The sequence below is a fragment of the Equus asinus genome, chromosome 22 (genome assembly GCF_041296235.1).
Source record: "Equus asinus isolate D_3611 breed Donkey chromosome 22, EquAss-T2T_v2, whole genome shotgun sequence".
NCBI classification, from domain to species: Eukaryota; Metazoa; Chordata; class Mammalia; order Perissodactyla; family Equidae; genus Equus; species Equus asinus.
In genome coordinates, this window is record NC_091811.1 from 30,576,174 (window position 1) to 30,720,352 (window position 144,179).

General features: G+C 38.1%; 2 long non-coding RNA genes across 4 annotated transcripts; both read left to right on the forward strand.

The window, feature by feature from the left end:
* Positions 1–1,907: 1,907 nt before the first annotated feature.
* On the forward strand, positions 1,908–13,871 carry LOC123287826 (uncharacterized). Of its 3 annotated transcripts, none has more exons than XR_011497017.1 (4): positions 1,908–7,981; positions 8,829–9,702; positions 9,904–10,137; positions 10,764–13,871. It is a non-coding gene; the product is annotated as an uncharacterized lncRNA (long non-coding RNA). The 3 variants fall into 3 exon arrangements; XR_011497018.1 differs by having other exon boundaries at positions 8,829–9,006; positions 9,356–9,702; positions 9,904–13,871; XR_011497016.1 differs by having other exon boundaries at positions 9,904–13,871.
* Positions 13,872–13,877: 6 nt separating this feature from the next.
* Positions 13,878–45,386, forward strand: LOC106825543 (uncharacterized). Its single transcript, XR_011497019.1, has 4 exons — positions 13,878–23,056; positions 31,719–36,558; positions 40,059–40,216; positions 44,406–45,386. It is a non-coding gene; the product is annotated as an uncharacterized lncRNA (long non-coding RNA).
* The last annotated feature ends 98,793 nt before the right edge of the window (positions 45,387–144,179 follow it).

Below are 144,179 nucleotides of genomic sequence, written 5' to 3' on the forward strand. Positions count from 1 at the left end.
CTCTAAATCTCAATTTTCTCCTCTGAAAAATCACTTAGATTACTTCAGAGTGTCGCTGTGAGCTTTAAATGAGCTAACATATGTAAAAGTCCTTTGTAAACTGTGAAGCACCATTCAGTCTTCCTTCAGTAAACAGATAGCACCTGTTGTGTGCCAGGCACATTGGTAAGCCCTGCAGACACCATGCTGAAAAAGACCCAGTCCTTGCCCTTGGGGAGCTCACAGTCAATGTGGATGGTGGATGAACCCATGGATGATAGTGCATTGTGATCCAGAACATAAAAACACTGTAGATTTGCAGAAGATTGAGGGACCCTCTTTTTTTTTTTTTTTTTATTGAGTTATTGATAGGTTACAATCTGGTGAAATTTCAATTGTACATTAATGTTTGTCAGTCATGTTGTAGGTGCACCACTTCACCCTTTGTGCCCACCCCCCACCCCACCTTTCCCCTGGTATCCACTAAACTGTTCTTGGTCCATAGTTTTAAATTGATTGAGGGACCCTCTTAATGGAAGAGCCCTGGACCCCTGGTGCACCTCATCAGAAATTTACACCATTAATTAGATGACTTCAGATCTACAGTACTACGTATATCGAGATAAGAAAACGGAAGACACAGTTATAGGACCACCTCTAGCACAACGTTACCTTTGTGCAAGTTAGAAAGAGAAACCCCTCTGGAGACACAAATTGCAAACTGTGCTTGCAAACCCCCACAGAGACGATTCAGAAAGTGGCATTCTTCTGGGTGGACCAAGTCAGCCCTGGGCAAGGGCACAAGGCCCGGTGGTCAGAGGGCCAATTTGGAGCCTTCTCTTATACTCCCCCAGCAGGGGTCCACTGTACTGGGCACACCCTAATCACTAAACATGGTGGCCTGCCAGGGATAGGTTTTGGAGTTCTTGCTTTTGAAGATTATAATTACAAAAAAAAAAACAGAACAGAGCAGGATATAACACACGCAGCCCTATATGCATGCAGTTTAGGGGGAGGACTTAATTTTGTGAACTTGGCTTATGCAGGCAGACTGATGTACTCCTGGGAGGGACGGCAGCACTTTGCAATAACTGGGGAAGACGCTTGCCAGCTTTCCCATGTGAGCTTGAGCAGACTTGTAGAAATGTATCGGAGCCCACCAGGAACACGGAAACCACTCTGAACAGTTAGACAGGGGAAGTTTAGTGCAGGAGTTGGTCACACAGGTGACGGAATTGCTGAGAAGTCAAACAGGAGATGGTGAGCCAAACCTAATATTGACAGTGGCAGGAGCTAACTTTACTTCTAGGCTGGAGTGACAGAGGGACGAGTTAGTGTTACTAGAACCCAGAGGCAGGATCACTCTATGGAAAGCGAAGCCGCTGTTGGCCTCGGGGCGGGGTGTGAGCTGGCACTACAGAGGGAGGAGAGGAGCCCTTGCTGGTGATGCTGCTGAAGGCAGAGAGGGAGTGGGAGAGATACCCCAGGTTCTTCTTCCCTCCATGTCTCCAGTCTCTCTCCAGTACCTCCCCTGGCCGATTTCAGATCCTCCAACCACAGGGGAACGCTGCAAACGCAGTCTGCAGGGCCAGCACCCTCCTATACAGAGCAGGCCCGGGCAGGGGAGAGGACTGACATCTGAGGGCTCACAGGCGAAGCTTGGTACAATGAGAGAGAAGAAAGTATGAGACTACACTGAATAACCAAGAACTATACAAAGTTCTTTTCATTTTTATTTATTATTTTATTTTATTTTTAAAGGATCTTGATTTTATTTTATTTTTTGGAAGATTGGCCCTGAGCTAATGTCTTTTACCAATATTCGTCTTTTTTTTTTTCCTCCCCAAAGCCTCCCAGTACATAGTTGTGTATCCAAGTTGTAGGTTCTTCTCGTTCTTCTATGTGGGATGCTGCCTCAGCATGGCTTGATGAGCGGTGCTAGGTGCACGCCCAGGATCCGAACCAGTGAACCCTGGGCCGCTGAAGCAGAGTGCACGAACTTAACCACTCAGCCTCGGGGCCAGCCCCCAAACTTCTTTTTATAAAGTTGTTTAGAAAGAAAGAGCATAGAGGGAGAAGGGTTTAGGTTTACCGTTAAAATATATTGCTATGCAGTGATGAACAAGTCTATATATCCAAGTGCAGAGAATGGCAAATGAAATGAATACAAACATTTGAAACACAAAAATTTTCAATCAATTTCATGGAGGCTTGGTGAAATGGGCCTATATTGTATTATTAAAGTATATACATTTTCCATTGGAGAAATTTCCTCCCTTCATTTTGTAGCAGGTATCAGCCACGTGGAGAACAGCCAGGGTGAAAGACAATGACAATCTCATTCCCGCATAGCTCTCATTCCCGCATAACTCAGATCAGCCTAATGATGAGCCACAACACAGCCCCTGCCCCTGTCTCTCCCTCTAGCTCAAGGGAAGGCGTGATCCCTGAGGTCTCTCAAAGACTGCCTATTACCCCTGGTGTAACCCCCTCTGGCCTTTGGTCCTCCTGGTTGCTGAGGTGAAACCAGGTTACTCTAGCTGCGAATCTGGATGCCTAGTGCCAAAATCAATAATCCTGCTATTTGAATTCTAATGCCTTTAGAATACCCGCTTGGCTCTCTTTGATGGAAGGATCCTCTTAAGACAGTGTTGTCCAATAGAATTTTCTGTAATGGATTATCTCACTGGTTTATTCCACAAGGGGCGCAGTCTTTCCTGTGCTTTCCAAGTAATCCCAGGAATTAAGCTAATTAACCCAGACCATCAAGATAGACTGAAATTTCACCGCAGCCTCAGACTTTGCTGATAATTCTATTGTTTCTGTCCCCAGTGCCCCTAGGAAACCAGTAAATGCCAATCTTCTCTTCCTGATGAAGTCAGAGGAGACGTAAAGACTGTGGAAAGTTCCTTGGTCAATGCGAATCTAGGAAGAGAGGACCTAAGGAGGTAGTCCAGTTGTTCATGGTCATAGAGTGGTATGGGAAGGCATCTGGAAGTTTTCTTGTGTGTGTGAGGAAGATTGGCCCTGAGCTAACATCTGTTGCCAGTCTTTCTCTTTTTGCTTGAGGAAGATTGTCACTGAGCTAACATCTGTGCCAATCTTCCTCTATTTTATGTGGGATGCTCGACAGCGTCGCTTGACAAGTGGTGCTAGGTCCTCGCCAGGGATCTGAACCTGTGAACCCTGGGCCGCCGAAGTGGAGTGCGTGAACTTAACCACTATGCCATGGGGCCAGCCCCAATCTGGAAGCTTTTTTTGTCCCTGAGAGAAGTATATATGACATCTCTCAGACGATGTCAACAAAGAATATGGCCAAAACCAAAACCAAAACGAGAAGAAAAATAACAAAACCAGGATGAAATAGTTCCCAGAGAATGTCCGTGGAAGACAGAGTTTGATAGCGGACCAGAAGCCTTCTTGCCACGTTAAATTATGGCTCTTCTTGAGGCTACCTGGACTACGTTTTCCCCCTTTGATGAAAAAATCAGAGAGGAAAATCCTAAATTGACAGAGCTTATATCTAAACTGAGAAAATACAAAAATAACTAAAGTTACTCCCCCAGAAAACCTGAGTCACAGAATAATAATGGACTGATTCTTTTATACGTATACCATGGGTGTGGTCAAGCATATTTATAGCAAAAAAAGATGAAAACAACACAAACAACAATAAAATAAAAATCCCATCAAAGAGAGAATAGGTCGTTTGTGGTATTGCTATAGAACGTGTTCCTCTACTGTGGTGAAAATAAAGGAACTACTGCTATGTGAGCTGACGTGGGAGACTTCCCAAAATATTGAGTGGAGGAAGCAAGTCATTAGAAGAATATAGATAAACATCGTAAGATAATAAACAGGCAAACTGAGTAATACTTGCTTTAGGGATACGCACAGTGATAGCAACTATAAAACTAAGTGGAAGACTAATGCAAAAATCAGGACAATAGTTACTTCTGGGAGTCCAGGAGCAGGATGGAATCAAGGGGGCTTCCATACTAATAATAATGTTCTTTTTCTTAACCTGTGTGGTGGGGACAAAGTCTTTCACTCTAGAAATGATTGTTATTAAAATAACCCATAATGTTGAGGGAATCGTATATGTACAACATGACATCATTTCTGAAGCTGAGTACCTGAGGGTTACTATAAATATTCAATGAGAACATGATTATCTTTTGACTGTGTTAGTCTCATTAATTTGCCGTTTTCTTGTTTAACATGAGGGGTGACTCATGGGTTACAAGAATTCATGAGCTTGTTTTGCAGAAGAAAAAGAATGCCTTCAAGGAAGTTATGATCACCAGATAACCAGGCCCCAACTGCCTTTGATTGCCCAAGAGCTTATCTGGAGTGAAAGAAACACAGATTTCCTCTTTGTTTCTCTGAAACTCCTGCTCCCAAGCCCCTTAGCTGTATAAAACTCTCTGCTTTCTTCTCTTGTGTGGGTGGACTTGAGAGAACCTATCTTCTGCCTTCTCCTTTTGGCCAACTGGAGTAAACCTTTCTCCATCTCCAAGCACCATCTCCAAGCACCAGTGTCTCAGTGATTGGCTTACTGCGCATCAGCACATGAACTTGAGATTAAGAGGTTTGGTATCAATTTCTATAAAGTTTAAAATCATGTAGAGCTACACATTGTTACTAGATTCATATTAAAAGTATAAAATGTACCCCAAATTCAGGGAAGTGGTTAATTCAGGGGAGAGCGAAGAAACAAGGATCTTGCAGCATTCACAGGGGCTTCAATTGAAGCAGTCATTTGCATTTTAAATTTCTTTAGCTGAGTGGTGTTTGTTATATTTTCATATGCCTAAAATATTTTACCAAAATGATAAAAAGCAGAAACCAATGTGGCTTCATTGGTGAATATGCAAGGAATGCATCTTCAAAAGAGCAGATGGACCCAAGAGGAGAACACGTGACAAAAGACAAATGCCAAATTTCCTCTAGGTTCATTACAACAAGGGCTAAAGATAGAAGGAGGTCGTAGCAAACCTGTATTCAGAGCAGGCAGAACAACAGGGAAGCATTAGGCCTGCTGGCTGAGAAGAACTAACGTGAACAGATGGTTGTGAGAAAGCAGAGGGTCCCCGCATTTCATTCATTCAACACATTTGTATTGACTATTTCCATTGGCTTTGTTCTGCTCATCTCCTATTTTGTGTATCTTCTTCAACACGTGGAGACCAAACTGGAAGGAACTGAAAAATTCCAAGCATAATCAGTGTCAAGTAGGTAAGGAATGAAGAGACTACTTAGCATCTCACAATTTTCGTTTGTTTATTTTTGAGAGGTAGCCTAGGACAAGAGTGACGGTATGTGTTCTGGAACCAGAGTGCCTGGGTTCAAATTCCAGCTCCACTGATTTCTAGCTGAGTGTTCTTAAGCCAGCTACTTAATCCCTCTACGCCTTAATTCTGTTGTCCATAAAAATGTGAATGACTGTATCTACTCTATGGGATTATGAAGATTAAATGAATTAATGTATGTAAAGACCTTAAAACACTGCCATATAAGAGTTTCCTGTTAATTCTAGCCTCCTTAAGTTTATTCCAGTTTCCAGGGCTAAATTAATTGCCACCTTAGAAACAATGTCAGAAATTATACCAGTTGGTTACTCCAGAAGGCATGCATGGGGTCAGGTGCAGTGGGGCTGGGGCAGGGCAGGAAGATAATCAGATATGTCCAGGCAGAGGGGTACACTAGAGAGAAAAATTTGGGAGTCATTAGCACACAGATTTCAGTGGTTGATCTTAAAAACAGATGGTAACTCCCTAGATTACACTGGATGCCTTTCATTATGAATGAAAACTCTCTCCACTGCTATTCAAGTGAGAAGTTTTATCCTGCTTCTTTGTTCCCATCTACCTTCTTCTTATGATGGCATTAGTTTGGAGTTCAGTCTTTTTTCATGTATCCCATTTTCACAATGAACGGACATTTTCACTTGAACGGACAGTGCTAGACATCAAGGAGGGAGGAGACAATGGTTTGTCATCCGGAAGGACAATAAAAGTTATTGGTAGCACACATGGACCCAGTAAGACCCTTTGGAAAAGGGATGCAAGCTTATTTGGAAAAAGAAAAAGAAAACACAAATTCCTGTGTGATTTAATTCTGATTCATAGCAAAAAACTTTACGGGCACTCAACCATCTAGTTCTTTGCTTTATTTGCTGATAATGAGGCCCAGAAAGCTTATATTTTATTACTCGGTATATTTTTTCCAGGTTTACTTATTTCAGTAACTGAAGAGCTGAAAACAGTATTTTTCAGGTATTTCTATACAGCCTTTCTCATTGCTGGGATATTTTGATGTCACTAAAATGTATTTACATTCTAGACACATCTGTTACTACACTGAGGACCATTCAAAGCAATGTAAGTCGATGTCCTGCTTGGTAGGCCTTGCTAATTCTGGTCTGAGTCAGAGGTCTGCTCTTTGTTATTTATGTTCTTCTTTAAGAATATGAGTAGCATTCTCCAGCCCTTAAGGCTAAGGATTGAAAGTTAAATTTGTAGAGAAAAATAATCTTTGGATAATTTTGCAGCCTGGCTAAACTTTCCATCCTATTTATTCAGTTACTATTGAGTGCCTAATTTATGCCACTCATATTGATTCTGAAGAGGCTGAATCGAATGATAGACTTTTTTGGGGGAACACTTCATTAAGGTTCTAATTTGGTTGGTTTCCTGTGTCACCATGTTCATTGTCATTGACTTTCTCCGTATGCCTATTGGACTGCATATGCACTTCCCCATAGTTGTCAGGCTGAGGTGGTTTTCTTCTCATAAGAAATGCCAGGTCACTGTCTGGGGAGTGTTCGACAACTTTATGGTGATTGTATTCCAAAAGCATTTTAGGCAAGGAACTGGCCTAAAAGTGGTCACTTCATCTTATTTTGCTTGGCTTATTTATCATTTGTCTTAGTCTTGAAAGCAAGAAATCTCAGTATCCATCCTGGTGTGTGGTCTCAGGTTTGGAAGGAATGGCTTGGCAGGACTTTTAGAAATCTTAAGAGCTCCTTTGGATCATTTACCTACTCAACATACTGGAAAAATGGCACCGAACTGTCTCTGAAATTGCAGTTAATTTGTAAGAATAATGAAGATGAATCTACCAAGAGAGAGCATTTCACGACTTGGTGATAATTTAGCTTTTAAAAATTATGTTAAAAGAGAAATCACTAACCACAGCAATAACAGCAATGTTTCTACCAGAACAGACATTTCTAATTAACTCCTTGGCCATTAAACCCTTCAGGCCAATCCACATGAGCAATAAAAAGGTAGTGAGAGAGGAGAATGTTTTCCTTTTTTGATTGTCAGCGTTACCAGTCATACTTTTTTCACTCTTCTGAATAGTAAACTGTGAGCTGCCGAAATCTCTAGGGAAAATTTCTAAAGTATTAAAATACTCTCTACATGGCTATTAAAATAAACATTCCATCTGCATATTATAAAATTAAGTGAGTCCAAGGAAAGTATTAGCTCTTAATATTCCTCCAGCAGTTCTTTTGTTACATTCACTTCTCATAAAGAAGACTAAATGACAGTTTCTGAGCTTGGCTTGAAAGAAGAGACATGGCTCTGATTTTCCTTCCAGAAGATGATGAGTTAGGAATGAGAACATTTATTTTCCTTTTGAATTATGTACACAGTTGCTTCTCCAAGAATACCAAAACTGAACATTTTTCATCCCTATTTTCCTTCCAATTTTAAGGCATACGTAAGTTGCCTTCCATAACTACAGATGGGTAAAGCTTTTCCTAGCATCCTTCTTGAATTCTTTGCTTGGATTAATCTTAAGCTGAATTTGAATAGGGATTCAATTTCCACATTAAATGGTGTTTAAATTACTGGAGTTGAGTATCTGCCTTCCACTACACAGATAAGAAATATCCAGGACTGTCCTGGCTTCATGGCTGCCCAAGGCAACCTCTGAATGAGAATGCCTAAAAACAACGCCTGACTTTTGTAAATTCTTCACAGGTTGTAAGGTACGTTGACATTCTTTATATCATTGCATCTTAACAGCCCTTTGAGTTAGGCAAGGTAGGGATTAATGTCTACTCTTTATAGGATGAGGAAATTGAGGTTTGGAGGGATTAAAATAACTTTCAAATGTCACTTACAGATAAGTAGCAGAAGGAGGACTAAAGCTCATTTCCGAAGGCTTTCTAGTTTCCTCCCTGCATGAAACCACATTCGTTCTATGCCACGTTGCTCCCATGCTATAGTAGAGTTTTCAGACACCCAGAAAGATGCAGCTATAGCATAAATTAAAACAATGACAGTAGATTTGGGACTGAGAAGATGAGGGCTCAAGGTGCAACTCTCCTCCTTCCTAGTTACATGACCTTGGGCATTTTAGTGAAGTGATTCTGCTTATTTCCAAGAGGAGCGTTCTCCTCTGCACAGAAAATCCCGAAAGTGTTGCACTCCAGGCTTTCACAGGCATTTCTCTGACTTTGGGGTTGGAAAATCTGGCTAATTCATCTGTACTACTCTCTTACGAAGGACTATTGATAGAAAATACTGGCAACTGTTATTAATAAAGAAAATCACGACTTCAGTCCTGAAGAACACTTCCTGCCCAATGAATGGAATGATTCATTTTAATATTTGAAATTCTTTTGTCCCTGTAGATTGGTTATGATAACTTCATTTGATGAATCAAGAAGCACAAAGCTTTTATATATTCATAACAGTACCTTCTAAACTTTTTTAATTAATATATACTGTGTTAGTGTATTATTAGTGCTATACACAAAAATGGAAATTCCAAAGAATAAGGCAAAAAGATATAAACAGTATTTCTCATATTTTCTTCTTTTCTTCCTCCAGGGGATCAGTTGGTTTATTTCTTGGAGTATGTGCAGCCCACGTTGGAAATTGTTGTTCTAAAGAAAGAACAAAAGATCAATAGCAGACTTATATTCATCGTGAACGTATGAAATCTTGTCACATGTTTTGTGACTCATTTTCTCTTGTCCAAAACAACCCTGATTTCCAAGGGCACATGGTAAGAATTAGAGCTTTTGGATATGCTTCATTCTAAAGGGAGAATTGATACAATGAAGTAACTTTAGAAGATTAAAGGTATTACTACTAAACAATCATGAGGTACTTTCAGATACAGCGTATAGACTAAGTTCCTATGCATGAGACTTTATGCCAACAATTGTGAGGTCCCAGAACTTTCTCTCAGGAACTGTTTCAATGACTGCTGTTTATCAACGTGAAAGAAAGTATCCAGGAGAACATGGAGAAAATTAAAACTTTGTGGAGAATGAAAGCCAGCTCAGGGATCATTTCTAACCCCATGCACAGGATATTTATAGCCTCCCTGTCTTACTTGTTCTTTACCACAGTTCTGTGAAATAGGCATTATTCCAATTTTTTGATGAGAAAAACGAAGCTCAAAGAAACTGTGACCTTCCTAAGACAGTCAGTGAGAGTGGCATCGGAATTCTGATCCGATCTGATCGACACTGCTGATGGCAAATATGATGCTCTCCGCTATGACAGACTGCCTCACTATCTACCATACAGCTGGAAGTGGGTCTTTTCTTGTCATTCCTGAAGTGAGAAGTGCTTCTAAAGCGAGTGTCAACCTAAATAGGTAAACTGAGGCAAGCTCAAATTACCATAAATTGAGTTTATTTGAGAAAAGCAGAAGAATTGCAATACAGCGCACGCAAACTGTAGCAAGCTACAGGTGAGTCCGTCGAGGGTTTGAGGCAGGCTGTATTTATGGGTAACGAGCGCAGAGAAGGGGGATTTTAGCTAGAGTCCAAGCAGCAAGTTCATTGGCTTGAGGATGGCGAGAGGTTCTTAGTGGATATTCATTGGTTGAGGGATGAGTGTAGGTTTTCTGTAAATCAGGCATTTAAGGGAAATCGATCTCTCACTCCTTTAGTTTCGTTTTCCTGAGGACGCATGCGTGAGATTCTCCATTCGTATCCTCCGGTTCCATTTTAGTTTGAAATCCTTCCACATGAGGAAGCAGATATTACTTTCCCGCAAAGGATTGAGACCAGCGGCATGGCTAAGAATCATGGAAACAGTGGTAAAGACCAATTCAAGGCAAAGCAAATTAGCAAAAGATGCAGGTAAAAAAGTATGGAGGACTCAGCAAAAAACTTGCATAAAGGTAGGAAATATTAGTCATCTTTTGGTAAGACATATTAAGCATTGTTTTCTACAAAGCATGTTTTTACAAAACGTTACAAAACCCGCTCTGGTAATAGCAAGTATAAATTGATTGCTATCTACCAGGCACAGTTTTAATGTGTTCAGTATATAGCCTGTTTCTATTTGTATGCTTAGAAAATAGCCATAGTTTTGCATGCATTTTTCCCCAAATATTTTATTGTGAAAAAATTTCAAAATACGGAAAAGTTGGAAGAATTGTACAGTGAACACCATCTAGATTTTACAAATAACATTTCGCTATATTTACTTTATCATATATCCATTCATTTTCCATCCCTCTATCCATTCGTCATCCATCTTAACTTCTAGAAGCATTTCAAAGTAAGTCACAGACATCAGTGCCCTTTACTTCCCAACACTTCAGTATGCATATCATTAATTAGATTTCAATATTTGTTTACAGCTCTTTTAGTTAAAAAAAAGAAGTATTGTAAAGTATGTTTACAGAGAAATGATCAACTTTTGAGTGTAGCATTTATTGAGTTTTGACAATTTATGTATGTATCGTTACTTTACATGACTGTTAGTGTGTTTTAAGGTTTTTTCTGTTTTTTTTTTTTTTAGGATGCATCTCTGTGGCCCTGGTACACCTAGTCAGTTGCTGACCATGCACTTTTCAGGGTAGTTGTGACTATCGGAAATAATCCATTTAAAATAGTAGAGGGCCCTTCTGAGGCACTAAATGATTTTGAGCTTTCGTTTTTCATTCATTTCACATTTAATAAATAGCTACTCAGTGTCTACAGTATGGCGGCTGTTGGGTTCATTGTGGTGGTCCCTTTTCTGCCATCTCTACTCACAGCCTTTTGGGGAGATAGTCATTCAACTGTAACTCTTTTTCAAGAGTAAGTTGTTGTGTCTTGTCACGCTGAAGTTCCTTAAATATCTAAAAGGAACATTTAAAGTGGGTTAAATGGTTAGAATTAAAATAAATTTGGAAACCTGCCTGTGGAAGTAAGTGTTAGCCTGATGTTTAAGGGAGAGAATCAAAGAGCTAAGGCTATTTAACACCTACTATGTGCTAGCTATGGTACTGAGCATCTTACAAGCATTATTTCCTTTAATTATTCAAATAACCCTACGAGATAGGTTCTGTTTGCCTCATTTTATAGATGAGAAAGACTAAAGTCAGATTGTTTAATAAATTGCCCAAGGGTGTATAGAGGAAAGAGAAGAGTAGAATTTGGATTTATATCTGTCTCTCTCCAGAGCCTGCACCATTAACATTTGTTATGTTGAGAATCAGAGGAGAAAAAGAGCTCCAGTGCGTTGTGAATATTTTGACCTAATAGGTCAAGGTAGATTGTCATTTTTGATTCTGTGGAAATTCTCTTGTTCCAGTGCCCTTACAGATTGACAAAACCGCGTGACAAATACCCCGTGGACATTGCTGCTTCCTCTGCACTTTGTATGGAGGTTCATATTAACCTCATTATCCAGTTATTTGTATTTTCTGGGCCCTGATGTTCTAGCATATTCAGATGGGAAAGGCCAAGAGAACTAAAATGGTGGGTGCCTTCTTCAGTTTCTGAAGAGAGTAGGTTAGAATGGGGAGGTGGGAAAAAGGCTGGTAATAGGTCATCTGAGGAGGAGGGAGTTTAGCAGTTAGTGGGATATAGGCGCAGGCGTAGCTGTCTGTGGAATTCCCTCCAGCGGCTTTTAATGGGGATGGGTCATCCTCATTAGACACTTGGAAACATATGAGGGCTTTTCCGTTGTCAGTGACTTGGACCGCTATGAAATTTGATGCCCAGGGTCAGAAATGATAAACATACTACAATGCGCAAGTCAGGCTTACACAGAGTAGAATGGTCTTTCCTCAAATGCCAATTCTACCCATGTTGGAATATGCTGTGGGCTAGGCCTGCTGACCTCAAAGACACTCTGGTGGCCAATGGTTGAGGAATGAGGAAAAAGCACAAGGAAGACTTGAAAAGATTTTGGGAGGAACCAGAAGTATCTTTAATATGTTTTATTCATGTGGTCACAGTGCTTCTGTGTGTGTGTGTGAGAGAGAGAGATCTTTTTTTTTTTTTTGAGGAAGATTAGCCCTGAGCTAATGTCCACTGCCAATCCTCCTCTTTTTTTGCTGAGGAAGACTGGCCCTGAGCTAACATCCATGCCCACCTTCCTCTGCTTTCTATATGGGACGCCTGCCACAGCATGGCTTGCCGAGTGATGCCATGTCCACACCTGGGATCTGAACCGGAGAACCCCAGAGCGCCAAAGTGGAACATGCACACTTAACTGCTGTGCCACCGGGCTGGCCCAGAGAGAGAGATCTTGAAGGGTCTTGGTTATATTGAGAAAATTATTGAATTCCCTTATACATGTTGACATTGATGTGACCTGCTTGTGGTTTAAAAATCAGTTATGATGAATTGTTCTTTTAATGTACTGCCAGAATTTATTTGATATCATTTGAAAATTTTTGCATCCTTATTCATAAATGAAATTTGCCAATAGCTTTTTTGAACTATATTTATTATATTATGTTAATAAGAATATGATAATACATTAAATAAAATGAATTTTCTGGTTGAGAATGGATAAAATAGGAATTATTTGTACTTTAAAAGTTAGATATAATTCAGCTGTTATAGTACCTGGGCCTGGTGTCTTTTTAGAAATGGTAGAGCTTTATTTCACTTTCCAGTGTCTTCTATGATTATTAATCTGTTCAAGCTTTCTACCTCCTACTTGGTCAAATATAGTAGTTTTTATTCTGGTAGAAAACCTACCATTTTCTCTAAATTTTCAAATTCCTCACTATCTTAGCTTGGGGTCCCTAGACAGCAGGGGCTGAAGCAAGGCTTGAGTGCTAATGTTTTATTGGGAAGCACAATCCTGGGACAGTGAGAGAGGGAAAAAGGAGACAGGGAAGGATGGCAGGCAAATGCAAGTTGGCGTGTTATCCAGCTGCCCACTGCTTGCTGAAGGGTGAAGAGTATGACACTCATTCAGACAGGCTGTACAGAAACTATGTGTTGGAGTCATCTGTTAGAAGGAAGAGGGAGTTGTATTTATCTGCCAGCTCCCTCCCATCGCCTTTCTCTCATTGGTCAATGTTTGTCCCATGGAGCGTTCACTCCCTGCCCTTCCAGATTGCATCCCCTGGCCTCCTTGGTGGCTGCTGCAGAAGCCAGATCCCTCCTCTGTGGAATGCCAATATTTTGGAGTCCCCGGTGAAGTCCAGAAGGGGTAGGAGGAATCAGAGCTACGTGGATGTGATTGAGTTGTGCTGAGGTGATCAGAGCTTCTGGGGCTTCTGGCGTGATGGGAAGGGTGAGGGAGGCCATGTTTCCAGAGTCTGGTACTCACCTCAGGAGAGAACGAGATAATCAGAGATTCCTGCAGTTGAAGGGGTGATGGCAGAAGTGGCAGGCGGTGGTTGAGTCCTCCAGGAGACAGGTGCTGTCTTGAGAATCTGAGGTGGTGCATAAACTGTGTCTGAAACAATTTCCATAGATTGGCATACATTTTCTTTTATGATTTTTAAATCACTTAAAAAAAATCTGTGATTTCATCAGTATTAAAAATAAATAAGAAATACCTGTGGTTCTCACCTTTTTTATCTTAAAGATGTATATTTTTGCTTTTTCTCTTTTTCCATTAATCTAATTTGCCAGGGATTTTTTTTTTTAAAGATTTTATTTTTTTCCTTTCTCTCCCCAAAGCCCCCAGGTACATAGCCGTACATTCTCAGTTGTGTGTCCTTCTAGTTGTGGCATGTGGGATGCCGCCTCAGTGTGGCTTGATGAGTGGTGCCATGTCCATGCCCAGGATTTGAACCGACAAAACACTGGGCCGCCTGCAGTGGAGCGCGTGAACTTAACCACTCGGCCACGGACCGGCCCATTTGCCAGGGATTTTTAACGTTTTTAAAAAATGTTTTAAAAACCAGCTTTCTGTTTTACATATTCTTTATTATTATTGCTTTCTGATCAAAATTTAAATTTTATCTTTAATAATTCCCTCCTTTATTTTAGTTTAGTATTTTTTGATATTTTTAACTTTTTACATTTAGAACTTATTTTATTTTTAATATTAGCAAATATTAAGGCATTTATGGTATAATTTTGGATTTAAGTATAGCTTTACCTGTGGCCCATGGGTTTGGTATCAAGTAGCCTCCTCTTTGTTACTTTTGAGACAATTTACAATTATAGTTTTGAAATTAACAGGGTCCTTTTGGAGTAACAATTTCTGACTCAAGGAGTGGCACCTCGCAGTTTCTTAAGGAAGATTTGGGTGTATTTGTACATCTTTCTGAGACTCTTGAACCAAACTTTCCCCTTAGAATCATTCTAAAGATAATTTATAATAATGATAATTTAAAAAAAGTAATTGACATAACCCCAATCTGGTTCTGGGTCTATATACATAGCAAGTCAATTTGGCACTGACCTTCTTTGGGGAAACCATCACTTGTGTTGTCTCCTGTGTTCAGGACAATTGATCTCAGTATTCTAATCTCACAGCTGTTTTCACCCTGTAGATGTTTTGACCTTGTATACACGAGGCATAATTGGGGACAGATAAATAAGTTGTATACGATAATTTTAGCTTATTATTCTTGTCTCTCCAGATCTTTGTATTTTCTTTTCATTCCATTATCTAATCTGGTATGTGAGCCTCATTTAGCATAGGCCACTATTGAATCGAGGTTTGAGTTAAGCAACCAAGAATACAGTTGGAAGCAATCTGGGTTACCTAGAACTGGTATGTTGGATCCAGCACTTTTGGCATTTGTTTCCATATTCAAAACTTTAGTAAATCTAAAATTATGTTCTTCTCCCTCTGATCTAGCATTTTCAGAATCCATTTTCACATTTATTCTCTAGATTTCTGCTGATAGAAATTAGCCAGTTCTTGTAATTTTTCTCATTGTGTACTCCATGGGTTGACTTTGTAGTTTTCCTCAAAGGGCATGCTGGCATCTGTTTCTAGTTGTAGATATACAAGCAACGAGGAGTGGGATATGGGGAGCATTGCCACCCCTTGAGAAGTACGTACCTTAGGCGAGGTATTTATAATCAAGGCTCCTCTAGTAACGGTCAGAAACAGACTTAACTTGATGGAAGAGGAAACTATTTCATTTGGCAAGGGACGATTAGTGGCTTTAAGAGTTGGGGGTACCAGTGGACTCCATTCTAGCCCTTAGGGCCTCACTCTTTCTCAATCAATTTCCTAACCTAAGAGAAGGGCTGTGCACTGAACCTACATTGCACTTGTGCAATTTAAGACCACACTCTGTCTCTTGACTTTCAGTGATCTCAGCCAAGATATAAGAGACTCTTTTTTAGGTAGTTGTAGAAACCCATTATTTGGTGATTGTACTTGAGCCAAGAATTTAAAATATTGAGCTTGGCATTTTCCTTTTTTAAGCTTTCCTGTGCGGAAGCAGGGATCACACACACAGTCTTGCCAACAGCAGGTGCTGTGTTCAGTTACTACAGGTGACCATGTAAGTAACCCTTGTGCCCCATGTCCAGGGAACTACCAGTCCTTTCATGGTCATGGGATCTTCACAGCCTTCAAACCCAATTGGGGAAGAAAATCAAAGATTCCTGTTTCTTTGAGGGTCTGTTGACTGCAAATTCTTTGGCCCAGTTATTCAGTGGCTTCCTGTTCTTAGTTTGAATCCTCTCTTGCTGGTTATAACAGAAAGGGCTTGATTAAAGGGTATTAGATAGCTCACAGATTCTCTGGGATGGCCAGATAATCAGGCTTCGACATTAGAAATACAAATACGTTTCAAGTTGTACCAATTATATCTGAAGGAAATCCAGCCTATCCCTACTTCAGGGGCCTATTATCATTTTGTTTTACCCTGAAGATAATTTCCAGTGAAGACAGTTTTGCAGAAACATGTATTCAGTCGTTTCCTTAATCCCTTTGGCTCATATTACTAGTATAAGAGTCGGGCAAAGATATTAAAACTGAAAGGTAAATCCTACACTCACTTTTAATTGGCAAGGAAACACTGCATTAAATCTTTTATAAAAACTGTGCTGTAACAAGGCCAGCGACTTATGCATTTGTTCTTTCTTTTGCCTGAAAAGGCTGGCAACTGACTCTGAATTACCTTTGGGTGAACTTTTGTTTTTGATAGTAAGCAGATTTTTTTGCTCTGAGGTTGAAGAGTTGGTGCTAAAAGCTTTTGCTTTTTAAGGAAAATAATTACCCTAGCGCCTTTTGATTTTCCAGCTCCATTAGCTGTTAGCAGAAAGACAAAAACCCAATTCCTCTTTCATTAAAGCAAAATCTTCACTACGTGAACATTGACAAAACTGTTTTCTATACTCCTTTCAAAATGCCTGTTGAGTCCTATGCATAGGATTTTGGAATTTTAAAAAATACCCAGGTAATGGATGATTTTAGGTTAAGTGATCAGGGTCTCAGCATTCACATCTTTCAGGCAAAGGAACTCTGCTTCTATCAAAAAAAAAAAAAAATCCTTTAATATACTAAGAAACAAAAATGAAAAGAAGGCCTCATTATTTATTTATTTATTTTAAAGATTAGCACCTGAGCTAACAACTGTTGCCAATCTTCTATTTTTTTTGCTTTTTTCTCCCCAAATTCCCCCAGTACGTAGTTGTATATTTTTAGTTGTGGGTCCTTCCAGTTGTGGCATGTGGGATGCCGCCTCAACATGGCCTGACGAGTGGTGCCATGTCCGCACCCAGGATCCGAACCAGCGAAACCCTGGGCCTCCGAAGCAGAGCGCGCGAACTTAACCGCTTGGCTGTGGGGCAGGCCCCCAGAAGGCCTAATTATATTGGCTGTTTATTCTGGCTATGTCGGTCAGATAATTGTTCAATTCTCTCCCTCCCTCCTTATTTACTGATGCTAGTGCCTCAACAGCTTTTGGTCTGTTGTCTTAGAAGCAGACCATCATTTTAGAAAATGTACAAGGTTCAGGAAATGTAAACATATGCCAAATCTTTATTTAATCTGCCTTGAGTTTCACATTCTGTGATGTTCCATCTCCATCCAGGAGGTTTTTCAAGAGACCCATCTCAAGTCATTTATATGCCCTTTGGTGACCTCAATTAGAAATTCCTAATGGTGAGTTTTTTGTTTATTAGTGGATTAGTCTGGAATTTGAGCATATGTGAAATTGAAGTGTAGAAGAAAGTTGTAAATTGCAGAGGACTCTTTAAGGTCTAGACTTTGTCACAAAGTCTTGGTGAGAATCCTGTGGATATGCAGAAGCAAAGGCTTTCCCCATCTCAGGGCATGCTCCTGAGAGTAGATTCTAGACTCTGAGGTTTCTGTTCAGGAAGTTTTTTGGATTATTTTCTCATAAATCATACCTGAATAGAAGTGAAGGAAGCAGGATTGGGCGGAGGGAGGAGTTCAGTTGTGATGGAGTTTTAGCAGTGGCCTCAGTGATCCCATGGGGAATTATGGCTCTAGGATGGCCATTTGGTGATGTGTTGAATTGAGAGAAAGGCTCAAGCCTTTGTACCCCGTCACTGAATGCAGGCTGCCCCTGGGGAGGGGGCAATTTTGGGTGAGGCACATTTCTTCTGCTGAGGGCAATTCTTAGAAAGTGACACAGCCAAGAGTCCTGGAAACTGGGAGAATGACTCCCTTGGTGCTGAAGGGGGACTCTGGGCAGTGCACCCCAATATACACTACACACCACTCTTTTGTTTTTCATGACCCTATTTGCTTTTGCATTCTATCCAAAACAACAATAGTCTTGGGATGTGTATTTTCTGAAACTGACAATATTCCAGCTTTTGTTCAACCATCTCCATTTTTCCAGAAGTAATGACAAATGGGAAAGCATCATTTATCACACAAAATGCAAAGGGTCTGAGATTTTGCCCTATTTGCCAGCTAACGAGTTAGCCTGCCGCAGTTTCATAGATGCTGGCAGAAGACATGAGATTCCTGGGTCAGAGACAAAGGACTTTATTAATTGTGGCACAACAAGCAACGTGAGCTTCACATTCGCGCAATTCTTCTTGCCCTTTCAAGTCTCACAGGGGTGATGTGGAGTGGCCCATGTGGATATTGTGTGTGCGAGGGTTTGTGTTCCAGCTGAGGAACTCTAAGCTTAGGAAACTCCAATATTTCATAGTGAACTGTAAACAAATCTGCTCCAACTTTACCCTACATAGACAAACACAGATAATTCTGAAATGACTTCTCATTACTGCATGTTTTTTATTACTTATAGTTTGGCCTCAGAAATACTTAGGATGAGATTAGAGGCTTGGGTAAGTTGTTGGATTGCTTTGTTATTTAAAGTGAAGGTAGATGCAAGGAAGATGAAATATGGGAGAGAAGAACGAAGTGTTATTCAAATCACAAAACATTCTGCAGTTGTAATCGTATAACTGATGGGAGTGGTGGTTCTGGCGTTCAGCCCCGACACACTCCCTTTAGCTATCTTCTGGCCAGGGCAGAGGATTGGCCAGAAAAACAGCCACTCCTGATGTCCACCCCTGTTGTGATCTTTAGATGACACCTTTATCTCAGAAACACCAGTTTGGAATTGGACTCCGATCTGACCCTGTCTCTTTAGTTGGGTCATCTGACTTGATAGTGGCTATGTAATAGCACTTAAGACTGGAGAGTCTACATTTGGCACCTGCGATGTACACAAAGACGAAGAGCATCAGACTTTGTAGAATGCTTCAAAGCCATGATTCCCTATTACCAAACCTGGGTCAAGAACACAAGTGCAGGCTTATTGGGATTTAACTTGGAGAGCCAGGTGGCCATGTCCTTCTGTTTAGAGGTGAATTGTTCTGTCTGACCAGATGCACCATGAAGTTTTGGCAATGGCATAGACACCACCTTTTCTAGTTAATAGAAAGTTTAGAGTTATTTGCAGTTCGTTGTCACTTGAGCCAAACAGTTTAGACTTGACCCATGAAAAAAATTTAATCGTGAATTTCTGACTAGCATTTCCAATCATATAGCTCCCACTGTAGGAATTGCTGTTGGAATGTTGTGCATAAAAAGTGAGTCAGTGATTCCTCACATTAATTTTCCACGTTAGTCTATTGTGGCTTCATTTTGCAAGTTCCTGGGTGTGTACTTCAATGAGATATAATCCGTAATGGCCTTAGGGGATTCTAATGCCTGAAAGTTTGTGTGTGGTAAACAAGGAAAAGCTTAGGCTGCAAATAAAATGAGTGGGTATTAATTCTATTTTATAGATAGAGCAACTGATGTTTGGCAAAGTTGGGTAACTTGACCAAGGTCATATACCATTAAGTGAGAGAGTTGAGATTTGAATGCAGCTCCAAGCCCAAAGACTTCTTTGAAACCACTGTGGTATAACCACTGCCCTCGTGCATGCAGACTACTTCCTGTTCTATGGGGCTGCGCTCCAAGAGTAGTAATGCTAGTGGTTGAGCTGCTGATGCTGCCATTTTGGAAAATGACTCGCAAAACTTGGGAGAACTCTGGAGAAGCTCAGGGTCGCATCCATAATGCCTCACCCCTCAGTTCTTTGGTTAGAAATGGAAATGGTTTTCTTGAATTGATTGGAAATCTTATGGCTAAAAACTCAAGTTAATGAATTTTTTACCAATCACGTAATTATCTACAAGGCACTGTGTTAGGCTTTTTGGAAGCAGAAAATAATTTATAAATTAGGCAAACTCGATATGAGCAAATGAAAAAATAAAGAACTGACTAGGTGAAAGGTCACCTTTTCTTTGCAGATTTCAGGCTAAAACAACCCCTTAAGGGCTGGTCTTACGGTTGGTAAGAGAATGTAATTACTCACAGATATGAGATGAGAGGTATCTCAACATACAGACACCCTAATCTCCCAAACTCCTGAAGCTTTGTAATCTTTTCTAAAATTTTACAATTAGAGATTCATTCCGTTGAGATCTAGTAGCTTTTTAGACTTCGTGAATGATCTATGAAAGTTCAAAACTTTGACTACATATACGTGAACACCAAGGGAGGAACTCTACTTAAAGACTGCTGATAGCTGAGGGAGGAGAATTGGCAGCCAGCTGAGAGCAGCACCCTGAGGACTGAGATTGATGAGGCAGTCGGGAGTGGCAAGATTCTCTGAGATCAACAGGTGACTCACTTTTCCAGCTTGGAACCCTTAGCCCTGCCTTTCCTAAATGTGTCTTACGTGAGCTCCAACTTTCTTTACATTTTACTATAGAGCATGTTATTTGCTTCTTACATCTCTTTTCGTGTTGCCGTGTAATTGCTCCCTAGCTCTGCTGATAGACGTGTCTTTATTTCACACAGGCAATGCGCCCATGCCAAACTCCATGGCTAATGCAAGAGGGGAGATGATCTCTTGGACTGCACTGCCTCATACGGCCCTGGCTGGAAGTCAGGGTTAAGCATAAATGTGTTTTATGTCCTTTCCTGAATTAGAACTTAATAATGTGATGAGGAGATTAAGTAACTTGACGAATGATGCATGGTTAGGAAGTAGCAGAGTTAAGTGTTTCTTTCCCTAAATCCATCACTCTCTTCCGTCCCCAAGAACCTTGCTGTTTTGTTTTGTTAAAAGGAAGGAAACAAAAATATCAGGACCCAAAAGATAAGCTTTTCCTATTCCATAATTAATTTTTGCTTGTCCCTAAGTGTGTAATAAAAATGAAACCTTTGTTTCCTTCAGGATATCCTAATCTCTGATTTTTCCTGGAACTCTGGAGGGAGAGCATTCCAATAGCCTAAAAGTTTGTTTCTCTCAGCATCTCTGTCCCTTCTCAGACCAGTAGGATTGGGCAGCGTGGTGTCAGTAGGGCTGAAGATTCTCGTCTAGTTTAGTCTTTTGAGAGAATGTTATTCTTTATTGGTTGAGGCCACTGCAGAGGAAACCCTCAGAAATGATAGTGTTGGGATGTAGGGCTTAAATTTGCCTTTGTTATTGTGTTTGACTTTTATGGTCTTTAAGGCTGAACTGTGGCATAATTTTCTGTTTTATTTGAAGTCAGTTCCCTTTTGTAATCACTTGATGTTGCTCTTGCTTAAGGAAAGAAAGAATTTAATACCCCATTAATTATGTTGCAGCGGTAATTGTGTAGGAATGCCAGGCTGGTACACTGTGTATTTATAGTACACTTCTGTTCTTTGAATGACTCTGTTATCAGGTTCATTCACAGCAATGATTTAGGGCACCCAAGATCCAAGTTTTTCTTCGCTCCTCTGCCTTCTCTCATTCATTCTCTCCTTCCTCTCCATTGTCCTTTTCACTACCCTTCTTGAGTCTTTAGACTGAAACTGAAGTCATACTGGTTAATGTCTTTCTGCAAACAGATCGCTGACCACATTTCACAGTGAAATTTCACAGTGAAATTGAAGCAGAGGGTTTCCTAGTCTGTTTATTCTACAGCTGCTCTTGGCTCGTACTACCAAATGAGCGTTACAAAAATTGGTCAAGTATATGACGTGAATTGAATATTGCCATCCAGCTGAGGGTTCAGTCAGCCTTAAAAAGAAATACCTTACTTGCTAAAACAGTTTCCCTTTGAGTACCAGAAAGCGTCAGAGAGCTTTGGGTCATATGTTAATTTTGTATTAAAAGATCAATCTTCACACTCTCTGATTTTATTGAGGCCCAGACAAATTCCACCGTCGTGACTGTGGGTTGCATTCCAGGAAAATTTGCATGCCATTCTGTTTTTCCTGCTTTTTCCCGGATATATTTTCAAATCATTATGGTCTAAATGTTTAATTCGGGAAGAACCAAAGTGCCGAAGAGCTGGAATTGCTTTATATTCCCCCATCTGTTTTGCCATTTGTCTTCTGTAATGAGAACATTCAATTTAGTTTCCCTACCTATTTCTCTTTAAAGCTCTGATTTAGTGCATACCACAAAGAGATGAACCGTATGTAGGTCTTTCCGGCCAGCAAGGGTTAGTTGCTAGATCTTTTCTAACAGTCTTCTAATGAGCAATGAATTACATAGGAGGGCAATTCATTGATCTTTATTCTCAATTTGTGTACAAACTGTATAGTAAAACATTTGTGAGCATCTCGTAGTAAAATGAAGTTACCTATTGCATACATTCAGGGCTACGTTTGGAAGGAATTTCCCTGTTTGTTTATTTTTGTGTACTATCATGATGGTTAATGTTTTAAAAATATTTTAGAAGGGAATAAAGAGAACTCTTAGAAAAATTTGAGTTCTAAGCATGGTCATACAGCAAGCTGTGGGTTTTGACTCTAGGCATAGGAACACCAAAAGAAGACAGCTGCTAGATGCTGTAAAATAGTTAAATTTTCCACCTTGTTTGCAATATGAGTGAAGGTTTGCTACAAATCTGGATTGAGTACCATGCCCCAGTTAGTTTACAAATATGGTGGGTTCTTTCATTCATTGAACATGAAGTGTGGTCCTAAGCACCAAAAAATTAAACTCTCTTCCAAATATTCAGCAAAAATGGGGCAAAGATAAAAACAATATCACTTTATTTAAAATTTGTTCTGCTTAATTTCCAAAAGTGGTTTTTTACACCCCTAAGAACCTGACAAGGAATAGAAAAATCATAGGCCTAGTTTAAGCTTGGAATGACAGTGAAATGAAAAGAAGCACAAGTATATTTGTGTTAGAATCAAAACTGGCCTAAAAAATAAGACAGCTCTTTGAATCTGGCCTTCCTTCCTTTTGAGTAAATTATTTTTATTTTCTTTTCTCTCTCTCTCTCTTTTTTTTTTTTTGGTGAGGAAGATTGACCCTGAGCTACCATTTGTGCCAATCTTCCTCTATTTTGTATATGGGATGCCACCACAGCATGGCTTGATGAACTGTGTGTAGATCTGCACCTGGGATCCGAACCTATGAACCCTGGGCTGCCAAATCAGAGTGAGTGAACTTAACCAGTATGCCACTGGGCTGGCCCCAAGTAAGTTATTTTTCTTAACAAGACAACTCATATTTTCATTTTTTTAAATTAAAAAAAATTATTTTTAATTGGGATATAATTGACATATAACATTATTTTAATTTCAGATGTCCAACTTAATGATTTGATATCTATATATATTGGGGAATGATCACCACAATTAAGTCTAATTAACATCCATCACTATGCATAGTTATAATTTTTTTTTTTTGTGATGAGAACTTTGAAGATCTACTCTCCTAGCAACTTTCAAATATACAATAAAGTAGTATTTAACTATAGTCGCCATGCTGTACATTACACCCCTGGGACTTACGTATTTTATCACTGGAAGTTTGTACCTTTTGACCGACTTCACCATTTTTCGGCCACCCCCAACCCCCTGCCTACGGCAACCACCAATCTGTTCTCTGTACCTATGAGTTTTTTTTTCTAGATTCCACACACGAGTGAGATCATAAGGTATTTGTCTTTCTCTGTCTAACTTATTTCACTAAGCTTAATGTCCTCAAGGTCCATCCATGTCATTGCAAATGGCAAGATTTCCTTCTTTTTTATGATTGAATAATATTCCACTGTATATATATTCCACAGTTTTTTTTAATCCATTCATCTATTGATGGATGCTTAGGTTGTTTCCATATCTTGGCTGTTGTAAATAATGCTGCAATGAACATGGGGGTGCAAATATCTTTCTGAGTTAGCATTTTTGTTTTCTTTGGATAAATACCCAGAAGTAGAATTGCTGGATTATATAGGAGCTCTGTTTTTAATTTTTTGAGGAAGCTCTCTAGTGCCTAGTGGTTGCACCAATTTACATTCCTGCCAACAGTGCACAGGAGTTTCCCTTTCTCCACATCCTCACCAATACTTGTTATTTGTTGTCTTTTTGATAATAGTTCTAACAGCTGTGAGGTGATAGCTCATTGTGGTTTTGGTTTGAATTTCCCTGATTATTAGTGATGTTGAGCACCTTTTCATGAACCTGTTGGCCAACAGGATCTCTTCTTTGGGAAAATGTCTATTCAGATCCTCTGCCCAATTTTCAATTGGTTTGTTTGTTATTTTGCTGTTGAGTCATATGAGTTCTTTATATATTTTGGATATTAACCCCTTTTCAGATAAATGATTTGCAAATATTTTCTCGCATTTGGTAGGTTCCCTTTTCATTTTGTAGAAGTTTCTTTTGCTGTGCAGAAGCTTTTTAGTTTAATGTAATCCCACTTGTTAATTTTTGCTTTTGTTGCCCTTGCTTTTGGTGTCAAATCCAAAAAATTATCACCAAGACTGAAGTCAAGGAGCTCACTACCTCTGTTGTCTTCTAGAAGTTTTATGGTTTCAGGTCTTATGTTCAAGTCTTTAATCCATGTTGCATTGATTTTTGTGTATGGTGTAAGATAGGGTCCAGTTTCATTCTTTTGCCTGTGGCTATGCATTTTCCCCAACACCTCTTATTGAGGAGACTTTTTTTCCTGTCGTATATTCTTACCTCCTTTGTTGTAAATTAATTGACCATATATATGTGGGTTTATTTCTGGGCTCTCCATTTCATTCCATTGATCTATGTATCTGTTTTTTATGCTAATACCATACTGTGTTGATTATTATAGCTTTGTAATATAGTTTGAAATCAGGGAGCATGATGCCTCCAGCTTTGTTCTTTTTCAAGATTGCTTTGGCTACTTGGGGTCTTTTGTGGTTCCACAGGATTGTTTGTTCTAACTCTGTGAAAAAGGCCATTGGAATTTTAATAGGGATTGCATTGAATCTGTAGATTGCTTTGGGTAGTATGGACATTTTAACAGTATTAATTCTTCCAATCCACGAGGACAGAATATCTTTCCACTTATTTGTGCCTTCTTCAGTTTCTTTCATCAGTGTCTTATAGTTTTCAGTGTATAGGACTTTCACCTCCTTAGTTACATTTATTCCTAGATATTTTATTCTTTTTGATGCAATTGTAAATGGAATTGTTTTCTTAATTTCTCTTTTTGATATTTCTTTATTAGTGTGTGGAAATGCAACAGTTTTTTTTGTATATTTATTTTGTATCCTGCAACTTGAGCGAATTCATTTATTAATTCTAACAATTTTTTGGTGGAGTCTTTAGGGATTTCTATCTACAATTTCATGTCATCTGCAAATATTGACAATTTTACTTCTTTCTTGGTGATTTTGGATGCCTTTTATTTCTTTTTCTTGTCTAATTGCTCTGGCTTGGACTTCCAATACTGTGTTGAATAAAAATGGTGAGAGTGAACATTTTTGTCCTATTTCTGATCTTAGAAGAAAAGCTTTTAGCTTTTTACCATTGAGTATGATGTTAGCTGTGGTCTTGTCATATGTGGGCCTTTATTATGTTGAAGTATGTCCCCTCTATACCCACTTTGTTGAGAGTTTTTATCATATGGATGTTGAATTTGCCAAATGCTTTTTCTGTGTCTATTGAGATGAATGATCATGTGATTTTTATCCTTTATTTAGTTTGTTAATGTTGTGTATCATGTTGATTGATTTACAGATGTTGAACCGTCTTTGCCTCTCTGGAATAAATCCTACTTGATCGTGGTGTATGGTCCTTTTACTGTGTTGTTGAATTTGGTTTGCCACTATTTTGCTGAGGATTTTTGTATCTATGTTCATCAGGTATATTGGCCTGTAGTTTTCTTTTCTTGTGGTGTCCTTGTTTGGTTTTGATATCAGGGTAAGCTGACCTTGTAAAAGGAATTTGGAAGTGTTCTCTGCTCTTCTGTTTTTTGGAAGAGTTTGAGAAGGCTTGGTATTAATTCTTCCTTAAATATTTGGTAGAATTCACCAGTGAAACCATCTGGTCCTTGACTTTTGTTTGTTGAGAGGTTTTTGATTCCTGATTCAATTTCCTTCCTAGTGCTATCAATCAGTTCAGATTTTCTGTTTCTTCATGATTCAATATTGGTAGGTTGTATGTTTCCAGGAATTTATCCATTTCTTATAGGTAGTCTTATCTGGAATATCTTGTGCTAAAAAGTGAGGAAGTACTCAAAGAATGATGGAAACATGTCAGAAAGGTATAGAATCCAGCTTGAGTGACTCTCATTAGTCAAAACTGGGACAATTTGAGCATCAAAATAAATAACGATAATAACAGATACAACCCATTAAATAAGATAAAGCTCTGTAAGTCATACTGATAGAAATAAATGGGAAATAAGGAAAAGATTTTCATTATAATAGTTTGCCAACTAATAAATAAAGAAGGGTGGCGACCATCATTTTAATAGTTGGTTCAGGCAAAAATCATCAGAAGTTACTAATGATGAAAGTTTGATGAGGCATTGCCTGTTTACATAGTCTCAAAGTATGTTCTTAAAAATTACTGATTAATTACAAAGAGCAAAGTAATAATCTTATGGTGGAGAAACCTGGGGAGCATCACCTTGATCAAAGTTAACATCACCAATATTGGGACAAATAGTATCATGTCCCTTGTGGTATGATGCACTGAGGAGGACCAATATCACTTCTGTGGTATTCCTGTAAGAAATGCATAACCCAAATCTAATCATGAAGAAACATCATGATTAATGCAGCATTAGACAAACCCAAATTGAGGGACATTCTACATAATAACTGGCCTGCATTCTTCAAAAATATGAAGGTCTTGAAAGACAAAGAAAGACTAGAGAACTGTTCCAGATTAAAGAATCCTAAAGAGTCATGAGAGCTAACAGCAGTTTGTGATCCTGGCTTCTGGACAAGTCTCTGTTTCTGTCTCAAATATCTATGGAATATACCATATGCTAGTATTGAATCAATGTTAGAATCCTGATTTTGATAATTTTACAAAAATAGCAAAATTTTTGTTATTAGGAAATATATCACAAAGGGGCATGATATCTCAACTTATTCTCAAGTGATTCGTGAAATACACACATACACACAGAGAGAATGAGAGACAAAGAAGCAAATGATAGTAATTGTGGAATCTGATTGAAAGTTATATAGGATTTCTTGATAGGGGCGGCCCCGTGGCCGAGTGGTTAAGTTTGTGTGCTCTGCTTCAGCAGCCCAGGGTTTTGTCGATTCGGATCCTGCGTGCAGACATGGCACCATTCATTAGGCCATACTGAGGAGGCGTCCCACATGCCACAACTAGCAGGACCCACAATGAAAATATACAACTATGTACTGGGGATATTTGGGGAGAAAAAGCAGAAAAAAAAGAGAATTTCTTGCAATTTTTTTGGTTTGAAATTACATCACAATTATATATTGAAAAACCAGTGTGATATAGGTCTGAGTAAATAGGCAGTGGACATGCTTGTGTCAAGAGCCCTGTGGCATATACTGTTCCAGGGTGCCGGGCACAGTGGACGGTCATGGAGGAACACTCCCTCAGCAGCCTGGGGCAGAGGACGAACAGTACAGCCAGTCAAGGAGGAAGTAAAATCCTTACTCCAGAAAAAGTTGAGGTGGGAGGATCTGACCATCACATTAACTTGCCGTCTCACATTTGGGAGAGGTAATCACTATACAGGGTGTGTAGTAAGATGTACTAAGGCAATAGCTATTAGGAAGCTTAGAATGCCAGGGCAGGGCTTTCTTTGCTATGTAATTTAGAATTCCTGATGTATTTTACTTGTTATTTGGTTTTCTTTTCATGATAAAGAGAATGGATGTCAACCAATCTAAAATAAATTTTGTTTTAATAAATGAATTTAATAAGTAAATTAATTTTAATTGTATTTACCCTCCTCCTCCCTAACTCCTGGCAGCCTCTGATCTTTTTACTATCTCCCTAGTTTTGCCTTTCCCAGAGTGTCATATAGTTGGAATCACACAGTATGTATGTAGCCTTTCTAGATTGACTTCTTTCCTTTAGTAATAAATGCATTTAGTTTCCTCCATGTCTTTTCACGGCTTGATAGTGTATTTCTCTTTAGTGCTGAATAATATTCCGTTGTCTTGATGGACCTCAGTTTATTTATCCAGTCACCTACTAGGGGACATCTTGGTTGCTTCCAAGTTTTGGCAATTGTAAATAAAGCTGCTGTAAACATCTGTGTGTAGGTTTTTGCGTGGATATAAGTTTTCAACTCCTTTGGGTAAATACCAAGGAGTACAATTGCTGGAGCATATGGTAAGAGTTTGTTTAATTTTGTAAGAAACTGATAAACTGTCTCTCAAAGTGTTTTGACCATTTTGCACTCCCGCCAGCAATGAGTGAGAGTTCCCGTTGCTCTCCATCCTCACCAGCATTTCATGTTGTCAGTGTTTTGGACGTTGGCCCTTCTAATGGTTGTGTAGTGGTATCTCATTGTTTTAATTTTCAATTTCCTGATGACATTTGATGTTGAACATCTTTTTCATATGCTTGTTTGCCATTTGTATATCTTCTTTGGTGAGTTGTCTGTTTAGATCTTTTACCCACTTTTAAATTGGGTTGTTCATTTATTTATTGTTGAGCCTTGAGAGTTCTTTGTGTGTTTTGGATAGTATTTCTTTATTAGATGTGTCTTTGGCAAATATTTTCTCCCAGTCTGTGACTTGTCTTCGCATTCTCTTGAGGTTTTGTGCCTTTTATCAAATCAAAATGCAAAGGGGGAAAATTGATCAGATACACAATTCAGAGTGTCTGTTGGATAAAAGCAGTCCAATTCCTCAAGGAGAAATATAAACGTTTCTGCTTTTAGTAACATAAAGGCATTTATGCCAAGGTCCTCTTAAAGGGGATTTTTTGTGATGTGAAGAAGGGCACTTTCTGGAGGCTTCTCTTTCCTTTCCATCAAACCATATAATGACCCCATCTTTGTTTTGACGACACCTTGGAGCCCTGACCACTGTGTATTAAGATTATAAAGTGGGAAGATATTCCTAGAAATAGGATATATATATAATAAATATCAGTTGGCCTTTGCAAACCTGTAAGATGAACATGAGAAAGGCTTTTATTAGAAATGTCCAGAAGTGGAAAATAGGGTGCTGAGATAGTGCTTAGAGGATCATTAACTATAGCAGTAAATAATATGCACCTGTCAAAAAGGGATCCCAGGGTGCAGCCATGACAACTAGGTGTTCTCACCTCACCTTGAGCAGAGGCACTGGCAGCTGACTCAGAAAGTCAAAAGCATATCATTAGAATTCATTTCCCAAATCACAGATTCACATGCTGAGCAAGCCATGTCAAGATGGGGTAGCTCCAGAGACAATTTCTACCACCAACTTCCATAAAGAGTCTTCTTACTATACAGAGCATTAGTCCAATGCTAACCAAGCTTTCTGCATCCAAGAGATGTCTACAACAACACAGTTCTTCCCCCACCTTTAAAAGTGTAGAGATTCTCTCTTTTTCTACTCCCTATCACTCTGTTCTTTGTGTTTATTTCTCCTCTCTTCCCTCCCCCCCCGCCCCCGGTGCTTTCCTTTCACCCTCTCCTCTCCTCCCTTCTCTTCTTCTCTTCTCTTCTTTTCCTTTCTCCTTATTTCGCTATTGGGAGGGGAAGTAACAGTAAATAGAGCTTCTTGCTGGAAACTATTTCAAAAGTCCCTGCCTCTGTGTTTTCTCACTTGGCTTCCCAACTGGCATTAGTCTAAAGTTAATGGATTGGACTTCTATTCACAATCACGGCATGAAATGTGCTAGGTCTCCCAAAAGACCTTACAGTAAATACAACTCCCAATCATACAGATTGATTTCCAGATGATCTTTTATTATAACTCAAAGATATGCCACTGATGTGGCATTGAAAACATCTTTTAATGCATTACTTGTCCTTGCCTTTCCAGCCATAATGGAAAGCATCTGTTCTGGAAGGGGGTTCCCTAAGTGAAGGGAGAGTGGGGCTTTGCCCTGGAGATGTGGGGGGCATTTATGTCTTACTTGGGCCTGTAGGGAGTTTGTAACACACTCTGAGGTGCCCATAATTACCTGGGTATGATGAGAGGTTATTAAGAGTAAGGGAGAAAGTGGCTAGGAGCAAAATAAGTGGCAGTTACATTTGCAAGGTTCAGAAAAAGCCTTTAAAAAGTTAGCTGCCTCATGGAATTTGTGATAGAAATCACTATGCCTAGGATTTACTGTAGAGGTGAAACAAAGCTGATGCCCACTCCCATTGTACTGAATTAATAACTGCAGTGATGGACTTGGTGCCTTTAGAGAAAGAAAGGAAATTCAAGTCCTAGGGTCATTTTAATTTTGTTCTTCTGGCTGTGAGAGCTTTTATGGGAGCTGTAGTTGGGGCATTTTAGGTGAACCTCTCTAAAGAGAAAATGATTGAGGGCTTTGAGTGAGAGTCATAGGCATGCCTTAAATAGCGATGTATCACTGTCAGCCTTAGTATAGAACATACTTACCTCATACTTACCTCTCTTACCAGCAAGAGGGTACTTTGCGGAGACTGTCTCTCTGCTCTGCTCGTTGGAGTAGAAAACCAGGTAACTGTGTCAGTGCAGAAGTCTACTTTCTCCCTTCTTCCTGCAACCCTGTTGAGTTTTGGGAAATGTGGAGAAGAAATAAAGATCTCTGAATACTGGTTTGAACCAGGAGGCTGTAGTGCTGCTTTCTTTTGATAACTAGCAGAAGGGGCCATACCATCAGTAATGCTACAACTTCTAGTAATTTCGAGTACATAATCAGGGACTTGTAAATGACTGCCAGTGTCCAAAGCTTTGGCAAGGGCCTTGGGGGTGATATGTGGGCCAGCAAATGATGTCCTAGTAATGGAGTTATCTTTCATCTTTTGTTTTTAGTCATTTATGCAGTGTTCTGGTGTATCTGATAATAATAACACTCCTGGGCTTTAGTGTTCTGTGAAAATTAAGATCATTCACTACTGTATCATTGAATCTACATGGAGAACATAGATTCAGAAAACATTGAGTACTTACCATGTAGTAAACAACCAACAGTGTCTGTCACTGTCCAGTCCCTCTTCCTCTACCTTTTGACCTTCTATGCCCTTCCCAACCCCAAGTTTCTGTCTCTAGTGCAATCAGTGCACAGCCAGATACCACTTGCATAATAAAACTGTAGGCATAGGGGGCCGGCCCTGTGGCCGAGTGGTTAAGTTCGTGAGCTCCGCTTTGGTGGCAGGGTTTTGCTGGTTTGGATCCTGGGCGCGGACATGGCACCCCTCATCAGGCCATACTGAGGTGGCGTCCCACACGCCACAACTAGAAGGACCCACAACTAAAAATACACAACTATCTACTAGGGGGCTTTGGGGAGAAAAAGGAAAAAAATAAAATCTTAAAAAAACAAAAAACCGAAAAAAGGTACACTTGGGAAAAAGAGTGAATTCAGTTGCTTAACTATGAGCACTGGAGAGAATTTTCCTCATATGGAATTGATAGAACTGGACTGCAAGTGTGAAATGTTATAAGTCATGCTCAGGATATAGAAACATCAGAAAGGAAATGATATTTGTTTTTTCAATACAACTATCTTTAGTGATTTATTATTTTTTCCCGCAATGACAAAACAAGTGTAAATATCATGTAGGTTGCAGTGTCTTGACTTCCTTTCAAATTAGGAGTTAATCAGTTGACTATTAGCAGGACTTATGGAAACTGTTCACTTTTAGTAAAGGCTCAACTTCCCCTAGTTGGTAACCCTTTAAGCAGAAAAAAGGTACATGTGGCCTTGGAAAAATGTGCACATCATCTGTTCTCTTTCTTCAATCAGGTTGGAATGTGCTGACCTTGCCTTTGTCTGTTGAGTCTTATGAAGTATCTCCAGGGGTTTTTAAGGCCAGACAAGAAAATGCTGTGAAGGCACATGAAAGAGAAGTCTGTGCAGGGATCCCCAACACAAACCAGAGAAAATTTTCTGTATCTAAAGGCTATCTGCTTTGTTGCTTCTGGACAAAAGTCTGAGAGGAAGGGGAAGCATGTGCTGCCTTCCAAATGGAAAGGACCGTCGCATCAGACTCTTGCTGGCATGAGGTCCTTGTTGGTGGAGCTCTTCCCCAGCCATGAGAAAAGAAACGGATGACAAAGTCTTCTGAAATGGAACTCTTCACTGCTATCTGACTCTTCTAGAAGATCTTCATTTTTAGAAGATTTTGTGTTTCATCCAGAAATCAAATGTAATTATGTTGTACTTGGAAATATTTGATTCATATCGGGTATGAAATATTAAAGATGAAAAATGACTGGAAAGATGATGAAAAGAACTACTTAAACATTATGAATAAGACAAAATGCCTTATTTGAATTCAGTCAACACAGATTGAGCCTTTTCAGCACTAGTTAATGAGCCTACCTAGATGAGGAAGACCCTGACCTTATGGATCCTTCAGCCCAGTGAGGTGGTCACACCACCCAATGCAGTATAAAAAATATGTAATGGGGGGGGTCTGGCCCCGTGGCCGAGTGGTTGGGTTCACGCGCTCCGCTGCAGGCGGCCCAGTGTTTCGTCAGTTCGAATCCTGGGCGCGGACATGACACTGCTCGTCGAACCACGCTGGGGTGGCGTCCCACATACCACAACTAGAAGGACCCACAACGAAGAACATACAACTATGTGCCAGGGGGCTTTGGGGAGAAAAAGGAAAAAATAAAAATCTTTAAAAAAAATGTAATGGGGACACATACAACATGCCACTGGGAGGCAGAGGTAAATTTATCTGAAGAAGATTGGGAAAGGGTCCACTAGGGTGATGCCCTTGTTGATGATGTCTTGTAGGTGTTCACCAGGTGCAGAAGAGGGGAAAGGACATTGCAAACAGAGGGATGCATATGTGCAGACAATGAGGCATGTGCATATGCCCGCTGCTGGAATAGAGGGGAGCTTTGGGTGGCTAAAGCTTTATGGTGGACATGACATAAAATGAGTCTAAGATCTGCTGTGGTTAGATGGAGATGGAGGTTGAGAGCACGCAGTTAGGGTGAGGGTTACCGGGGCATTCCTAAACCACATGCAGGGATGGTGGGACACAGGAGGCAAGTGCGTCTTAAAGATAGCTTGTATGTTCAGTAAGCAAATACATAAGATGTCAACTAAACACAGATTTATTTTTGTCTCCTACTGACCCTGTATAATTTATTCAGTGGGGTAAAATCCCCTTGCCTCAGGATGAGAACCCTTGAGGGCTGTGACTTTTCTGCTTGCCCTGAGTAAATTGACTTTCCTACTTGAGGCTGCATACACGCAGTCCCAATTCTGTATTTACAAGTGTTCAGTTCAATGTATTCATTAAATTTCAGTCTTCATTCAAAGATAAGACTCTTTCTCATCTATCCTTTAGCCAGGGTCTCCTATGGGCTCCTTTCTCCACCATAGCTTGGTCTGGAGCAGGTGGGAAGGAACTAGCGGTCTCTAAAGGGAAGCAAGGTCAGGTTCTTCAGTTACTCTCCATCCTCCGCCACTCTCTAGATGTGTTCCTTGTTAGAGGGTAAGAGCTTTCTGTGGGTGGTTGGCTTCACTCTCTCCAGGCCTGATAGATGTTTAAAGCTGGCTCTCTTCCTCATGGGAAACCAATTCTGAGAGTTTTCATTTGTAAATTTTGGGTATGATCACCTGGCATCTCTTTTTGAAGTTTTACAATTGTTATTTCTTGGGATCTCAGTGGCAATGTTAATTTTAATATCCTGTTAAGTGAGTAATGTCTGGGGTTGTGGAATATGGAAAGTTGGCTTGGAAATATGTTGGGAAAAGTGAGGAATGACATGCATAGTTAAAATTAATGAATAATTAACACCTATTGAGAATTTATAATGTGTTAGATGAGGTTCTAAGCACCTGATAGGGAGTAATGCTTTTAATCGTCGTAACTCTATGAGGTAGGTACTAATATTTTCCCCATTTTATTTTATTATTATTATTTTTTGATGAGGAAGATTGGCCCTGAGCTAACATCTGTTGCCAATCTTCTTCTTTTTTTGCTTGAGGACGACTGTTCCTGAGCTAACATCCCTCTATTTTATATGTGGGATGCCACTACAGGGTGGCTTAGTAAGTGGTGCGTATGTCCGTGCCCCGGATCCCAACCTGTGAACCCCAGGCTGCTGAAGTGGAGCACGCGAAATCAACCACTACGCCACCAGGCCAGCTCCCTATTTTCTCCATTTTATAGATGAGGAAATAGAAGTAAAGAAAGCTTAAAAATTTGCCTAAGATCCTGGAGTCAATGGCATTGCTGGGATTCTGGCCCGGGTAGTCTGACTCCATTCTTGATCATTATGCTGCTTTGACTGCTGCAAAATGCCAGAAATTGTGCTAAATGCTTTACACAGATGCTCTCATTTCACTCTTTTACCTTATTTTAGAAATGAAAACATTGGCTCTCAGGTTACTTAATTTACTGAACGTCCTGTAACCAGTAGAACTGAGATATTAATCCAGCTTGAATTGATTCCTAAGGATTTGCTCTTAGCTGCTGCCCTACTGGTTTCCTCATAGAGAAGGCAGCCTGGCAGCTCACAGATGCACGATATTTTGGGGGTAACATCGGGGTGAATACACTGTTGAGCAATTACATAGGAATACAGTATCTCAGCTTTCCTTGGAAAGAGCAAATTTGCATAGTCTGCAATCTTGCTCCTGTCAAAAGCTTAGCGGACATTTCCAGTCAGGATAGAGTCTTGCCCTAAGTTCATAATATGCATCCAAGCTGTTCTTTTGACTTCGATGGGTTCATTTATTCAGAAACAAATTATTGAGGGCCTTGAATGGGTTTGGCACCTTTATAAATACTGGGGATACAGCAGGGAACAAAACAGACAAAATACTTGCACTCAGGGAGGTTATGTTCTAGTGGGTGAGACAGACGTGAATAAATAAGTACAATGTATAGTAAGGCAGTCAGCAACAAGGCAATAGAGAAAATGAAGTACAGAGGGAGGATGTGGCGGGGGTTCTGTGATTTTAAACAGAGTGTGAGGTTTGGGTGTGATGATGTAATTGTGATTTTTTTAATAACAGAAAGCCTTTATCATTTAGAGATATATGCAGATGTATTATGGTAAAGTATACAGAGCTATTATGGTGAAAAATGTCTCAGATTTACTTTACAATAGTCTAGAATTGGGCCGGGGCCTCAGGAAGGGGTTATAGCTGAAACAAGGAGGCGATGTGTTAAGTGTTGAAGCACAGTGACAAGTATGTGGGGGTTCATTAACCTCTTTGCTCTACTTTTGTGCATGTTTGAAAACCGCCCCAATAAAAAGTTAAATAAATAAAAATAATAACATTTTAAATAGGCACAAATTAAAACAATAGGATTGCATTGCAAAACACAGCCAAAACCCCTAATTCTACGGTTACAAAAATAATTAACAAAATAGTTAATTAAGGTATTAAACTTATATAAAGAATTCATATCAAATTATTAAATTTAAAAATTGACAAAATAATTGAGTGTCGGGGCAGCTTCGTTGAGAAGGTGTGGTCCAAGTCGAGACCTGGGAGAAGGGTGGGGGCTGGTGAGTGGCTGGGAAGATGAGGCAGTGAGTCCTGGAGAATTCTGGAGAAAAGCCTTTCAGACCGAGGAGCAGAGTGATCCAAACTGTGAATCAGATTCCTTGACCGTTGTTGGGGGAGGGGAGTTACGCTTGTTTGGGGGCAAGTGGTCCATGATGATGCTCTTCGTGTACATCGTGCTTTGCGATGTAGGAAGCTCTTACAAGTCTACAAGGTAGGACCCATGTCTTATTCGTCATTACTTCCCTGGTGCCTAGCAGAGAGCCTGCGCTTCTGGAGTGTTGACCCTTCATTTTCTCATGTCTTCTCTTACAACAAACCTGTAGGGTAGCAGGGAAGAAATCTTTCTTCTCGTTTAATACAGACGAGGTATCATTTAGCATCATTAGGAGCCTTAAATCACAGAGCCACTTGCTGCGTGGTGAAGGTACTTGATTTCGAGTTCTCTGCGTCTTTCCCCTCTGCCACTTAGGCTATTAAGGGGCCCAGTCCCTTGATGTAGAAGGATCGACAGATGATTAAATTTGTGGTGGTACAGTTTATTTGAGAGGTACATAAAAGCACTAGTGTCTCATGCTTAGATTCTTAGGGCCAAATTAAATTTCCTCCAACTGTGTGTGGCCAGAGAAAATAAGAAATCCTGTTAAAGTATAAACCCAGGCATAAAACTGTTGCTCTGAAACTCAGTATCACTTAACGTTGAAAAAAGTAAGACCCACAAAGGCATTTTACATGCTGCTTAAAGTTATACACCCAGGAAATTATGTGCATATGTCTATGTGCATACGTTGAATTTCAAGTTCAGTGGTTTTAAACCTTCTTTCCATATGTAGAATTTTTATAGCCAGCGAATCGATGGGACTTTGGGGTTTAGTGAAAAGATTTGTATGGATAACATATGTTTTCCTTTATAGAAAATAATCTCTCAGCCTGTTGAAAATGCCTGAGTTTTTAAGTGCCCACAGAATAATTTTATTTGACCCTTAAATCATATAGTTTTCTTCCATTCTTTTTTAGTTTGTTGTGTTCCTCTTATTTTTGATTCTGGAGGCCTGTTCAGAATGAGAATAAGGAATACTTCTGTATTTTTCGCTGATTCTATGTAAGTATGTCTTTTAGAAATGTTAAAATATTTTAGGTGTTGAGAAGGACGTGGAGGGTATATTTAGAATTGCACTGCATGTTCTTTGCCTCATCTTTGGGGGACAGATTTAATTAACAGCCTAAATGAGTTTCTTTGCGCTTAGAAGAGCATGCTGTAGGGAAATTATCTTAGAGTGAGTTAGAGGCAATTTTCTTGATCGTAATACCATTTGGGAGAAATGGTTTGAGTTAGCAGAAAGTCACTCAAGTTGGGGATTCTTCTTTTAAACACACACTTTAAAGAGGTCATGAATTTGTAATAGGACTTACCACAGGGTCTGAGTTCATATTTTAGGCTCATCCTGGATGTATCCTAAAGTCTGCAATAACATATATATATATATCCCCTGCAGGCTCCTCTTAAGGGTCAGCTGTTGGAGATTTCTATGGGAACCAAACTAATTTTAACGGAAATAATTAAACCATGGGAAGGTCTGTGGCTAGCCATGGTGACATTTCTTTGTAAATAGTGAATAATGTTGGCATTGAAAAGTTTACATTTGAAATGTAGGCTTTGGCCTAAAAAATGCATACCAAAAACCTCTTCTGATATTATAATTAAAAATATCATCACCTGGAAGTTATTTGGGCGAATGCTTTTAAATTGACAAGTCTTTGGTTTATACTTTAGTTATTAACTTCTACTATTGTTTCATTATGATCAATAACTGTGGTCTGGAGTTTTTTTTGAACTTTTTACTTTATGAGGTTTTCTTTTTCCCTTAGTATATAGTTGAATTTTGTAAATGCTTCTTGATGACTGAAAAATGGCATATCATCTGTTTTTAGTAAATATAGTTGTATTTACCATGTGTTTGTGTAGAATACTGGATGTGTGTATTTCTGGGAATTTCCCCACATATTTCTAGAAGTTGTTGCTTTATTTACGTATTAGGTTAACATCAGTGTAGATGGTGACTTTGAACAAAATAAAAAGCCCTCTTAAAAATTAGTGACACATGGGCCTGGCCCCGTGTCCGAGTGGTTAAGTTCGCGGTGCTCCGCTTTGGCGGCCCAGGGTTTGGCGGCCCAGGGTTTCGCCAGTTCAGATCCTGGGCACGGACACGGCACCGCTCATCAGGCCGTGCTGAGGTGGCATCCTGCATGCCACAACTAGAAGGACCCATAACTAAAAATACACAACTATGTACCAGGGGGCTTTGGAGAGAAAAAGGAACAATAAACAATAAAATCTTTAAAAAACAAATTAGTGACACATATATCCGTTGGTAGAATATCACCTTAATATGGCAATATAATATTTTATCTTTCTGTAAAAGTATGTGACAGCCTGCTCCAGCTCCCTAGTAAGTGTAAGAACATATTTCTTAAAGAAGAGACGTTCAACAACCTCACTGAGAGGCGAGAAGCCTACTTGGGTTATAGTGACATCTGTCACCCTCTCTACAAAATACGAATGCTTTTGGATCTTCTGTAGCTGGGGGCAGGGGGAGTCTTTCAATGGAGAGGTGATGTGTATTATGGGAGAAGACACTGGGTCCCCAATTCCATGTGAGTCTGGCATTCAGGGGCAGCTGATATGTGATCAAAGCTGAAAGGTCTACAAGAGGGATCCTCTTTGTTGTTAAAAATTATGGGCTCAGCTGTCAGGTTGTACTCCTGAATGGAGAATAGGAAAGTTCCAAGGTATCTCCTGTGCTAGCCCCAGGGCGAGTCATTGGTGCTGCAAAATGGGTCCTTGGAAGAAAAACATGGAGGAGGCGGCAAGTAGGCTTTTGGGCAGGAGTCTGCAGGCAGAGAGTTGGGAGCACTCTCTGGTGTAAAATGAGTCTTCATCTTGGGACCATCACTGATACAGGGGAATAGGGATATTTACCACACTGACATTGAGGAAGTGTGTAAATTCAGGTAATTTAGACTTTCTCTAAACATTTGCTGATTTTTTCTTCTAATAAAATGTTTTTGATACATATTGGCCACTATGATCCATATTTAGGGAAATGATGTCATGTTAGGGCTGTCCAATGATAAAATTTTCCTATGATTTCTAAAAGGGACTTCCTCAGGTGAATAAAATATGAAACCCCCTTAAGATAAAATAACTTGGGCCTCTTTGATAGGACAGTCACTCTTTTCTTGATTTTTTGTAGCACTGGTGTTTTCCTTGTCTTTGAAATCCAAAATTTTCTTTGGACTTTTAAAATGTGAAATGGCACACCTACCATCCAGAGGATTCAACCTGTAGGGGAGACCCACTGCGTTTAAAATCCAGGGCTGTCAGATGAATCCAGTTTTATTTAAGCCTGACCAAATAGGCATTGAAAATCTTAATGAAGGAAGCTTGATGTTATTGGCTTATTTCCTACCTTATTGAGTTTCTGTCACAGTTGTCCGAACAATGTTCGATAACTTAATTTAATTTACTTTTTTTCTCGGGGAATAGGTGGAAAAGAAATACCTTTTCCATTGAAACAGGAAAACCCTACAGCTAAACAGATGTATGGAGAAAATTAAAATGTAGACTGGGAAATCTGAAATAATTATGCTGAAGTGCTGATCGAACATTACAAAAGAGGTTGAATCCTCTGATAAAGTTACTTGAAATTATAAATACTTTAAAAAATAGATTGTAGAAAAAATGATTTCGCAGCTGTGGTCTTCTATGGAAGAAAAGAGTGCCAGCAGAGAACTTGGAGACCTGGCTTGCATTTTAAACAGTCACATCCCCATTTCTCCTGGAGAGTAGAGGTTACCTGCATGGGCTCTGGAGCCAGGCTACTGGGATTCTAACCTCAAAGTGACCACTTCCTACCTGTGTGACCTTGGGCAGGCCACAGAATCTTTCTCCAAAGTGGGTGTGGTGATGGTAACATACCCAGATAGGTTTGCTCTGAGGATGAAATCAGTAAATATATGTGAAATGCTTAGAAGAATGGCTGGCACTCAGTAAATGTTAGAAATTCTAAATTCCAAGTAATTTCATTTCTCTAGATCTCAGTTTTCTCATTTGTATCAGAATACATTTTTCTGAGCTGCTTGATATCGATAATAATGAAGGATCACTTTGTTGATCACGGAAGGGATTTCCTCTCCAGGAGGAGAGAGATACACTGAAAGGGTGAAGCCTCAAAGCAAAATAAATGACATCAGAGTCCTTTTGGGTCTGGGGGGATAATGGAAGGCCTCCTGGCCAAGTTGACTTATGCTTTACAGTAGTGCTTGCCAGACTTGGGAATACTATAAAGTGATAACTTCTAGAAAACAACATTGGAAACAAAACTCAGCTGCCAAACTTTATTTTGCCAAATGATGGGGGGTAGGGGGGCTAGGGACCTCCTTCTCCCGCTTAATACCACCATTATTTTATAAAAGAAGGCACTTGAAGATGAAAAGAGTTATCTCAGCCCAAGGAGAGTACTTTTAAGTTCAATCATTTGCTTTTATGGAATCTCACTACGTTGTCATTTTTCTTCCCCCGGCTCCTTGACTTTGGTACAGTTTCTTCATGGACCAGCCAATCTACACGCCAGAGTTTGGGAAGTGCAACCTTTAAGGATGAGAAGATTTGAATAGCCAGAAATCATGGACAGGAAGAAAGCAAAAGGATTTTAGCAAAGGCATCTGTATAAACAAAGGCACAGGGATAGACCGTTGGAGTAAGTAATACTGGCTGCTCCATTAGGCAAATCCCAAATCCTAGTGGCATAACAAAATATGTTTATTTCTCACTCACAAAAAGTCTGATATGGGTCAGGCAATCTTCCTCTGTCTTGTAGCTGTGCCATTTGGAACCTGAGCCCTCCAAGATGACTGGCAGGCGAGGAAAGAGGAAGAGGAGGCACTTGGCTCTCAACTGCTTCAGTCTAGAAGTGATAGATTTCATGAGCAGAACCGATCACTTGGCTCTGTTCTTACTGCAAAGGGGGCTGGGGACTGTAGATGCCCCCAGGGATATTGGTAAGCGCCAGAGTGTTGCCATGGGGGAAAAGTAGGAGGAAGCACTGCTCAGAGTTTGGAATTCTGTGGAACCATGGATGGGAGTAAGGGGAGGTAAGAGCTGGAAAAGTCTACTGTGATAAATTGAGGAAGAATATGAATTCTGGGCTAAGGATTTTAAGCTTTATTAGGGATACCTTAAAGTTTTTGAGCAGCGAGCAACTACTAGCAAACCCTTCTTAAAGAAGATAATAGTTACTGTAGAAATTAGTAGATTTAAGGAGAAACAGCAGCATAAATGAGGGTAGTGATTCTAAAATTAGATTTGAAAGGCAATATGGGAGTGGAATTGATAGAAATTCTTGGCAACTGCTTAGACATAGGGGAATAAAGAAAACTGAAAAAGGCATTGAAGATAGTTCTAAGGCCTCTTGTCTTGGAGGTTGGGTGGAGGAAATGAAATGAAATAGAGCATTTTATGAAGAGCAGGCTTTGTGGAGCTGCATGGTGGTTGTGCCCAGTCCCTCACTGTAGTGATTGCTGAGCATTGTGAGTCAGTGGAAGATTCAGATGGAGATGTCCAGGAGACGGACATTTCAGTTTGGACAGAAGGTAGAGATTGCGATCTAGATTTGGGAGAAGATAGCTGAAGTCAGAGAGTGAATGAAATTATCGAGAGGGCAAGTGCCTAGCTATAAGAGAAGGTGGCAGAGAAAGTTCCTTTAAACACTAGATTTTGACCCTTATGTTAGTGGGGAGGGGAGAGAGTTAAGGAAGTGAGGAAACCAGAGGAGTGATAAGAGAGGCCTGTGGAGAACGAGGGGGCCCTCCTGATCCGTTTTCATGTGACTAGTCAAAAAGCTAAACATGTGCTGACAGGTACCATTTTCACTCTGTGACCTCAAACCTCAACTAAGCCTATTGAACTTTCCAGAAGTCTTGTTGTATTCTCCCTGATGAATTCACCTTCCCCATTCCAAAGAGGAAATTTCAGACTTTCTCCTTGCTCCTTAAACCTTCAACACTCCCTACCCCACCTCACTCTTGGCCGATAATCTTGCTACTTATTTCATTGAGAAGATGGAAGCAATTTGAAGAGAACTCCCTCATCTTCCGGCCACTGCATCTGTGTAGGGTCCAGATTCTGGTCTGTCAACTGTGCTTCCCTTTCTGGAGCCGCTGTCCCAGCTTCTCTCTGAGGCCCTTCCCTCCACTTGGGCAGTGGCTTTCCTCCTCACTTGGTTCTGCTCCTGCAAATATCCTTCCCCTTTCTCCTGAATTATTTCCCTCTCTCTCCTGCATCATCTCTACCAGCACATAAGTGTGCTGAAATATCTCCCATCTTTAAAAGCTTTTCCTAGAACCCTCATCTCTCTCCACTTTCTCCCTCATTGCGCTGTTCCTCTTTTTAGAAGAACTCCTCAACAGGATTTCTCTACTCAATGTCCTTTGCCTGGTATTCTCTTTTTCAGTGATATTCATCTTGCTAAAACCAGTGATCAGTTCTTGGTACTCATTTACTTGAAATCTCAGGAGCTTTTGACAAAGTTGATCACTTCCTCCTTACTGAGATACCAACTTCTGGAACACCTGATTGCTGGGGTTATCTTCCTAGTTTGCTGGTCCCTTCAAATGTTGGAGTGCCCCAGGGCTCTGTCCCTGGGTCTTTATCCACTTTTGCTCCCTGAGTGATCTTATTCAGCTAGTTGGTTATAAATATTACCTACATATACAGGATTCCCGTGTTTCCTCCGCTTCTGACCTCTCCATTGAGCTTTAATTTGTGTATCCATTTGCCTACCTGATATCTGTAATAGAACCACTAATAGAGACTTACACTCAACTGCCCGGAACAGAACTATTGGCCCCTCCCTGCCGTACCCTTCTTAGCTCTCCCAGGAAACAAATCGTCCCTCAGTCTTCTGGCTCTCCGTCCCCTCCTCCACTACAGGCCACCATCCTGCCACTGGCTTTTGCAACAAGCCTCCTGACTGGCCTCTTTCCTTCCACTACTGCCTCCCCCAACCCCAAACCCAGGATATGCTCTATGCAGGAGCCAGAGTCATCCCTTTAAAACTGAAATTAGACCCCGTTACTTCTCTGTTCAAAACCTTCAAAAGGCTTTCCATAAACTTTACGATAAAACCCAGCACCTTTTCCCTGGCCTGCAAGGCCCTATGAGGCCTCATCTCTTTGGCTGCTCCTTCTTTGCTCACCCTGTTCCAGCCACACTGGCTTCTTCTTTTTCCTCAGACAAGTCAAGGATGTGTGAACACAACGGCGTTTGCCTTCCTTTCCCTCAGATATTTCAGGAACTCACTCTCTTGCTTGCTTCGTCAGGTCTCTGCTCCGATAGCACCTCCAGAGAGAAACCTTCCTCGACACTCTTGTCTAAAATGGCCACTCTCTTTACCCTTTCTAACCTTTACCATGTTTCATTTTTCCTCATAGACCTTATCACTCCTTAAATTTATATTGTATACTTATTTGTTTACTTTTTTTTATTGAGGTGTAATTGACATATAACATTGTATTAGTTTCAGGCGTATGACATAAGGATTTGATATTTGTTTATGTTGCAAAATGATCACCACAATAAGTCTATCCATCACCACACATAGAAAAATTTTTTTTCCTTGTTTACTTTTTAATTGTTTATCTCCACTAGAATATAAGATCAATGAGGGTAGAATAAGTAAATGAGAATGATCTGTTTTATCCATCTCTGTATCCCAGTGTCTATCGTGTCTACCACCCTACTGCTGGACAATACTTTTGTTTAGTGCTAGCTACTACCCTGGTAGTACTAGTACTCAGTACTCCTGTCTAGTACTGTCTATTACCCTACTGTATCTGGCATACAGTAAGAAGTCTATAAGTATGTATTGAATGAATGAGTGAAGGAACAAACAAATTTTGTCAGTCAGAATCTTGCAAGTGAGTGGGATGTGATGACAATAATCCACTTGTGCTATCTTTGGCATAGATGTGGTAGCTGGAAACATTTGATCCCACAGACAACTTCTGGTTTCTTCATTTTCCACATCTTCACCTTCAACGACTTCCGTCCGCTCTCAACTTCTCTCCCACTCCTCAGCACTCCTTCAGATAGTTCAACTTTAAAGTTCTTTTTGATTGTGAGAATTGTATAACTCGAGAAAAAAGGCAGTAAAGTGTTAGAGATCGTGCTGCCATCTAAAGGACAGACACGGTAGGAGGCCTGTCTGGTTAGCAAAAGTGAGAGACGAGATTGGGCATTTTATTAGCAGGAGGTCAGGTTAAGACCAGCTCAGCCTGCTCAGAAAGCCTCTTGTTCTCTTTGGTGGCCTAAGGAAATGAAGGTTGTGGGGTAATAAGTGCAAATGTTTGCAAAAGATTTAAAGTCAGAAAGTCACATTGGGATCTGCTTTTTTCTCTCCTCCTTTATTTTTAAAGTGTGTGTGTGTGTGTGTGTATGTAGTGGAGGAGGTGATTTGTTTTTCGCTCAAAGATCCAAAAATGTTAACAATGGTTGTCTTTGGGTGATGGAAATGTGATTTTTTACCCCCTTTGTTCCATTTCTCTGAAGTTTCTCCAAAGTGCATTATTACTTAAGCAATTTTTTAAAAAAAGATTTAATTTTAAAATTTAAATAGGGAAATGAACAAGGTTGATTCAGAAAATCCATGCCTTATGAAGATCAAATTGACAGAAATCTTTGATCAAATCAAAATTTATTATGCTGAAGGAGTAAAAGTGATATTTTGTGTGTTCTCTCTTTGAAGAGGCCTATTTCCTGGGCTCAACTTGACAATAATGCAAGTCTTAAATTTGGAGAAATAATTTAGTATGAATAAAAGTGTCTATTAGGATGAATAGACAAAATTCCAGAAAATTGTTGGATAGTTCAATAGTTTCTCATTTTTATAGGTAGAAGGCTTGAGAGGGAAAATTTGACCTGTGAGGGAGCGGCAGCCCCAGGGAGTTCACAGAACTACAATTTGGCTGACAATCAAGAGTTTGGAGAAGAACAGCACACTTGATAAAGGTCAGGAAAAATCTGGAAAGGAATCATCAAAGTAAACATGCTCAGTCTGCAAGGATGACAGTCGAAATGGAGCGATCATTTACTGCACACCACCTGAAAGCATTAACAGCTCCTTTAGACAAACAAAATCATTTGAGCTGGAAAAAAATTGTTTTCAAAGTGTGCAAGCTCTCTCATAATTGAATAGCTCAGCAAAGGAGCTTTAAGGTCATGGTGAGTAGAGATCTTTTAAGGAACAAGAGCAACCATTAGGAAGAGGCCTGGTTGCACTATGTATCCAGTACAGGAGAGAGAACTAATGTTCAATGTATGCTGAAGAAATCTGAGGATTCCAATAGAGCACCCATACATTGTGAGCTGAGGCTGGGATTAAGGACCAGTCCTTTAGTGTCTACCCATGGAACACTGGGGTTTGACCTGGAAGGAGAACCAGAGAAAGGTGCGTCTGGTGGGACAAGCCAGGTATTGTGAGCTCTTGCATTATAGGTCTTGGTGGATTACATTCTGCAAATGTTACCTGCTGAATAATAATAAGAGCATTTGTTGAGGAGTTACTCTTAGCAATGCTAAGTGCTTTGCAAATATTATCTCAGTTAATCTCCCAAACCGGATAAAGTAGGCGCTATTATTATAACACGTTAAAACAACCACCTCCAAACCAAGGACCTCCATTTAAGTAATTGTCCTAAAGTCACACAGCTAATACGTCTGTACAGTACAGGCTGACTGAGTTCCTAAGTTTCCCTACACTCCATTGCCCTAGAGCTTGTCTTCCAACCTTTTGCTTGCATGAACCCTAAAGGAATATTGATAATCAATACTATGTCCTTTGCATCCTTTTATGTTGGCATCTGATTTTTCATCATAAGTTAAAAATTTTGCAAAGATGTAACGTGTTTTAAAATATTCTTTTAAAAGATTTGATATTCATGCTATTAAAAAATGTTGCATTATTCCTTTTATGCCTTGAAATTGTATTTTCATTCCACTTCTCTTACGGAATTTAATCCTAATGTAGCATATTTTTGCACTTCTGTTGTTGTTCGTTGTGATGGTTAGCTTTCTATGTCAACATGGCTGGGCTATAGTACCCAGTTATTCAATCAAACACTAGTCTAGGTGTTGCCGTGAAGGTTTTTTACAGACGTGGTTAACAGTGATAATCAGTTGGCTGTAAGTAAACGAGATTACCCTCGGTAATGTGGGCCATGATTCATCCATTAAGCTGAAGGCTCTTAGAGCAATAATTGAGGTTTCCTGAAGAGCAAATTCTGCCTCAAAACTGCAACATTAATTCCTGCCTGAGTTGCCAGCCTGCCAGACTGCCCTACACCTTTCAATTTGCCAGCCCCCATGATCACGTGAGCCACTTCCTTAAAATAATTTCTTTATATCTCCTATTGGTCCTGTTTCTCTTTAGAACCCTGACTGATACATTCACCCTGGTAAACTGCAATAACAACAAAAAAAATAAATTGAAGTTAAAAATTACATATATTTTTCTGTGATAATAAGTTATTATGTTAAAATATTTCTTTGGCATTGAATTATCACTATATTAATAGTCTGCAGCTGCTCAAAATGGTATAGATATATTAAAACACTTGATAATTATTAAAAAATTAAAAATATACAGGAAATGCATCTCTTAATTAGATCCTTCGAGGAGTATGTATGTGAAACTGTTTGTGGGGCCTTGGTTAAAGGAATTATTGAATTGTCTCTTTGTTTGGTCCTGGACCATTTTAAAATTTGAGATGGGTCAGAGGTAGACCTTTCTTTTGCAACTTGTGAGAAAAGTGACTGTGAAAGAGGAGAGGGTGTTATCAGTCAGACCAGGTATAGAAAGAGTGCCTATAAAAGTAGAGGATATGAAAACTGATTCCTTTAAAACTGTCTGTGACCTTGTACCCAGTCTAAAACCTTTGCACACCTCCAGGGCAAATGTGCCCTCCTTGGAAGACTGCCGCTTAATTGCCTGGGTTTCAAAGTTACCTTCTTTCTCTCAAATATGTTGGTGGCTGACTGGTTTGTACTGAGAGAAACTGGCAAACCTCTGGTGCTGCTTGTTTTCTGCCTTCTGTTAATGTAGGTCCATTCAGTGTCCATTCTGGATCTGACTATCTTCCTGATGTTTTCAAGTCTCCTGTCCCAGCCATTTCCTTGGCATCCTAGCTTTATTCTTTTTCTTTTTCTTGTTTTTTTTTTTCTTTTTTTGCTGAGGAAGATTCACCCTGAGCTAGCATCTGTTGCCAGTCTTCCTCTTTTTTTTTGTATGTGAGCCACCACCAAAGTATGGCCACTGATGAATGGTGTAGGTCTGTGCCTAGAAACCAAACCCAGGCTGCTGAAGCAGAGCACACCCGTTAACCCCTAGGCCACTGGAGCTGGCCCGGTTTCCTAGCTATTTAACATGACAGCTTGATCTTCCATTATACACCTTCCAGATTGGCACATCTGCCCATGATCCCCTCAGGGGCACTAGATAGATGCTAGAGGTGGTGTCTTCAGTCCACCTGTCAGCCATCTTGCTTTCATTGACTCTATCATAAGGTACTAATGAAGTTAAAAAATACTTTGCTGTCCTACTTGGAAAGCTGGCCTTTTTGTCTGCTCCGGTCTGTTTCCATTTATTCTGCTCTATTAGTATTTACCTTTTCATCTTCTTTGCCCTTTTAGGCTTAATTGCTTTTTACCTTTCCTTCCTAGGTTTTAATTTGCACTATTTCATGATTTTCTATCTGCTGGTAACGATCACACCATAAAAAATAATGTCAAAATTTACCAAATTTTAGAAATTGAAGGAAAAGTGTAACTCATAATTTCCATGTGTGTGTGAGAGAGAGATTCTGGAATTGTGCAGAAGTCATTTAAGCATGGGAGGGGGTCAGATGTATGAGAGAAAAGTTTGAGACCAACATTCCTCTAGTGGTTTCCAGTCACTCTTTGTTAGCATATTACATATGTGCTGGCTTCACTCTTTCTTCTTGCCAGCCCATGGGACTGACCCTGGCAGTTGAAACAGGAAGGAAGGAAGAGAGATGGGGAAGAAGGCAAGAAGGTTCTTGCTTGACATCTACTCTTGCAGGAGATTTGCCAGTATTCAAAATGAACTCTTTCTCTCTTGGGATGCTTTCTTTTGTCACTCATTTCCTCTCATGGTTGGGGGTTTCTCATCTGTAGTTCTCTTGTTCCAGTTGAATGTTCTTGCTTATGCAATTTGCAGACTCTTACAATCCGGTGGTCTACTTCTAGCCTGTTTGCTGAGGTCTCATGAACCTCTCCAGGTAGCTATATTGAATGGATTCAAGACCATCCCTATGCTGGCCTGCTCTCTCTCTCTTTCTCCCTCTCTCTCACACACACACCCACATGAAGACCACATAGTGCCACTGCTGACCCGTCTGGTGCTTTTGTATTTATTAGAAAGAAGCGCATGTTCTTCAAGACACTTTGTTTCTACCTGCTGGGAAATTGTGGTAATACGTACTGGTTTTGTTAGAACAAGACCCTCTACTGCCATGTGCCAGAACATAAATATACTACCATGTAAAAGAATCTATCCCCTTACCCACCATTAGATGTTGCATTCTTGACAGCACACAACCTGCACAACACACATGGTGGCTCTAGGCCCACATGTGGTCTATAGGAAACGTTCTTTGCTTAAACAAACTCTGAAAATGAAGGCTGATCCCAAATCCGGCAGCAAACTCTTGTTCGCCCTGCTGGCAAATCAGTTGGGAGGATTGCTTCCCTCCAGAAGAGTCTCCTCAAAGCTCTCTCTCGCTGTGAGATGAGGGTCAGCCTTCCCCCAAACCCAGGGGGACATTGAAAGACTGGGGTCACAGAGCAGCAACAGCTATCTCCAAAGAAATCCTCTTCATAAATTCTCACCGATATCCAACAATCTGATCTTTTATAATTTTAATGCTCAGAAAGAATTTCAAGAGTCACATAACAGGTTTTTGGCTTACTCCATTGTAAATTTTGCATATGGTCTTATACCACTTTTTTCACCTATTTTTATCTTGGCACTTCAGCTGGAACTTCTATTTTAGCCTTTTATTATAAATAAAATATGAAATGCAAATATTTCTCCAAAGGTGATAAACACCTTTCCATTTACTTCCGTGAGAATAACTTAAAATGGATGGAACTTATCTCATCTGGAAAACTAAAGCTTACCAAAGGATCTTCTTTTTGGGCTTGGTGTATCAACAACAGGGCAAATTTCTTTCAGAAGAGTTTATTAGGGAGGAGGATCATGAGAGTCTTTTATTTTCCTTCCTTCAGGAAGGTACAAAGGATCATGTGAAAGAAATATCCCTGAGGACATTTTAAGAGGAGACGGGTTAAAGCTGCAAATAGCAAGACTCAAGGTGGAATACGAAGAATTTTCTGACATAGGAAATTTTTTTGCACTGGAATGAAATATCAAAGGACCCTCCCCACAATGCTGGCCACCAAACCAACTTTGTGGGGTTGTTTAAACTGCCTTGTTTTCTGTAAGTGTTCATTATCTCTGCAAGTTGATGTTGGTTGATTAAGTCTTAGTCCCTGATTAAAGTAGGAAACTTCTGCTAAAAAGATTGAGTTGTAATTTCTCTTTCCACGGGCACATGGAATTATCCAACGTTTTTAACCGCTATAACCCAATATAGCCTTGTGATCCAAGTTCTCTCAGATCTCATATTAAAAACAAAAACAACAGTTCTGAGAGGAAATGTATAATTTAAAGCAATTAAAAATCTTTACTCAGTTTCTTATGCAAATATACAAGGGTAGCAGGTGGTGGTAGGCCTTGGGGAAGAATTTTCCATGAGCGTGTCTCACCTTTCTGCATGTCTTGTGAAGGAAAGTGCTGACTGCCCTTTGTTCAGGATTATCTTCTCAAAGATGTTTGTATGGCTAACAGCCCTGGAAGATGGAGCTTATGTTTCCCTCTGGAGCAAAGAACAGGTTTTCTTTTCTATCGAAGTATAGTCGACATACAATGCTGCATTAGTTTCTAATGTACAACACAGTGATTCAACATTTATTTACATTGCAAAATGATCACTCTGATAAGACTAGTTACCATCTGTCATCAAACAAAATTATTACAATATTATTGACTATATTCCCTATGCTGTACATTATATCCCCATGACTTATTATTTTTTTTTTTTGTAACTGGAAGTTTGTACCTCTTAATCTCCTTTACCTATTTCGCCCACCCTCCATCCCCCTCCTCTCCTGCAGCCATCAGTTTACTTTCTGTATCCATGAGTCTGTTTCTGTTTCGTTTGTTCGTTTTTTTTTTTTTCTCAGATTCCACATATAAGTGAAATCACATGGTGTTCTTTCTCTGTTTGGCTTATTTCACTGAACATAATACCCTCTAGATTAATCCATGTTGTTGCAAATAGAAGGATTTCATTCTTTTTATGGCTGAGTAATATTCCATTGTGTATATATACCACATCTTCTTTGTTCATTCATCTGTCGACAGACACTTAGGTTGCTTCCATATTTTGGCTAATATAAATAATGCTGCAATGAACATAGGGGTGCATATATCTTTTTGAATTAGTGTTTTTGTTTTCTTTAAATAAATACCCGAAAGTGGAATTGCTGGATCGTATGGTAGTTCTATTTTTAATTTTTTGAGTAACCTCCATATATTTTCCATAGTGGTTGCACCAATTTATATTCCCACCAACAGAGCATCAAGGTTCCCTTTTCTCCACATCTTCACCAACACTTATTTCTTGTCTTATTGATAATAGCCATTCTGACGGGTGTGAGGTGATACTCATTGTGGTTTGATTTGCATCTCCCTGATGATTAGTGATGTTGAGCACTGTTTCATGTACTTGTTGGCCATCTGTATGTCATCTTTGGAAAAATGTCTATTCAGGTCCTCTTCCCATTTTTTCATGGGATTATTTGTTTTTTTTGCTATTGAGTTGTGTGAGTTCTTTATATATTTTGGATATTAACTGATTATTGGATATATCATTTGCAAATATCTTCTCCCATTAAGTAGGTTGCCTTTTCGTTTTGTTGATGGTTTCCTTCATGGTGCTAAAGCTTTTTAGTTTGGTGTAGTCCCGTTTGTTTATTTTTGCTTTTGTTGTCCTAGCCTGAGGAGACAGAGCCAAAAAAATATTGCTAAGACTGTGTTTTATTCTAAGAGTTTTATGCTGTTCTTACATTTAAGTCTTGAATCCATTTTGAGTTTATTTTTGTCTACGGTGTAAGAAAGTGGTCCAGTTTCATTCTTTTGTGGGTATCTGTCCAATTTTTCCAACACCATTTATTGAAGGACTGTCTTTATCTCATTGTATATTCTTGCATCCTATGACATAGATTAATTGACCATATAGGTGTGGGTTTATTTCTGGGCTCTATATTCTGTTCCATTGATCTATGTGTCTGTTTTTGTGCCAATACCATACTGTTTTGATTGCTATGGCTGTGTAATATAGTTTGAAATGATACCTCCAGCTTTGTTCTTCTTTCTCAAGATTACTTTGGCTATTCAGGGTCTTTTGTGGTTCCACACAAATTTTAGGATTATTTGTTCTAGCTCTGTGAAAAATGCCATTGGCATTTTAACAGGGATTGCGTTCAATCTGTAGATTGCTTTGGGTAGTATGGACATTTTAATAATATTAATTCTTCTAATCCATGAGCATGGTATATCTTTCCATTTATATGTGTTGTCTTCAATTTCTTTCATTGGTGTCTTTTAGTTTTTAGTGTACAGGTCCTTCTCCTCTTTTGTTAAATTTATTCCTAGGTATTTTATTCTTTTTGATGTAATTGTAAATGGAATTGTTTTCTTAATTTCTCTTTCTGATAGTTCATTGTTACTGTATAGAAACACAACTTATTTCTGAATATTTATTTTGTATTCTGCAAATTTACTGAATTTATTCATTCTAATAGTTTTTTGGCAGGGTTTTTAGGTTTTTCTATGAATAGTATCATGTCATATGCAAATAGTGACAGTTTGACTTATTCCTTTCCACTTTGAATGCCTTTATTTTGAATGCCTTTATTTCTATTTCTTTTTCTTGTCTGATTGCTATAGCTAGGACTTTCAACACTTTGTTGAATAAGAGTGGTGAGAGTGGACATTCTTGTCTTATTTCTCATTATAGAGGAAAGGCTTTCAGCTTTTTACCATTGAATATGATGTTAGCTGTGGGTTTATTGTATATGGACTTTATTATGTTGATGTATATTCCCTCTATACCCACTTTTGAGGTTTTTTATTGTATATGTTGTTGAATTTTGTCAAATGCTTTTTCTGCACCTGTTGAGATGATCATGTGATTTTTTTTTGAGGAAGATTAGCCCTGAACTAACATCCACTGCCAATCCTCCCCTTTGCTGAGGAAGGTTGACCCTGAGCTAACATCCATGCCCATCTTCCTCCACTTTGTATGTGGGATGCCCGCCACAGCATGGTTTGGTAAGTGGTCTGTAGGTCTACACCCGGGATCTGAACCAGTGAACCCTGGGCCGCCAAAGTGGAGGGCATGAACTTAACCGCTATGCCACTGGGCTGGCCCTGATCATATGATTTTTATCTTTTGTTTTGTTAATGTTGTGTATCACATTGATTGATTTGCAGATATTGAACCATCCTGCACTCCTGGAATAAATTCCACTTGATTATGGCGTATGGTTTTTTTGATGTGTTATTGAATTTCGTTTGGTAATATCTTGTTGAGGATTTTTGCTTCTCTGTTTGTTAGGGCTATTGGCCTGTACTTTTCATTTTTTGTGATGTCTTTGTCTGCTTTTGGTATCAGGGTAATGCTGACCTCATAGAATGAGTTTGGGAATTATCCTTCATCTTTAATTTTTTTGAACAGTTTGAGCAGGATAAGTATTAACTCTTCTTTAAATGTTTAGTAGAATTCACATGTGAAGCCATCTGGTTTTGGACTTTTGTCTGTTGGGAGTTTTTGATTACCGACTCAATTTCATTACTAGTAATCCATCTGTTCGGATTTTCTGTTTGTTTCTGATTCAGTCTTGGAAGACTGTATGATTCTGGGAATTTATCCATTTCTTCTAGGTTGTCCAATTTCTTGGCATATAATTGTTCATAATAATCTCTTATGATCCTTTGTATTTCTGTGGTATCAGTTTTAACTTCTCTTTCATTTCTGACTTTATTTATTTGAGCCCTCCCTTTTTTTCTTGATGAATCTGGCTAATGGTTTATCAATTTTGCTTATCTTTTCAAAGAACCAGCTCTTAGTTTTCTTGATCTTTTCTATTGTTCTTTTTTAGTCTCTATTTCATTTATTTCCACTCTGATCTTTATCATTTCCTTCCTTCTGCTAACTTTGGCTTTGTTCTTTTTCAAGTTCCTTTTGATGTGAAGTTAGATTGTTTATTTGAGATTTTTCTTGTTTCTTGAGATAGGCCTATATCCTTGTAAAATTTCCTCTTAGAACTGCTTTTGCTGTGTCCCATAGATTTTGGACCATTGTGTTTCCATTTTCATTTGTCTCAAGATATTTTTTAATTTCCTCTTTGATTGCTTCATTGACCCATTTGTTGTTTAGTAGCATGTTGTTTAGCCTCCATATGTTTGTGTTTTTTCCAGTTTTTTTCTTGTAATTTATTTTTAGTTTTATGGCATTGTGGTCAGAAAGGATGCTTGATATGATTTCAGTCTCCTTAAATTTATTGAGACTTGTTTTTTGGCCTAAGATGTGATTTATCCTGGAGAATGTTCCATATGTATTTGAAAAGAATGTGTATTCTGCTGTTTTTGGATGGGATGCTCTGTGCATATCTATTAAGTCCTTCTGGTCTAATGTGTTGTTTAAGACCAATGTTTCCTTACTGATTTTCTGTCTGGATGATTTTCTATCCATTGATGTAAGTGGGGTGTTAGAGTCCCCTACTATTATTATATTACTGTCAATTTCTCCTTTTATGTCTGTTAATATTTGGAATAGATGTTCCTCTGTTGGGCATATAGATATTTACAAGTTTTATGTCCTCTGTTGAATTGTTCTCTTTGGCATATAGCACCTTTCTTTGACTCTTGTTACAATTTTTGTTTTAAAGTCTATTTTGTCTGATATAAGTATCAGCTACCCCAGCTTGCTTTTCATTTCCATTTGCATAGAATATATTTTTAATCCCTTTACTTTCATTCTGTGAGTGTCTTTAGATCTGAAATGTGCCTTTGTTGGCAGCATGTATATGAGTCTTGTTTTTTTTTATTCATTCAGCCACCCTATGTCTTTCTATTGGAGCATTTAGTCCATTTACATTTAAAGTAATTATTGATAGGTATGTTCTTATTGCCATTTTTTCCTGGATGTTTTTGTAGTTCTTCTCTGTTCCTTTCTTCTTCTCTCACTCTCTTCTCTTGTGATTTGTTGACTTTCTTTAGTGTTTGTTATGTGTGGATTCTTTTCTTTTTATTTTTTGTGTGTTTATTACAGGTTTTTGGTTACCATGAAGTTCATATATGACAACCTATGTATATAGCAGTCTATATTAACTTGATGGTCTGTTAAGTTTAAAAACATTCTAAAAGTCGTACAGTTTTACTCCTTTTCCCATGTTTTATGTTTTTTTTTCCCTGAGGAAGAGTCACCCTGAGTTAACATCCATTGCCAATCCTCCTCTGTTTTTGCTTGAGGAACATTAGCCCTGAGCTAATATCCGTGCCAATCTTCCTTTCTTTTTTTGCATATGGGGCACCTCGACACTGTGGCTGGTGTGTGGAGTAAGTATATGCCTGGGATCCATAGCCGTGGGCTGCCAAAGTGGAGTGTGCAGAACTTGAACCACTCAGCTACAGGGCTAGGCCCCCACGTTTTATGTTTTTGGCATCATATTTTACCTCTTTTAATTTTTTGTATCCCTTAACCTCTTATTATTGATATAGATGATTTTAGTACTCTGACTACTGCTGTTGCAGTGAGTAATAACTTGTCTTTTGTTTCCGACATCCAGGAATGTCACGTTTTCTGCCAGAATTGATAAAACCCCAGCAGGCTAACTTCTGAGTTTGCAAGTAGGCCCTTCACAGTGTGTTCACTGTTAATGCACTTCTGCAAAATTTCTTCAAAAATCCTCTAGAACGGGGCTAAGCCACTAGGTAATGATTGCATTCACAATACTGTTTACTTTCTTTTCAGAGTTTAGGGCTAAAGTATCACAATGTTTCTCTCTCCTTTTACAAAGATCAGAGATCAGTTAGTAACAAATTGGAAATTAAAAACAAAAAACAAAAACTCTAAGCCTGGTTGTTTACCACGGCTAGTTTAGGAAGCATTTCTCCTTTCTGAAAATTTACTGTTGTGGCAGCCGTGAAAAAGTTGCTTGTCTTTTGGTGATTTTTCATCTACAGAATTTCCTTACTGCTGTATTTGTCCTCTGTTAACCTTCTCTTTATCCATGCCATGCTGCACAAAGAGAAAATTTTGGGGAATTAGTCTCTCAGAGTTCTTTTCCCGTGAGAAGCATTCCCACTCTGAATAATGGTGAATTAGATTTCCTTCTTGGATATACCATAAAACGCCCTGGTTTCTATAGCTAATTTCTTGTTTTTATCCTAAACTCTGTGGCAAGAGTCATGTCAGTGTTTCAGAAGTCATCTAGACCAAGAATTTTGTTTCACAGATGTGAAAACCAAGGCCTCTAATGACCAAACAAGTTATTGCCTTGTTTAATTCTTTTCAATCCTTACTATACAGTGTCTTGGGAGAAATGGTCTTAGCCACTCTCATTCCCTTTTTCTCTGACGTAAGGCCTGGCTCAGTTGTTAGTTTGGTTAAACAGTATATTGCTTCCCTCTACACAGCCAGAAACTAACTGTGAAATTGAATTACTGTATTTATAGGCTGACTGTGGCTTGAGAAATGGACCTGTGAAAGAAGTTGGAAAAAAACTTACAACTATGCTTGTAATTAATTAACTCAAGAAATATTCAAGGAACCTTTTGAGGGCCTAATATATGCAAGCTACTCTTTTAGATACTGGAACAATCCTTGGAGTAAAGGCTGGAAGATGGACCTTTATAAGGACGATTGAAAAGGCCCTTATTTGGGAAGAAATTGAGAGATGTACTCCAGAGTCTGGAATTGCAGTGAAGGAGCTTGGGGATTCTAGGAAGGGGAATTTTGTGGGGCTCATCCTTGAACTTTTTGCCAGGAGCATGTTATTTTTTCCAGAGTCAGAAGTCTGAGTGAAACATTTCTTCCTCTGTTTAACAGGTGTAGTAAGAAAAGCTATAGATATTCTTTTTCTTTTCCAATTCTCCCTCTTTGAGAGAAATAATAAAAAAAGTCTTACTGCTTGTGCTCTTGGAAGTCGCTAGTAAATAATAGAGCCAGAGCTCTGTCTATTCAGCAGTGGCCCCGCTGAATTCTCCATGCTTCGTCTGGGGTAAATGTCTAAAATGTGTGCTCCTTTTTTCCTGAGGACTACAGAATGACCAACTCCCTTACGAGATTTGGAAGGGGCTGGAGATTACCAGGTTGGTTAATGGATAATCTGAATATATTCTGTGCAAAATACATTATACATAAAATACTCGTTTTTAAGCAAAGACAATTGGGTCATGTAGAATTTTGATTCCTAAAAGAATCTTTTCTTGATTTGAAAAACATAAAACAAAGAGTTTTGTGCATTTTGGTAAAGTTATATAATCTATGCTTTTCTGTTCTGACTACTACAAATGAGAGAAGAAGCTTCCATGTGTAGCAAAGATACATTTCAAAGCAGGAGACCAGTCAACCCTACTCCATACCTGTCTAGCCTTTGAGTGTGCAGATGATCTACATAACAACAAAAGATGCTTCAGAACCAATTATGAGTCCTTAAGACTCACTTAGTCTTTTTTATTAGTTGCAAAGGAATAGTTATTACCAAAAATGTCCTGTAATGAGCTTACATCCTGAAGCTGTCTCTCAGACTGAGTTTGTATATAGGCAAGAGACCACATGTAATTCATTAGCAAATACAGCTGCGGGTGAGAACAAATGGGATTTCTACCATTTTTATGAGAAATAAAACTATGTTTGAATTTAGAAGCAGTTTGTATTTATTGGTTGGTGAGTAGCTAGTTAAAGTGATTACACAATATTTAACAAATCTCCCTGCAGTAGGCAAAATAGAACAATGCTTATAATATCATTTTCATAGGAAGACATTTGGCTATAGAAGAAACATATATTGTGACTATGTACCCATTCTTGGTATTGGCCGTTTGACCTATTAAACTTAAGCCAGGAACCACTGTTCACCTGGTAACTGTTTCAAGAATTGAAAGAATGATGTTTGGAAAGAAAAACTATTTGGGAGTATACCCTATGTCTATAAAGTCCTGGTAAAATTTAATGATGGAGTAAAGAAGCTTGGAAAAAAGTACTTTTCACAGATGAGCAAGATAAGAAAGCAGAGAGCAGGATAGAAAGAATTAAGGAATAAGTAAAAATAAATAAAAGTGCGGCATTTCCTCTCGAGGGATAGATTTTTCAACAACTCCTTAGGACCGAAATATAAACTATGACGTCTCAAGTTCCTTTGCAGTTCTCTTCTAAGAAGTAATAAAATCCATTTAATATTCTTGTCTTTTCACAACATTAATTTATTCCTCCTTTGACCTTAAGGGTTCTAACAATTTATGGCTTATTCATTCGCATAAATGTTACAGATTGTGTAAAAAAAAATCTTCAAATGAATTAATACCTATGAGGCCCTTAGAAGAGGACCTGGTACATGTTTGTACTACAGAAGTGTTTGTTTTTAGTTTTTCACAAGAGGAAAATCTTATGAGGAGTCTAAAAGCATTTAAGCTGTTTACAGTTAATCTTTAGAATACCTTTTGGTCAAACTTTCAGCAGCTCAGCACAACATTAGCTTGAATGCCTTGAGCTCATTTCCAAGGTGGTTAGACAACAGTTTTGACTTTTGAGGCTGTCTTTGTCTCATAGTTTGTATCATAGAGTCTCTTTTCTAGTCCCTTGAGTTTTGGGAAGAAACTGGAGGTGTTTTGGAGTGACCAACCATTAGATGTCGCTTTCTTCTCATTGCTTTTGGTTTAGGAAATAGGCCCTGGGTTTAGGCTTTTCATCTTCTTTTCTTCTTCTTTTAAAAAAAAAATGCCTATAAATAGGCTTTATGTCAAAGCTAAACGGGAAATTTAATTTTAGATTAGTTGATAAGAGACAATACTCATCTCCTTGGAATGACTAAACTTTGTGCCTGTTTCAAGTGGCTTGACTCAATGTCCCTAGTTGACTAAATTTGGAAAGACAGTATTTGTGTTTTTCTTCTTGCTGAAGTTACCATAGCACTGTTTACACACCAGACACTTTTGCCTGGGTACACCTTTTTCAGGCCAAAGTTCATGGGGTTTTGTCTATTGATCACTGGGTGAAAAGTCTATTCTTCAGATTCCTGTTTAGAGTTGCTCCTGCAGAAAACCTCTGTGACCTCCCTCCCCCCACCAAAATCTCTAGGAAAGCCCCATGCGTACCTCTTTCTTAGCATTTATAACACTATATTGAAATTGCTTATTCACTTAGTTTTCAGCTGCATCGAACCTTAAGTAACCTTGGGAATGTGGACTCTCTTTTTCACTCTTACTACACGCCCAGTTGTTGGAGGAGGTCATCAAAACCGCATGACCACTGGTTGACTTGCAAGCCGGACCAGGGCAATTGGAGGCGCCTCACCTCCTCCTCTGTTCTTGGAATATACATTTTGCCCACTGTTCCCGTACTGGGAGCCATTTTCAAGGTCATAGCCTTGAGAGAGTCATGTGTCGTTAAGACCATCTGGGGTGTATATGTGACTGAACCCCGTTAAGCCCCCTATATAAACTTTAAGATTCTGGTGGGCGAGAGCGGAGATCTGCTCGTCTTGTGGCCACTCCAGACAAGCCTTGTATGTTAGTTTGCTTGCTCATTAATACCACTACCTACCCACCTGGAGTGGTTTGCCTCTTTCTTTGGTCTCTCTTTTCCCTCTGCACATGGGGGTCCAGTTTTGAATTTTACCAGGGAAACTCCTGAAGTTTCCAACCAACACCAGTGCATTGCACAGCATTCTTCTGTCAGGTACGTCATCAATAAGTGTATATTAAATGAATGAATAAATAATTAAATTAGGGCAGAAAACAATATGGGGATGTTTTGATCTTGTTGCCTGATATATATCCAGTAATTCTATCTTTTTTCCTGTCCTGGAACTAACCAGGTGTAGACTTGTTTTGAAATATTCAATCGCAGTTTGGATGGCATGAAGCTAACAGTAGCTTTCTTCAGCGAGAGGCAGAATTGGGGCAGTACTTGGCTTAGGCTCCTGTCAATCTTTTATCTGGACATTTCCTTTAGTGTATACAGTACTAGCTTCTAGATGTGGTGGTATCTTTTTTTTCGCCAGGAATTGCTCTTCAAAATATTTCCTCGGAACTTGGAAACACAGAACCTTAATGAACAGAAAGATGAGGGTAATTGTAAATTAAAGTGAAATTTTTACTTGCAGTTTAAGTAATTGTCTTATTGCTCCAATTTACTGTGCCTGGGAGGCCTGGCCTGCTGCCTGTGCTGGCATTATCTCCTGGAGGGGAAGAGTCTCACTTAAAAACTCATAATAAATGTCGAGATGATTGTCCAACTTTGAAGGGCTGTATCTCAAACCCTTCTGTGAAATTTGAGTTCTGAAATACCACTAGAGAACATCATTTCCCTGATAGGATTCAATAAATTACCGCAAAATGTAAGTGATCTTCTTAGATCTCCAGTGCTGGTATAAATAGCAGATTAAAGTCATTTATAAAACTATGAAATAAACTCTGGCACATTAAATAAAGTCCACGGCATGGGCATGTTACATGCCTTTGTTGCTGTGGCCCCTTGACTGTGCTCTTACCTGACTCTGTAGTCCTAAAGTGAGTGGTGCTTACTTTCTTGGTATATTGTACTATGAGATCAAGTTAGGTTAAAGTAGTTAAAACAAAGACTTCCAGACCTTCTGGAGGCTTCTCAGTGTCACGCTTTGGCAGAAGCAGCTTTAAGAGCAATGGAGACGATGAGGAAGATAATTATGAAGAAGAAGGCATAAGATAGGAGAGAAGATATTCTTACATCAGGTGCTTTCTTGAAATCACAATTAACATTATTTTTTCTTTTTTTGCAAATTTTTAAGTGTTTCTGATATGGAGTTTTTTGAGACGTATTGTTTTGCTGGTCAAGAGGCTTTGCTCCATTGAAGAATTGTAACTAGGAAAGATTATTAGCTACTTTGGGTATGCGAATTTGTCTGAAATTTATGAAAAGCTCATCCAATATGACAGGAATAAAATTTACACAGATGTCCAAAACTAAAAAGTAACTTTTTGCATTTTATATAACTGACCTCATATTGCTTTTGCTCTTACTAGTATGGGAGGAAAAAAACCCCTTAAACTGATGAATTAAAAGTAGCCTGTTTTTTTTTAAACAATCTATGTCTATTAATATTCCTTAAAAGTTTGACCTTTCCAGCTCTTTCTACTTCTCCAGGGGTCTCTCCTCATGCTTCCTTCCCAAGATGGTGTCCAGATTCAAGCAGAAGCTTAATATCTTGATAAGCTAGGTACTCCTCATGATGAGCTGGTTGGAACCTGTTCATGGGTGTCTTCCTGACTCCGCTGCTAATGAGCATGAGATCTGCTGTTACCTCTGGAGGTGAGGTCTCTGCGGGCTCTTCCCTTCTTCTCCAGATCTCAGGCCTCTTCCATTCATTGGGGAAGATTTTGAACTGGACCAAAAGTTCACTAGGTGTCTTTAATGGAAAACAAGGCATAGTCTAGTATCCGCTTCTGGTTATCTGATTCTGTGGGAGCTCTGCCCCTTTTATTGTCTTTGAACTATTTTACAATTCTGTAAATTGTAGAAAACTAATAATGATGCAAATAATTCTTGTCTATAGAAATGCAAATTAATTGTATGAAATGCAATAGTTCATTGCCCTGCGGACAGATCCATTTTGCATCTATTTGTAAATTTATTGAGGCATTCATATGCAGCTCTTCACTGACTTAACGATGGGGTTATATCCTGATAAACCCATTGTAAATTGAAAATATTGTACGTCAAAAATTCATTTAATATACCTAACCTACTGAACATCTAAGCTTAGCCCAACTTACGTTAAAGACGCTCAGAACGCTTACATTAGCCTACAGATGGGCAAAATCATCTAACACAAAGCCTATTTTATAATAAAATATTGAATATCTCATGTAATTTATTGACTACTGTTTTGAAAGTGAAAATCAGAATGATGGCATAGGCACAGAAAGGTTCTAAGTGTTCGGATTGTTTACCGTCGTGTTCGCGTGGCTGGCTGGGAGCCGCAGCTTCCTCCCACTGCCCCGCGTCGCAAGAGTATTGCACTGCATATCCCTAGGCTGGGAAAAGATAAAAATTCAGAATTTGAAGCCCTGTTTCTACTGAATGGGTATCGCTTTCAAACTATCATAAAGTTGAAAAATCGTAAGTTAAACCATTGTAAGTCGATGAGTGTCTGTATATATATACATATATATATATATATATACACATATATGCTCTTTGGATTATCCTTTGAACCAGTTGTACCATTTTACTGGTTCCCTCATTAATTAGTGAGTTAAATACAATCTTTGAGTGTTCACTTTATATTTGTATGAGATATATAATAATCTTATAAATGTTATAAATAAAATTATTATACTGAAAAAAAATTACCCTTTAATAAGTCCATTGTTCTTCTCAGAATTTCCATGCTTCCCATGGGGGCATATGCAAGTTTTAGGATCCCCTTTGCCGTGCAAAACTAGTTGTGGGCAAATAGAAGTACTATTTTTGGCTCATCTAATTAGCCAGGCATGGGGGCAAGAGAGCTCCAGTCTGAGTGTTCTTGGATTTTTCTTCCACTGCTTTTTTTTTCCCCCCCAGGGTTCCTATCAAGCTGTGGCCTAGGAGGGTGGTTTGTGGACCCTGATTTCTTTTTTGGGATCCCAGGCAGCATGTTGCCCTAGTCTTTAACTTTCTAATTCTTTCTCCCTTCTGCTGGCTACTTGAACTTTTATTTCCTTTTCTGTGCACAGGAAAGCTGCTTTGATGTCGTAGCCTGTATCCTCTTTACCTTATGTCTTATAGTAAAATTCTAGACTCAGAACTTAAAGCTCTTAAAGGAAAAAGAAAGATTTTAGGATTAAAAAAATTCATCTCCCTGAAAGTAAAGCCAATTATCTTAGTCATATTCAAATATAATCTAAAACTTAAAGGTGACTCCTTTTAGGTAATTAATACCATGGGTACAATAAGAGGAAGAACCTTGGGAAAACTGGAAACTAGGTATTATTGATGTGAAAATACTTTGGCTTTATATCTAAAAATATTCTCTCTTTTTTTTTTTTTTTAGCAAAGTATTTTTTAAAAGCAGTGTTAGGTTTACAATAAAATTGAGAGGAAGGTACAGGGATTTCCCATTTACCCCAGGCTCCCACACATGCATAGCCTCCCACATTATCAACATTGCTCACCAGATGGTACTTTTTTTTGTACTGAGGTCTTAATAGTTTATAACATTGTGAAATTTCAGTTGTACATTATTATTCATCAGTCACCATATAAACGTGCCCCTTCATCCCTTGAGCCCACCCCCCAACCCCTTCCCCTCTAGTAACCACTAAACTGTTCTCTTTGCCCCTGTGTTGGTTTATCTTCCACACATGAGTAGAGTCATACAATGTTTGTCTTTCTCTGTCTGGCTTATTTTGCTTAACACAATACCCTCAAGGTCCATCCACGTAGTTGAGAATGGAATGATTTTGTCTTTTTTATGGCTGAGTAATATTCTATTGTGTATGTGTGTATATATATATATATACACACATACACATATACATACCCAACATCTTTATCCAATCATCAGTCGATGGGCACTTGGATTGCTTCTACGTCTTGGCTATTGTGAATAATGCTGCAATGAACATAAGGGTGCATAAGACTGTTAGAATTGTTGCTTTCAAGTTCTTTGGATAAATACCTAGTAGTGGGATAGCTGGGTCATATGGTATTTCTATTTTTAGTTTTTTGAGAAATTTCCATACTGTTTTCCATAGTAGCTGCACCAGTTTGCATTCCTACCAGCAGTGTAAGAGAGTTCCCTTTTCTCCACATCCTCTCCAATATTTGTTTTTTTTTTTTTTTGTTTGGTGATTATAGCCATACACAAAGGTGATATCTTTGTGTAGTTTTGATTTGCATTTCCCTGATGATTAGTGATGATGAACATCTTCTCATGTGCCCACTCGCCATCCGTATATCTTCTTTGGAAAAATATCTGTTCATATCCTCTGCCCGTTTTTGAGTGGGTTGTCTGTTTTTTTTTGTTGTTGAGTTGTGTGAGTTCTTTATATATTTTGGAGATAAACCCCTTATTGGATATATGATTTGTAAATATTTTCTCCCAGTTGGTGGGTTGTCTTTTTGTTTTGTTCCTTGTTTCCTTTACCTTGCAGAAGCTCTTTAGTCTGATGAAATCCCACTTGTTTATTTTTTCTTTTGTTTCCCTTGTCCAAGTAGACATGGTATTTGAGAAGATCCTTCTAAGACTGAAGTCAAATTGTGTACTGCCTATATTGTCTTCTAGGAGTTTTATGGTTTCAGGTCTTACTTTCAAGTCTTTGATACATTTTGAATTAATTTTTGTGTATGGGGAAAGATAATGGTCTACTTTCATTCTTTTGCATGTGGCTGTCCAGTTTTCTCAACACGGTTTATTTAGGAGACTTTCCTTTCTCCATCCAATGTTCTTTGCTCCTTTGTCGAAGATTAGTTGTCCATAGATGTGTCTTTTTATTTCTGGGCTCTCAGTTCTGTTCCATTGATCTATGTGTCTGTTTTTGTACCAGTACCGTGCTGTTTTGGTTACTATGGCTTGCAGCACATTTTGAAGTCGAGGATTGTGATGCTTTCAGCTGTGTTCTTTTTCTCAGGAATGCTTTAGCTATTCAGGGTCTTTTGTTGCCCATATGAATTTTAGGATTCTTTGTTCTATTTCTGTGAAGAATGTCATTGGGATTCTGATTGGGATTGCATTGAATCCATTTTTTTTTAACCAATGATGAACCTACATTGACACCTCATAATCACCCCACAGCCCATAGCTTATCTTAGGGTTCACTCTTGGTGTTCTACATTCTGTGAGTTTGGACAAATGTATAATGACATGTATTCTTCATTTTAATATCAAACAGAGTATTTTTACTGCCCTAAAAATCCTCTTGCTCTGCCTATTCATCTCCCCGCCCCTGGCAGCCATTGATCTTTTTATTATCTCCATAGTTTTGCCTTTTCCAGGATGTCATATGGTTGGAATCTTACAGTACGTAGCCTTTTCAGATTGGCTTCTTTCCCTTAGTAATAAATACATTTATTTATGTCTTTTCATGGCTTGGTAGCTCTTTTTTTTGAATGCTGAAAATATTCCGTTGTCTGGATGTACAGCAGTTTATTTGTCCATTCACCTACTGAAGGACATCTTGGTTGCTTCCAAGTTTTGGCAATTCTGAATAAAGCTGCTATAAACATCTGTATGCAAATTTTTGTGTGAACATGTGTTTTCAACTCCTTTGGGTAAATACCAAGAGTGTGGTTGCCAGATCAGATAGTAAAAGTATGTTTAGTTTTGTAAGAAACTGACAAACTCCCTTCCAAAGTGGTTGTACCATTTTGCATTCCCACTAGCAATGAATGCAAGTTCCTGTTGCTCTACATCTTTGCCAGCATTTTGTATTGTCAGCATTTTGGGTTTTGGTCATTCTAATAGGTGTGTAGTAGTATCTCATTGATATTTTAATTTGCTTTTCCCTTATGACATGATGTGGAGGATCTTTTCATATGCTCACTTGCCATCGACATATCTTGTTTGGTGAGATGTCAGTAAGGTCTTTAGCCCATTTTTTAATCAGCTTTTTTTTTTCTTTTTGTTGAGTTTTAATAGTTCTTTGTATATTTTAGATAATAATCCTTTATCAGTTTTAATAGTTCTTTGTATATTTTAGATAATAATCCTATATTTTGCAGATATTTTCTCCCAATCTGTTGTTTGTCTTCTCATTCTCTTGACAGTGTCTTTCACAGAGCATAATTTTTAATTTTAATGAAATCTAGCTTATCAATTATTTTTTTCATGGATCATGTCTTTGGTGTTATTTCTAAAAAGACATTACCATACCCAAGGTCATCTAGCTTTTCTCCCATGTCGTCTTCTAGGAGTTTGGTAGTTTTGTATTTTATGTTTAGGTCTGTGATCCATTTTGAGTTAAGTTTTGTGAAGGGTGTAAAGTCTGTGTCTAGATTCACTTTTTTTGTATGCAGATGTCCAATTATTCCAGCACCATTTGTTGAAGAGACTTTTTTCCATTGTATTGCCTTTGCTCTTTTGTCAAAGATCAGTTGACTCTATTTACTTATTTTTTTTCTGGGCTCTTAATTCTGTTCTAGTGATCTATTGTCTCTCTTTTACCAATAGCATACTGTCTTAGTTACTGTAACTTTATAGTAAATCTTGAAGTCAGATAGCCGCAGTCCTCCTTGTTCTTCTCCTTCAGTGTCTTGTTGGCTATTCCGGGTCTTTTGCCTCTCAGTGTAAACTTTAGAATCAGTTTGTCAGTATCCATAAAATAACTTGCTGAGATTTTGATTGGGATTATGTTGGATCTACAGATCAAGCTTGGAAGACATCTTAACAATATTGAGTTTTCTTATCCATAAACATGGAATATCTCTCCACTTATTTAGTTTTCTTTGATTTCATTCTTCAGAGTTTTGTAGCTTTCCTCGTATAGATCTTGTACATGTTTTGTTAGATTTATATTTATTTCTTTGTTTTTGGTGCTAATGTAAATAGTTTGTATTTTTAATTTCAAATCCTACTTGTTTATTTTTCGTATATAGGAAAATGATTAACTTTTGTATGTTAATCTTGTATCCTGCAACATTGCTAAAATTGCTTATTAGTTCCAGTAGCTTTTTTTGGTTGACTTTTTTAGATTTTCTACATAGATGATAGTGTCATCTGCGAACAAAGGCAATTTGTCTTCCTTCTCAATATGTACATCTTTTATTTCCTTTTCTTATCTTATTGCATCAACAAGGACTTCCAGTATGATGTTGAAAAGGAGTGGTGTGAGAGGACATCCTTGCCTTGTACTTGATCTTAGTGGGAAAGCTTTGAGTTTCTCACCATTAAGTATGATGTTAGCTGTGCTTTTTTGTAGATATTCTTTATCAAGTTAATGAAATTCCTCTCTACTCCTGGTTTGCTGAGATATTGTATCACGAATGTTTGCTGCATATTGTCAGATGCTTTTTCTGCATTTATTAATATGATAATGTGGTTTTTCTTCTTTAGCCTGTTGATGTGATGGATTGCATTAATTGATTTTTGATTGTTAAATCGGCCTTGCCTACCTGGGATAGATCTCACTTAGTCATGGCACACAATTATTTTTTAATATTGTTGGATTTGATTTGTCAAGATTCTGTTGAGGATATTTGCAGCTATGTTTATGAGAGATATTAATCTGTAGTTTTCTTGTAATGTCTTTGTCTGGTTTTGGTATTAGGGTAATGCTGGCCTTATAGAATGAGTTAGCAAGTAGCCCGTCTGCTTCTATCCTCTGAAAGGTATTGTAAAGAATTGGCATAACTTCTTCCTGAAATGTTTGGTAGAATTGATCAGAGAAACCATCGGTGCTTGGTGCTTTTTGTTTTGGAAGGTTATTAATTATTGATTCAGTTTCTTTAATAGATACAGGATTATTTCAGATCATCTATTTTTTTGTATGACTTTTGGAGGATTGTTACTTACAAGGAATTGGTCTATTTCATTTAGGTTATCAAATTTGTGAGTAGAGTTCTTCATAATATTTCTTTAATATCCTTTTAATTTCCGTGGGATCTGTAGTGATGAGCCCTTTTTCATTTCGGATATTAGTAATTGGTGTCCTCTCTCTTTTTTCTTAGTTCGCCTGGCTGGAGGCTTATCAATTTTATTGATATATTCAAAGAACCAGCTTTTGGTGGTGTTGATATTCTATATTGATCTCCTGTTTCCAATTTTATTGATTTCTGCTCTAATTCTTATTCTTTTCCTCTGCTTACTTTGGATTTAATTAGCTTTTCTCTTTCTAATTTCTTAAGTTGAAAACTGAGAAGATTGATTTTAAATCTTTCTTCTTTTCTAATATATGCATTCAATGCTATGAATTTCCTTCTAAGCACTGCTTTTGCTGTGTCCAAAAATTTTGATAGTGGTGTTTTCATTTTCATTTAGTTCAAAATATTTTAAAATATCTCTTGAGATTTTTTTCTTTGACCCATGTGTTATTTAGAAGTGTATTGTATAATCTCCATGTATTTTGGGATTTTCCAGCTGTATCTCTTCTTGATTCCTAGTTTAATTTCACTGTGGTCTGAGAGCAAACACTGTAAGATTCCTATTCTTTTAAATATGTTCAGATGTGTTTTATGGCCCAGAATGTCATCTATCTTGGTGAATGTTTTGTGTGAGCTTGAGAAAAAATATTTATTCTGCTGTTATTGGATGAAGTAGTTTATAGATATCAATTGCATCAACTTAATTGATAGTGTTGTTGAATTCAACTATGTCCTTGCTGATCTTCTGCCAGGTAGTTCTGTCCATTTCTAAGAAAGGGGTGTTGAAGACTCCAATATGATAGTGGATTCACCTATTTCTCTTTGCAGTTCTATATAACTTTTTGGCTCACATAGTTTGATGTTCTGTTGTTAGGTACATACATGTTAAGACTTGTTATGTCTTCTTGGAGAATTGACCCCTTTATCTTTAGATAGTGCTCTTATTTATCCCAGATAACGTTCCTTACTTTGAAGTCTGCTCTATCTAAAATTAATATAGCTACACCTGCTTTCTTTGATTAGCGTTAGCATAGTATATTTTCCTCTATCAACTTCTTTTTTCTTTGCTGAGGAAGATGGGCCCTGAGCTAACATCTGTTGCCAATCTTTCTCTTTTTTTCTTGAGGAAGATTAGCCCTGACCTAACATCTGTGCCAGTCTTCCTCTATTTTGTATGTGGGTTGGTGCCACAGCATGGCTGGTGAGTGGTGTAGGTCTGCTCCTGGGGTCCAAACCCACAAACCTGCATCACCAAAGCTTGCTGAATTTAAGCACTATGCCATGGTCCCGGCCCCTCCATCCACTTACTTTTTAAAGATTGGCGCCTGAGCTAACAACTGTTGCTAATCTTCTCTTTTTTTTTCCCCTTCTTCTCCCCAAAGTCCCCCAGTACACAGCTGTATATTCTAGTTGTGAGTACCTCTGGCTGTGCCATGTGGGATGCCGCTTCAGCATGGCCTGATGAGTGGTGCCATGTCTGCACCCGGGATTTGACCTGGAGAAACCCCAGGCTGCCGAAGCAGAGTACATGAACTTAACCACTCAGCCACAGGGCCGGCCCCCATCCACTTACTTTTAATTTATGTGTGTCCTTATATTTAAAGTGGGTTTCTTGTGTGTGTATATATATATATATATATACACACATACACACACACATAGTTGGGTTGTATATATAGTTAACCAACATATATTTGGGTCATGTTTTTTGGTCCACTCTGACAATCTCTATCTTTTTTTTCTTTTTAAGATTTTATTTTTTTCCTTTTTCTCCCCAAAGCCCCCTGGTACATAGTTGTATATTCTTAGTTGTGGGTCCTTCTAGTTGTGGCATGTGGGATGCTGCCTCAGCATGGCTTGATGAGTGGTGCCATGTCCGCACCCAGGATTCGAACTGATGATACCCTGGCCCACCTGCAGCAGAGCGTGCGAACTTAACCACTCGGCCACGGGGCCAGCCCCCACTCTGACAATCTCTATCTTTTAATTGGTGTATTTAGACCATTGACATTCAAAGTGATTATTGACATATTTGGGTTAATATCTACCAGTGTTATTGTTTTTTATTTGTTGTTCTTTTTCTTCCAGTTTTTTTCTGCCTTTTGTTGTTTTAACTGAGCATTTTATATCATTTTATTTTCTCATCATATGTTATACTTCCTTTTATACTTTTTTAATCGGTTGCCCTAGAGTTTGCAATATATATTTACAACTAATTGAAGTCCACTTTCAAATAACACTATACCACTTCATGTGTAGTGTGAGTACCTTATAATAACAAAAGAATCCTAATTACTCCCTCTCATCCCTTGTATCATTGCTGCCATTCTTTTCACTTACATATAAGCATACCTAAGCAGGTATATACATAAGATATATACATAAGCATATATAATTGAATACACCATTGCTATTATTATTTTGAACTGTTATCTGTCAGATCAGTTAAGAATAGGAAAAATAGGGGCTGGCCCAGTGGCGTGGTGGTTAAGTTCGTGTGCTCTGCTGTGGTGGCCTGGGGTTCTTAGGTTAGGATCCTGGGTGTGGACCTAGCACTGCTCATCAAGCCATGCTGTGGCGGTGTCCCATATAAAATAGAGGAATATTGGCACAGATGTTAGCTCAGGGACAATCTTCCTCACACATACGCAAAAAAGAATAAGAAAAATATAAGTGTTTATTTTGCCTTTATTTATTTCTCCTTCAATGCTCTTTCTTAATGTAGATCCAAATTTCTGAGCTGTATTATTTTCTTTCTCTCTGAAGACCTTCTTTAGCAGTTATTGCAAGGAGGCCTACTGGCAACAAATTCCCTCAGTTTTTGTTTTTCCTGAGAATGTTTTTATTTCTCCTTCACTTTTTTTTTAAAGATTGACACCTGAGCTAATATCTGCTGCCAATCTTTTCTTCTTCTTCTTCTCCTCCTTTTCTTCCTCCTTCTCCTCCTCCCCAAAGCACCCCCCAAAGTACATAGTTGTATATTCTAGTTGTAGGTCCTTCTGGTTGTGCTATGTGGGACGCCACCTCAGCATGGCTTGATGAGCGGTGCCATGTCTGTGCCCAGGATCCGAACCAGTGAAACCCTGGGCTACTGAAGCAGAGTGCACAAACTTAACCACTTGGCCATGGGGCCGGCCCCTCTGCTTCACTTTTGAAGCATAATTTCACAGGGTGCAGAATTCTAGGTTGGTGTTTTTTCTTTCTCAACATTTTAAATACTTCACTCTCTTTTTGCTTGTATGACTTCTGAGGAGAAGTTGGATGGAATTCTTATCTTTGTTCCTCTATAGGTGATGTGTTTTCTTCCTCTGACTTATTTTAGAAATTTTTCTTTACCTTTGATTTTATGTAATTTGAAAATGACATGCATAGGTGTAGTTTTTTTGGCATTTATCCTGCTCTTGGTGTTCTCTGAGCTTCCTGGATATATGACTTGGTGTCTGACATTAATTTGGGGAAATTCTCAGTTATTATTGTTTCAAATATTTTTTCTGTTCCTTTCTCTCTTTCTTCTCTTTCTAGTATCCCATTATGTATATATTAAACCTTTTGTAGTTGTCCCACAGTCCTTGGATATTCTGTTCTCTTTTTTTCAGTCTTTGTTCTCTTTGGTTTTCAGTGTTTGAGGATTCTGTTGATATATCCTCTAGCTCAGGAACTCTTTCCTCAGCTGTGTCCTATTTACTGGTAAGCCCATCAAAGGCATTCTTCATTTTTGTTACATTGTTTTTTTTATGTCTAGCATTTCTTTTAGGTTCTTTCTCAGGATTTCCATCTCTTTGCTTCCATTGCCCACCTGTTTTTTCATGCTGTCTACTTTATCCCTTAGAACCCTTAGCATATTAATCATAGTTGTTTTAAATTCCCAGTCTGGTAAATCAAACATCCCTGCTGTGTCTGGTTCTGATGCTTGCTCTGTCTCTTCAACTTGTGTTTTTTGCCTTTTGGTATGTCTTGTAATTTTTTCCTGATAGCAAGAAATGACGTACCAGGGAAAGGAAGTACTGTAAATAGGCCTCTAGTGATGTGGTGGTGAGGTGTCGGGAGAAGGAGGTCTCAGTCTTTTGTGAGCCTGTGTCTCTGGACTGGGAACTTCACAAGTGTTTCTGAGTCCCCCTCCCCCTGGACCAGGTGGAACCTGATAGCTGGTGTGGGCTGGAGTTGGGTATTTTCCTTCCCCCGGTCAATGAAGTTCTGATAATCCTCGAGCAGGTTAGGCTCTGCTTAATAGTTTCCTCTAAGGGCAGGCCTTGTTAGGAAGAAAAGAGTGGTCTCATATATTTGAAAATGGTTCCTTTTCCCCTTCCTCTGCCAGACACAGATTTTTCTCCTATATTTCTTGTGAGAATCTGGTTGAGCTCCTGGAGGTACATCTCACAATATTGTGGGGGCCACCCTATGACTGAGTCTCCCTGAAGTTTTTAACTCTCAGACTTGTCTGTAGTGAGTCTCCAGCAATTCATCAATTACGTTTCAAGTTTTCCCACCCCCACACTGGTTCCCACAGTGGTTTCTGCTTGTAAGTCCCTGCTCCGGTAAGCCATGACTCAGTCTATTCACCTGTCTGTCTCTCCAATCTTGAGACACAGGTTTGTCCTGTGTTCTCCTCTCTCTAAGGATCCAAAAAGAGTTGTTGATTTTTCAGTCTGTTCAGTTTTTCACTTGTTGTTAGGACAGAGTGACGACTTCCAAGGTCCTTACGTGTGGAACTGGAAACCCACTGTCATTATCGTCTTTTCTTGATTGTATGTCTGCTGTGAGTATTGTGGCAATGTATAACCCAATGTGTTGTTTGGCACTAGAGAAAATGCTTCCATAGCAGCATGTTCGATTAATGCTGTATCTCGTGTTTACTTTATATTCTGGGGGAAAAATGCTTTGTTAACACTTTGAATTTACCCTTATTCATCACAAAGGTCAATGCAGAGCCCTTGTTCTCTATTGCTTCACTGGATCTTTTTTCCTTTTACAAGTTTCTGGCTTTTTTCTCTAATCACTTTTATCTCAAGGATCATCTGTTTTTTATGCATCTCTTCATTTTATAAATTGACCCCCTTCTTATTTTTAGTACAGTTTGATCTCTTCTGTAAGCAGTTTTTGCACTTGGTTGGAAGGCTCCTTGAAACTGTCTAAAGAATTGCTTTTTCTTGTTTTGTATAGAGCATATGATGAACTCTGTACCATATCTCCTGGCTTTGGCTGAATTCAACATTTCACCCTTTAATTTATCCCAAACTTACATTTTCTGGCTTCTAACCATCTCTTCTTTTCTCTTAGATTTATTTACTTTATATTTTCTTTCATCATCAGCTAACTTCGTTTTTTGGGGGGCCTGTGGGAGGGCATTTTCCACAGAAAATCAAAGAAAGTTTTACTCCTTCATAAGAATAACTCCAGAGATCGGATTACAGCAAGCCATGTTGAACTGTAGATTTGGGGCCATTGTCCAGACCAATCACTAAAATTATACTCACCTTGCATTCAATTTAATTCCTTTCTTTGCAAAATTAGACATTACTAATATGTCGTGAAACTTCAGTGTTTTTCACGTATAGTTAAACCCAGGGATGCTAAATCCTTGAATGTTAAAGGTAGAAGTATCCAGAGTTTACAAAGTACGGCGGTTTAGAATGCTAATTTTAGAATCGACTATTTTTATGACTTAGTATTAATTGTCATAATAATAGCTAATATCTATTGAATGTGCCCTCTTTATTGAGTACAGCTCTCAATGTTTTCCATGTGTGAACTCCTTAAATTTTGTAATGATTTTGTGAGGCAGGTAATGTTATTGCTTTCATTGTAAACATGAAGAGCCCGAGTCATATGGGAGTTTGGAAACTCCCTCAAGGTTACAATTTTAAAATGTACCTGGAATTTGTTTTAATCAGCTGTGGTAAGATGTGCAAACATGGAAATGACAGTCATGAAGCAAATTTTAACTCACAGTTCCTTAGAAACAGGAGGCACAGCACATCGTGCAGGGCCACATGAGGAAGCACCAGGTGGAAAGCATGGGAAAGAGCCTTTATTGTGGTGTCTTTGGAAAGGAATGGGAGAGGCAGGGTAAGCTGGTTTAGGATTGGGTAATTTGAATAATTTCAGTGGGCTGTGGGGCATAGGGACTGCTCCTAGTTTTCTGGTATCTGGCCCTGGGATGATTAGGGCAGAGGATTATTTCCCCCTGGCGTCTCAGAGCCAGATAGAAGGGTTAGTTCGGTTAGTGTGGGGCTCTGCATTCGTTGGTTTGCATATGAAAGGTGCACTTTGAATTGACTAGCCCAGGGAGGGGCAGTCTCTCTCCCCTTTTGGTGAGGACCTAGATGCTGGAGCATCAAGAATACAGAAAATAAGAAAATATAGTCAATACAGTCACTCAGCTAATAAATAGTGGAGCAAGGTTTCCTCAGAAATATTTTGATCTAGGATCTTCTGAAATCCTCTGGGTTGCTACTAATGGATTCTAGACAATTCTAAAATATGACAGATGGATTAAAATGCCTTCCAGTGTAATTACTGTGCTCCCACATAACTGAATGAAGAGCTTCAAAAGAGATTTAATAATGCCACTCTAAAGCTGTTATTTGACATTTATTGGATCCCAGCAGTGTACTCAGTACATCCTCATATACGGAAGTGGAGGCGGCAGCTGGTCCTACTTTGCAGACTTTGATTGACCTCCATTGTGAGCATCAGCCTCGCCACGATGAGCAAAAAGCTAATAGATTCATGGCATTTTTAGGCTATGGGAACCACTGTACAAAATAATGATCCTGACATATATTTCAATGCAAAGCTATAATCAGTTGTAAAAGGGCCTTTATCAACTAATTTAACTTACTTTAAGCTAGAATTTTTAAACATTTATGCTTTTTCCAGCCCTGTTCCAGATGCTGTAGGAAAAAAAAAAAAACCCTCGAAATTTGGTCTAATTTGTCCCACAATTTGGGGAACAAAGTGATCAGAAGGACAATAAATAAATGTCCAATTTTGGGTAACGTGGAGTAAAAGTACAATGCGAATTTAGGTAAAGGAATTCAGATCATTTTGAGATGAGGTTAATCAGTTTACTTAACATCTTTGAGTTTCAGTTGTCTTATTTGTAAAATCAGAATAATTATACTTAATTCCTAGCATTGTTGTGAGATGTAAGTGAAATTATGTCAAATACTTAGCAGAGTGCTGGCTAATAGTTATGTCAGTAAATAGGAGCTACTATTGTATTATACATAGATCTGTACATAAATGGAGTATATGTACATTCTATCTATCACAGATGGTACAGCTTCACTACTAAGATGTTATCTCTCTTTTTCCCTCCCTTCCACTTTATCTTCTCTTTCGTATCAGTAAGGGTAAAGGCGTGTTATTCTGAAGGCCCTGGCAACCAACATTCTACTTTCTGTTTTTATGAGTTTAACTGCATTTGATACTTCATATAAGTAGAATTATGCCATATTTTTCCTTCTGTGACTGGATTATTTCACTTAGCATAATATCTCCTGCTATGGAAAACAGTATGGAGGTTCCTCAAAAAATTAAAAATAGAACTACCGCATGATCCAGCAATCCAACTTCTGAGTATTTATCCAACAGAATTGAAATTAAGATCTCAAAGAGATATTTGCACTCCTATGTTCATTTCAGCATTATTCACAATAACCAAGAGGTGGAAACAACCTAAATGTCCATCAGTGGATAAATGGATAAGGAAAGTGTGATATACACACACACACAAATATTATTCAGCCATAAAAAAGAAGGAAATCCTGTCGTGTGCTACAACATGGATTGTAGCCATGTTTTAAGGAAAAACTTGTGGGAAGAAGTTTATAGCTTTCTATCGTATTCTCAGAGGGATCTGAGATCCAAAGTTGAATATCACAGCATCAGGCCAGGCCTAACCTTCAACAAACTCGGGATAAGTTAAACTAGTCTTTGTCCTCCATGTTTGGGCCTGCTCCAGATAATTAATGTGCTCATGACACTCCTCTCCCAGCCCCAACTTTAAAAAAGTCCTCCTCTGTAGTTGCTTTCTCCAGTCTTCTCTTTCTAGATGAAGCCCCAATGGGATACTGCTGTTCTATTCTTTGAAAACTCACGTGTCCCATTTTCTCAAGTACTACAGTTTGCTATGGAAATGAAAATGAACTGAGCCCAGATGTAGTAACTTGCCTTTCTCAGATGCAAATATTTCTATGGAATTTCAAGGACTGAAGCTGAAGAAAGAGAATAGTAGATTTGGGGCACAAGAGCAAATTAGAGTGGTGGAAGAGATTATGAGAGGGAAGCTCTTCTGAGCTTTTTTAGGTCATAGGACATATGCATCCTCCACATGCAAGACAAATCAGCCTACTTAAAAAACAAAACAAAACAAAACAGCCAGCCCTGATGGTCTAGTGGTTGGTTAAAAGTTCGGCATGCTCTGCATTGGTGGCCCAGGTTCAGTTCCCAGGCAGGGAACCACACCACTCATCTGTCAGTAGCCATGCTGTGGCGGTGGCTCACATAGAAGAACTAGAAGGACTTACAACTAGAATATACAACTATGTACTGGGGCTTGGGGAGGAAAAAAGAAAAGAGAGAGAAAGATTGGCAACAGATGTTAGCTCAGGGCAAATCTTTTCCAGCAAAAAAAAAATTTTAAGAAAAAGAGGAAAGAGACAGATCCATTTGACATCATCTAAAATTCATTTCTACATCTTTAAGAAGGTCTCTTTAAAATGAAGATTTTTTTAAGGAAATATATCCATTAATATAGTTGCCTTTCTTAGGACCAAAATTTCAGTGGTTAAGGGTTAAGGGTTGTCTTGGTTTTTCCTCCCTGTAAGAGCTTATGGCTGGAGGTTTCTGTCACGCGTGACTGAAGAACAAATCTCCAGTGAAAGTTTAACTGCTTTCCTTTTTTTCTTTTTAACACTCCGGACATTTCTCATGGACCTAATTACTTCCGAAGCAGTTGTCTAGTAACATTACAACAAGGATTTGGTAGTGAGAGCTTCCAAATTTGTTTGACTTATAGCTCCCACCTGCCTTTTAATAAGTTTTGTTTTTTTAAGGGATGCCTTACTCTTTTGCATGATCCTTATTTGTGTATATCGTGTAATGAAAATGGCTAAAATAAAGTTACATTGTTTGTGTATTTCCTATAGATTTTAAGCATTGGATAAGCTCAAGTATATTCTGTGTAGAATAATTTCTTCTTAGAATTGAAATCACTTTCTGATTTAGAAACTAAAGAGAAGCCTGTAGTGATTGCCTTAAAGATTGATTAGGAATAGATTTGTAGAAAGAGTGCTTTCCATCCCAACTTTGTTCTTATTTTACTCCCATTTTTTTCTTACAAAACAGACATGACATTTAAATATTTCTCTAATGTTATTGGCATAACCAACTTTGTCAAAGAGCCATATGGTTTATGCAAACACAAAGATAATCTTGGAACACTGACATATGTAAGCTTAATTTCAAAAGCTTGTGAAAATAGTGGGAAGCAGATGGGGAGTTGCCATGGAAATCAGTAACACGTAGAGGAAGAAAAATCTTACTTGGAGATCATTGTCATTTCCAAGGGAATGATCAGACTTGCAAGGGTTTTTTCCCACCCAATTGTCAGTAAGAAAAACAGATGCTTTTGGGGGACCCACAATACATTACAAGTATGCATATTTTCATTGGTAAAGACTTTTTGGTAGTGGGAGAGAATTAAATTCATTATTATTTTAAATTAAAATGTTCTCTTCCATTTTTTTCTGAATGAAATTATAAGTTTGGCTTATTAGTTTTTAGTCTCCATACGGAGGTTTTTATCTTGGTGTAACAGAAAATTTAGTCTCAGAATTACATAGTCTTTAAAAGAAGATGACTCAAGTGTGCGTTATGGGTTAATTGTGTTACCTGTCAAAAATAGAGACTTCAGTCTGGATTGCTCAATGAAAGTAATAAAAAAAATTGCATAGGCCAGATCCTTTATTAGAAATTATAATTGCTAGGCACTGTTCTTTACTATAACTTAATTATAAAGAAAGTTTAAAAACCCCGGTAGGAAGTCATTTGCATTGCTCATTTTGCACCAGTGATTATTTACTACCTGATTGTTTTATATATTCATTACCATGCCCTTTGGAAAAGTCAATAACTAAATTCTACTTCTCTCTCCTCAGGGCAATTTTAGTTGCTGTAGTTCTGATGGAATAGACTCATGAATAGTGGGAAAAGAATGAGAGTGCCGCGGGGGATTTAGAACATCAACATAACATTTAATAAAATGTGAAGTTGAATTGATGCTCTTTTTGACCTTGAAAATGGACTGTGAAGAATAAAGGGATAAATATCTAACAGTTAGTCCAATTTGCAGTAGGAATTCCTAAAAATTTGGTTTTTTGGCAAAATACTAAAATTACGCAATGAAAATCAATGGGATTTCAAAATAAGAATGCAGGAATCAGAGTAAAACCATGCTAAATTTTTAAAAGAATACAGATGGGTTAGCATCTAAATAATTAGTTTTTGTGTTTTCTTGGTAATTTTGGATGGCAAGTTGCCTTTCTGGAAATGTTTTGTCTATCATTGCGATTAAGAAATGGAAAATGGACTTCTGAGATCTGACGAAGTCTAGTCTCATCAGCATCAGAACCATGTAATGAGAGGAAAAACAAAACACAGACTTAAGAAGATGGGAAAGAGAAAACCCAGCAAGACTGGGAAGAACACTCATAAGCAGTGTGGCTGAATATTGAGAATAAATCAGCCTTAGGAAAATTGCAGCCTGAGACTGCAATTTGTGTATGGGCAGTCGTTTAGTTGGCTTCATCCCTGAGCTAGGAGTTCCTGAGATCCTTCATTTTTTTGTGGTCAAAGAAAAATGAATGCTTCTATTTTATGGCATGCTTTGGAAATTTTTAGAAAAATTAATGTTTTATTCAAGTATAATATGCATACAGAAAAGTGCACAGACCATAATGCATAGCTCAGTCAATTTCCACAAAGTGACGGCAATGTACCCAGAACAAGAATAGACTATTGTCAGAAACCTGTAGGCCCCCATGCCATAACCTTCTAGTCACTACAGTCCCAAATGTAACCATCATCCTGGCTTCTAAGCTGTCGAGTAGTTTAGCCTGCTGACGAAATTTATATTAATGTCATTATAGAGGATGTACTTTCTCTATCTTTGTTAGCTGAATGTTATGTGAGATTTATCCCTTTTGTTGCATGTAACAGTACTTTGTTCATCCTCAGTATTCTGTTGTATGAAAAGTCCACAATTTTTGGTTAGTACTAATAAAGCTGCTATGAACATTCTCATAAGTGTCTTATAGGAAACAGAAGTGCATATTTCTTTGTATACACCCCTAGGAGTGAAACTGCTGGAGCACATGGTAATCATCTTTAGTGGAAACTGCTCAACAGTTTTTCCAAAGTGGTTTTGTGAGAGTATTGTTTCACTTGCTTCTCGTCCTTTCCAGCTCTTGGTATTGTCAGTCATTTTTATTTTTAGCCATAATGGCAGATGGTAGTGATATCTCACAGTGGTTTTAATTTGTGTTTCAACTGAAGAAGTTGAGCAGCTTTAGATGTTTATTGACCCTTCAGATATCCTCTTTTGCAAAATGCCTGTTCAAGTTTCTTGCCCAGTTTTTCTATGGGACTGTTTTTCTTATTGATTTAGGAAGTTCTCTTGATTCTGGATATAAGCCTCTTGTCAGTAAGACATATTGCACACATCTTCTTCCACTATGGGGTCTTAATTTTCACTTCTTAATGATGGCTTTGATGAATAGATAGTCTTAATTTTCATGTAGTACAATTTATCAATTTTATTATGTTTATGGTCAGTGCTTTTTGTATTCTGTTTAAGAAATCTTTGTCTATCCAAAGGTCATAAAAATATTGTTATGATTTCTTCCAGAAGCCCTAACATTTTAGCTATCAGGTTTAGATCTACAATACATCCAGAACTGATATTTACATGTTGTATAAGATACAGGCTCAAGATTCAAAATTTTCATATATGGATATATACAGTTGACTCAGCAACATTGACTAAAAGCCATTCTTTTCCTAATTCACTGTGTGTTACCTTTTGTTATAAATCGAGTGGGCTCTGAAAACATTAATCAAACTATCAAGTTCCTTAAAAATTATCCAGCTGGGATTATGATTTGGATTGCCTTGAATCTATAGATCAATTTGAGAGGATTTGATATTTTTATAATATTGAATCTTTCAATCCATGAATATGATATATCTCTCCCTTCCATTTCTTTCATGCCAGTATATACAATTACAATTGATTTTTGTATATTGGCTGTGTGTGTATGGATTTTGTTAAATTCCAATCGTTTGTAAGGTTTTGGATTTTCTACATACACAATCATGTTATCTGCCAGTAAGGACAGATTTACAGTTTTATTTATTCCCTTTGAATACTCATACCTTTATTTTATACCTATTATTGTTTTCTTGCCTTTTTGCACCGACCAGGTCCAGGCCCCCCAGTGAAATGTTGGATGGAAGTTGTGATAACAGGTTTCTTGTCTCCTCTATCTCAAGGAGAAAGCTTTCAAAATTTTATTATTACATATGTTTTCTGTAAGTCTAAAAAGGTTTTTTTGTAAAAATGTTAGCTTTATTATGTAAGATTTTAATTTAAAAATTTAAAAATTTTTTTAAAAATTGAGGTATGATTGACTTTAACATTATATTAGTTTCAGGTATACAACACAATGGTTCAATATTTCTATACATCATGAACACAATAAGTCTACTTAATATCTGTCACCTTACATAGTTAAAATAAATTTTTTTTCTTTTTTGTGATGAGAACTTTTAAGGTCTACTCTCTCAGCAACTTTTTTTTTTTTAAAGATTTTATTTTTTTCCTTTTTCTCCCCAAAGCCCCCTGGTACATAGTTGTATATTCTTCGTTGTGGGTCCTTCCAGTTGTGGCATGTGGGACGCCGCCTCAGCATGGTTTGATGAGCAGTGCCATGTCCACACCCAGGATTCGAACCAACAAAACACTGGGCCGCCTGCAGCGGAGTCCGCCAACTTAACCACTCAGCCACGGGGCCAGCCCCTCTCTCAGCAACTTTTAAATATGGAGATATGCAATAACTATAGTCACCGTGCTGTACATTACATCCCCAGGACTTATTTATTTATTTATTTATTTATTTATTTATTTATTTTTAAAGATTTTATTTATTTTTTTTACTTTTTCTCCCCAAAGCCCCCCAGTACATAGTTGTATATTCTTTGTTGTGGGTCCTTCTAGTTGTGGCATGTGGGACGCTGCCTCAGTGTGGTTTAATGAGCAGTGCCATGTCCGCACCCAGGACTCGAACCAACGAAACACTGGGCCGCCTGCTGTGGAGCGCACGAACTTAACCACTCGGCCACGGGGCCAGCCCCAGGACTTATTTATTTTATAACTAAAAATTTGTACCTTTTGACCCCTTCACCCATTTCTCCTTTGCACCCACCCCCAGCCTTTGACAACCACCATTCTGTTCTCTGTATCTATGAGCCTGGTTTTTTCATTTTTGTTTTTTAGATTCCATATATAGAGGATATCTTATCTCACTTTTCTGTCTGACTTATTTTACTTAGCATAATGCCCTCAAGGTCGCAAATGGCAAGATTTCATTCTTTTTTTATGGCTGAATAAGATTCCGTTGTGTTTCCATTCATCCCTCCATGGATGCTTAGGTTGTTTCTGTATCTTGGCTACTATACATAATGTCTCAATAAACATGGGGGTGCACATATCTTTTTGAGTTAGTGTTTTCGTTTTCTTTGGATAAATACCCAGAAGTGGAATTGCTGGATCATATCATAGTTCTATTTTTAATTTTTTGAAAAACTTCCCTACTGTTTTCCGTTGTAGCTGCACCAATTTACATTACCACCAGCAGTACACAAGGGTTCCCTTTTCTCCACATCTTCGCCCACACTTGTTATGTTTTGTCTTTTTGATAATAGTCATTCTAACGTGTGAAGTGATTCTTCATTGTAGTTTTGATTTGCATTTCCCTGATGATTAGTGATGTTGAGCACCTTTTCATGTGCCTCTTGGTCATCTGGATGTCTTCTTTGGAAAAATGTCTGTTCAGATCTTCTGCTCATTTTTTAGTAAGATTTTTATTTTTAAGTGATCTGAAATTTTTATGATATCTCCTCTTTTATAACCAGGGAGAATTTTGCCATTTCTATCCCTACATGAAGAAAACAAATTGTTCCTAAGATCCTAGACAATATGTGCAAAGTTGTCTTCAGAGCTGTTTATATTCTTCATGAGATCTGAAATTCTGGAAGCTGCTATCAGGCTTAGGGTGGTAGCTGACTGTATTATTTGGCTAGCTTTTTACCCTAATGTGAATGTTAGGAAGAGGAAGAAGAGAGAGAGTATGTTATCTGGTCATGCTTTTTCTAGAATGGTAGAACTTTAATAAAGAACAAACATTAACTATTTATTTCTAACATCGAATATTGACTAATTATTAATGACATATGTATTTCAAAGGTAACATCTGTAGCAACACCTAAAGTCTTGAACTGTTCCCTGCCTTTGCCTAGTCTGATTATAGTTCTCATTCTGCTTTGAGCTGAAACATGGAACAGTTGCTCTTTTGAAAGGTCATTCATGGTGGAAGATCCCTAGGCCAGTGCATGATTTCCAGATCTTCTAAAAGTTGCTACAACTTGAAGCTATTGTCTGTTACATATTGACAGACTTTTGGTGACATACTCTTGACTGGTGACCAGCTCTTGGTAACTAACAAGACCCTTTTTGTGTCTCCTCTTCCTTTTCGCCTGAGGCAGAAATTATTTTTCTCTACAACCAAGACTATAATTTTTTCCTTCAGTGGGAAGATATTAGGAGTTCCATCTCCAAATCCATAACTCCCTTTTGTTCTGATTAGGAGATTTCTTTTCTGCTCACATCTCCCTTTTCCTTGCTGAGGTCTTGAAAGTGCGAATTTGTAGATAGAATATTTATTTCAATTTAGCGTACCTGTTTTTTTATGCACACACACACACACGTATATCCACTGACTGGTTTAAGATTACGTTTTAATCCATTTCTTTTCTCAAACTATGGTTAAGAACCGCCTGCATGAGAATCAGTCATGGTTCTTGTTAAAAATGCAAATTTCATGGCTGTCCTCTGGAACTATGAATCAGCAGTTCTGGAGATGGGGTTCAGGGACTTTGTATTTTAGAAACATCATGCCAGTTAATTCTTGCAGACTTTAAATGTGAACATTATTACTTAAGTCACTTGTGTAAGCTTCTAGTGTATTCCAAATGTGTTATATATTTTTCTAACTTGCATTTCAAAATTTGATTTTTTTGGGAGAAGACGAGGAAAAGTGTTGTGGAAAATGTAGCTTAGTTGAAAGTCCAGCCCTGTGGGGGTGATGATGGTTTATCTTCATCTGTGCATGTGATGCTGTTAACCTCCTATCTGTAGGATGTGTCCTGTCTCTTTGGCCAAGGGTGTTAACAGGTGGTGCTGGTTCTGGTCCCTCTGTCTCCTTCTGCCTAACTTTGCTTGTCAGTCTATGATGGTGGAGCAGTGATTTATTTCTTTCCCTACTCTCTTTAAAGAAAATCCTTACGTTATTCGTACCAAAAAAATGAATACAAAATCTGTCTGCAGACTAAATTGAAAGTATTAAAAATAACAATTAGCAAGTAATTAAAAATTTCATTTTGATTAAAAGCTTTCAAGATCAAATGATATCAGAGGATTTCGGAAAAGTTCCCTCGCTCCTGTTTTCACTCTTTGGACTGCTTCAAGAAGAGGAAAGGAAGCAGACTGAGGGCTCTCAAGGCTTTGCTTTTACTCATTTTATGATGGTAGGAATGTCTGATACCCCACTAAGCTTCAGTTTCCTCATTTGTAAAATGGGAGTAAGACAAGAATCTACTTTATAGAGTTGTTGGAAGAATTAAATTAGATAATACATGTAAAGTGCTTGCCATAGTATGTGACACGTAGTAAGCCATAGTTTTTATTATCATATGCAAGATTCGTGATGTGTCTGAATCAGAGGTTTAGGAAAATGCCTGTCTCAAGTTGCTTATGTGCTGGTTATGAAGACAATGCAGAGAAATTGTCGACGAAAATAATCCATAACCAATCTATAAATGAAAATTTGGGTGAGTTTATTCTGAGCTAAAATGTGAGGATCATGGCCCGGGGCCTTTCTTCCCGAAGGAAGAAAGGGCCCAAAGAAGTGGGTGGACAGAGTGGTTGTATACCCCCAAAGAGGATGTTTCACATATGATTGAAATGTCCTTTTTACAATAGTCGTGAGGCTGCTCTGTCGGCACAGCGATTGATGGACACAGCTGGTAGGTCTGCCATCTCGGTGAACACGGCAGGGTGGCAGGTCTGTTTTCTTGAGCTGGGTGGTCAAAGGTGAGTGCAGCAATCAGTTCCTAGCCTAAGGAAAGATGCTTATCCTTAAGGAAATGCCAATGTCGGGGGAAGTTGCACCTTTTTCTTAAGGGCATTTGTTCTTGCCATAGGAAATGTTTAAAGCAGACATACAATGCATGCTCGATGGCCATGTCAGGCCCTTTTGGAAAAACAAAGTCAGACCAAATTAGGTTTACACCAAATGGCTTCCTCATATACTCCAATATATCCTATTGCTTGTCATTTCTATTTGTCAAAATAAAATAATAGAGGACTCTAGGACGAGGGTGATGACTTTGCATGTGTGTACAGAGTCCTTCTGTTAATATCTTTCTGTGTCATTATTATGACCCCTTTTGATGGAGGTGATGTCCCTCCTATTTTACTAGTCAAGGAAACTGAAACTCAGAGACACTGAAATGTTCAATATCAGAATCTAAAAGCAGCAGAGGCAGAACTAGGCCAAGGATATTTGACTCTAACTGTAGTATTTGGCATCCTCTCTACAGTGCCATCCACTTCTCATGGCTGGTTATGATCTCCTTAGACATCCTAAATGCCCCCCCTGGTTTGGAGGTGCCAAGATATGATCTCACCTATTCTATTTGTCTAAATACCTATTGAATCAGGCAAGCTAGAGAAAAGGGCCATTTCCGGGCTCCTGAGAAATTGCAATGATTGTTCATTACACCCCTCTGTGAAAGGGCTATAGTGTGTGATTGGCATAAGAATCAGAAATTCTCCTTTCTCTTTTCAAAGAAACATTATTAAGGGAGAAATACATGTATTAATTACAAATCTTTTAAACAAATAAAATGACCAGTTTGGAAGCAGTTTCTTCTGATTGATCAAAACTATAAACACGAAGAGGCCCTAAGAATTGTCATTTAAGAGATTAGAAATAATTCCATGTAGAAATTCATGCTTCGTGTTAGTGGTGAATCAATCCGTAAAAATCCAGTGCTCGAAATGGGAGGAAGTGAGAGAGAATAATGTTGTGCTCTTTTTGGCAATGAAAATTGCTGGTTCCCTGCTGAGAAATACTCCGGCTTAACTCTTCCCATCTTTTTTCCTGTGAAAGTGTGTGAACTGGCTGCTGTGACGTGTGCCCAGGTCCCCTTTTAGGACTGAGGAACTTATTTAGCCATTGGCTGCCTTTGGCTGAAGAAAACCACCTCACCAAGTTCATGATCCCTTCCTGGGGGTAGCATCCAATGATAGGTTAGTACTAGGTATAAAGACCTAACCCCCTCGTCCCACTCAAAACAACTCTGAAGAGCTAGTCCAGCCTCGGAGCTCCGTGTGAATCAGCTGGTCTTTCTTGAGATGGAATCTCAGCCCAACTTCTCACTCTGCCCAATTCTGCTTTATTTCCTTACCCTGCAGTAAACACTCCTCAGTAAACTTCCTGAATGCCAATCTCTAACTTAAAACCTGTTTCCCATGGAATCCAATCCGCAATAGTGGAGAATTGAGAAGGCTTGTTCTCACAGCTGTAGAGTGGTAGTCACAATTAGTGTGCACAGTGGGTGTGGATACTAATAAGCCTAGTAGTAATTCTGAGTGTAGAATATTAAAGAGACTAGAGAATTTAGAAGTTATTTAGACCAGTGGTTCCTAAACTTGACACGCATATCAGAATCTCTTGAAGAGTTTTTTTTTTTAATTTGACTTTCCAGATTTTCTGAATTATAATCTTTAGGGGCAGGATCCAGGATTAAAAAATAATAATTCCCTAGTAATTCTGATGAAACCAGTCTATAAATTAGCATTTGAATGTGACTGACCAAGAAAAAATACTTTATTTATAATGACAGAAAAATTATAATTGCAAATGCCTATGCCCTAATTTTTGCTGTATGTGTTTTTAATGACTGAAGATCAAGGTTCTATAGAATAGGAAGGTGTGTAGAAAGTGCTGGGTAAATGGAATGAATGAGAGAACATACCTGTCATTTACATAGAGGTTAATGATTGCTACTCTATGGAGGCACATGTGTCTAATAACCCATGGGACATTTAAGCAAACATGACTAGACTCTGTGACCAATACAGGGAAAAATTCCGACTAGAGCTGCTCCTACAAAACACAGATTGGTGTAGGAAGTAATAGTAAGTGTTCCATCATTTGAGGCTATTCAAGCAGAGTGGGGCCTGTTGTTCCTGCAGTGGGGATTTCTACACAGAGAGCTATGTTTAACTAGCTAGTCTGGAAGAGTCTATGCTGCAAGAGGCAGATGAAGAATTTACATCTTCAGAGAAGACAGAGGACAATTTCAGTGAGATTGCTTAAGTGAGGCCCGACAGCATTTAGCTATCATTTTCAGCAGATCAACCTTGAATTAGCACATGACCTTTGCTGGATCTCTAGTCAAAAATGAATGAATGCTGTGATATTTTCCTTATGTTTAAAACAAAACAAAAAACCCCCCAAAATCCCCCCAACTTTGGTCAATTTCAAATGGAAGGACACCACAGGAAGGCTATGTGTGTGTGAGCGTTTGTGTGTGAGCGTGTGTGTGTGACACAGCATGAGTGGTCCTTCTCCTGCCCTATGCCCTGGACAGTTCACGTAGTCAGCTTCCTCTGGGACTCTAATTGGAAGAGCAGAGCTGTGTTTTGTTTGTTTGTTTGTTTTTTTTAAAGATTTTATTTTTTCCTTTTTCTCCCCAAAGCCCCCCGGTACATAGTTGTGTATTCTTCGTTATGTGTCCTTCTAGTTGTGGTATGTGGGACGCTGCCTCAGCGTGGTCTGATGAGCAGTGCCATGTCCGCGCCCAGGATTCGAACTAACGAAACACTGGGCCGCCTGCTGCGGAGTGTGCGAACTTAACCACTCGGCCACGGGGCCAGCCCCCAGAGCTGTTTTTCTTAATGAAATTCAATCTTTTTGCTCCAGAGATGAGCTCAGAACAGAAATAAGATTATATTGTCTTATAAGACAACTCAATATAGGTCACAATGGGATAAATTTCATATACTTAATTGAATCTTTTTATGAATGGCATTCCTTAATGAATTTTTAACAGAAGATATAGTGTTTTCATTTACTAGCAACAAAAGGGAGAATTGCTTCGTAAACATTTTAATAGAGAATTTATATATTGAAAGCTGTGCTACCTACTCAGGTGATTGTTCTGTGGATGTTCCCCAAAAGCAGACTGTCTATCAGCACGTAGCCTCAAGGTATTGTCCTGAAAGGGCTCCAGTGTTCAGAATCATGTGAATGGACATGTGAGCCTATATTTTTAAAAAATCTTTTTTGAAAAGAAACCATTTGGGAAGGAGTGCATTATCAGGGTAACTTTTGAAGTCACATATTCAATCATTTTGATTTGAGCTTAGTAATTAGGAATTGAAGTATGAGATAGTGGAAAGAATGATAAAACAATAATTCTGGTATTGATGTCATTCCCGTTTTCTAGATGTGTCGTCATTAACAAATCTCTTTTTTCCTGGACTACTGGCATTTCCTTATCTCTAAAATGTTGGAATAGGTGACCCTCAGGGACACTTTCAGTTGTAAAATAGAAGCTCATATTATCTGGGTAGGTAGTTTAGAACTTATCAGCAAACCTATTTTTTTGGTTCTACTACATGTAGACGAAAAGCCATCGATCCATTCTCTTAACCATTACTGCAGATAATGATATCTGTGTTGTAGAGTTACTCGGAGGATTAAAAATCAGATAATGTGGGGCCGGCCCAGTGGCTTAGTGGTTAAGTTCATGCTCTCCACTTCAGTGGTTTGAGGTTCACCAGTTTGGATCCCAGGTGCAGACCTATGCACCACTTATCAAGCCATTCTGTGGCAGGCGTCCCACATATAAAATACAGGAAGATGGGTACAAATGTTAGCTTAGGGTTAATCTTCCTCAAAAAAAGAGAGATAGTGTAGAGTCAGGCCTGATGGCCTAGTGGTTAAAGTTTGGCACACTCTGCTTTGATGGCCCAGGTTTGGTTCCCTGGGCGTGGAACTACGCCACTTGTCTGTCAGTAGCCATGCTTTGATGGCAGCTCACATTAAAAAGCAAGAGGAAGTTTGGCAACAGATGTTAGCTCAGGGTGAACCTTCCCCAGCAAAAGAAAAACCAAAAAATAGATAATGTATTTAAAGTAATGAACACAGTGCCTAGCTTTATCATAGAAAATGTTATTTTTTATTGTCTTACAAGTTATACTACATTAACAAATTTTTTCCCTAAATCTCTTTATTATTTAGACTTGTTGATTTTAGTGACAATGAGCCTATGTGTTTTCTAGGTCTAAATTAAGATTCCTAAGTGGATGTTTCAATTTTTTTGGTAGTTATGAATGATGTAAAATTATAACTAAAGTCCCCATTTTTCAGGGCTTTATTTGAAATTTAGTGGAATTTCTCTGATCAGGAATAAGATGTATTGGCATTTATGTGCAAATATAAAATGTTTTTATTTACAATTTTTCATTATAAAACTAACTTATACATGTAAGATAAAACTTAGGATATAGGGAAAAATTTGACCATCAAAACACAATGACCATTAACATTTTAGTATGCTTCCTAAATCATTTATTCTGTATTTAAATTTTCTTGCTGAGGAAGATTAGCCCTGAGCTAACATCTGTGCCAATCTTCCTCCACTTTATATGTGGGTCACTGCCACAGCATGGCTGATGAGTGGTGCAGGTCTGCACCCAGGATCTGAACCTGCAAACCTGGGCTGCTGAAGTGGAACACGCTGACCTTAACCAATATGCCATGGGGTGGGCCCCTATATTTAATTTTTTAAAACTGAGATTAAATAATATGGTAGGTACAATTTGGAATTCTGTTTTTATTACTTAATGTTATAAGCATATCTCATGTAGTTTAGTATCTTTACAAACATTTTAATGGATGCAAATATTTTAGCTGTTCTAAATTCTTATTAATTTTGTGTTTTTCTAGGCATACAATTATATGATCCACAAATATTGCTTTTGTCTTTAATAACCTCACATTTTCCTTTTATTCCTGTTGCATATCATGTTGCATTGTCCAGAGATCAAGAATTGCAAATAGTTTCACATAGTTGAACTAAGACTCTACAGGGTGTCAGTGAGAGATAGTACAGGAGAGATAAAGTGCAGCTGGATCATGACATGCCTTGAAGGTTATTCTAACAATCTTGGACTTTATTCTGTAGAAATGAAGAGATGTGTGAAAAATAAAATTAGATCCTTCCTTTACATTATTTGGGTCCATATGGATTATGGTGTAGACATGAAAGGCAAATATGGAATACGCTTAGAAGAAAAGAGAGAAGACTATCTTTATGGCCTCAACATATGAAAGAATTTCTAAGACAAACATAAAAAGCATAATTTATAGATTCTTATCAACAAGTGCTCATTGAATGCCTACTAAGCCAAGGACTGCTTTATGTACTTGATGTATCAGTGGATGGAACAGAAAAGACAAAAATTCTTCCCTTTATGGAATTTTACAGTCTTAGAGTTTATAAAAAATAAAAATAATATATAATAAATTATATAGTATAAGAAGGTAGAAAGTGCTGTCTTCTCCTGAATTGTTCTCTAGAACTGAGTCTTAGTTGTCTTTGTTTTTCCATCAATCTCCTTCCCTAGTGATCTTAATGCAGTTCCCTGGCAGGAAATACCATCTACGTGCTGATGGTTCCCACATTTTTGTCTCTGGCCCAGAATTCCAGGTTTATATATCCAATTCCTTATGCGACAACTTCACTTGGATGTCCTATAAATATCTTAAATCTGACATAGTCAAAACTAAGTTCCTGATTTCATTCAGCAAACCTCCTCCACACAGTCTTCCCCCATTCAATTGATATCAATTCCATCCTACTGCTTGCTCATAATTTGGCTCTCTGTTACAATCTGGTTCCATCTCCTTTTGTTTTTCCTAGCCTTATTTGGCTTCTTTTTGTTCTTAACTCTTGGGCAGACTCCCATTGAAGGGCCTTGGCAATAATTGTTCTCTCTGTCTGGAATATTCTTCCCTCAGCTATCCACATGGTGAATTCCCTCACTTTTTCTAAGTCTTTACTCAAATGCTATTTTCTCAATGAAGCACATGCTGACTACACTATGCAACTGTCTAGCCATTGACCATTATTGCCTAGGTTCATGATTTCATTATTAGTTTAAAATGATGACATTCTAATTCTGTAAATTCTTCCCTGGTTATTGGTTGGAATACTTTTTATAAAAAGGAATAGTCCTATATCAATTATTTGGCTAGCCTGAGGTATAATTATACAACAAAGGTGGGATAAATGCTTGATTCTTTTTATGAGAAAGACTTTATCTATCTATTGAATGCTGTTAATTACAGGATCATTCACATCCTCTATCAATTCTCTTCAAGTTATATTCTAATTTGTTCTGAATTTTATTTTTCTATTAATTTTTAACACCATAAACTAGTCATTATATTATTTGCATTTTATATTATTGTTAAAATAGTTTTAATATAAACAGTAAATGGATGATTTTGTCTTTTAAGAAAATAATTAATTCCATTTACATTTAATGTAATTGTTGATGTATTTAAATTCGTTTCTACCATCTTATTTTGGGCTTTTGTTTAGCCTACTCTATTTATGTTTTTCTTCCCTGTTATTGTCTACTTTTGAATTTAGTTTTTTTTCTTTATTATTCCTCACACCTCTACTATTGAGGTTATATAGACTTTATTCTAATCTTTTTGTAGTTACCCTCCTCCTGGACAATATAAAGACTTAGAATGTTCACATTTTGATCAGTATTTTAGTTCTATCTTAATATTTTAACTACCACATTAGATGTTATTGCTATTGATTTATACAATGCTTTTTCAGATTCATCTCATGTTTACCATTTTCTTTGATTGCTGATATATCCTGCATCTTAGCCTTTCCCTAAGAAGTTTTTTTTTCGTAAAATTCTTACTTTACACATTCCTCTAGTGATGGCTATTGATATTAAACACTTTGAGTTTTTGTTCTTTTGTAAATACCATTATTTCAGCTTTATTCTTGAAAGACAGTGCTGATGAAAATACAATTTTATCTGAAAATTGCTCTTAGCATTTTGAAGATATTCCACAATTCTTCTCACTTCCGTTGTTGCTTTTGAGGGAAAAGTGATCAGTCAGTCATTCTGTTGCAGGGAATCTGTTTTTTCTCCCTGATGGCTTGTAAGATCTTCTGTTTGTTTTTAGTCTTCTATAATTTCACAACAATGTATCTCAGTGTGGATTTCTTTTGATTTACCCTCCTTGGATTTGTTGCCTCTTGATTGTGAGGACTTATATTTTTTTCACTTAAAAAAAATTCTGGGGGGCTTCCCTGGTGGCATAGTGGTTAAGTTTGCATGTTCTGCTTTGGCAGACCGGGGTTAGTGGGTTTGGATCCTGAGTGCAGACCTATACACTGCTCATCAGGCCTTGCTGTGGTGGCATCGCACATACAAAATAGAGGAAGATTGGCACAAATGTTATCTCAGTGACATTCTTCCTCAAGCAAAAAAGAGGAAGATTGGCAACAGATGTTAGCTCAGGGCAAATTTTCCTCACAAGAAAAAATTCTGAAGAATTATCAGCTCTTGATTATTTAAATATTGCTTTTCCTGATCTCTCTCGTCTTTCTTGAAGTTTTAATTATTTTGTCTTATATACTCTACCTCTTCAATTCTCTTTTATTTTCCATCTCTTGGTCTTTCTTTGATGCATTCTTTGTATTTTCTTGGTTTCTTAATCATTTTTTCCCCCATATTTTCCATCTAAGAAATTTTTCTGAATAATGTCTTCAAAATATTTTCCAGTTCTCTAATTCTCTCCCTTTAACTTTATTTATTCATATATTGTAACCTACGTTAAATTTCTAACTTAAATTACACTTTTGTTTTAAAAGTTTTATTTGATTTTCTCTTCAAATCTGCATGGTCAATTTTGATAGTCTCTTATTCCTTCATTTATGCTTTCAGCACACTATTTTATTTCTTATTTATATATATAAATGTATATATTTATAGTATTTATAGATGTATATATAGTATACAAATGTATTGTTTATATTTATTATTTATATTCTTATTATAGAATTACCTTTTATTCAGTATCTGAGAATTCTAATATATGTAATTGTTGCATATCTTTATCTTCTTGATTCTGTTGATTTTTGCTCATAGTTGCATGTTTCTCCTTTTCTTTGATTGTTTTCATTGTTGAGCTCCTAACTTTGGGATTATAGTTTTGGAAATTGAGAACTGGGGTTAAATGTGCTTCTCCAGTGATAATATGTGTTTGCCACTGCCAGGTGCCTGGGGTCACTACTGACTTAGGACTCCTTTAAACTTAATTTCAGTTTGGAGTTTGTCCAGTGACAGAGATAATATAAATTCCATTCCTGATCTCACCCAAGTGAAGGCCTATGAATATGAGTTCTCCAGGGAGAATTTCTATCCTCCTTCTCCCAAAGCCAAGGCTATAGCAGTAAACTTCTTATGTCTCCCTGTAATACTTTCCCCCTACTTCACTCACTTACATCTTTATGCAGGATTCTTGGATCTGATTCTCTACTTTGTAAAGAATCTAAGCTTAGCGTTCCTTCCCTTGTGTGTGAGACCCATTAAAACCTGTATCCAGGCCACCAGGGAACAATCCGGCTGGATTCCAACTTTTGTGTGAATTTTGGCCTCTTAGGATTTCTTTGTCGTACTAGGTCAGTCATATATTTTAAAAGATGGTTTAGCATGTTATTTAGCCAAAGTTGACATGGAAGGAATAAAAAATCTTAATGGATGAGAAACAATGGAAACAAAGTAATATTTTAAAGAACTACCTTAAAAAATGAGTTATAGACTCAGAAGATATTATGGGCAAGTACTTGAAACTATTGTGAAACTCACTTCTTGTGTTCTGTAAAAATTTCCAGGGCACAGGAAAAGAATAACCCTAATACAAAACCCAGTGAAAATAGTTTCAGTAAGATTTGTGGGTCAGTTGCATTTGTGCATATTGATTTAGGAATCTTGAACAGAATACTGTAAAGCAGTGTGTTGAAAAAAACACAACATTTAAAAGCAGGATTTATTACAGAAACATAAAGATAGTTGACTATCAGGGAGTTAAAATTATAGTATAGTATGTCAAAAGATAAAATCTATATTTAATCTCAATAAATCTTGAAAAGATATTGATTATATCCAACATACATTTAGCATAAGTACTTAATAAACTGGGAATAGAAATATTCGCAAATAATGAAGTATCATTATTTTGAAACCAACAATGAATATATTGTTTCATGGTAAAAACTTGGATTTAGAGCCCAAGAGAAAGTGTCAAACTGGTGATTTCATTTTGAGAATCACATTTTTTATAGTTCAAGATGGGGAAAAATGGGATCACTGAAGGAGAGGAGGATTTGAGTAGGAAGAGAAAAGAATCAAGAACAGAACTTTGGGAGTGCCTATAATGGGTGGTAGAAATTGAGAAAATATGATTAAAGAGTTTGAGAACCCGGGCACTACAGCTTCTTGGAACATGTAACAAGAAAAAGATTTTAAGAATAAGACAAGGCCAAATGAAGTAACTTACTGTAGAATGGTTGAGAAAGAAAAAGACTAAGGAAAAGTCATTGGATTTGGCTATTGGGAAGTGATCGGTGACTTTTCAGAGAGGTGTTTCAGTTGAGAGCTGTGGATAGAATATAGAGTATAGTTTATTAAAATATGGACTCAAAATTTGAGTAGATAATCGACTCAAAATAGAGTAGATTATACTTTTCTCCACCTTGTTTTTTGGGAAAGAATAGGAGAGAAACAAGATGACATGTTAAGGAAAATAATAGACCTCAAGGTTTTGTTTTTGTTTTTTAAATAAGCAATGGTATTTATAGACAGAAAGGAAAGAAACTTTTGTATGGAGAGATTAAAGACTTTGATGGAATAATGTTTTGGATATTAATAAACTCAAAGGAAGGAAACTTTCAGATGGAGAGATTAAAGACTTTGATGAAATATTGTTTTGGAGAAGTCAGGAAACCATAGGGTAAAGAGCTAAATAGTAAGAATTAACCTTGGCATGGAAAGAGACACTTTATTATCTGAGAAAAGAAGAAAAGAGAAAAGTATGTGTGAGCACACAAAGAAATTTAAGAGTGGGAGGAAGTAGGTTAAGGGAAATAATGTTTAGCTTGATTTCAGTGAAATAAGATCATTTACTGAGACTAAAGAAAGTATGAGTAGGCTTTTGGAGACTTGAAAAATGTAGGAAAAGTTCTCAAACTTTATTTGGGGATGTGTGATAATAAGGTGATCAGGAATGATTAAGTCAGCAGAATTAAAAGGTGAGCTGAAGTAAGGTTAATTTATAGATAGAAAGCTTAAAATGCAGTGTTGTCTAAAATTTATTTCCATTATGGTATAATTGTAAATGTGGCAGATCAGGTTGCCCAGAGAGCAAACTTTGAAACAGAAATTTGTGAACAGGGCATTTACTGGGGGAGTGCTCTTGGGATCAACAGCTGAGGGGAAAAGAGACGGGAGCAGGATTGGGAAAAAGACCTAGTAGGTTGTGATACAGTCTCAACAAAGGCCACTGCTAACCCTCCAGGGTGGGTGCTCTGCAGAGCTGTCCTGCTTTGAGTTGAGGGCGTCAGGTTGCTATCACCCCATGTTCATCTATCATTGATGTAGGCAGCCCCTGGTAAGGGGTTGTAACTTTGAGCAAGGAGACTCTCTAGTTGAGGGCACTTTCTAGAAAGGCCTGACAACTGAGGACCATTAGCTGACAACACTTCCATAGCAGGGGAAATAAGTCTTCAGTCCTGTAGGAACTGGGCTTCACATCATAGTATCCGTTTCAGTCTACCCCTTCTGCTACTCAAATCTACTTTATCATGTAACTTCTGGGAGTGAGTCCCCCGGATTCTGTTGGACCACTTTCTATGGGGAAAGCCTACAAAAGGACACTTAAGGGGCTAAACCATGGTCCCTATCACTGATTGTAGTTGATAGTCGTCAATCCCCTTCTCTTTATCCATTAATATGTTCCCCTCATCCTCAGCGTGCATCTCTTCTATTCTAGGTGGCTTATCTTTTAAGGTACCAAGACCTTCTTCTCTGAGATATTTGAACCCCTAGTCACCAGGCCTTTTCAGGCTGTGGCTGCTGCACTCATCCAATTACCTTTGAATTCGAGTAAAAGAATACCCAGCGATGTCCAAATGGATCACCTGGGTGCCAAATATATTCCTCCCTGCCCTACTTTGTCCTGATGATCAGGACCAATTCTTCTTCTTTTTTCCCCCCTGTTTTTTCTCCCCAAATCTCCCTAGTACATGGTTGTATATTTTAGTTTCGGGTCCTTCTGGTTGTGGCATGTGGGATGCTGCCTCAGCATGGCCTGACGAGTGGTGCCATGTGTGCGCCCAGGATCCGAATCAGCGAAACCCTGGGATCCCGAAGCGGAGCGTGCGAACTTAACCACTCGGCCATGGGGCTGGCCCCAGGGCCAATTATTCTTGATAGGATGATGGTGGCTCTTCTTGCATGCTACTTCTTTGGCAAAAAGATGCCAAAATGCTTAGTTATCAACTGTATATATGAAAAATTTCTGGATCTCCTTTGGGAACCAGGACCTGTAAGTTGACAGAAACCAGAGCTGCAAAGATAGGAAATGCAAATTCCACAAGTGGGTCACTGGGAGTCAGGGTAAGTGGAGACACTCCTACTTCAACCGCTTGGTTCCCAGACCCATGAGTTCTTTCTTTTGGAGACACAGCATCATTAATGGTCATCAACTTGGAATGTATATGTTACGTGATTGGCACCCCATCCTTAGAGAGTGTTGTCTCTGAACTGAAAGCTTAGTTGTAACTCTAGCAGCCTGTTTGGTTGCTTTACTAGGCTGGCAGCTTCTAGGTGGTTTGGTACATGGTGGTATGGTGGATCCCACTGCCACACCTTCTTTGCTATAAAATAGATCTCTTGGTCTGCTGCAAGCTATGTGGGCTTCTGTGTTGGGTGGGTCAAATACTCTGAAAATATTTATATGGTGGTACTGGCTGATGCCCTGTAGTCAGAGAAGTCAAACCCATACTCATATTATGTTTCTGCTCCAGTCAAGATGAATCACTGCTCCTTCCAAAATGGAAAGGGTTCAACATAGTCAGCTTGCTATCAAATGCCTGTTGGTTTCTTTGAAGAGTGGTGTTCCATGTTGGTGGAAGTTTGCACATTCTGCAGTGCCAGTGGATAGTAAGCCTTGGTGAGTGGCAGGTATCATATTGGGACCTTCATAGTTTCCGTCTCTGCCACCATGACCAGTTCATTCATAATTCACTCATAATGCACCGATAATTCAGCACTGGGCTGGCCAGTGACAGAGGCTGGCTAAGGTCAGCTGGTTGACTAATTCTGCTTGGTTGTTGCATGATCTTTTCTATGCTGGATGCTCTCTGGAGGGCACTACATGAAATGCAAATATATTCACATTTCATGCCCATTCCCATACGTATATCCACATGCCTTTTCCCCTGACCTCCTGATCCCCGTTCCTTAAATTTTTTTGCTTTCAGCCATTTTACCAATTGGCCAAGCCATTTGCCACTGCCCACTTCTCTTTCCACATGAAGTATATTACCCGGCACACTGCCTGCAGCTCTGCTCATTGAGAGGATTTCCCTTCCCTTCTGTCTTTTAAGATCAGCCTATTGTGCAGCTGCAATCTATTTTTTACCTGCTTCCACATAGTGAGCCGACCTTCTGTGAATGAAGCTCAAGTTTTATTCCTCCATCATAGAAGACAACCACACAGCCATAGGTTGAACCGAAGGTTGAGTAAACAGTAGTGGATGATAGGAGGATCTGGGACACAAGTAATGTGTCCACTGGCCTTGCTTGTGCCCAATCTTAGATGCACCATTTCCACCTAGCTCTCGCACAAGATGGCAAATAATACTGTTATCCATTCTTAGTGAACGAGAACTTCAGATTCTCCTTTCAGATGAGGATGAGAATGAAAAGAACATGTTCACCACATCAATGGCTGCATACCGTGTAGCTGGGGCATGTTATCTGCTCTAGCAGATCCCATATCTGGCATACCAGCTGCAGTCAAGGCTATTTGTTTTGAGTTTGTCAACCTTCAGGTTCTCTCTAGCATTTGTAGGAACTAGACTGGGGAATTAATGGAGATATAATGGGGACTGTCACCCCTGCAAGTCTTTAAGAATGCACTATTCTCTGTCATTCTCCTATGGATGTGACACTCACCAGTACATATTTGATTCCTCTGGTCAATGGAGTAACACTTGGGCCCTTCCATGGAGAATAGTTATCTGGTGGGTTTTCTGATGTACAGTTTGTCTACTCCAGCCTCCTTACTACTCTAAGCCATGTGATCCCTTCTTCCACTGTCTGCTGTGGAAGTTCTGACAATTCTATTTCACTAAGTATGGGCCATCGCTTTCTATAAGCTTGTAAGAGCCATGCTAGCAGCATATTAATATCATGTCCAAGGGCACTGCCAGAATATTAACTCCTAAATTAATATTTAGCATATCAATATTGATAAGTTCTCCCATATGTTCTGGCCCCACCCCCGTAGAGTCCTGTATTTATTCTCCTGGCTCCCATCAGTACATGTAGGCTAGTCCTGCAGTTCCTTTGGGATATAGTCTCTTTCTCCTTTAGTAGGCTTCGCTCTTTCCTGATGGATAATGTTGTGACTCAACCCTAGTTTTTGATTTTATAGCCAGGGAAAGGAAGAGTTCTTGGAGGAGGGCCGCTTGTTTTCTTGCACAAAGGAGACCTCCACATTGTCTTTGAGTAAAGAGAAAGCGTTTTTTCTTAACAGAGAGGAGTGGGCCACTTCTGCAGGCCTGGAGGACTCAGAGGAATCTGTGGATTCTGGATTTTTAATGCATCAAGCTGTATGATTCCCATCCCACATTTTTGAATCCCATCCTTTGGCAGTGATGGCTTTGACCTTGGCATAGTCAATTTGCCTAGATTGAGAATTTAATTTTCTTTGGAACTCTGCTAAGAACTGGACCTATTCTTCAGCTTTCTCTGCCCTCCATCTACAGGAGATAAGATTATATTAATGTGCTGCCAAGGAGACCCTCTGGCTTTCAGACTTATCTGTTTATTCCCCCCCCCCCAACCTCAGATTTAAAAAAATTGAGATATAATTCACATACCATAAAATTCACCCTTTTAAAGTTACAATTCTGTGGTTTTATTATATTCACAAAGTTATACAACTATCATCACTATCTAATTCCAAAATATTTCCATCACCCCAGAAGGAAACCATGAACCCATTAACAGTTGCTCCTTGTTCCCTTCTCCTTCCAGCTTCTGGAAAGCACTAATCCACTTTGTGTCTCTGTGGATTTGTCTATTCTGGGCATTTCATATAAATGTTTTCATACACTATGTGGCCTTTTGTGTCTGGTGTCTTTCACTCAAGATAGCGTTTTCAAGGTTTGTCCATGTTATAGCGTGTATCACTACTTTATTCCTTTTTATGACTGAGTAATATTTCACTATATGGATATACCATATTGAGTTTTTCATTCATCACTTGATGGACATTTGGGTTGTTTCCACTTTTTGGATGTTATATATAATGCTGTGGACGTTCATGTACAAGTTTTTTTGTGGATATATTTTTTTTAATTCTCTTGGGTATATACATAGGAGTAGAATTGCTGGATCATCTTGTAACTCTATATTTAACTTCTTGAGGGACTGCCAGACTGTTTTTCAAAGCAGCTGCATGATTTTACATTCCCAACCGCAATGTAGAAGGGTTCCAGTTTTTCCACATCATGGCCAACACTTGTTATTGTCTATCTTTTTGGCTGTAGTCATCTTTGTGGGTGTGCGTGGTATCTCATTGTAGTTTTGATTTGGACTTCCTTAATGACTCATGATACTGAACATGTGCTTATTGTCCATTTGTATATATTCTTTGGAGAAAAATCTGTTTAATTCCTATGCTAGTTTTTTTATTTCGGTTGCTTGTCTTTTTGTTGAATTTTAGGTGTTCTCTGGATATTAAACTGTTATCAAACGTATGATTTGTAAATATTTTCTTCCCTTCCATGGGTTGTCTTTTCACTCTTTTGACAATGTACTTTGCACAAATGTTTTTAATTTTAATGAAGTTCAATTTATCTATTTTTCTTTTGTTGCTTGTGCTTTTGGTTTTATATTTAAGAAACCATTGCCAAGTCCAAGGTCATAAAGACTTGCTCCCATATTTTCCTCTAAGGGTTTTATAGTTTTAGCTCTTAAATTTAAGTATTTGATCCATTTTGTGTTTTTTTATATGCTGTGATTTAGAGGTTCAACTTTATTCTTTTTCTTGTGGCTATCCAGTTGTACCAGCATCGCTTGTTGAAGAGACTCTTCTTTCCCTATTGAATGGACTTGGCACCATTGTCAAAAACCAATTGGCCATAAATTCATGGGTTTATTTCTGGAGTCCATTGATTTATATGTCAATTTTTATGCTGTTATTACCCTGTCTTGATTAGTGTATTTTTGTGGTAAGTTTAAAATCGGGAATATTTCGCATTTAGCTTTTAATTAATGATTTATATGAGACTTTCATTATCTTTTTCTCTGGCTCATAAATTGTCCCCAGAAACTGCCATCTAATTTTATTTTTCTTAGAATTTATATTTCCTCAAGTTCGCCAAGTCCTGATACATTGCCTCAGCTAGTCCATTTCCTTCCACTGGTGTATTATCCCAGTTCACCACTGGTGAAAGTGACAGTTGCACTGTCCACTTTGATCCAGCTTCATACATCTTCCTTAGAATCCAGTTTCATGCATCTTCTCTGGCTCCTTCTGGTACACATTGAATAAGTAGGAGGTGGGTAGGGAGGACCTGAAGTTATCTGGGATTTACCACTAGTGGTAGGGTTCTCATTGCCAGTTAGTAAGAGAATATTCAAACACCAAAACCTCATCTTAGTATCTGCTTTTCCAGAAGGCTCCTGGTACCAACTGAAGCCGACTCTGAGACAGAGACCAGCGTACAGGAAAATTATGAGGGAGTGTTTTGGGGCCCGACATTTGTTGGGGAAGGAAAGGAAGAAGTATTGAGTAGGCAGAGAAGTTGGACTCTGATGCAGTCTCCCATAGTCTCAGCCAACTTCACAGGGAGGTCAGAATCTGGGACCTTCAGAGTTGTCTTGAGTTCTGGTGAGAGAGCCATTCACCTTGTGTACTGACTGGTCATTTTATAGGGTTGTATTCGTGGGTGATGCAGCTGTCTTCAGCTGAAGTCAATTCCTGGAGAGAGCTACAAGCTGAGGATTATCTGCCAGCAGCACTTCCAGCCACTGAGGAATAAGCCCTTCAGTCCTGAAAGGAGATTGAGTGCTTGTCACAGAGCCCACTGTAATCATCAGTCAATTGACAAACATAATTTCAACGATACGCCTGAGACATTACAGGCTTTCAGTATCACTTTATTTTCCCATTGGAATGAAAGAGGGAATTAGAGAGCAGGAAAGCGTGAGGCACTGAAGGCAGTAGAGGCCCACATGTGATGGGATTGTAGAGAAAGGTAAGGCTGCTAAAGGAGACGAAACACTTCTCTGCTTCCATGATTCTGTCTAGATTTTGCTTGTATTCAATCATGAAAAAATGGAACTAGAGGCTCTATTTAATTAAATTAATTTATTTTTTTCCCTTAAAACAACACAAACTTATTTTATCGCAGTTCTGGAGGCCAGAAATTCGAAATCGTGTTGTCATCAGGGCCTTGCTCCCATTGAAGTCTCTAGGGGAGGATCCTGCCTTGCCTCTTCCAGGTTCTGGTGGCCCTAGGCATTCCTTGGCTTGTGGCTGCATCACTCCCATCTCTGCCTCCATCTCTATCTTCTTGCCTTCTCCTCTGCCTGTTTTCTCCTCTTTTGTGTCTGCTTTGAGGTAGTTTTCTTCTCGTTTGCCTGGTGTGTAGTTATTGCTCATCCAGCCTTTAGACTTTTTTTCAGAGGAAATTGTTCCATATGTAGCTGTAGACCTGATGTGTCCATGGGAGGAGGTGAGGTCAGGATCTTCCAACATCACCATCTTGAACCAGAGCTGCTATATATTTTTTTATATCAGTCTTTGTGTTTTTGTTCTTCAGGAGCTTAGCAACTGTAACACTGGTGTGACTTTGCATGGTTTGCGAAGATTTATTAGTCTAAATAAAGGAACTTGATTTTCAGAGGATTTTTATTTGACATGTCATTTTGTTGGAGTTCACTTATAGTGTCCATGACGTTTATTTATTGGTGTTGCATGTTTGGTTCTCCAGGATGCACACTCTGAGATAGTGTTTATTGTTAAGGATGTGCATTAGAGAGTTTCCTTGGGGTTAAACCTGTGGACAAGAGGTGGAAGAAGCAGGGTTGGACAGAGGAGGAGTCCAGCTGTGATATAGGCCCAGGCTGGCAGTCTCTGCTGACCCTATGGGGAGCTCTGGAGCTGAAAAGGCCTATCAGAGATGTCTCACATTGGGCCAAAATTTCCAGCCCATTATCAGTCATTGTACGTAGGCTACCCCTGGAAGGGTGTGACTTTGGGTGAAGGAGTTTTCTGTGGCCGAGGTGGAGGTGGTTCCTGAAGGGGCTGACAGTGAAGGCCACTAGGGACCATAAGGGCTTCCTAGTGACTTTCTTAGAATCACATGGCTCATATGAGGTAAAGAACCTAGGTTTTCTGACTCTTCCTTAGGAGACTTTTCCTCTTTTACATGCTGCCTCTCACATCCTGTGACTACATAGTGGGCCAGTGCAAAGCTTGTCAATGTGTTCTCTAGGCCTTGTTCTTGGCAACCGTGGCTGAGCTGTGGGGACTTCTTGTGAAAGTAATACTTTTGAAAAACCTCAGGTGGCCTAGGTTTAGCAGGGTAAGCTCCAGGATTGGCTGACACAAAGCATTCCTGGCATGGAGTCACTGCTAATTCACCAACTTCTCCCAGACAATTTATTATAAATCTGAAGGGACACTGAAGAGGCCAGCTTGCTTCCCATTTTTGTTCATATCCAGGGTGGATACGGAGTTTGGCGTCTCACTGGCTCTTTTTGCTGCCTGAATATGTCAGTCTTGATCTAAAAATAGCCTGCAGCTTACTGAGGTCAATGTGGGTTGACAAGTGCTCAACTTCTTTGCAACCCTAAGTCAGTTGGAGAGGAAGATGAAGGGAATTATTAAAGAAAAGAAGAGATTTTATTTATCGCTTAATATACATGGCTTTGTCTGAGCTTCAGAAAATGAATGATTGTTTTATGAAGTCTAGATTAACATAAAAGAGGTTATTTGTTAACCTTGAGACAGCAAAGAATTGTTATGCAGATGTGTAGTACAATGGGAGAGAGACAATGATTGATGGCTGAAGAGACAGCAAGGCGATAAAGCAAAGAACATGGTCTAGGAGTCAGAGCTCTGGAATGTAGTTCTGACTCTACTATTTACTAGCCTGTACCTTTGGGTCAAAGTCTTGCTTTCTCTTGGTTTTAGTTTCTTCATCTTTAAAATGGGTCTAATGACATATTATTTGCCTTATTTCTTTGCTTGTTATAGGGAGCAAATGAAATAATAGATGGAAATGTGTGAAGTTCCATACACAAAAGAACAAATTTCTGGGGCCCTCTCTCATCAATTTCAAGGCTTTGGGCAATTCTTGAGATGCTGGAATATATACAAAGTGGATAGTAGAGTTTGGAAGATCATAAATCCTGGAGGCCCTAATTGTCTTTGGAAGGATGGTTTAGAGGAAGAAAATCAGTTTAGCGTCCAAGAGTCTTGGCTCATCTATTCTTTTGAAAGTCCTCTGGAAATTGAGAATTCACTGGGCCTCTGTAGGTAGCTTTAGTCTGTTTGACCCTGTCTCAAATCTCTTGGACAAAATGAAGTTCTCTTGGAGCAACTGAACGTTCAGGAAATGAGTCAAGATGACCGAGAGCAGCCAGTGGTGCAACATGACGTGGATCCAACAAAAATATATTCTTTGTGTAGAAATTTGTTAAGGTTTGAGAACAATCTCACATCTCTTGTGAGAACTCACTTAGTCAAGTAATAATGAAATTTTGGAATGAATATTCTTTACAAACTCCTGACGAAGATACATATATGAGAATCCCGTAATATTTCATAGCAGACATAGCAGAAGCAGGACTCATCTGGTCTACTGAAGTGGCCTTCTGACTCATCTTCCTATGTCTAGTTTCTTCTGTTCCCATCCATTCTTCACACTGTCAAAAGAGTTATCTTTCTAAATCTGCTTGTGCTACTTTTCCTGTTTAACTCTGTTGTTTTTAGACTAAAGTCCAAACTCCTCAGCCTGGTGTATACTAGAATCTAGGGTGGGTATCTTGCCTGCCATGTTCCTGGCTGTGCTTGCATTACCTAGGATAATTTCTAGCACATAGTAAAGTGCCTAACAAATATTCGTTTATGAATTAATAAAGGGCATTCATGATTTGTCTTAATCCACCTTTCCAGTTACCTCTCCTAACTGCCTGCCTTAGCTCCACCTACTGAGGATAGGCTGCTCATTATTCCCAAAACTAGTATGCTTATCTCAATCCATGTCTTTGAAATACCTTTCTTGCTGACTGGAATAATTTCCCTTTTCACCTGTGTGTCTGAAAAACATTCTGTTGATTCTCTAATATTCAGCTCAATTGTCACTACTTCTGTGATGACTTTCCTGGCTCTCATGGTCTCTTTACATTTCCATTCTACTTTGTTCTACAAAGGTCACACTTTGAATGTTATAGAGCAATTGTTTCCACTTCTGTCTCCCTCATGAGATCTTATCTTATTCATCTTTGTACTATTCCAGTTCCTGGACATAATAAGTGCTTAATTAATGTGCGTTGAATGAACAAATGGATGTATTTTATGATGAACCAGATAGCTTGATTTGTGTACCATGTTCTCTCCATGTGTTATAATTAAAGAATTGGAAGGAAAACTAAAAGGTCAAACAGTAGGTACTTTGCTAAAAAATATTCCTTTCATTTTCAGTTTCTGAGATGAGAACTAGCAACATATTTCATTGTCAAAAATTTATGGGCTCAACTGCTAATCACAAGTTTAAACTCTGGTGCTAATGAGGTTTCTTCTTCCCATGAAATGTCCTCTGTCATCCTCAGAAAACTCTTCTGAGAGCACTGACTGCACCACCAAGCTTTGGTTCAATATTTCACACATTCTCAAAGCAGACCATTTAAAAGAAGGTAATAACTCAGTACAACTTTTTATTTTCACCTCTATTGGAAAAACAATTTAAAATATTTGTATATAGGAGGTAGGACTTTGTGTAAGGGACTAGATTATGTAAGACAGTGGCTGAACCAAAATAACATGATTTAGTGTCTGACATAGTACCTAATACAATAACATATTCAATACTATTAAATTGCCTTGAAAATGAATTCTTACCTGTTTGGATCTTTATTGGAGAGAGATATTTATAGTATATGGTAGAAACAGAGACATATTTCAAAGTTAGGCAAAATCCTGGGGAAAATTTTTCATTTCATTTCTATTTTCTGTGTTTTCCGTGTTTCACGTTTACTAGTGTTAAATAGCTCTTTGGCTGTTTAGTTGGTTAGGACCTCTTTAATGATAGCCAGGATGCAGAATTGATTAGTGACTTGTTAGTATTGTGACAGCTGGGGACAAAACACAATGTTCTAGATCCTCAGTAATATTGTATTGTCACGTCCATTTTGAGGATCAAATACCATATGTGATGCCAAATCACCACGTCGTGATTATTGTGAGATACCTGGAGTTAGTTTAAGACTAAGTCCTTTACTTTCTTACCACCTCCCTTGTTCCCCATATAGCAAGAGTTTAGTTAATTCCCACTTCTCTCAAAGTAGACTGTTCAAGTTTGCTGTTCCACTCCCAGTTTTCCTATTCTAGTCTACGTACTTGTATATAGGCTCTGGGTTATCTATGTGTTGCAAACTCTCTGTGCCAAGGGAACCCATCTCTGTTATGAATGCTCGAAGGTTGACTATATTCTCCCTCTGTTAACATCTTTTTGTTCCTGTTATCACAATTAGCACAGTCTCCCTAATCAAAAAAAGAGGCACTTACTATTTCCTAAAGACTTTTTAGGAGCTTCTGCATGTGTCATCTAATGTAATCTACACAAAGATCTTATGAAGTGAATATTGTCATTCCTATTTTGTAGAAGGAAAGGTTTTTAACCTTTAAGAAAGGTTTTGTTATTTGTAAGACCATATTACTAGTATTCGTTCATTCACCAAATATTCATTGAGCTCAGTGAAAGGCATTGAGTTTACAGTTGCCAAGAAGAGTTCCTGGTCCTCACGGAGCTTGTATTCTAGTGGATGTAAGTTATAGAGGCTTGGACTCCAAGACTAAGTACCCTAGACTGTAAGCTTCTTGAGAGTAGGGACCATATCCAGGGACTATGTCAATTCAATTATAATGAATTGAATGGAATTCTGGCAACTAGGGTTTATTCTTATCTGCAATCCCTTGTTTTCTCCTTAGTGGATGTTTGAAAAGGTGAATACATATACATGGGTAGAATAAGTAGATAGCCACCTCCTAAACTGGCTTCCTTCAGTGACTTTTGTCTTCCCAAAATTCCCATCAGTGGTCACTTAGCTGAAGGCACTGTAATTTCTGGGTCCCCCTAATAAGCTTCAAATGTATATGGTATGGGAAATGCATAATCCAGTAACTTGTCATTAATATCTCAGTACAAATTAGTTTATCAGGTCAACAGCCGTGGCTATTTTGGCTGGAGGGTCCCAGGTCTAAAGCATTTACCAAGAAAGTAGAAGTCCAGGTAGGTTGTCTGACTGAGGCTATTTCATTTTTCTGCAGGGGAAGCCAGGTATAGTCTAAGTAACTAGGGCGAATCACAAGGCCTGTGACAGTAGTGTTGAAGACGTATTTGAAGGCATAGACAAAGTGCTAAGGAGCTTTGGGTGATATATGGGAAATGTGTGCATGCTTGTGTGTTTGGCAGCTTTGTCTAAAGCACAATTCATGTCCAAGAGTTGTCACTTGTACCTACTGAAAAAGTGGCACCCAAGTGAAACTTGTGTTTCTCTTTGGATTTGGCTGCTAAAAGACTATACAATTTATGTAGCGCTTTCATGTCATGGAGCACCATTATAGTTCTCATGTTAGGTTGGGTCAACAACGCATTAGAAAGCTAGCACTGTATATTAATTATCTAAGAGGATGCTCTCACTCATGTATTACCATGAAAGTACTTGCTTCTCCATAGTGCCCATCTTTCACTTAAAGAGGAATCAAGGGAAGAAATGGAGGAAAAGTGTTTAATGGATATTTTTGCTTCATCTAAGCTGCCAAAGTAGCTTTGTGGTCTTAATTTAAAACCTATTATAGAGAAGGGATCCTTAGAGGTGGGAAATAAGAGGTGTTCTACACAGCTAACTAAACTAAATGAGATTGTGATTCTTAATGACTCTTGAGACAATGCTAAGGGCAATAAGGATTCTAATAGCTTTGAAAAGCAGCCTGCAAATCCAATAAAGGAGAAGAAAAGATTTCTCATTTAAAAATTTTTGGAACCAGTAGGATTTCCAGCTGCATGTAATTTCAGGAAGTGATGTGACTATTCAATAATACTTTGCAAGTTTCCTGGGAAATGATGGAGTAATTCTGATGAAATTAAAATGGCTGTTGAAATATATGCCATACTGTTTGCCAAGTGTTATTTCTTATCTGTTTAGCCATATTAATTCATTTTAAAATGAAGGTAAACTCTTAGTAAATACTTTATATAGGCATATTTTCCAGGAGTGAGAACATATTGTCAAAATTTAGATCAACAAAGCCAACCAATAAATAAATAGTTATTGAGTGCCTACTATGTGCTAGACATGATGCTAGGTATTGGGAAAACAAAAAGATACTTTTTTTCCCTGAGCTCATGGAGCTTAATGTCTGGTAGCAAAGATAGGTATTGAAACAACAGGGCACATAGACACATGTGAAATTACAACATTGGTAAGTGCTATGCAGGAAAGGTACATGGTGCTACGATGACATCCAGACCTTCTGGAAGTCTTTCCATGAAGGTGGCGTTAAAGCTGAGACCTGAAATATGAATAGGGGTTAGCTAGGTAAAGACGAATGGCAAGAGTCCTCAGGGATGGTGGACAGCATCTTCAGGAGCTGGTGGTGGAGGGGAGCAGTACAGAATATTGTGTGGGGATGGTGGGAGGGGCACATGATACACAATAGGCTGGAGAATCAGAGGTTAAGCCCCATGAAGTTCGTACGCCCTGTGAAAAATCTTGTTCTCTGTTTTAAGAGCAATGAGATGCTATACAGGAGTTTTAATAGCAGGGGTGAGGGTGGGGGGTGATACAATCATATCTCTGCTTTGGAAATATTAGTCTGGTTGCAATGTGGAAGCTGGATTATGGAGAGATAAGAGTTCAGGTGGTGAAGCATTTATGAGGCTCCTGTAGAAATCCAGATGAGAAATAAGGTTAGCTAAGACTATGGATGTGGGCATACTTTGTAGTTTGGTGTAAAATGAATTCACAATACTCTTACACCAGATTCTTGTCTATACTCACACCAGCACACACATGTGAAGCTGATGGTTTGGAAGATGTTTGAGAACCTGTTCCTCAGGGTCCAGTGCTTGTTGTCTTCTCTTGCTCTACATCAAGGAAGACAAATGGGTTTTTAATTCGTGTGCCAGCTCTGGTTGATTGGTAGTGGATGCTGGAAGAACAATACTAAGAAAATGTCTGGAGTCACATTTGGGCTTAGCAAGAAAGAGTGCTTCAGTAGCTGTGGGATGCCTTCCCTGGGCACAGAGCTGAGAGTGGTGGCCCGTGTTTGCCTCCTCTACATGCTCTTGTTTCCTACCCCAGCTTCATTATCTATGTGGTGCTGATTCTCAAATCTATACCTCCAGGTAAGTTCTCTTTCTTCAATTGTAGATAATTTTGCCAGCTTTCCAGGGAGAGATGTCCTATAGTAATTCAAACTTGTGTCTCAAAATTGACTGCATTGTTTTCCTTTGTCAAAGCGATTGTTTCTGTAATGTTCCTTATTTTAGCTAACAGTGTCACCATCATTCCCAGTTCCTAAGCTAGAAACAGAAGATTCATCTCTGCCTCTTTACCTTACCTTACCTTTCCCTCTTACATGCAGTTGGTAAAAATATTCCATCAATCCTGCATTATAAATATCTCTGGAATCCTGACTCTCCTCTATCCTGTTAGTATTGCCTTAATTCTTTCTGTCTCCAGTTTTTCTCTTAGAGATAAGTAAGTCAGTCTCCCAGCTGGTTTCTCATTATTACATTCTACCTCAATCCTGGTTATCTTTTATGCTACAGCTAGAATTGTCTTTTTAAATCTGATCATGTCATTCTCCTGTGGAAACTCCCTCCTTGTCTATAACATGCAATGCAATCTTTTTAGCATATAAGGCCTTTAATGGGTAGACCTTGAACTTCTTCACGTCTTATCTCACTCTTCTCCAACCCACGCATTCCACTTGTGAAGCATACTGAAGCTCTTGCCACTCGTCAGACTTGCCATACTCCTTCATGACTTGTGTCTGCACACGCCATACCTTCTGCCTGGGCTGTCCTGCTCATGCTACTCAAAGTTGTATCAATCTTTTAAGAATCAGTTTAAAAATCGGATCCTTCTACTTAATCCAGTTAATGTCTCCAAAGACGAGTCTTTTTTTGTCACCTGTTGGGGGTATAAATCTGGCTGCCAGCATTCTGGAAGCCTAGGGCTGTCACCATTCAGTATGTAGACTTTTATGTCATCCCTTTGATGGCACTTCATGTCCTCCCTCCATTCTACCTTTTCAGTGCCTTTTGGTTCACATTCTCCATAGTAGACTTCCTGTCTTTTTCCAAGCTACAGGAGTGGTACTTGCCCCAGCCTTCATACCCACTTTCATAAACACTTTTGGCCTCTAATTCCTGTGCTTTTCTGGGATTCTGCAGTGCAACTGGTCATAGGTCATATTCATTCTTCTTCTGAATGCACTCAGCCTTCTGTGATGTATTAAATTGGTTACCATCCATCCATTTGCTTTCCATCTTCTAAAATTCTAACTGTCTCATTTGCTGTTGTATCCATTCTATTCTTGTTCTTTAAGTCACTCTGTTTTTATTTATTAACTTTTCCCTTTTAGTTCCCTCTATTACTGGGGTTTCATTTATTCAATCTTCTATTTGTTCAGCCTACCATGTTTAATTAGAATCTGTGCAGTGTTTTCTAATTATGCTCTTTGGGATATACTTATTTGTCTTTAACTGAGGGGTTATGAGAGCATCAAAGAATATTGGTGAATAATTCACAACATATATTTATTAGGGAAAGTGGCTTTTGGAATCCAGGCTTTGGCAGTCTTTCCAGCTCCATCACTCACCATGCCTCCACATGCACACTGTCATTCAATCACACCAACCTACCTACCTATAGTTTGCTGTTTTGATAGAATTTTCTAAGGCTAATTGTTGATTATGTTCTCTGGTCTTGGAATGCCTTCACCCTAGCTAAAATTTCTCACTCTTTAAAATTTAGTTCAAGGGCCTTTTATTTTGGAAACATTTCCCTATCCAACTGCAGGGTGTGATTCATACGCTCTCTCTTTATCCTCCATCTAACTGCTTCTGCAGTGCTCTCAGAATGTCTTTTGCCTAAGATTTATCACTGTATCATAATATTTGGTTTTCTTGTCTAGTCTATGAACTAGGCTGAGCTCTTTGAGGACAGGGCCTGTGTTCATTCATACTATATCTCCATTCCCTGACTACAAATGGGCGTTCAATACCTGTTTGTTGAATTAATGGTGACATGGAACCCCACCCCTGGAAGTGATCTGTTTTCCTTACTTCAGGAAGTCTGTCTTACCAGGATGCTTTCTTCACAATTGCAAGCGCTCTATGGACTCTACTGATCAGGGAATAATCTGCAGAGAATACACATATGTGTAGAACACGTGGTGACCGAGGGCCAGGCGCATGTGCATGTCACTGTGGCACAGGGAAGCTCGGTGAGCCTTGCAAGCACAATTTAGAAATTTTCAATTCTATATACTGCAGGTGAAATACATTTTATGTTGAAACAAGTGGCTAATTATCGAGACGATTGATTATTAAGGCAATGGCTTCTTCTTCAATCTCTGTTGATGATGCAAATAGAAAACATAGCTAAAACTGTCATGCTCTGAAAAAGCCAGTCTAAAAATAAGTGATTAGTTTGAATGACTGGAAGCATATTTTGCCAGGATAAGTATTTACCAATATTTGAATAATGTTGGTTCACAATTTTTTACTTAGGGTAATGACATCACTCAAATCCCAGAGGAGGAAAATTTCGATCTGCTAGATATTTTTCTAACCATTCCCTTTCTTTCCTCTTCTTCCTCCCCACACCTTCAGTCACACACTTAGAAATCTACAATATAGAATGTCAAATAGTTCAAGGGCCCAGGAGGGAAAATAGGGAGGCAATATAGTAAATTAAAGGGTGCACAGGCTCTGGGCTTAGGTTGCCTAAGTTTGAGTCTCAACCTCAGTGGTACTAACTGTGTGACCTTGGAGAAATTACTTAACCTCTATGTACCTCATTTGTAAAATGGGGTTATAAAGATACATCTTCGCATTTTTGTAGGATTAAATGAGATAATACATGTAAATTTCTTAGAGAAAAGCTTAGCGTGTCATAAGCACTCAATTATTGCTATTATTCTCCTTTAGTCTTGAAGTCAAATATCAGTATTGATCCTTTTTCCAGGCATGATGCTAAATCTTCATTTTCCCCCCATTGTACAGCAGAAATTATACTGACCTATAATCACGTCAGTAACATAAAGAGCTAGTGCCAAGATCCCCTTTGTGTGCTTTGATTAATGCTTCATGGTATTCATAATCTCTACCTCCATTCTAGGATCCAGTTTTTAGCTCTCATTGAAGAAAGGAAGTGTCTATGGCCAGTGAAAGAGCGTGACCTTTCATCAGTATCCTGCTTAATTCTTATATCAAATGAATTTTTTTTAGGTTGCACTCTTTACATTTGAACTTAGCAACCTCAAATAGGAAAGTAGAAGTCATTAGGTTGGTCAACCTACAAGAGTTTCTGACCAAATATCTGTGACGCAGTGGCTGTATTATAAAAGCTAATACAAAATATCAGAATGGATTTATACAATCCCAGAATACTCCTGATGTGGTATGAGATGTCATGGACCTGAGCTGATAGAGTATTTTGTACATGAATAGCAGCTGTTCAAGGGCTTGAGAATAATTTGCTTTCTTAATTCGTATAAACCCTTCCTCCATTTTATTTATACTATACTTTGCTCAGTAAAACCATCTTTCATATATTATGTGAAAGCAAATTTCAGCTCTGTTTTGATGAATTATGATAAATTCCAAGAGTTCAGAGTACAAATTAGTATATATGTATGCTCCTGCATATGCACACCTATGCTTAGTAAAAAATGACTGCCTGTGGAGATTTCTCTGGTTATAGATGAAAACACTAAACTGCTATTAATTTTTTTTAGTATAGTATACAACAATAAGCCGCTAAAGCTAGTATTCCAGAAGAAACCAATTGGATGTCAGATAGGCTGGTAGAATCTTTAATAATGGAGAGACTTACTGGACAAACACTTTAATAGGATAAGTCTATTAGGGAAATGTAATATGATTTCCCTATGAGAATTTTTTTCTGAATGAAATTACCAGGCCCATTAAGAAGTAGAAGGAAAGTTTAAATACCTCCTGAAGACTTTCAAAAACTCTTTGAAAATATTTTTAGAACATAACTATCAAAATAGTCACTGTAGAACTGGAGAAATGTTCTATAATATAGAGAGAATTTGCTAAGAGGTAGAAGATAAGTAGTAAGGAGAAACAGGTACTTCTTTAGGAGAAGAAAATTAATGGTGTTGTGTGCCAAGATTTGGAGGAAGGAAGTGAAAGGGTGTACATACCCAGAAGCAAAGTAATGTAGTCTGCTTCCAAAAGCTGACTCAGTGGTTGAAGCAACTACTCAGGCATTGTCTGTGTTTCTAAGGGGTAAGAAGTGGAACACTCCAAGGGTATCGCTCTGGGATCATTAGGATGGCTTAGAATCAGATATCCTTAATAGAAAGGCTCCCTCTATAGTCAACAGCCATTGGAAGTGTGTCACTATTCCCAAGAATAAAATCCACCTTAGCTTAACTATACAAGAAGGAAACTTATTAAAGTATATTTGGCCCACCAAAGAATCTCTAATAGACAGGGTTTCTGGCTTAGCCACTACACAACCAGAAACAAGGCCCAAACCAGACCTTTGTGGCTACTCCAGCAAAGACACGAATGCTGTCACCACTTGGTGCAGACATTGCATTTTGTCTTACACATTGTAACTTCACTGATGTTACTGCACTGGACTCCGGAAGTTCTGGGGTTTCTGACCCTGAAAAGCCAGATGCCTCTGCTGCCATGCTCACTGAAAGATGGATTGCATCTGCATCTTCTTTCTTATGGCACTAACTGCCCGCACTGCAGTCCTGTGTGGGTGCATCATGTGCTTCTACCTAGCTGCAAGCAAGATGGGAGTTCTGGCTTCTGTGTTGAAGAGACGGGACTCAGAATGTGTGAAACGTACAGACAAAAGAAGAATGTTCAAAAGATGCCACATACATCACAAATGTTCACCAGAACCCCCAAAGTGATAGTTAGATGGCATAAGGGAGGGGTGTTCCCAGCTTTGTATACCAATCATTTAATTAATGCTGTTTTGTATTAAAGTATATTAATAAAATACTGTAATATGAATATGTGCTCTGTATTTTAGGTTATGTCAAGAGTGCTGAGAGTGGAAAGAGAATATGGTGGAGGTTAGAAAAATGGTTGCACTTGATCCTTAAATCCCAATATGTGAGATAAAGGAACACTTGGGAGATCATTAAAAGGCGAATACCAACACATAGTTTACAGTAGTGAATGTGCAGCTCTTATTTAGAGAAACTTGACAGTTTTCTCCTTTGCTTTTTGTTGAACCATGTACCTAATGTTACCATAGCAATTATAACACTTTATTCCATGTATTTCCTCAAAAATCTGTCTCTAGTCTGTTTTGCATAGAGTCTAATACCAGCACATAGTAAGAAATTAAAATGTTTGCTGAATAAAATAATGGTATTAAAGTGCAAACAGGGATATCTGGGGCATGCCCATGACTTTTTTGAGCCAGATATCATAATTATTAGCAATGTTATTCCCAAACATACCTTTCGGTATTATAGTTGGTGAGAAGATAGACAGGCCAGTGAATCGGCGATGGATAGGAGCCAGGCAAAGTGAAGGCAAATACACTGTGTGATAGGATTTAGGCGAAGGAGAGCTGGGCATTTCTCAACTGGCCAAGAGAAAGACTCGTTCCTTGGTTTTGTTTTGCCTTTGATTGGATGACTGGTGAAATGGTTATTTATATAAAGCTGGGGTAAAGCTGATCTGATCACCACAGTTAATCTTCTAGACAATTTTATTTACGCCATTTCTAAGAATGCAGTCGAACACCTTATATAGGACATTTTCAAATTCGAGGTAGAAGGGTTTTGATGTGATTCAGAGCGGGTTGCGTGTTCCAATGTGCAGCACACAAAACTAGATGGACTACCTGTTATAATCCCTTTGGGAAAGGATTGAAGTGTTTATTTTAGTTTAGTATATTGGGAGACTAAAGATATTTTTGAATAAAAGGAAGCATTCTGCTTCTAACTAAAGCTTTGTTACAACCAATGAAATGATTCCTCTAGAACAGAGCATTATAGGATAAATTATTATTGTTTTATCAAAAACACTTGTTATCTAAATACATGTTATGAAGACCCACCTCTTGCTGGATATAACACAGATCTCAAACAAAATTGATTTTTATTTAATTTCATACAGTAGAATATGATTTATCACAGGGTCGATGCCTAAAAGTTACCAAAAGAAAGCTACCAATTTCTAAGACGACAGTTGACATTACTGCTCAATATATTTCATGAGGTCTTTTATGTAAGGATTCAAATGATGCTAAATTCCTGTTTGACTATAGTTCCAGGGGGAAAAAAACCTGTAAATAATTTAATGTGTTTTCTCTTGATAGAAAAAGGAACTTGCCACTCCTTTTTGCCTTAACATCCAGAAAATTAAGAGCCAGATAAATTGTCCAAGTGCTAATTTGTGTTCGACTGAGGAGCCTGAAAGCATTGCAGCCACTCATCCTCCCAAAGCATAAGTCTTGTTTATTCCCAAGTGTCTCACCTTGCCTTGGTTTAAATAAGATTATTTTCTCTGGTAAAAAACCAAATGTGTATTCACTGCAGAAAATTCGAAAAATATCAATTATAAGAAGGAAAAAAATCAATAATTTCGAATCCAAGTCTTTTTATATGTGTATTAGTGGCCATATATTTGCTAAATACATGTAATCACAAATATTGCCTTCATTAGGATCATACCTATCACGTTGTTTGTAAACTTTTTTATATCAAAATATATCAAAGGCACATATGAATATATCAAAATACATGTGAAGCATTTTCCAACTCATAAACTATTCTCCTAAAACATGATATTTTTTTGGCCGCATAGTATGTCATTGTAATGAGAGACAAAAATTAATTTTAATTTTATCACCTTGGTATAGGCACTCCTTTATATTATTTCCATTATTTGTTGCAATTAACTTTGAGATAAACGACCTTATAAATAATTCTATGTTTATCCTAGAAATGGGGTTATTGGATGAATGGATATGGGTATTTGTATATTTTTAAGGATATATCAATATCTATATCATCTATATCTTTATCTATATCTGTATATAAATGTTGTATCATTTTACTTTTCCACCAGCTGCTTATGTGAGCAGTAGGTTTCCACACACTTGCAATAATTAAATTCTCAACTTCACTAGACTGGTGAATTACAATAGCTTGTTGTTTAAATTTAAAATTTTTTGGCTACTGATTTGTTGGCCACATATATATTCTCTCACACTGTTTCAATCGACAACCCTACTTTCTGGACTCAAGGTTAGAATTGAGTTTCAGTCTTGACTCTGCTATTAAACTTGATAAAACATAACCTTTCGATGTCTGTTTTTTCATGTAGATAATCTCATATATTTTGATACTGACATGAGTTTGATATATTCAAAAAGCAAATTTGTGTTACTCCATTGTTTTCACTCCATACTGTCATCCGTCAGTCTAGAGGAAAATGTCTATCTTGGGCACCTGTTCATTGTCATTTCTTGCTGGGAGTGGCAGTGCCAGCGCCAGCGCCAGCTATTTGGCTGAGAGATGAATTCCATCAACAGAGCATGTGGCAGTGCTAGCAGATATCAATATTGTCCTCCATTGGATTATGTCAACCAAGTTTATGGTTTAGTGTTTACTAGTATATTATTGACAAGCTCTACTGGGTTTGGGTTTTCAAGACTTACAGTAAACATTACTCAAGTGGAGAAACCCAGTAGCTATTTCCAACTATGAAACACTGAGTCCATGATTTCAAGTGATTTGTAAAATGGTCTGCTTATCTTAGAGGATATCTTGAAAAACAAATGGGAAAATATTTTATTATGGAGTATAATAACAAATATAAATTATGCTTGGTCTGAATTTTGTCACTGTAGTTGATCTGCGGGGGTTTTCAATGTTGAGTGAGTATGAAGAGTGGCATGTGTTACATAAACTAATTTCCTTCAAGTTGTCTATTATCATTAACTTGATGTAAACTCACCATTGGTTTCCTGCATTCTTGTGGATGTGGTTTCAGAGCTCTGTCATTAGTACATTGGCAAAGTTGGTGGAGGCACACAAACCAATCTAAAGACGTTCTCAAAGAACCAGACGCAGGATGTGAGCTTTAGGCAACTGCCTTCGTATATCCTGGTACTGGTTATGAAAAAGCTGTGAAGATATGTCACCAATACTAGCTGAAACCACACTTTGATCATGAAATAGCTTTAATTCAAAATACAGACTGTGAGTAATTTGTAGTGTGGCTTACTCACGATACTCATCTTCGTACACAGAGGAAACAACACAATTGATGTCATCTTTCAACAAAAGGACAGTAAGTACATTGTTTTCTTTCTATACAGATTTTGTTTATGCCTATGCCTGAATTCATTTAAAGTATACTGGTCACTAGATTTAATATTTTAATAATTAGCTTTTCCAGACAACTTCACAGCATGGCATCACGAGAAAATAAAATGCCAAGAATCAGTGAATTGTTAAGAAATCTTTACAATATAATTGTTATGTTATCTTTACAATATAGGTAAAGCAGAAAATTAACAGGAATGCCAAGGAGTTAAGAACTGTGCTAGTTCTTAAAAACTGTGCTAGTCCCTCTCTTGGCTTCTCAGTCGTATTGAATCTCATCTATTTAGAAAGATTATTTTCTTCCAGTCAAATACTTTCTGCATAGAAAGTTTTGTGTACATTTTTGAATAAAAATGTTCCAGTCACCTCATACATCTCCTTAGATAATTTCAGGATTGTGCTAAACAGTTATCCAACATTTCAGGCAAGGGAGTAGATTTTCCTGGGAGGATCTCGGGCTTACTGGGCTAAGAAATTGGTTGGAATTTTTTGTTTTTATGTGAAACATTCCCTGGGCAGCTCTATTGCTGTAGGGGGTTCCCTTAAAAGAGAATCTTTTCTGAAGGAGGCGTTGGGGGAGGATTAAGAAGAATAAGCATGCATTTGGTGGCCCAGATGTTAACATCACAGCACCTCATAAAGGAGAGTCACTAAATGCTTCAGTCTGGCCTTCATCTGCCCACTGACGTCAATGCGGAGGCGAGAAGTGATGGTCATATCTGATATATGACTTTTCAACTTCACTGTGTTTTCTTTCTTCCTTCATTGAACTCTGTTGACAGACCTACACCTTAGCTCACTGCTCGCAAGCTGAGGACACTTTTGACAGTTGACACGACTTCCTACATATGAATACTCCAAATATTCTAGCTTTCTTAGAAGCTGTTAAAGAAAGACATTAGCTACTTACTCTTGGAGCTGATAGGTTTATAGTTTTTTGACATGGTAAATATTGTAGGATATAATTAAAATAAGTATTTATTTAGTTCACAGTGGATTCGTATATTTAGCATATATTACTATATTTTGTATATTTTGGACATTAGGACAAGTGATTTTTCTATTTAGGCTCTGTACGTCAAACTATTAAGGAACTCAGAGTTTTCATGAAGCAGAGTGTAGACTCAAGTTTGAGAAAATATTTGTGGAGTAAAAATTTTATTGTACATATCAAAGTTAGAAAGACCCCAATAGACAATGGAGGCCAGTAGATGGCACTCTTACCTCTGTGCTTATATAAAGAGATGCGGTGACTTTTCTCACAGCTAGATCTCAGAAACTGTTGAGGATTGCATCTCCCTATTTTTATTCAAACACAGTTTTATAACAAAGAAAGTAGTTATTTTTACTGTTATAGAGAAAAGTGGATGAATAGACAAAACCATTTCTATAGATAGTCTGTTCAATTATTTGTTAGCACGTGAAATAGTTAAGATCCATGTGGATGAAAAATGCACTTCCTGCAAATACAAGTTCTATATTGTATCAGTGTCTTTTCTTTATTTATGACTCAGAATCTTAATATGATAAATCCAGCTGGGTGGACAATAGAATGAGAACAATGTTCCTCTTCTCCTTTGTTTTTGGGATTTCATAATATCTTGGAATCCTAGAATTTTAGTGCTGCAAGGAATCTTAGAGATCATCCAGTTGAATACGCAGACTTTTAGTCGAGGAAGCCATGGCTCGTAGAGTTTAAACAGTCTGTCCAATCTGAAGGTAGAAACGTTCACTTTCAAGTAAAAGCAGAAAATGAGCCTCACTCTCTTCCGAGCAAAGTTGGCACAATAACCTAACGCTCTATGATTGCATATTACTCCGCTATTCTCTGATGGCATGGAAGGCAAGAGCTTTGACCACTGGGCTTATTGATGGAGACTGATGTTTGCCATGCTTTCTCTGCTTCTGCTTTGCTTCATAAAATTTATGCACAAAGCTGCTAAGATTCTAGAAACGCACCTGAGATATCTCTAATTGTCCAAATCGGGCAAAAAAAAGTATGGCAGGAACAACCTTTTCTCATGGTAATTACTAATTTACAGAGGGCTGCACGTATCTTTAATCAATGTAATTTAACCAAAGAGGAGCATCCCGAGACCTAGGGTAACCTACATGTTGCAGGTATAAAATGTCAAAGACCTGAGCCGGTTCACTAAGCTTGACTTCATGTTAATTCATTTGCAGTGGAGATGTTTGTGGAGTCAGGGAACATTCATAGAAGGAGTATGGATTAACAGGATAGGATTTCCAGTAGCCTAAGGCAAAGGAGGATGGTAAAAAGCCCTTCCTGCTACAGTCAAGGAACTCCAAGATTTTCAGCATGACACTGAGATGCAAAAAGCATCTCATTTCTTTATTATTTTGAAACAAATGAAATACGGATGGCTCCCCTTGCCTGCCTGGCTAGTAGGACAGTCAAACTCAAGTTGTTTTTTCAGGAGACCCTTCCCCTGCCCCCACCTCACTCAGAACAGCGAAAGAGCCAAGAGGGCTGAAATGAAGCAGAAAAATTGGACAAGAGGGCCTCTGTTCTCTGTCCTGCTTGATAGTCGCTGACGTGTTTAAGCTGGTGTTTAAGTTTGTGTAGCTTGCTGTTTAAGCTTGTGTAGCCCATTTGAAGGTGGTTCCCCATTGCTAGTCACTTCCTCCATGGGACATGGGCTTGGGACATTGACTTGGGACATTGGCTTGAGCCTCTGAGTTGTGTGTTGTCAGCATCCTGATAGTCACACAGAAGTTCTGGGGCTTCTTAGATGCCGCGAGGGAGCAGTGTGCAGGTGTCTTCTGCTCCCAGCCTCCCACCTCCACTTGAGGCCGTCATCCCCAGCTTCCAGTCCCTGGAAATCTAGCTCTCTTCAGGGTCTTTTGGGGCAAAAACTTCCAAGCCTTCCACCTCTGAGACTGTATAACTCAATCTACCTTCATGGATCTGAAACCAAAACTGGCTTATTTTCTCCCAGGGAATTGAGAATACAAAGGCATATCTGGGAGAGGAGAAAAAGGCTTTTAAATTCTTCTGGCCAGTGAATTTTCAGCAAGAAGGATAAGACAAATTTTAATTTCTCAGTACTGTGGCCTATTTCGTAAGGCTACACTATTCTAGCCGTAAATTTTTAGGATGGGTGACAGTATCTGAGGAGGCCAAAGGAAAATTCAAATTCACAGAGGCTGCTGCTTCTAATTGTTTATACTCCCCCGGTCCCTGAGCGCCTGCTGGGAAGAACAGGTTGAGTGTAACTAGAACAAGTGTATTAAGACTGGAGTGTGTAGGGGAATAAAGATGGCTTGTTTTTCCCAGAGGAGTGGGTCTCTTCCACTCTGCCACTAAAAAGAATTTTTGCTGCTTAATGTTCTATTGCCCAACTTAATTTCTTATCTTCTCAGAAACTCTGCCCTTCTTATAAAATGGAGTTCACACTTATTGCCTACTTACTCCTCAGGGATCCTTGAGAATTCCCTGGTTGATTTATGCTAAGTGCTTTATTCTAGTCAATAATAATGCTAATAAGGGCTATTAAGACATCCTATAGACGAGTGAACTCTCCCCTCCCCTCCCCCACCTTTTTTTTTAGCTGTTCTTGATGTATCTCCTAGACTAGGATGTGAGATAAATGAAGACTACTGGAAAACTTTCCAGTGAGGCAGAGGAAAAAATCGTTTTGGATATGCTCACCTACCTCTCTAGATGTTGGATAATGGCTGAATTTTGGGGGCGTGCTTCATCTTGTAGGTCAGTCCTGCTGGCTGTATTTGGGAGTATCAGAGTGGGTTCATACCAGCTTGTGAGAGCCTGTCATGTGTTCCTCTTCCAAACACTGTGTTGGGGGCATCATGGTGATAGCTTGAAATCAGCCAAGGTGGGAGTATTTACAAGGAGGGGTGAAGATTACAAATGATAGCCGAATGATAAACATTTATCAGCACATCACTGCCTAAAAATCACATTCAAGCGAGTTTAATAAATAATTTATTTAAAAAAAAATGATTAGGGGCTAGCCCTGTGGCATAGTGGTTAAGTTTGGAACGCTCTGCTTCGGTGGCCCAGGTTCGTGGGTTTGGATCCTGGGCTCAGACCTACACCACTCCTCAGCCATGCTGTGGAGCCCACCGATGTATAAAGTCGAGGAAGATTAGCACAGATGTTAGCTCAGGGTGAATCTTCCTCAGCAAAAAAAAAAAAAAAAAAGAAGAGACTGGAAAGACCTAGAGGTTTTTCATTTCAACCACTTATGAAAAGAGTGTCTACAGAGAGAGTCTGAGTGATTCCTAATAGGACTATTCATTGCCTCCCCTTTAACATACATTGATAGTAATAATTTAAAATGCCACTATATTTGTTTAATAAAAGTTAATTGCTTATGTGCCAATGATAACATATTTTTAGAGTGTGCCGCGATTTTCTCTCTAAAAAGAAAAATATAAGAAAGCAAAGAAGAAAATCTTCTGAACCAAAGTTTTAAAAAAATGTATGAAGAGGCAATAAGGAGTACAATTTAAATTCTATTGCAGGTAACCTCTACTTTTGGGAAGAGCTATTTGTACCTTCATGTTCTTTTTTCCCCCAGCTCTGTCAGAGATATGTCCTGTTAAACCTAAATTACTTTGACAATTATCACAGATTTTAAGGAATATTGTGCTAAGCCTCAGGGAATGCACACGGATTAAATGGAATAATGAATTAATGGCTGCAAAATATTGTGCTGTTGGAAAAAAAAAATCCTCTCTTTTCCCAAACACCACCAATTCCATGAACAAAAAAAAAATTCTGTACTGACTCACTAACATTGTATCAGCATCAAACGTGTCTCTGTTTTCATTAGAACCATGGAGAAGGGCAAAGAAATGCCGTTCTGTATATTGCTGTATATTTTCTTTATATTTCTACCATATTTCATAGCAGGGTTACTAAACAATATGTATTGTCAGTTAAGTCTCTACGAAGCTCAGGTGTCAAATAGTATTGTTGGATTAAAAAAAGAAAAGCCCTTCCTGGGAAGTTAAGTGAAATGGTAGGAGGCCTTTCCTAAGATGCGGAATGCTGCATCCTTCCTGGTGTGGTTGTCTGCAGTTGCTGATGTTCACACTTCAAGGACTGTCGGCCCCACAGGCCATGGACTCATTAAGCAATGCTTCCAAGACCCTCAAGAAGTTATCCATACTGCCTTCTCATTTTAGAAACATCTCATGTTGGGTTTATTCAAATGTCTCAGGGTCCAGTGTGAACCACAGATGCACGGGAGCCCTGAGCTTCTATTCAGAGGGGAAGATGATAGCTGCAGGAGCTCTCCACATGTGCCCTTTTGTACAGGTGGCTGGATCCCCTCCTCCATCCCTCCAGAGGAGGAGTCTGGTTAGAGTACCAGAAACTTATCATGAAGTTTATACTTTATAGTCATCTCTTCTAGTTCTGAAACGGGTATCCAGAAGTTATCCCCTCATTTCTTATATCTTATTGGAAGTGAAATTATGGATGTTTGAGGATTAGGGTCACATGAGTGACTGGGTTTGCCTGAGCATGTTAGGTCTTAGAGTTCATGGATCTAGGCACAGACTCCTGAAGTCAATGTAGTGCGTAAATCTAATCTTACCTATCCAACACAATATGAGAAAAATGCTCAGAATTTCTGACACACTATAACAATAATGCTCTGAATTTCTGACATCTGGCCATTTTTAAATTAATATATTCAGGTTTGATCATTATATTTCAATGCATTGGAATTTATTTTTGAAGGCAGTTATTTACAGTAATTTCTTGAGAGCAAACGTAGGAATATGACACAAATCCATGAGAATTTAAAACAATAAAGAAACCATAAATAATAATACCTAATATTTACTGTCCACTTTTCCTGTGCCAGGAACTGTAACAAGGGCTTTTAAAGGATTATTCATTGAGAAAATCTAGGATCACACAACTTGTAAGTTTTCGAGCCAGGATATGAGCACAACTGCTGTAAGTCTGTGGGCTTAACTTTCTGCAACATAACTATCACTCGTACAAAATAATATAAATGGGCACCGAGGAGACAGCTGCAGAGTGATCCGAAGAGGGAAGACTTCTTGAAAGACGTAAATTTGGAGCCAATTTTTGCCCTATATTCTTGTGACTCAGTGCCATGGGATATATTAACAACTTAAAGTACATAGATTTACCAATTTGAAAATCATTTAAAATTTTGGAAGGAGCAAATGCTACATGTACTAACTTAAATTTACAGGCACAAATAATATATCACCATTTTCCAGTCCTTCATCTCTCCAATGCATCAAAACACCACTGGCAGAATTTTCACGAACTGTCATTTCAGCTTAAATACCTTTCCACCATCACCTTCCCAAGCTTTGGTTTGCATATTCCTATTAGTCTCTTTTGCAGTGGGTCAACAGAATATTTTCATGATCTTAACCCTTATCATGATGTCTGGCTTATCGTAGGTTCTTATAGATATTGGTTGAATGAATTGTAGTATAAGATTGTTTTATTTTAATGTTTTCGGTTCTCTTTCTTGTTTTCAAAGCTACGTTATTTTTATTAATCAAATTTTCTCATTCCAAACTCCCTCTACCTCCACCCCCCTGCAAAGAGGAAAAATACTACAGAATAGTGAGCTTTTAAGGAGAAGGATAGGAGGCATTACTAACAACCTTTCCAAGACTTGTGGTGAATGCAATTCTAAGACAGGAGACTGAACTCACATGAAAGATAAAAAGTTCTATTAAGACAGAAGGGCTTCCTGACTCTCGTTTGTGTTTAAGTGGTGTGTGTTGGAAGGTTGTTCAATCAATGGCTGCCAGATAGGATCTGTTGATGTTTTGACTCTGAAAGTATTCAAAGGAGTGCCTGTAGAAGGGGTCAGGAATTAGCTAACTGCTTCTTTAGACTGGACAAATACACTTCTTTCTGGACTACACTCATGCTTTTCCCAAAGGGACATTGTCACATAATGTTTGCACAAGTGCTTCCTATTTGTAACTTTGCCAGAACTGTGATCTGTGTGATTTTGCTTACATACCCAAGACTCCTTGAGTTACCAACATTCAGACATCATTAATGACCTCAGTAATGCCATTTTGATAAAACGTTTACATCATTGCTTCTCTTATATCTTGCTCTTGACGCATAATGGAATATCTGTACTGCTTTTCTTCACGTCCTTCATTTACCATGTATTTGTTTCATGGGGTGTTTTTTGAGTTGTTAGTCTTCTGTACTTTTAATTCCCTTTTGGCTAAATCTCAAATGTTTGGTTCACCAGTCATAAGCCTTGCACTTTGACAAGAAAAATTCTCCTACGGGCACAACACTGAGGAGTTTGCCCATTCAGAGGTCTCATGTAGTTCATCTCTCTGCCTCCTTGTTATTTTGGGAAGATTCCTTTTCTTCTCTTTGCTTCTATACAATGAAGACAGCCAGTTCAACTTGAAGAGGTATCTGCAACTGCTGTCATTTCTCGTACCATTTCCAGCTCATTTCTTTTCCACGACGGTTCTTTTCTAGGGGTTCAGAGTCACTTATTCTCTGGAATCAGTTACTTTCCTAATAGAAATAGCTTCTGTGTCAGTTCACTGTCAACTCATGGTCCCCTGGGTCCTGATATTGACTTTGTCTATTCAGATTCCTGAATGACAACTTTATCTTGACCTCTGGGGTCTATGCTCCTTAACTTTGACCTTATTGAACTTCCTGTTTTATGCTGGTATAGCTCATCTATATCTAATCTATCTCAGAAATTCCTATAAGAATGTTGGTCTGAGACTAGTAAAAGGGGCTTTTGTTCTTTATGCTTCACTCGGCTGTTAGCTCTTCCTTTTGTTTTGTTTGCCATGATCCTTCTTTGTTAAGCAGCCAGAAAAAACATTAACTAGCTTTCTTTACTGTTGAATGTTTAACGCGCAAATGTGCACGTTGAACATTTAAAGGGCTGTATACTGTGTAGCTGTATCCACTACATTATCCACTTCTTGCTTATCTTCTAAACATCCCCACCCCCAGCTTTATAGGTGCATTCTAATTACTCTGAAGTGGTGTTTTTCATCTCTGGCTGCATATTTGAATCATCTGGAGTTCTTAAAAAAAAAAATGATGCCCCAGCTTCCCCTTCTCCCACAGACATACTGAATCATAGTCTCTGGCGTATGGGAACAGGGTGTTTTAAAAAATACTTCCTAGGTGATTCTAAAGTGCCCTTGTAATGGAGAACCATAGTTTCAGCCAATCACTGTGCTATGACGTTTCCCAGGTGGCTGTTATTGGTTCACTTAAGGCAAGGATGCATCTTCACACTTAAGGGCAAAGCGTACCAGGAACTTTGTGGCCCCAGTTGCTGCTGGCTGTCATCTCATGACCAGCCTTAGGATGAAATTGATGCTTTGGACAATAATGCATCAACTTTGGACTTCCTGTTATGTGAGAAAATAAACTTTTGAGCCAAGGACACTGGGATCAGAGAGATTAAATGACTCATGGAAGAAACCAAAACCCAAGTTATACAGTTCAGTGTTTTTTCTGCTCACTCTACAAAGATATCTCTCAAGAAATGGGTGAATACAAAAGAAATGAGAAAACAGTACCTGTTCCCAAGAAAGTCACAATGTCTTTGAGGGAGATAAAACACAGTTGTTGGAAACCTTATCAAACAATCATAGCAAACTCTGACGGCATGTTAGAGTTTACCTAGAATTTTGACATTTGTTATCTCTTTTTATCCTCTCAAGAAACTCTTAAGTAGGATGTTATTGTACCTACTTTACAACTGAGGAGATTCAGGCTTAGAGAGGATTTACTATTTGCCCAAGATTATCTAGTTGGTAATCTAGCTAGGAGTGGAACCCAGATCTTCAGACTCAAAATTCAGGGTCCTTTTTGCTATACCTCTAACTGTGAATGGTCTTTATGTTTTGGAATTCCATCATCTCTTCCTTACCTGGATATAGAGACACAAGGATTCAGGAGAGAGCAATGCTCTACTATCCCCGGAAGCAACAGTGACTTGGCACACACACCAATCTAGTATACATGGGGAGTTGTGGATTTCTCTTCTTATATCTGGAAGGTGGATGAAGTTCGTGGAAATTGTTGAGTTCAAGAGAGGGAAGTTTTGTTTTAGATTGGAGTCTAGGGTTTCTGGGGAGGGTTTAATCTAGGTTAAATGGCTCAAGATTGCCTGTAAATGGGAATTGGGTTCAATTGTGGGAGCAGGAGACATGCTCCTATTTTACTCCTATATTCACTTTATTGTCTGATCTTTTGCACTTTTGTTGCATTGTTTTCTGGATCCAATGGCCACATTCTTGATATGCACAGAATGTGCAGAAGTTCCTGTCAACTGTGTTCTGGAGTTTTCTACTCTTTCCTCCAGTCCACCAAACTCAAGGTAAACCAGTTGCTTCCATCTGTAAACCAGACTACTTCTGCGACATTTTTCCCTGACTTGCCACAGGATGAAAAGAACAGTCTAGCAATCTTCCCCTTGTATTGCTCAAAATTCTGGCAAGACAGTAAACCAATTAAATAGTGCAGCTGTACAAACATTCCAACTATAATCTATGAAGTTCAGATCATGAACACATTTTCATTGTCTTCTTTCCCCTTATGGAATCTCATTGTTTCTTTTAATTATATTTTTAAAACGTGTTTATGTAAGATGGAGTGTTCTTTAGCTAGTTAAAATAAATTGAAGCTACACTTGAAATGTCAAAATGAGTTTTTTGAGGGGGAAAGATTTTTGGGAGAAAATTTCTTAAGAATAAATAATAGTCTTTGGGAAAGAAAATGATTGAATTTCTGATCTAGTTTAAACTATGTCAGCATAAGATTCCCCTTTCACATTTCTCAGTAGTGACTTAGTGGAACCACCTTTTGGGAGAGGTGCCTAGCTTAGTAACCCAAGTCACTCTGCTAAAGGTATAATCATTGCAATGAATATTTATGAGCATTTACTATAAAGCAGAGACTATTTCAAATACTTTACATGAATTATGGTTTTAATCTTCAAAATGACCTGATGAGGTACTTACAGTTACCATTCCCATTTTGCAGATAAGGAAACAAAGGTTTAGAGAGATGAGTAAATTGCTCTTTGTCATCTAGCAAGCAAATGTTTAAACCCAGGCATTTTGACGCCAGATCTATATTTTGAACCAGGATTCTTTATTACCTTCCTTCAAAAGGAGGCAACCCATTTAATTGATTTTCCTTTAAGTAACCTCTTTCTTCCTAGAACTACTAACTGGTTGACCAACTAACTGGTCAATTAGTCTTCAAGTGACAGTGACACAGTTTTCCTTATCTCATTACCAAAAGGTGGACCAGAAGAAATCATTTCCTGGAAGCACCTAGAGAAAAAGAAATAAGTTTTGCAGCTCGGTTTTAAACATGTGGACAAAATTACCTGTTAAATGTTTTTCTTTCACTTCTTGATTGTTGAGACACTTCACTTTGCATATAATCAAAAATAGAACCATCTGTCAAATGTTCCATATCCCATACTTTTGACTTTCCTGCATCCTTCTAGAAAATAACTCATTGAGTCTCAAGGACAAATTCATTCTTTTTTTTCTAATTCATACTTGTGACTCTCTAGGAAGTGACAAATTTTCAAATGAACTGCTCCAATTGGTTGCTAATTGTTCGTATACTCTGCTTGTTAGGAATGTAGCTTTGCTCCTTCTTGGAAGACAAGTAGTGTATTAGTGGTGGCTAATGATTGAAAGGAATACACTTCCCCTGGTTCTTGATATTTCTTTGTATAAATCTAACTTTTCCCAAAGCATATTTTAGATACTTTAGGGATGGAGGCATGGAAAATAAATGAGCTTTTCAAAGCTCATGCTTTTAGAGAGCCAGAGCTAGAGTCACTGTCTTAGCCTAGAACACTTTCAGTTAAATTTCTCTTCCTCTCATGTTAATTGTACTTTACTCATTGTAGATACCAGTCAGGCAAGACCGTGTGCTTTCATGTCTTCTGCCTCTTTAAGGGCTTGTCATTTATATATCCTTTTGAAGATGTACCAAATATAAGACCTGCTATGTTCTGAGGAGCTGGGGAACTCCTGCTCTAGCTTCTGTGGAACTCTGTTGATCACGTAACCAGGGGTGGTAAAGCTTTAAGAAGCTGAGTCACACCAGCAAGATAGAGAAGAATACTTGGCAAACAGGGATGCTGGTTAGCCCCACCCTGGCCCTTTGTTAAGCATTGCCTCCCTTGAGCTGTTATTCCTACATTTCATGGAGGAATGCTACAAGAAACATCCTTATGAAATCTGGTACTACATTTGCAGTGGGAATGTTGTCAAGGATGCTGCCTACAACATGGCTCCGTGTCCCATTAGGGAAATCCCATTTAACTCTAAGTGCTAAGAAAAATTGTGCTTTCTCTGAGGAATCATTGCATCATTATTCCTCCCTTTTAACAACAAAAAGTCAACTATAATTCCCTTTTCCCTTTGACTACCTTAGAGAGAAAATGAATTATATAGACACTTAGGATCTGAATACTTGTTTTACTCCCTTCCGACACATGCCTTAAATTTTCCCAGGAATGATTTATTACTATGAGAGTTTATTATTTTACTATATGTGTTTTTGTTGAGTGTTGCTTAAAATTCTTTGTAAGATTTAGTTGGAGTATAAAATATCTATAAATCGATCTTGTGCAAACAACAACTGAGTGAGGAATAGGTTTTATTCTTTCTCTTCTTCCTTTTATATAGGAAATTCTTTTGTTCTTTCTTTTAGGAGGAAAATCTTTTTCTCTACCCTCTTAGGTTTAATGTTTGGGGGTATGTGAATTAAACTGACAAAAGACAGATTAGCAAGAGAAAAAACAGATTTTTATTCAAGTACATACAGGAATGTTCACAGAAAAATGTGACTCGAGGCAGTTAGAATTTGGGGCATAAAAGCCATTTTAATAGGGGAAGGGGAGAGGGTGAAGGGCAGTTATGGGAAAACATATGACTTTTAGGAAAGATAAATGGGCCCTTAGGAGAATGGATGGGAGATGTGATAGGTTTGTGACAATATTTGTTTAGGCAATTTCTTATCCTGGTGCCAACTTCTTGTCTCCTGTGAGAGGAGTCAATTTTTCCCAGTTACATAACTCCTAGGGAGGGGATTCATGTATGACAGATGAATTCTTTTAGGAGGCTCTGCTGTTAGACTGATAAGGGAAGTTCAGAAAAAATAAAAAACAACAAAAAACCTTCACAGTGGTATATTCTAAATCCTTTTACTTCCAAAGAACACTGCTCTCAGAAAGGAAAATTAATCTGGGCAGACCACTGACATTGCAAAGTTTGTTTGTGGGTTGGACTGGGCTCCAGGTATGTATTTCTTCAGGTTTTAGTCAAATCTGATAGTTCAACACACCCTTTCTTAGCTAGTTGTGGAATTGTATCCTCTGGTAAAATTTCCTAAGTCCAGGGCTGACATTCTGATTTCTTCAAGCTGTCTGTTTCTCTACCCAATTCACCCCATAGACGTCCAAGATTATGGTAGTTCCTAATATCTCATTTCCTGTTTTTTCAGTTGTGAATATATTCTCCCTTCTTGCTTCCAATGACAAATTTATGCTCATTTTGTGTCAACCAACACTTCTTTTGAACAAAAACTAATGCTACTTTGCACTTCTTACATTAGAGTAAAGCCGCCATTTTTACTGAAAGAACCACATATCAAAAGGAGTCCTTTCTTTTCGGACTTTTACTTTGCCCTAGATTTGTTTTGTCTTTGGTCTAACTAGGTTTACAGGCTCCTTTATTCCTGCCAAGATTAAGGAGTTAAGTAGTAAAATAGACAGAAGTTACTTCAAATACATAGAATTTGCTGAGCCAAAAATACATAGTATCTTATGAAAGTGTATTGTGAATATTGTCAAGTCCAAAATACTTCCCCAGTCTGTCTACTTCTGTGTGTTCTAATTGTTAACCTGGTTTTCACCAAATCAATTCCCATTGGTACTACAATAACTTCCTAACTTATCATTTTGCTAATTTTCTTGCATTGCTGCAACTAGTCCATTTGTCCTACAGTGTGGGTAATGTAATCTTTTAAAGGTAAGAGGGGTTATTCAAGGTCAAACCCTTTCATGGTTATCCACTGCCCTTAGAATAAAGGTCTAGCTTCTCAATGTGGCCCACAAAGCCCAACACAACTTTAGTGCTGCATCTTATCTTGGACTGTTACCACCTGAGAGGAGAGTTGTCTGCTCCCCACAAGACATGCCAATAGTCAAGAGGCAAGGTGGTAGGAGAGAAAGGACTTTTTATTACAACTTGCCAGCAAGGGGGAAGATGACTGACTAATTTCCGAAAGAACCATCTTAAGTGGGGCATAGAATCTTGAAACAGTTATATAGGCTAGTGGGTTATAGGGGAGAGGGTTAGGAAATGTTGAACCCCCTGGTGTTGCAGACTGGGAGTTGCCACATCAGATCTTTCAGTTGTCATGGATATCAGCATAGAATCTCTGTCCAGAGGCCATCACATTCCTAGAGAACTTAAAAGAACAAAGTTATCATCTTATTGCATCTGGGAGGGGCCATAAAATCTATAGAGCCTGCAAATCCCCTGAGACAGACCCTTACTAATCTAGGCAAACTAAAGCAAAGATTCCAAGGGGTCAGTGAGTCAGGGTTATTCATAGTTCCAACATGGCTTTCTTCTATAAGATCGCTTCTCTTACGCTAACTGTGTTGAGCTGGTATTAGGACTTTGTTTCTTATCATCTCCCCTTGCTTGTTGCTTTTCAGACACACTGGTTGCTCTTCTCTTCCTGCATTTCTTGCCTAGGGCTTTTGTACGAGGTGTCTCCCTTGCCTGCACTGTCTTCATCCATATTTTCTCATGGCTAGTTCTCATCATTTGAGTATCACCTTTTCAGGAAGACCCTCTCTGACCACTTTCTTTAAAGTCACACTCTCCCACCTTATCCACTTTCTCTCTCGTTGCCTTGTATTGTTTTCTTCATATCACAATCACTGTCTGAAATGATTTCTTTTCTTATGTATTGTTCATCTCCTCTACAGAATGTAAACTCAATAAGACTAAGAGACAGTCTACTTTATCTTCTGCTGTGACCTTATTACCTCCCCTAAAATGAACTCATTGACTATTTGCTGAGTGAATCATGTCAAATAGAAAAAAAAAGATGATTGTATCACTTTTTAAGTAGTTATGAGTGATTAGTTTTCCAATCAAATAGTAAATTAATGGAGCAGATGTGGAAAATTGGTTTTGAATTTATTTTATATGAATATTTTGAAAACAATTTTACTCAAATGCTTGGGTGGATTTTCATAGATATAGTTTTCAAAACTTTGCAATAAGCATAAATTTTCAGAAAAGTTGGAAGTATAGTACCAGAACTATTTTTTTTCTGAATCATTTGGTACTATGTTGCTCACTCCTGAATACCTTCATGTGTATTTCTTCCTAATAAGGATATTCTCCTACGTAATCAAATTCAACCACCAAATCAGGAAATTTACATTGATACATTATGATGGTATATTCCTTAGAATCCATTTAAGTTTCATCAATTGATCCAATAATGCCACTTATAGCAAAAGGATCCAGGAAAATCACTCGTTGCATTCAGTTGTCATCTCCCTTTAGCTTCCTTTACTTTGAAACAGTTCCTTAGTCTTCTTGACTCTTACAATCTGAACATTTTTGAAAATAAAAGCCCAATTATTTTGAAGAATATCTTTTAATTTGGATTGTCTGATATTTCCTCAAGATTAGACTCAATTGTGAGTCTTTAACAGGAACATGCCAGAAGTGATGATAAGTTCTTATTGCATCTTATTTTATAGCATATAATTTTGATTTGTCCCATTGCTGATAGTGTTTGACTTTTTTCTTAAGGCAGTGTCTGCCAGACTTTTCCACAGTAAAGTTACTCTGTTTTCTCTTTGTTTTCAGTAGGTATTTTGTGGGGAGGTACTTTAAGACTATATAAAATCTCTCTCTTCTCATCAAACTATCAATTTATTTAAATATGATTGTTTCCTATTTTATTCAATGGGTTATACTTCGTTCCTGTCATGATTTGATATTATCCTCAAATTGCTTCCAATTTAAGCAGTAGAAGTATGAGTAGAAGTTTGTTCAAGCTGGTTTCTCTGTCCTTTTAATTTATCTCCGTCATTATTTGTGCACACCTTTGCTCTCAGGTATAACGAGATGTTCCAGGCTCATCTGGTACTTTCCCTGCTTCAATTCTGTGTATAGTCAGCCATTTCACCAAGGAGGCTTAATTTCTTTTAGTGGGGAATGGTAATTAGAAACCAAGATCTGGACACTTGGTGTGTTCATTGTTATTGAGGTGTCATTGCTTCTAGGCACTCTCAATGGGCAGATCTAGGCAATAAAACTATATATAATACACATATTTATATCTATATTTCTGTGTGTATGTATATACATATATCTCTGTATGCATCAATGTGTCTATCAAAAACCATATTTTCGCCTAATTCCTCTAATTCCCGTCTTCCCTAACCGTATCCTAATCTGTCCCATTGGGGGAGTTTACATATGATGACATTATCAGCCTAACTGTACCCCAAGTCTAATCTGACATTCGATGGCTAATTAAAAAAGTCCCATCCATGATGAGTATTGTACTCATTGTCTGAGAAAAGCAGTGGGTAGATGGGACATTTTGGGGCAACACCTAGGGGAAAAGATTGAGAAATGTATACTAAATATTAAATGAATGTATGATAACGTTTTCAGAACTATCTTACTTTATTTGTTAAAATTCGTAAGAAAGTAACATTCTTTACCCATCTTTCCATCTGGATTCAAGGAATCACTGCTTGTGCTTTTGCTGCCTTTTTGGCTAAAATAAGTTTCTTGATGCTCTTAAAATTTGTACTAATTTGTTTGCTTATTATATATATATGTATTTATCATATATTTATATGATATATGACATAGTTGTAAAAAATAGGGTCAACTTATGATCTGGAAGTACGTGAAATGAGGTGTTTAGCAATTTCAGGCTCCCTCATAAAAATCAATACCAAATCATCTTACAACTGGTAAAGGTTGAGCAGTTGAGGTGGAGGACAGTAAATATTTGGGTCGTCAGAAATAGGATACCCAGAGAAGTAAAATACCAACATGCCTGATGACTGGGTAACAAGTCCAAACACAACGTTAGTGTTTTCATAAACCAGTGTGAGTGTGAAGTGACCACAAAATACGGAAGCCCATCTTTATATTAGTAAAAATGGAAAAATATGGTAATTATGAGAAAAAAAGGACTGGCATTGGGACTAGAAAAGCTGGAGATGCTGTAGTCTGATTCCACTGATGGTAGAGGATAATTCATGTTTTGAAGGCAAGGTAAAAACAAAACACCTTGCCAATGAAATATCCATTCTGGAGTTTAGTCTTGAGCAAGATTAAAGGTCAGTCAGTTGAAATGATTAAGGTTATTAATTAATTTGAAGCCAAAACATTGTACCTGTTGTCCCCAATAATACACTCCATTTGAGACTCAGATCTAAATGTTCACCCTTTTCCTGTCTTTTGTGCCACAGTTCTCCAGGAAAACCTTAAAAGCAGGTGCTTTTCCTGTTCCAACAGGAAAGAAAGCTAATGGGAAAAATTGTATTTTGCACTGAAGTTAAGTTTTTGTTTAATTTTTAATCTCGTTTTAAAGAAAGAAGCAAAAATATTTCTGTAAAAGAGGCACATAAGATGATATCTTAAGGATATTGAATGGTTTAATTAAGATTCACTGTTATTTCATTTTACTGATTTCAACCATGATATAGATCATTAGTTTTCTATTAGTTTTTTTATTATAGTCATATTGCTTTATAAAGTAATGCTATTAAACTAATGTTCTACAACATAAAGGGGAATTGGTTGATTCTGGATTTTGATGTTTCTGGAAAGATTGATTTTAGTAAAACTGTTCTTTTACTTCTTAACAGTACTGTGGCTTGAAAAAATAGAGAAACCTGGTGGGAACGAATCCATCTTGACTATAAGCTAAGTTTTATTATCGTGAAAAAAGAAGATTCACTTCAAATTCTTTGCTTTTTAAAGTAATTTTTTTGTTGATCAAATGATGTTATAAATACTGTAAATGTCATTATCTAGAGTTGAGGTGTTTTTTTCCCCTTGATATATGAAGATGGAGCAAAGGTAATGCTCTAACGTTGTCCAGGAGCCAATGACTGCATTGATTCCTGTCTACCACTAGATGTCTCTGTATAGATGCTCCTTCTTCCTTAAAAAGAGAGACCAACAAAGTCAGACTGATGTTTGCTGCCCCTAAACATTACCCTGGTACTGACCAGAGGCTTTTCCCTTCTTTCTAGAGGATTAATTCCAGAGGACCAGACAGGACTGGAACTAAACAAAAACTGAGTAAAATTAGCCTTCGGCATTGGTCCAAATACATACATCTATTAACTACTCATCTTAGAAAATGTGAGAATCCTTATAGATATAATTTAGATTTACAGACAACTTTGAAATAAACATGCTAAAATGAAGAAGGGGTTGGGCTTGAATTAGATAATCAAAATGGCAGATAATTTAAAATTATATTTGATAATAAAATATGTTTGTGTTTGTATTTTGAATATGGTGTTCTGGGAATCAGTGAAATTTGAATAACAGACATACAGATAATACTAGTCCCCAGGGGAACTTGGAGTTGTTGAGATTTCTTATACAGCTTCTTATCCCATAGCTCTTCTCTGTTTTCCGTACTTGACAAAGATCAACCATATTGGCTGCCAGCACAGTGTGACATGATAGCTAAATCTCAGCTTATTTCTTCATCAGTTTGTCTAAATTTTGGTTCTGTTTACCTGCAAAATGAGGAGTAACTGAATGTTTGATTCAAAGCATTCACAGAAATAGAACAAACAAGTCTAAAATTTGTATGGAATCACAAAAAAACCCCGAACAGCCAAAGCAATCTTGAGAAAGAAGAGCAAAGCTGGAGGCATCACACTTCCTTATTTCAAACTATATTACAAAGCTATAGTAATCAAAACATATTGTATTGTATTGCATTGACATAAAAAACGGACACATGGATCAATGGAACAGAATAGATAGCCCAGCAATAAACCCACACATATATGGTCAATTAATTTATGACAAAGGAGCCAAGAATATACAATGGAGAAAGGATAGTCTCTTCAATAAATGGTGTTGAGAAAACTAGACAGCCATGTGTGAAAGAATGAAACTAGACCATTATTTTATATCATACACAAATATCAACTAAAATGGTTTAAAGACTTGAATATAAGACCTAAAACCATAAAACTCCTAGAAGAATACATAGGCAGTAAGCTACTTGACATCAGTCTTGGCAATGATTTTTTGGATTTGACTCCAAAAGTAAAGGCAACGAAAGCAAAAATAAACAAGTGAGACTACGTCAAAGTAAAAAGCTTCTGCACAGCAAGCAAAACAATCAACAAAATGAAAAGACAACCTACTGAATGGGAGAAAATATTTGCAAATTGTATATCTGATAGGGGGTTAATATCCAAAATATATAAAGAACTCATACAACACAATAGTCAAAAAAGCAATTTGATTTTAAAAAGGGGCAGAGGATCTGAATAGGCAGTTTTTTCAAAGATGACAGACAGATGGCCAACAGGTACATGAAAAGATGCTCAACATCACTGATCATCAGGGAAATGCAAATCAAAACCACAATGAGAAATTACCTCACATCTGTTAGAATGGCTCTTCTCAAAAAGACAAGAAGTAAGTGTTGGTGAGGATGTGGAGAAACGGGAGAAAACCATTGTTCACTGTTGATGGGAATGTAAATTGGAGCAGCCACTACAGACAACAATATGGATGTTCCCCCCAAAATTAGAAATAGAACTACCATATGATCCAGCAATTCCACTTCTGAGTATTTATCCAAAGAAACTGAAAATACTAATTTGAAAAGATATATGCACACCCATGTTCATTACAGCATTATTTACAATAGCAAAGGTATGAAAACAGCCTAAGTATCCTTGATGGATGAATAGATAGAGAATGGAATACTATTCAGCCATAAAAAAAGAATGAAACCTTGCCACTTGTGACAATATGGACATGAACCTTGAGGGTATTATCCTAAGTGAAATAAGTCAGACAGTGGAAGACAAACACCGTATGATCTCACTTAAATGTGGAATTAAAAAAAAACCCCGAAACAAAAATCCAAGCTCGTAGATACAGAAAACAGATTGGTGGTGATGAGAAGCTGGGAGTTGGGGGGGGTGGGCATGGGCAAAATAGGTGAAGATAATCAAAGGGTGCAAACTTCCAGTTATGAAATAAATAAGTCCTGGGCATGTAATGTACAGCACGGTGACTCTAGTTAATAATACTGTATTGTATACTTGAAAGTTGCTAAGAGAGTAGATCTTAAAAGTTCTCATCAAAAGAAAAAAAACCTTTCTGTAACTATGTTTGGTGACAGATGTTAACTAGACTTATTGTGGTGATCATTTTGCAATATATACAGATATTGAATCATTATGTTGTACAAATAAAACAAATAGAATGTTATGTCAGTTGCACCTAAATAAAAAAAAAGGCTCTTGCTCAGTTTCATGTTTTATGGAGTCATAAGACTGGATTGGAATAATAGTGATATTTCTTGTTAAACTCCTTGTTTTGAAATTATCAGAATCATTCAATAACTTTTTGGTAGTAAAATACAATGTTAAAAATCTTCCTATTTAAAACCTGAATTTGATTAAAAAATTTTTCGTAAATAATTACTTAGTAGGACCAATGTAGCATTTCAAAAGGATTAGATCCTGCTTTTAAAATAGTATAGGTATTCACGACATGTTATGTATTATAACTCAACATGGAATAATATAGGGAAATAAAAAAAGTAGTGCCAAATAATCAAAATTAATTAAACTTTTTTTTTCTTTTTTAAAGAAAGCATCTATGTTTTGGGGATTGTGTTCGGGCAAATTTTCTTCTCAGTGTTGAAAAAAAAGACTCAAGTGGATTCCCAGTCTTCTGTTTCCCTCACTGGGAAGTGATCCTTGAGAAATGGTGCTATCTGGCAAACTCGGAGAACGGGACTGAGCGCAGGAGGTTAACAAAGGCAATTGTTTTGCTGTCTCTTAACAATAGGAGGTCAATTTTTGCCACCTAAAAACTGGAGAATTTGATAATCCTGGTCAAAATGCTTGAAAATATGACTGAATGAGGTTTGCAAGCCTTTTAGAGGAGAAAAAAGTGACCATTAAGAATAAGCATGTGGAATCAAAAAGTCGGATCAGAGTTGGGGAGAGAATGGAGAGATAGGAACCCTCAACACTGCTGGTAGGAATGGTAGGTAGTGCAGCCAATTTGCAAAACCATCTGGCAAGTCCTCAAATGATTAAGTGTGCAGTTACTGTATTACTTGGCAAATGGTTATATGCCCAAGAGAAATGAAAACGTGCAGACGCTTGTACCCGAATGTTTATAGTAGCATTATTTATAATGGCCAAAAGGTGGAAACAACCCAATGTCCATCAATCAACAAATGGATAAAATGTAGTATATCTATACAATGGAATATTGTTCAACCATAAAAAGGAATGAAGTACCATGATGCAACATGGGTGAACCTTGAAAACATTACGTGAAGTGAAAGAAGCCAGCTACAAAAGACCACATAACTGTTGATTCCATTGACATGAAGGTCCAGAATAGGCAAATCCATACAGACAGAATGGGGAGTAGTGGTTGCTTAGGACCAGAGATGAACAGATAGGGGGGTGATAGTTAAAGGGCATATAGGTTTTTTTTTTGAGGTGATGAAAATGTTCTAAATTGACTGTGGTAATGTTAGCACAACTCTGTGGATAGACTAAAAACACTTTAAATGAATGGATTTTATGTTGTGTGAATTATATCTCAATAAAGTTGTTAAAGAAAAAAGTGAAATACTGCCATATGCTACAACATGGATGAACCTTGAAAACATTAGGCTGAGTGAAAGAAGCCAGTCCCTAAGGGGAGCCCACAGGGAGGGCTTCCAATCAGGTATTTATTGTTCTCCCAGCCAGATGTAGTCTACTAATCAGGGATCATTTTTACCATAAGCAAAGTTGCCTAGGAAAATATGTAACATGCCAGCTTTCATTGGGTTCCCAAGGGAACAGAGCTAGAAAGTTAAATAAGGACAAATTCTCACATAGAAGGTGAAAAGGTCTTGCTACCTCTTTGCCCTCAGACATATGCTAAACTCCCCACTGTAACTTATTACCTATTTAGCTCTGTTCATCTTGACTTAGGTGATTTCCGTCTTTGGACGAATCAGTACTGTTTACAGTGCTGTTTGCGTTTTTGTCTTTGTTGTTTTTCCTATCCATCAACTCTACCCGTCATCTTCTCTCAGTTAACTAGAAAACCAGTTGTGACAATACATGATAACCAGTGATAAGGAGTTAACAAGGCAGGAAATTTTAGGCACCACCAGAGCATAGATTTTTCTCCATTAGTATCACAGAGAGCTCCTTCTATGCGACTGGAATGATTGGAGGTAGATATAGCTGAACAGTTTGTCCTGAGATGCGAAGTTTCCAAATAGTGACAGGATTTTGAAATGATGACTACAGCTGACATTCCCAGTATAACTTGTCTGCTTTTTGTGGAAATGCCTGATGTACACATACTGGTCTTTTTACCCTCTCACATAAAGTTATATTGCAACCATATTTTCTTTGAATGGCTTTCTGCTGTGAAATGAAACAAAAGAAGGTACAATATATGATGTAGCTAAAACCAATTATTCAGTCAAGGTCCAACAAACAGCCAGTTGGTGATTTCTTTGCAAGTTGGCATCTTTTGGGAGGGGAGTGGCAATCTAAAGACTGATGTTTGTTGTTTTTTTATTTTATACTTTTAAATTTAAGGTCATAATAGTTTATAACATTGTGAAATTTCAGTTGTACATTATTATTTGTCAGTCACCATATAAATGTTCCTCTTTACTCCTTATGCCAATCCCCCAGCCCCCTTCCACTCTAGTAACCACTAATCTGTTCTATTTGTCCATGTGATAGTTTATCTTCCACGTATGACTGAAATCATACAGTGTTTGTCTTTCTCTGTCTGGCTTATATTGCTTAACATAATACCCTCAAGGTCCATCCAAGCTGTTGCAAATGGGGTGATTTTGTCTTTCTTATGGCTGAGTAATATTTGTGTGTGTGTGTGTGTATACATATATATATATATACTACCTCTTCTTTATCCATTCATCAGTCGATGGGCACTTGGGTTGCTTCCACATCTTGGCTATTGTGAATAATACTGCAATGAACATAGTGGTGCATAAGTCTCTTTGAATTATTGGTTTCAAGTTCTTTGGGTAAATACCCAGTAATAGGATAGCTAGATCATATGGTATTTCTACTTTTAGTTTTTTGAGAAATCTTCATACTGTTTTCCATAGTGGCTGCACCAGTTTGCATTCCCACCAGCTGTGTATGGGAGTTCCCTTTTCTCCACAGTCTCTCCGACATTTGTTCTTTTTTATCTTAGTGATTATAACCATTCTAACGGGTGTAAGGTGATATCTTAGTGTAATTTTGATTTTCATTTCGCTGATGATTAGTGATGTTGAACATCTTTTCATGTGCCTGTTGGCCATCTGTATATCTTCTTTGGGAAAACATCTGTTCATATCTTCTGCTCATTTTGTGATTGAGTTCTTTGCTTTTTTGTTGTTGAGTCATGTGAGTTCTTTATGTATTTTCGAGATTAACCCCTTGTCAGATATATGATTTGCAAATATTTTCTCCCAGTTGATGGGTTGTCTTTTCATTTTGTTCCTGGTTTCCCTTGCCTTGTGGAAGCTTTTTAGTCTGATAAAGTCCCACCTGTTTATTTTTTCTCTTGTTTCCCCTGTCCAAATAGACTTGGTATTTGAACAGATCCTTCTAAGACTGATGCCAAAGAGTGTACTGCCTATATTTTCTTCCAGGAGTTTTATGGTTTCAGGTCTTACCTTCAAGTCTTTGATCTATTTTGAGTTAATTTTTCTCTATGGCAAAAGATAATGGTCTACTTTCATTCTTTTGCGTATGGCTGTCCAGTTTTCCTAACACCATTTATTGAAGAAAATTTTCTTTCTCCATTGTATGTTCTCAGCTCTTTTGTTGAAGATTGGCTGTACGTAGATGTGTGGTTTCATTTCTGGGCTTTCAATTCTGTTCCATTGGTCTATGTGTCGGTTTTTGTACCGGTACCACACTATTTTGTTTACTGTAGCTTGTAGCATATTTTGAAGTCAGGGATTGTGATGTCTCCAGCTTTGTTCTTTTTTTCTCAGGATTGCTTTAGCTGTTCGGGGTCTTTTGTTGCCTCATATGAATTTTAGGATTCTTTGTTCTATTTCTCTGAATAATGTCATTGGAATTCTGATTGGGATTTCACTGAATCTGTGGATTGCTTTAGGTAGTATGGACATTTTAGCTATATTTATTTTTAATCCATGTGCATGGAATATCTTTCCATTTCTTTATGTCATCCTTGATTTCTTTCAATAATGCCTTATAGTTTTGATTGTATAGGTCTTTCACCTCCTTGGTTAGATTTATTCCTAGATATTTTATTCTTTTTGTTGCAGTTGTAAATGGGATTGTATTCTTGAGTTCTCTTTCTGTTAGTTTGTTATTAGAGTATAGAAATGCAACTGATTTTTGAAAGTTGATTTTGTACCCTGAAACTTTGCTGTAGTTGTTGATTATTTCTAATAGTTTTCTGATAGATTCTTCAGAGTTTTCTATATATAAAATCACGTTGTCTGCAAGAGTTTCACTTCTTCATTGCCAATTTGGATATCTTTTCTTTCCTAATTGCTCTTGCCAAAACATCCAATACTATGTTGAATAAAACCGGCAAGAGTGGGGACCCTTGTCTTGTTCCTGTTCTCAGAGGGATGGCTTTTAGTTTTTCCCTGTTGAATATGGTGTTAGCTGTGTGTTTGTCATATGTGGCTTTTATTATGGTGAGGTATTTTCTTCTATACCCATTTTATAGAGAGTTATTTTTTATCATAAATGGATGCTGGATCTTGTCAAATGCTTTCTCTGTATCTATTGGGATGAGTATGTGATTTTTATTCCTTATTTTATTAACAGGGTGTATCATATTCATTGATTTGTGGATGTTGAATCATCCCTGCATCCCTGGTATAAATCCCTCTTGATCATGATGTATGATCCTTTAATGGGTGTAAGGTGATATCTTAGTGTAGTTTTGATTTGCATTGCCCTGATGATTAGTGATGTTGAACATCTTTTCATGTGCCTGTTGGCCATCTGTATATCTTCTTTGGAAAAACGTCTGTTCATATCTTCTGCCCATTTTTTGATTGAGTTGTTTTTTGTTGTTGTTGTTGCTGTATTTGGTTTGCCAATATTTTGTTGAGGATTTTTACATCTATGTTCATCAGCGATATTGGCCTGTAATTTTCCTTCTTTGTATTGCCCTTGTTTGGCTTTGGATCAGAGTGTTGATGGCCTCATAAAATGTGTTAGGAAGTGTTCTGTCTTCTTCTATTTTTTGGAATAGTTTGAGAAGGATCGATATTAAATCTTCTTTTAGTGTTTGGTAGCATTCTCCAGAGCAGCCATCTAGTGCTGGACTTTCATTCTTTGGGAGGCTTTTGATTACTGTTCCAATCTATTTTCTTGTGATTGGTCTCTTCAGATTCTCTATTTCTTCTTGAATCAGTTTTGGGAGGTCATATGAGTCTAAGAATTTATCCATTTCCATTTCTTCTAGATTGTCCAATTTGTTGGGATGTAGTTTTTCATAGTATTCTCTTAGAATCTTTTGTATTCCTGTGATATCCATTGTAATTTCTCATCTTTTATTTCTAATTTTATTTATTTGGGCATTCTCTTTTTTTTCTTAGTGAGTGTGGTTAAAGGTTTGTCAATTTTATCATCTTAAAGAATCTGCTCTTAGTTTCATTGATCCTTTCTACTGTTTTTTTTTTGTTTCATTTTCCTTTATTTCTGCTCTAATTTTTATTATTCCCTCTTTCTGCTGACGTTGTTTTTCTTTTTCTAATTCTGTTAGGTGTAGTCTAAGATTGCTTATTTGAGTTTTTTTCTTGTTTGCTAAGGTGGGCCTGCCTTGCTATGAATTTCCCTCTTAGGACCGCTTTTGCTGTATCCCATATAAGTTGATATGGTGTATTTTCATTTTCATTTGTCTCCAAACATTTTTTGATTTCTCCTTTAATTTCTTCAGTGATCCATTGGTTTTTCAGTAGCATGTTGTTTAGTCTCCACATATTTGCCAGTTTCCCAGCTTTTTTCTTGTAGTTGATTTCTAGTTTCATAGCATTATTATTGGAAAAGATGCTTCATATTATTTCAATATTCTTAAATTTATTGAGGCTTGGCTTGTTTCCCAACATGTGGTCTATCTTTGGGAATGTTCCACGTACACTTGAGAAGAATGTGTATTCTGCTGTTTTTGGATAAAGTGTTCTATATATATCTATTAAGTCCATCTGGTCTAATTTTTCATTTAATTCCACTATTTCCTTGTTGACTTTCTGTCTGGATGATCTATCCATTGATGTAAGTGGGGTGTTAAGGTCTCCTGTTATTATTGTGTTGCTGTTCATATCTCCTTTTAGGTTTGTTAATATTTGCTTTATGTACTTTGGTGCTCCTGTGTTGGGTGCATATTTATTTATAAGTGTTATATCCTCTTTGTGGAGTGTCCCTTTTACCATTATATACTGCCCTTCTTTTTCTCTCATTGCCCTTTTTTGTCTTTAAGTCTATTTTGTCTGATATAATTATGGGAACACCTGCTTTCTTTTGTTTGCCATTAGCTTGGGGTATCATCTTCCATCCCTTGACTCTAAGCCTGTGTTTGTTTTTAGAGCTGAATTGTGTTTCCTGGAGGCAGCATATTGTTGGGTCTTGTTTTTTAATGCATCCAACCACTCTATGTCTTTTGATTGGAGAATTCAATCCATGTACATTTGGAATGATTGCTGATATATGAGGGCTTAATGCTGCCATTTTATCACTTGTTTTCTGGTGGTTCTGCATTTGCCTTATCTCTTATCCTGTCTATTTTGGACTGCCAATTCAGTTTGGTAGTTCTCTATGTTGGTTTTCTCAGTTTTCTCTTTATTTATCAATTGTGTCTCTGTTCTGATTATTTGTTTTTTGGTTACCATGAAGTTTGTATAAAAAAATCTTGTAGATGAGATAGTTCATTTTCTGATAGCCTCTTATTTCCCTAGTCTAATCAGGTTCCATCCCTTTCCCCTTTCCCTCCTAAGTTATTGTTGTCACAAGTTATTCCATTTTGTGTTGTCAGTTTGTGGTTAAAATAATGAGAATATAGTTATTTTTGATGTTTTCCTCCCCTTTATCTTTAGTATTATAATTGTTTGCTAACTTGTTCTTATAGAGAGCTGCAAGTGTCTGATTTTGTCTGCCTGTTTATCTCCTTGCTCAAGACTTTGTAAACTCCTTATTTCTTTTTGGAGGAATAAGGGCCTTTTTGACCATTTCTTGTGTGGTGGGATGTCTTGTGTCAATAAATTCCCTCAGCTTTTGTTTATCTGGGAAAGTATTTCTCCATCACATCTGGAGGATATTTTCACTGCATAGAGTATTCTTGGATGAAACATTTTGTCTTTCAGAATTTTGAATATATCTTTCCACTCTCTCCTAGCCTGTAAGGTTTCTGCTGAGAAATCTGCTGAAAGCCTGATGGAGATTCCTTTGTAAGTTATTGTGTTCTGTTTTGCTGCCCTTAATATTTTTTTCTTTGTCATTGACTATGTCCAGTTTTACTAACTTGTGCCTTGGAGAAGATCTTTTTTACATTTATGTAATTAAGAGTTCTATTAGCTTTTTTTACTTGTAATTCCAGCTCCTTCCCCAAGTTTGGGAAGTTCTCAGCTATTACTTCTTTGAACAAGTTCTCTGCTCCTTTCTCCCTTTCTTCTCTTTCTTGAATACCTATAATCCTTATGTTGCATTTCCTAATTGTCTCAGATATTTCTTGGAGAATTTCTTCATTTCTTTTTAGTCTTTGTTCTCTCCTCCTCCATCTGAAGCATTTCTATGTTTCTGTCCTCCAAACTTCTAATTCTATCCTTCATAATATCAGGTCTGTTATTCAAGGACTGCAGCTTTTTCTTTATCTCATTCATTGTGTTTTTTTATCTCCAACATTTCTAATTGATTGTTCTTTATAGTTTCAATCTCTTTTGTGAAGAATTCTCTCTGTTATTAATTTTGTTTCTGATTTTACTGTACTATCTTTCTGAATTTTCGTGTAATTCATTGAGTTTTTTTATGCTAATTATTTTGATTTCTCTGTCATTTAGATTGTAAATTTCTGTGATTCCAGGATTGATTTCTGGGTGCTTTTTATTTTCTTTCTGGTCTGGATTATCAATGTATTTCTTCATACTATTTGATGGGGTGGAGTTGTGCTTTTGCATACCGATGGTATCTGGTTGCAGATTCCACCTGCCACCACTGGGAGTGTGTGTGTCAGGAGCTGTGTATTCTGAGCCTACTGCAATCCCTGACATCTGTGCCTGTCCTTTGGAATCTATGCTGATGGGGCCCATCTGCAATTTCCAACTCACTGCTACTACTTTACAAATGCATGTGCATGCACTCTGGTGGGCGTCCCTTGCTCTGGCTGAGCTGGTGTGCTGGGTGGGGAGAGAGGCACTTTCTTTTGTGTGGATGATCCTGGGGGCATTCTTGCTCTGCCATTGCTATCTACCCTTCTGGGGTGCTGGGTTGATGAAGACACACCTGCAATTGCTTAGCTTCTCTTTGTGGAGCTTTCCAGTGGCTGGGAGGCAATTCAGAGAATAAAGGTGTTCCTGCAGAGAGCTGCCTCTCCCCCCTCTCCTTTCAGAGCCATGTGCAGCCCTGCACCCTATGTTGCTGCCAAGGATGGAGAGGAGATCCCCTTACCTCCTTCTACTTCCTCCTGGGGGGTCCATCCAGCACCTCCACCGTCAGACGTTTGGCTGTGTGGGTCTCTCAGATGTCTATTGTGTTATATGAATTCCTTCTGTTGGTTTATGAATGTCCTTTCTGTTGTATCTTAGTGGGGAGAGTCTAAGGGAAGGGCTCACTCCACCATGATGCTGATGTCACTCTGAGATTGTCGCTGAGCTAACACCTGTGCCAATCTTCCTCTATTTTGTATGTGGAATGCTGCCACAGTGTGGCTTGATGAGGTCCACACCTGGGATCTGAACCCATGAACCCCAGGCTGCCAAAGCAGAGTGTGCAAACTTAACCACTAAACCACCAGGCCAGCCCCTGTTTGTTGTTTTGTTAAGGGCTAGTAGCAATTCAAATTTATCTTGTAGACTCAAAAAATGGTAAATTATGCTTGGGTTTATACTTTTGATTCATGATGCATTTTTGGGAAACAAAAAGTTGACTAATACTCATAGAAAGCAATGGCTTTCTAATTGTTTTAGCCAAATGTGTTCCTCAAATGAAATCTCATGTGGAAGCCAATATGTAAAACAAATTAAAGTGGAGTTGCTTGGTTTGAAAGAAGAAAAGGAAAATGGGGTCTGGTATTCTGCAGTGAACTGCTAAAAATCTTCCTTAACACCTGAGGCAGCCTTTGAGGCATCTCTGGAGATATAAATTGTGGAGAACAGAGCTGGCAAATCTCTTGTATAACACAAAGGGTATTAGTTGGAGTTCTGGATTCATCCTCACGATTAATTAGTTAGGCAATTCTAGATAAGCCACTTTATCCCTCTGGATCTTTGTTTTCCCTGTGCCGTAAATAAAGGCGTAGGATAAAATGGATTTTAAGGCTCTTTACAGCTTGCACACCTTTGGATTCTGGACCTAGGCCTCTTAATGAAAACAGGTACGCAAAATATTAGATTGAGACTAGAATTTGGCTAAAGACTTACAGCTATGGGAAAATTTAATTTTAATTCAGTGGTCAATATATAAAAATCCAGAGAATGATTTTTTAATTTATTCAGTTTTTAAGTTCTAGAGCTGTAAATCTCTATTAAATATTAGCCAGGTACCAG